This window comes from Haliotis rubra, unplaced genomic scaffold (genome assembly GCF_003918875.1).
Source record: "Haliotis rubra isolate DU_JTF1 unplaced genomic scaffold, ASM391887v1 Scf320, whole genome shotgun sequence".
Taxonomy (NCBI): domain Eukaryota; kingdom Metazoa; phylum Mollusca; class Gastropoda; order Lepetellida; family Haliotidae; genus Haliotis; species Haliotis rubra.
This window is the reverse complement of record NW_025766992.1, coordinates 694,876-816,771: the sequence shown is the minus strand read 5'-3', so window position 1 is coordinate 816,771 and position 121,896 is coordinate 694,876. Positions and strand designations below refer to the sequence as shown.

The 121,896-nt window shown below is 39.2% G+C and overlaps 2 protein-coding genes and 1 long non-coding RNA gene across 3 annotated transcripts; 2 read left to right on the top strand and 1 right to left on the bottom strand.

Annotated features, from left to right (window-relative positions):
* The first annotated feature begins 22,371 nt into the window (after positions 1-22,371).
* On the top strand, positions 22,372-29,850 carry LOC124283765. Its single transcript, XM_046719783.1, has 4 exons — positions 22,372-22,423; positions 26,667-26,879; positions 27,303-27,527; positions 28,236-29,850. The coding sequence occupies exons 1-4, from the start codon at positions 22,372-22,374 to the stop codon at positions 28,472-28,474; spliced, it is 729 nt and encodes a 242-aa protein (XP_046575739.1). The 3' UTR covers positions 28,475-29,850.
* Positions 29,851-46,442: 16,592 nt separating this feature from the next.
* LOC124283776 (indole-3-acetic acid-amido synthetase GH3.4-like) lies at positions 46,443-64,171 on the bottom strand. The gene is made up of 6 exons (XM_046719800.1): positions 63,850-64,171; positions 60,642-61,642; positions 53,787-53,996; positions 49,238-49,366; positions 47,697-47,839; positions 46,443-46,486 (listed from the first exon to the last, which is right to left on the bottom strand). The coding sequence occupies exons 1-5, from the start codon at positions 63,926-63,928 to the stop codon at positions 47,810-47,812; spliced, it is 1,449 nt and encodes a 482-aa protein (XP_046575756.1). The 5' UTR covers positions 63,929-64,171; the 3' UTR covers positions 46,443-46,486; positions 47,697-47,809.
* On the top strand, positions 48,483-50,722 carry LOC124283777. The gene is made up of 3 exons (XR_006900400.1): positions 48,483-48,494; positions 49,426-49,427; positions 50,544-50,722. It is a non-coding gene; the product is annotated as an uncharacterized LOC124283777 (long non-coding RNA).
* Positions 64,172-121,896: the final 57,725 nt, after the last annotated feature.

The following is a 121,896-nucleotide window of genomic DNA, read 5'->3' as shown; positions in this document are numbered from 1 at the left end:
CTACATAGAGGATACTAAACGACCTTCCGTGTAATACCATTTTTATGAAACGAGTTTTCACGAGCTTTTTAAACTAGTGAGTTTAGTATTCTGTTTATTACTCGCCAACATAAATAGATAGAAACTGTGATGGCTCAGTGAGATAGCTGTAATTCACGACCACCTCCAAAAGTGTCAAGCGTTTATAGTATCGGCGATTGGATACCCTCCACGTCATGCCAAAATACGTATAAAGATGGAACTTTTTGTTTCCTTGCCTGGCGCTTGACTCACACAATAGCTCTTCGGCTCAGAAGTCAGTAAGATGTGTCTGAGTCTGGTTTGCATATTCAGGAACCTTTAGAAAACATTTTCATGCAAAAAAAACCCGAGAATAGTATAAAAGATTTCCCAACTTCTAAGGGAGCAACAGGGTGTTTCTGCCAAAAGGGGATGAGATCACCACATCAACATATTTGTTGTATTTGTTTCAGTATAAATAGGAACTTAAATATAATTTTTCATCAACTGAAAATAAATTACTCAATTCTCTTTTGACCGTTTGTTGCTTGTTTTGGTTTTGGTTTTCTTACAGGCATATTCAGTATTTTTTAATAAATCAGGGACGACCTTTGAAAAAATACCGTATAGCAATGAAGCTTGAGACTAAATAGTATATTTTGATGACCGGTGACATTTTACAATGGTGGAAAAACATTTTTGCATTTTTAAATGATATCTTCCTGGCAACGAAACACCGTGAGCTGTTGAAACCAATCTGGTCTAAAAATACAATTCATATTAGGTTGGTTTAGATTACAACTAAACGATTCTCTATTTCAAACGTTACAAGCTGTTTTTTAAAATTAATTTTAAAGGGGCATAAATTGATATTAACGTTGATAAGATACTCAGAACCTGGGGGTTAGAATTATTAAGCAACCGACGCTGGTGACGTGACCAACGTGAGAATAGACATACGAGCTCCGATGGACAAGCACGCTTAAGTCGTTGATACTAGTCTTTCAAAAGGATACATCGATGCTCATGATGTCAGTCACTGGTTTTACAGACCGCCATCATATAGACGTGGTGGGCAAGCTGCCTAAGGCGCCAGGCTAGTGATCAAGCGAGTTTAACGTGCCAGGATCGAGCCCACCTGTGACCGGGTGTAAAAACCTTGGAGTCAATTTTGTGTGCAGACTCTTTCAGTGTTGTCACAGCCCATGTACACATACACAACCCTGTGCACTTAAAAGAACCCACGAATCCGTTGGTACTTGACCAGATGGTAGCCACATGAATACCTGCACACACCTCGTTGCGGGTACAGCAAGGTGCAGTAAACTTGGACAAAGTACTGTGACTATGTATCTCAGTCCACCCAGCTGTGAATGGGTACCTCGTTAGGATGAGCAAGCCACACTAACTTGGTGTGCCTAATGGCTGTACGAGTTGTATGTCCCCAATGAAAATATGATGCGCTGTTGATATTGACATCCAGTGATCGATTGAAAAACATAGCGCACGTGAGCAGCTGAGCTAGATATTGGTGCAATAAATGTCTGTGTCCGTATGTCTCTATGAGACGGAATACTGCTGAATAAACATACACAAAAACACAAATGATTTAGCGTAGGCAATAATATACTTAAATCACTATCTGAACAGACAATAATGACACTCACTCACCCACCCACTCACTCACGAATACCAATCCACACAGAACCGACCCACTCACTCACCCACTCACTCACTCACCCACCCACCCACCCACTCACCCACTCACTAACCCATCCACCCACCCAGAACCCACCCACCCACACACACTCACTCACTCACTCACCAATACCCATCCACAGAACCCACGCACTCACTCACCCACCCACTCACCCACCCATTGACCCACTCACCCACCAACTCACTCACTCACCCACTCACTCACCAACACCCACCCACCCAGAACCCACCCATTCACCCTCCAACTCACTGGACTGACTCCACCCACTCACTCACTCAACACCCAGCCACCCAGAACCCACCCACTCACTCACCCACCCACTCAACCACCCACTCACTCACCCACCCACGCAACCACCCACTCACTCACCCACCCAATCACCCACTCACTCACCCACTCACTCACTCACTCACTCACTCATCCACTCACACTCAAAAACACTCACCCACACACTCACTCACCCACTCACTCACCTACCCACTCACTTACCAATACCCACCCACCCAGAACCCACCCACCCACCCACCAATCACCACCCACTCACTCACCCACCAACTCACCCACCAACTCACTCACTCACTCACCTATCTATTCACCCACCCAACCTACTCACTCACCCACCCACTCACTCACTCACTCACTCCCCACTCACTCACCAACACCAACCCACCCAGAACCCACCAACTCACTCACCCACCAACTCACCCACCAACTCACTCACTCACCCAACCACTCACTCACCCACCAACCTACTCACTCACCTACCCACTCATTCATCAAAACACCAACCCACCCAGAACCACCCACTCACTCACCCACTCACCCACCAACCAACTCACCCATCCACCCACTCACTCACCCACCAACTCACTCACTCACTCACTCACTCACCAATACCCAATGCCCACCACCCACCCACTCACCCATCAACTCACTCACCCACCAACTCACTCACTCACCAATACCCACCCACCCAGAACCCATCCACTCACTCACCCACCCACACAAAACCCACCCACTCACCCACCAACTCGCTCACTCACCATTACCCACCCACCCAAAATAAAATTTGAACAGCGAAATACTAATTTAATTTGTTGTTTTATGAAGTGTGTTCCGCACGTGGTTGGGTAGGGGACGCGGATTTCAATCTGTGATCGAACTACGAGATTTTACGTGCGCTTCAAATTGTCGACCAAGGAAAGGAAATTGAACTGTAATTCTTTGACCGTTGTGACATGTTTGTACAGTGAGTGAGTGAATTTAGTTTTACGCCTCATTCAGCCATATTTCAGCTATAAGCATCGATCTACGCAATTGGGATACGATGATATGTGTCAACCAAGTCTGCGAGTCTGCACCTCTTACGACAAGCATGGGTTGGTGAAGATCAATTCTACACCGGATCTACACGGATCGACTGTCACGGGGTTCGCAATCCCCTTTTTTTTTTTTTGTTCTTTTTTTCAGAATACCATTGTTTATTTGTGCGCATACTGTGATAGCACACAGCAGCAAACACTGATAGAAGACACATGCAATGGGGCTGAACAGCATCGTCACTGAGACAACCACGGTATACTGACAATACTCTGAGAAACTCGACTGTCTTATGAATATAACTTCATGAGATATCCTATCACTGACTTTTGTAGTGCTCTTGAAGAGGATGTTATTGCACTTACTGTCGCATCTTCCCTACCATTTATTCTTAAGATCCTTAACTTCCATAGTCATCTCACTGCCATATAAAACTAATCACTTACTTGGTTAGAATGTTTTTGAATGTTCCTGTGTGTTCTATATTTCAACTGATCACTTTCGTTATCTAAATAACAACACATTATCATCTAGATGTACTTTGCAGTAGTTTCAGCTTGTTACAGATAAGCAACAATCAGTATCTGACGTGTCTCATCAGAGCTAAATGTGATACTTTTTTTTCTTTTTCTTTTTTTAACACTTTCTTAGTAACTACGAACTCCCGAAAAAAAAACACTTCAGAAATCAGGACTAGGAGGAAACGAGTTTGTATATATAAATAATAACATGTTTATTCGAGTATGTTTAATCCTACGGAAACACTGAGGCATATAACCGCTGACTTGACGACTTGAATACACAACAAGTTTACACTAACGAGTTAACTAACAGAGCCCGTACTGAGCCAACAACCAACCACTCGACGGACCGTAGCAGGGACAACAGGTAATCACTGCTTGATTGACACAACTAGATGATGTTGGAAACCAAGACTGTGTCAAGTTTCAGAAATGTGCTATTGTGCACATATTTTACCCACGTTTCTATCACACAACTAATTTATATTCATACGGTTGAAAGGTATTGATTTCCAAAATTGGCATAGTTTTATATCATCTTCGCACTATTTAAGTAATTACATTATCATTAAGTCTTTGTAACAGCCAGAACAATATATTTAATGTGTCTCTCGGATAGGTTTATGAAAATTGAGAATATATCTTCATGATTTTAATATTAATCATCTACATAGACACAAAATGAACATCATTCTGTCTGCAATGTGATCTTACCGTCAAGGAAGGCGAGTTCTACGCCCTGTTTATTTGTAAAAGGTATCATGACCATAAGATTAAAGTATCTTTCAAGTCAATTCAATGTTAATCACTATTCAGTGAAACTCTTGTGTAATATATTAAACAAAGCAATGAGGATACTTGACGAACACTCGCCATTTTTCTTAAAAATGTGTTTCTACTGAGGTGTATATGGTAACCCAAGCTTGTCGTAAGAGGTGACTAACGGGATCGGGTGGTCAGGCTCGCTGACTTGGTTGACACATCCCAATTGCGCAGATCGATGCTCATGCTGTTGATCATTGGATTGTCTGGTCGAGACTCGATTATTTACAGACCGCCGCCATACAGCTGGAATATTGCTGAGTGTAGCGTAAAACTAAACTCACTCACTCACTCTTACTACAAGTTGTTTTCGTTCCAGCATTGTGTGGTGTTGTGCCATTGTACAGCATCTTGACATGTAAAGATACTTGCCACTTAACGAGAGGAATTTGACACTATTGATGTTCAGGTCAGGGCCGTGAACATTCGTGATTGTGAAGTGGGCACAATTATAATGATCATGATAGAAGAACACGTTATGATTACTGTACAATTCCTTCAGCATAAACTGCACATGTGTACATACACGTATTCATCAGGAATTCCTTCGTCATCATAAGCATCACACGTTGGTTGGTTGTTGTTTAAAGCAGCACTCAGCAATATTCCATCCATTTGACGGCGGTCTGTAAATAATCGAATGTGGACCAGACAATCCAGTGATCAACATCATGAGCATGAATTTACGCAACTGGGATACGATGGCATGTGGCAACCAAGTAAAAGTGAGTGAGTGAGTGAATTAATATTTAACGTCACATCCCGAATATTTCAGCATATTGTGACCACAAGCAACCAAGTAAGAGAGCCTGACCACCGGATCCCGTTAGTAGGCTCTTAGGAGAAGCATGTTTCTTTGAAGACCAATTCTAACCTGGATCTTCATGGGTCAAACGTCAAATGTTTGCATGTACATATTGATCAGTGAACCTCTCGTTCGTGTCATCGAAGGTAACAGCATTTATGGTCGTATGTTTGAAACCAATTTCCCCATGTGTCCGGGTTTGCCAGAAGTGTACCCAAAAACGTAAAACGCATCTAAAATTTGCATCTTAGCCTCAGTCAAGCATCCCCGCCGTTACTTAAGAAATGTTTCCCAATTCAATCACCCACGTACTCCCTTTTGGCAAACATATACATAGGAATTCTTGCTCCAGGAGTTCTACTGACATAAGAAATGGTTGCATTATCAAACTGAAATTCGACCTACTCTACACTCTATAGCTTCCAATCGCATCCCCTTTGGTTCGACTATCAAGACAGGCGGGGCCTGTTTCTCTGTGATGGTGTTGTGATATCACATACCGCTTATATCAAACAACACAACCATCCCCTTTGGTTCGACTATCAAGACAGGCGGGCCTGTTTCTCTGTGATGGTGTTGTGATGTCACATACTAGTTATATCACACAACACAACCATCCCCTTTGGTTCGACTATCAAGACAGGCGGGGCCTGTTTCTCTGTGATAGTGTTGTGATATCACACACTGCTTATATCAAACAACACAACCATCCACTTTGGTTCGGCTATCAAGACAGGCGGGGCCTGTTTCTCTGTGATGGTGTTGTGATATCACATACTGGTTATATCAAACAACACAACCATCCCCTTTGGTTCGACTATCAAGACAGGCGGGGCCTGTTTCTCTGTGATGGTGTTGTGATATCACATACCGGTTATATCAAACAACACAACCATCCCCTTTGGTTCGACTATCAAGACAGGCGGGGCCTGTTTCTCTGTGATAGTGTTGTGATATCACACACTGGTTATATCAAACAACACAACCATCCCCTTTGGTTCGACTATCAAGACAGGCGGGGCCTGTTTCTCTGTGATAGTGTTGTGATATCACACACCGGTTATATCACACAACACAACCATCCACGTTGGTTCGACTATCAAGACAGGCGGGGCCTGTTTCTCTGTGATAGTGTTGTGATATCACACACTGGTTATATCACACAACACAACCATCCCCTTTGGTTCGACTATCAAGACAGGCGGGACCTGTTTCTTCAGATAGTGTTGTGATATCACACACTGGTTATATCACACAACACAACCATCCCCTTTGGTTCGACTATCAAGACAGGCGGGGCCTGTTTCTCTGTGATGGTGTTGTGATATCACATACCGCTTATATCAAACAACACAACCATCCCCTTTGGTTCGACTATCAAGACAGGCGGGGCCTGTTTCTCTGTGATGGTGTTGTGATATCACACACTGCTTATATCACACAACACAACCATCCCCTTTGGTTCGACTATCAAGACAGGCGGGGCCTGTTTCTCTGTGATGGTGTTGTGATATCACTCACCGCTTATATCACACAACACAACCACCCCCTTTGATTCAACTATCAAGACAGGCGGGGCCTGTTTCTCTGTGATACTGTTGTGATATCACACACTGGTAATACCAAACAACACAACCATCCCCTTTGGTTCGACTATCAAGACAGGCGGGGCCTGTTTCTCTGTGATAGTGTTGTGGTATCACACACTGGTTATATCACACAACACAACCATCCGCGTTGGTTCGACTATCAAGACAGGCGGGGCCTGTTTCTCTGTGATGGTGTTGTGATATCACACACTGGTTATATCACACAACACAACCATCCCCTTTGGTTCGACTATCAAGACAGGCGGGGCCTGTTTCTCTGTGATGGTGTTGTGATATCACACACTAGTTATATCACACAACACAACCATCCCCTTTGGTTCGACTATCAAGACAGGCGGGGCCTGTTTCTCTGTGATGGTGTTGTGATATCACATACTGGTTATATCAAACAACACAACCATCCCCTTTGATTCGACTATCAAGACAGGCGGGGCCTGTTTCTCTGTGATGGTGTTGTGATATCACACACTGGTTATATCACACAACATAACCATCCCCTTTGATTCGACGATCAAGACAGGCGGGGCCTGTTTCTCTGTGATAGTGTTGTGATATCACATACTGGTTATATCAAACAACACAACCATCCCCTTTGGTTCGACTATCAAGACAGGCGGGGCCTGTTTCTCTGTGATGGTGTTGTGATATTACATACTGCTTATATCAAACAACACAACCATCCCCTTTGGTTCGACTATCAAGACAGGCGGGGCCTGTTTCTCTGTGATAGTTATGTGATATCACTCACTGGTTATATCAAACAACACAACCATCCCCTTTGGTTCGACTATCAAGACAGGCGGGGCCTGTTTCTCTGTGATAGTGTTGTGATATCACACACTGGTTATATCACACAACACAACCATCCCCTTTGGTTCGACTATCAAGACAGGCGGGGCCTGTTTCTCTGTGATGGTGTTGTGATATCACACACTAGTTATATCACACAACACAACCATCCCCTTTGGTTCGACTATCAAGACAGGCGGGGCCTGTTTCTCTGTGATAGTGTTGTGATATCACACACTGGTTATATCACACAACACAACCATCCCCTTTGGTTCGACTATCAAGACAGGCGGGGCCTGTTTCTCTGTGATGGTGTTGTGATATCACATACCGCTTATATCAAACAACACAACCATCCCCTTTGGTTCGACTATCAAGACAGGCGGGGCCTGTTTCTCTGTGATGGTGTTGTGATATCACACACTGCTTATATCAAACAACACAACCATCCCCTTTGGTTCGACTATCAAGACAGGCGGGGCCTGTTTCTCTGTGATGGTGTTGTGATATCACTCACCGCTTATATCACACAACACAACCACCCCCTTTGATTCAACTATCAAGACAGGCGGGGCCTGTTTCTCTGTGATAGTGTTGTGATATCACACACTGGTAATATCAAACAACACAACCATCCCTTTGGTTCGACTATCAAGACAGGCGGGGCCTGTTTCGTTGTGATGGTGTCGTGATATCACACACTGGTTATATCACACAACACAACCATCCCCTTTGGTTCGACTATCAAGACAGGCGGGGCCTGTTTCTCTGTGATGGCGTTGTGATATCACACACTGGTTATATCACACAACACAAACATCCCCTTTGGTTCGACTATCAAGACAGGCGGGGCCTGTTTCTCTGTGATGGTGTTGTGATATCACATACTAGTTATATCAAACAACACAACCATCCCCTTTGGTTCGACGATCAAGACAGGCGGGGCCTGTTTCTCTGTGATAGTGTTGTGATATCACATACTGGTTATATCAAACAACACAACCATCCCTTTTGGTTCGATTCATCAAGACAGGCGGGCCTGTTTCTTCAGGATGGTGTTGTGATATCACATACTGCTTATATCACACAACACAACCATCCCCTTTGATTCGACTATGAAGACAGGCGGGGCCTGTTTCTCTGTGATAGTGTTGTGATATCACACATTGGTTATATCACACAACACAACCACCCCCTTTGGTTCGACTATCAAGACAGGCGGGGCCTGTTTCTCTGTGATGGTGTTGTGATATCACACACTAGTTATATCACACAACACAACCATCCCCTTTGGTTCGACTTTTAAGACAGGCGGGCCTGTTTCTCTGTGATGGTGTTGTGATATCACATACCGCTTATATCAAACAACACAACCATCCCCTTTGGTTCGACTATCAAGACAGGCGGGGCCTGTTTCTCTGTGATGGTGTTGTGATATCACACACTAGTTATATCACACAATACAACCATCCCCTTTGGTTCGACTATCAAGACAGGCGGGGCCTGTTTCTCTGTGATGGTGTTGTGATATCACACACTAGTTATATCACACAACACAACCATCCCCTTTGGTTTTACTATCAAGACAGGCGGGGCCTGTTTCTCTGTGATGGTGTTGTGATATCACACACTGGTTATATCACACAACACAGCCATCCCCTTTGGTTCGACTATCAAGACAGGCGGGGCCTGTTTCTCTGTGATAGTGTTGTGATATCACACACTGGTTATATCAAACAACACAACCATCCCCTTTGGTTCGACTGTCAAGAGAGGCGGGGCCTGTTTCTCTGTGATAGTGTTGTGATATCACACACTGGTTATATCACACAACACAACCATCCACTTTGGTTCGACTATCAAGACAGGCGGGGCCTGTTTCTCTGTGATAGTGTTGTGATATCACACACTGGTTATATCAAACAACACAACCATCCCCTTTGGTTCCACTATCAAGACAGGCGGGGCCTGTTTCTCTGTGATGGTGTTGTGATATCACACACTGCTTATATCAAACAACACAACCATCCACTTTGGTTCGACTATCAAGACAGGCGGGGCCTGTTTCTCTGTGATGGTGTTGTGATATCACATACTGGTTATATCAAACAACACAACCATCCCCTTTGGTTCGACTATCAAGACAGGCGGGGCCTGTTTCTCTGTGATGGTGTTGTGATATCACATACTGGTTATATCACACAACACAACCATCCCCTTTGGTTCGACTATCAAGACAGGCGGGACCTGTTTCTCTGTGATAGTGTTGTGATATCACACACTGGTTATATCAAACAACACAACCATCCCCTTTGGTTCGACTATCAAGACAGGCGGGGCCTGTTTCTCTGTGATAGTGTTGTGATATCACACACTGGTTATATCACACAACACAACCATCCCCTTTGGTTCGACTATCAAGACAGGCGGGGCCTGTTTCTCTGTGATGGTGTTGTGATATCACATACTGGTTATATCAAACAACACAACCACCCCGTTTGGTTCGACTATCAAGACAGGCGGGGCCTGTTTCTCTGTGATGGTGTTGTGATATCACATACTGGTTATAACACACAACACAACCATCCGATTTGTCGACAGTCATGACGTTACTTCAGCTTCTTGACAACACCAAGCCCTGCTGTTCAGTTGTTCAATTCCAAACAAAACTTCAGAGTATATTGCGTCCGCAGTATTCCAGGTTCTTGCGTTAATGCAATAGGGCAGATAGTGATGAGAATGCTAAGAATAGATCAATGAAAATCAGTGATGACACTATTTGTTAACAACATTATGAGTAAACATGTTCTGCGACTGCAATTCACACAACTCTCATTAAGAATCTCGGTAGTGATTAGCAGCCATGACTGGGTGGTCGTTCTTGTATTTCATCAGTGACAGCCAGTACGATCAAATATGCCCGTGTGTTACGGACCTGTTGTAAGGTTAAAAATGCATCTGTTATACAGGAAACGTATCATAAACCCATTATTGAGAATTACGGTTATAGAAGCGATACTATTAATGCTTTGTAATAAACCAAGGAATATAGAACATAATAACTCCCAGTAACAGAACATAACAGTCAATTAAAGCATCAATTAACGGTGAATCATCGATGAGTAGTTGACAGTAATTTCCGATCATGAGGTACGACATGAGACCAAGGAATGATGTAACTTTGAACATTGTATCTGGACATGTGACAAGGGCGGAGCTGGTTCGAACACCTTAAAAAGATACTGTCGGGACTAGCAAGTGGTGAGGGTTACAAAGTCAGCAGAACGTTCACATCGCGATCATGTCTGGTAAAGGGCTTGCCCTGTCCTGTCCAGTCCAAGTCACCTTGTAATGAAGAGGGGGATCGAGTAAACCTATATGACTATAGAACCTGGTGTTGAAATATTCATTGTATGCCAGAGTACCAGCACATGAATGCAATGTTGTAGTCCCGGTCGTCCGACCTCTCACTCCGTCACGTAGCAGCCCTTGACGGACCAAGCGAGTGTAACCCCGAGTGTAACCCCTACGATGAAATGTTGATGATAATCTGACTCTACTTCAGTAGCTTTTACCCAATCAGTCTTATCATACTAACTCGAATATCAGACACTAATCATTTCAAAAAGCGCTTTTTTATACGACGCTGGCATCAAAACCATTCTCGTGTTGCCTACATTGTTTGTGCTTTACAGCCTTGCACGGACGCTAATCAGTCCTAATACGTGTCCATACATTTTACTATAAGTATATTGTGATTGACATGAAGCTAATCAATGTTACAGAGAATAAAATAAAGGCTACAAAGGGCTTTGGAATATATTCCCAGAAAGGTAATCATTCTGGTACGTGTAATGATGACTTAATGATGGTTAAGGTGAAAACTTGCAATGCAACGTTATTCATTCCGGGTTAAAGTTGACTAAAGTACATGAATAAAAAACAACTTCAAACATACAATACATAATTAGGAAAATAAAGAAGACAATACGTCAATTTAGAATATTTTTTGGACATGCTTGGTGGCCTGTTATAGCTACGGTTATAATTGATATATAATTCTGGCCATGGTAAGGTGACTGTGCTCTCCTATTGTGGTACACATTAACGAGGGATCCCTGTCTGCTCTTGTGTTCTCAGCCTGAAACACAAAACGACGTCCATGACGGCGAGTGAAAGGCGCCACGGGTGTGTCCAGGATGATGTCCAGTAGCACTGCCCCGTGACACGTCCTTGAATATAACGTAAAGGTGTTCTGTCAGCTGCACTGGCCTCATGGGCAATGTGACGGTCTGCCAATCGTGGGAGTGAGTGCGTGAGTTTAGTTTTACGCCATGACGCTTAGACCACCAGGCTACCCCGCCGCCCCGTCAATCGTGGGAAAGCAAGCGGACGTCGGATGCAGGGTCTACCTGGGATGCAAATTACGAATCTGTTAACACCTCCATTTCTGTCACGCTCATCTCCAACTTGAGACATGGTTTCGTTCTGAGGAAACGGTGTTGTGCGCCGCTTGCTGGTCGAACACATCGACGTCTCTCCTTAACGTCCGGATATCACTGTTCATCAAAAGAGTGAGTGAGTAAGTTAATTTTTTAAGTCACATCCGCAGTATTTCAGATAAATTATAGATTTATAGTAATTGAAAGTAAATATTAAAAACTTGTCAACGAAGGACAGTAAAACAACTAGAATATCACAGTTATAAATTTAAAACTAGTAATTAAAATCTAAAATATTTTAACTTTAAATGACAATAGAATATATAACAGACTACAGATTGCCAACAACTGAAGGTAGATCACCATACCAGGGACGTTCCTCAAAAGGAATTTATCATGTTAAGTAGTCTTGGATTGTATATCCATATATCTTGCTCACTGTATGATGTGTAAGAAGTATGCATTAGAGCTGTTCCAGTCAAGGGATCTCTTAAGAGTGTACTGTACATTTCGTTGAGCATCGCATGAATTACATATTATTATAACAATCCATCCCATGATAAACTTGTCTCAATAATGTCAACAACAAATTATGTTCTTATAAAGAAGATATGTACTATGACAAGTAGTCTTGCACTGTATATCAATATATCTATATAACATGGACAAAGTACTGTGACTATGTGTCCCAGTCCACCCAGCTGTGAATGGGTACCTCGTTAGGATGGGAATGCCACAATAACTCGGTGCGCCTAGTGGCTGCAAGAGTTGTATACTCCCCAGGGAGTTGAGATTGATAATGCGATGTGCCGTTGAGATTGACATCCAATGATCGAGGGAAAAAATACCAGCGCCTTAAGCATGCACTAGTGCGTGGATATTAGCGCTATATAAATATCCTATAATAAATATAAACATCCGATAATAAATATAAACATCCTATAATAAATAAAAAATCTTGCGCACTGTATGATTTTGGTATCTTAGCACTATGGGCCATGATGCCTCAAATTGAAACATAAACTTGTCATTTGTCTCTTTGTCTGTCAATATCGTAATTGTAACCTGATAATTACTAACTGTGAAACGTTGTGTTACAGTGCTCTGACTTGCCACTGACTAACATGGCAACTGCATGTAGACATTCCTGACCGAACAGACCTCAAGGTGAATATAAAACAATATCAGAACAATTTTCAGTCTGGATTTGTATCCCTGACATGTACAGCAACACACTGACACGTTGACAATTTCTGATTTAACCAACAACAGGTTTCCTTTCACATCGTGAGTGAATGAGTGAGTTAATATCTAACGTCACATCGGCAATATTTCAGGCATATCGTGACGAGAACAATTTATATATTAGTGTTAAAATCAATAAATTTATAACATAAAAAAACTGTCATCGAAGGACAGTGAGTGAGTTAATATTTAACGTCACATTGGCAATATTTCAGCCATATCGTGACGAGAACACTTGACATTGAAATAGAATATATATAGAGATTATAAAACCTGCCGACAAAGGACAATAAAGCAACTAGAATATCACAGATATGTATGTAAAACTAGTAATTAAATCTAAAACGTTTTAACTATAGGGGACAACACAATATAAAAATGGGCTATAGATCGCCACCAACTGAAGATAGATCACCATACTAGGAGCCATGGGGACTTACATTACTTTTGCTACCTGCATGGACCCTAGCTGGATTTACACCATCCCTTCAGCCGCTGGCGATTGTAGGAAATTTTAGCCAACAGTTAAAATAACAAAAATACTACGTTTAAAATGTGATAATTTATATTTTACTTTGAAAGTTTTCGGACTTACGTACCCTCTCAGGAGGACAATAATTTTACGGTACTTTAACCCCCTTTGAGGGTACAGCCACTAACAATCTAAGTTAACAATCTAAACTACCAATCATTAAAACACATCTATCTACAGAACATATATATCAAAATTCATTAATTAAATCAATTTCTTTTAAAACCAAGAATTAAATGAACATGAACAGTGTTAAAAAGATCCTTAACAGTTTTAACATTGAAATATTTATCCCTTATGATGGAGAACTCGACACAGTCAAGCAGGAGATGCTTGACTGTGACTCTCTCATCACAAGGGATACAAAACGGAGGATCTTCACCTTTTAACAAATATTTGTGAGTGTACCTTGTATGGCCAATACGACATCGTCGCATGATGACCTCTTCAAATCTGGACTGACAACCCAAGTAAGTGTAGCCAATACAGGGTTTTATTTCATGTAATTTATTAATACCTACTTGAGTGTCCCACTTCTTCTGCATCAGATCACGGATGTAAGTTCTAATGCTGGCTTTGTAATCAGAGTATGGAATAAGAAGTGGTGTCACAGATTTGTTGAGTGCTGCCTTAGCAGCAATCATCGAAGGACAGTAAAACTACTAGCACAATGTGAATGAAATAGTCGTTTTCGAGAAATATACAATTATCATACAACTTGGTTTCCAAATACCATCATCCAGAATATAATGACACACAAACCAGGTAGCATAAAACATCGGAGAAATAAAGATAGAACTAGAGAAATTTCAAGAAATAGAGGCATCTGATAAAAACGAAACGGACATTTATATATTGCTGATGGATACGGAGACGCCATTTATAATCAGTTGGGACTCATGATTGGGATGAACAGAATAGAGAAGAAACATGTTGAGAAAATGTCTTCTCTTGAAGAAACTAGGAATTATCTGATTGAGTAACTTGTTGAACATACACTGAGTAACCGACATTTATCATGAGTCTATTCTTTGAGTTGTATCAGTTAGATGTGAAAGTCAAGTTGGAAATTCAGTGTGAATGTTGCAGTGAACTAGATTCTCTGACTTTGACATCCGATGCGGCACTGAACATCTCTTTCATCCTAACGACATATCGGATTCTGTGTCTCTTCGTGGTTTGTAGAGAACATGGACTAAAAAAGACCAACTCTTCAAATCATGCAGTATTCATATGTCCTTTAGGCATGGATGATTTTCTTACGGTGCAGTCAGCGGTCTGTATCAAGTTAATTAATCTAGAGTGACTGTGGACAACGTTGCTACGTTGCCTAAACTACGTATGTAGTATAATTACAGAGTCGTGCAAAAAGTATTCGGACAAATTGGCGACGTCTTATCGCAAGACCCGGAAGTGGGTAGTTCAAAATCATAAGATATTTTCACTAAGAATGCGAGCAATGAACTGAAACGTACCTAATATTTAGTTAGGTGTCCTTCAGTCGGATAACATTCATAATCCGCCTTGGAATGGAGTTGTACAAGGATTGCACGTATTCGGCCGTGATAGAGGTCCACTTGTCTTGAATTTCGTGTCTTCACGAGAATGAATACGATGTGCTCTTCCCTGCCCTTCCCTATTTTAGAAATAACCACAAATTCTCAATGATATTGATGTCTGGACTTTGAGCAGGCCATGACATGTTATTTATGTGATTTCTGGCCATGTACTATTGCGTTGATCTCGCCCGGTGCACCGGGAATTGTCATCTTGAAAAATCTATCCTTCTTCAGGAAAATGCCCAGCGATAACTGGCTACAAGTTATCTTCTAGGGTGACTTGATACCTTGTGACATTGATATAACATCAATAGCCGTCAGGGTCCCACCTGAATACCGGGGGTGGTGATTTTGGTGTGACACAAGATCGGGTCTCCATCCTCCGTCTCGTTTTCTCCAGATGTAAACACGCTCATCGTGTCCAATCATTCTCTTACTCTCGTCAGAAACGATAACTTTCCTCCAGTAATTATCAACTGTTAATCGTCTTTGATCTTTACACCACGCAAGCCGCTTCTTTCGGTTAATCTCCCTCACAAAAAACCCTCTTCTTTGCAACACGTCTGTGATAATCGTTTTTGTGCCTATGAAATTGCAGAGTTCTTTTTGCCACTGGATCAGGTCTATTTTCATTGCATGTTGGGTAATATCTACCAAAGTGTCACGTCTATTCACTTTAACCAACTTTTCCAATTTCAAGTAATCCTGCTGAGTGACTCCCGCGACCATTTCTCGGCTTGTTTTAATAAAAGACCAGATGGTTGACCGAGGAACATCAAGTAAGTTACTTATGTATCTTGTAGGTTTTTTCTCCAAACGTGATTGTTTCACTACCTTTTTATGTAGGGGGCTCCTTACCCTTTCAACCCACTTCAGTTCATGCCCTCGCAACGTAATGTAAACAGAGCAGACGACAACACACCCACGTGACCTGCCGGATCACATGAATGACTGTTACCAAAATAATGTCAGTGCCATTTTTCATCTCGATAGCGATAATTCAAAGTTGCGAGGGAATTCCACTGTAAAACGAGGTCGCCATTTTGTCCGAATACTTTTTGCACGACTCTGTATTTATTAGTACTCCGATTTTGTCAAAACAAATCCAAAGATTACAGGTTCATAAAAGTACTGATTATATATAATATCAACATCTATATGTCTCAGAACTATGGGAGATAGTTCAAAGTTGACGATCAGCATTGTACGCGGAACGTAAAAGAGAGCATGACACAAAGAGTCTTCTACCTGGACGAGTGGACGTACGACAGGGTGGGAGTGATGGCCCAGTACCCGTGAATGCTACAAAATCGCCCCATACACGTTTCTCAACAGAACAAAAGAAAGCAAAACAACAGAAACAACAACAGTTACTACGGATTTAAGGCCCCTAAAACACGGGACTCTCATTGACACACGACTGTCCCATACACCCATAAACAACAACAGTTACTACGGAATTAAGGCCCATAAAACACGGGACTCTCAATGACACACGACCGTCCCATACACCCATAAACAACAACAGTTACTACGGAATTCAGGCCCATAAAACACGGGAGCCTCAATGACACACGATCGCCCCATACACCCATAAACAACAACAGTTACTACGGAATTAAGGCCCATAAAACACGGGACTCTCATTGACACACGACTGTCCCATACACCCATAAACAACAACAGTTACTACGGAATTAAGGCCCATAAAACACGGGACTCTCAATGACACACGACCGTCCCATACACCCATAAACAACAACAGTTACTACGGAATTCAGGCCCATAAAACACGGGAGTCTCAATGACACACGGCCGTCCCATACACCCATCATTGAAACACGACCGTCCCATACACCCATAAACAACAACAGTTACTACGGAATTCAGGCCCATAAAACACGGGAGTCTCAATGACACACGGCCGTCCCATACACCCATAAACAACAACAGTTACTACGGAATTCAGGCCCATAAAACACGGGACTCTCAGTGACACACGATCGTCCCATACACCCATAAACAACAACAGTTACTACGGAATTCAGGCCCATAAAACACGGGACTCTCAATGACACACGACCGTCCCATACACCCATAAACAACAACAGTTACTACGGAATTAAGGCCCATAAAACACGGGACTCTCATTGACACGCGACCGTCCCATACACCCATAAACAACAACAGTTACTACGGAATTAAGGCCCATAAAACACGGGACTCTCATTGACACGCGACCGTCCCATACACCCATAAACAACAACAGTTACTACGGAATTAAGGCCCATAAAACACGGGACTCTCATTGACACGCGACCGTCCCATACACCCATAAACAACAACAGTTACTACGGAATTAAGGCCCATAAAACACGGGAGTCTCATTGACACACGACCGCCCCATACTCCCATAAACAACAACAGTTACCACGGAATTAGGGCCCATAAAACATGGGACTCTCAATCGTAATGGAGTATTTAAAACCACCTGACCCTCTCAACGTCGTCACCTATCACTTCGGAGTTACTGCGATTCTGATTTACATTGGTAATATTATGTATAATGACACTGAATACTGAAAATATATTTAAAAACAACAAAACAAACAACTGCAATAAAATATTCATATTATATGAATGCATATACATCCCTAATATTAACATTAATGTCATCGTATCCACACTGACATGACATGTTATTTTTCTTATGATTTATATAAATATGCATATACTTAATATATATTTTCAATGGCATCATTTCCAAAATGCTAACATGACATAGACATAATGCTAATACTTCAAGTGCCATTCACTGTTTTATCCACAACAGTAAACACTTGCATTCGTGTTTACCAAATGACCCACTCTTACGTAGGTCATGTAGTACACTAGTTGTTGCTGCAGGTGTTCCTTTATACGTGTAATTAACACATTTAATTGAAACTAATTATTCACAACGTTTTCCCAATGGTGACCTCAATGCTGAAACAGAAACCTTTGTCCACTGTTGTTTTGTTACACATGAGCTCCGCCACTGACATCGACTCATACTTCAAGGCAAAGGAACTCACTCACGCTCTGTGACTTTGTGAAACAAACAGTGTTGTCATGTAAAGGACGCATTTAGATATCATTCAGGACCCATGACATACATGGATGGTCTTCGCCCATGTGCAGTGAAATATAGTATAGCTCAGCACTGAACAATGTAATTTGGGTATGAGGATGTAATAGGTCATAACGGAACCGCTAGCAAACATTGGCACTAAGGTGACATAATCCCCCGCCGCAAATTATCAAATCAAACTTAAAAAGCAATGAAAGTTTTAGATGAAGTTAAATGTCAACAAATACATGACCAGTCAACCTCTCTTGATATCTTGCTCTTTAGTTGTTCAAACACACAAATATTTTCAAGACTGACTTTGACCTTGACATGAATGTCATAGTGTATGAAGCATGAATAAATGGTACTAAAGAAATTGCTTATTGAAAAACATTCAAGGGAAGTCTTGAAAGTCTATGAAGAAAATCCAGTGAATTCAGGTTAACATGCTGAAATCTTCAAATTGTCGCAGTGACCTTGAAATTTATGTGAAGGTCACCAAAATTGACTGGGCTCTGCGCCTTCATTAGATGAAGCTTGGTGTCAAATATGAAAAAATCCAGTGAATGTTTTTTGCGATATCTTGCTGACTATCTTAACATGCAATTTAACATGCTGAAATTTTCAAAGTGTCTTAGTGACCTTGACAATTAAGTGAGGGTCACCATAATCGACTGGGCCCTGTGTCTTCCCTGGATGAAGCATGGCGTCAAATGTGAAGAAAGTCCAGTGAATGGTTCTTGACGTATCTCGCTGACAAGCATAACATGCAGGTTAATATGCTGAAATCTTCAAAGTGTCACCATGACCATGAAAATTAAGAGGTCACCAAAATCGACTGGGCCCTGTGCCTTCCTTAGATAAAGCTTAATGTTGAATATGAAGAACATCCAGTGAACGGTTCGCTGACAAGAGTAAAACATTAAACTCCCCTTGAACGGAGCCTAATACTATATCCCCGCTTCGCGTTAAACGCGCGGCGGGGGATAATTAAGCGGACGATACAACAAAATACAAATATGCTTGGTGTTTACGTGGAGTGTTTTGTTATTATATATGGAATTTCCGGATAGAAAACTGATAAAGACAGTGCCGCTAGTGTGAACAAGCACACCGCGAAACTGAAGCATAGATTCACCTCTATTATTACTGATGTTGTGTCTTTTTCAGTATGTTTGTTTTAATAGGGAAGAACAAGAATAAGTTAATAAGTTACTTACCACTCTGAATTTTGTGCTGAAACATTTGGCCAGTTTGGAATGTGTTCCACTTTCTCCAATGATTGGTTTTCTGGCGTGTGGTGCGTTCTTGATATATTTCCAGTCTTATGGTTCTCCTGGTCTTGGATGATTTTCAAGTAACCCTTACACCCTGTTGCCAACCACAGATGAAGGAGGAATAATCTCTAAAATCGAACTTAGAGTGGCAGGGTTTTGTTGGTTGAGCATCTGGTAAATACTGTTTTCTGACATTTTATTTGAACTGATATAGTGAGTGAGTGAGTTGCGAATTACAGTCACATCGGCAATATTTCAGTCATATCGTGACTAAAACAAATGTAAATTCGCCACAAACCCATATAAATTATAAAAATACCTATCAACAAAAGACAGTAAAACAACTAGATTATCACACTTATGAATATAAAACTAGAATGTAAATTAAAAATAGTTTAACTACAAAAGACATTACAATATAAACAATTTACAGTACATTTGCTTCCTGCATGGACCCTAGCTGGATTTACACAATCCCTTCATAGACAAGCTAGCCATAAATTAAAATAACACAAATTCTACGATTAAAACTCTGGCAATGATAAATCTATATTGAATACTGTGGTCCTACGTACCCTCTCGGGAGTACAATTGTTTTCCGCTAATTTAACCCTATTTGAGGGAACAGCCACTAAATCATAGGTATTTGTTCACTAAACCAGTTATAAAATTAGGTTTAATCAAAATTTGTGAATTAAGTCAATTTTCCTTAAAAAAACAAGAACTAAATAAGGACTTGAACTAAGGAACTGTTCATAAAATATGGCCAGGGGGGGTTATGATGATTTTTATGGAGAAGCATGTACAATGTGAATGCCCCCCCCCTGCCCTAAATTCATGTACAAAGTAAGTGACACCCCTGCATGTCATGTACACAATCAATGACCCTCCTTCCCCTTCGAAAATTTTTTAAGCATAATATGTAAATATTTTTATGTACAAAATTGCTGAACCCCCTAGAAACATGTGTACAAAATTGCTGACCCCCTACCTCCCAAGAACAAAATGGGTAATTATATTGATAAGTCTCCCTTAAAAGCATCATCACCCCCATAGCCATAAATTATGAACGGTCCCTAAAAAGATCCTTTAATGACGAAACTGAGAAATATCGATCCCTTGTAATGGGAACTACTAAGGTATTCTGCAAATATATTCTGTATTGCCAGTGTATTTTTAAGGAATTACAGTTACTCGTGGCTGACTAAAAAATCCAAATCAGTAGTTTAACCAATTTAATTTCGATACAGATTCTTGTACCGGTGTCAGTAAAATATCTGCATTGAAACATAGCACTCACGAAATATAACAAGTTGTTAGCCATAAAGGATGTCAATATTGCACTTCCCAGCTTCTAAAATGCCTCTCAAAGAACAGCCTCTGGAATCTTTCACATACAAAAGACCAAAACGTGGATACTAATCCATTCTTGATACAAGGAGGCATCGGCTGAAAACGTAAGGTCTCAAGATGCGAGTCCATATTATATTATCCAAAGATGGTGTCTAATTTGATTCAAGTTAATTCTGGTAGTGAAATAAAAAAGAAATATCTACCAGAAATTTCCACAGCAAAACTAAATTCCGCCAGAAATTTCTGCAGAAGTGCATTTTCAGAGCCAATTTGTGAACCTATGAACACGTAAGCACACTGGCACATGAATCATCTCTTGGGTTCATCTCCTCGAGATCTTTCCGATGATACATTATATGTCTTTGTAGATTGCTTCCTTATGTGTGTCAACTTAGGATTCGCTGGCCATTCCTAAGTTGCCCCACCCGACCTTTAATCAATTCTTGAAATGAAACCAATCAACTTTTCTCAAGGTGCAAGTAAACAACACACTTATATCAAAACGTTAGAACAATTCGCCAAGCATCAGAGATGTTGTTATAAACTAACCATGCTGTAACACGTACAGATGCACATTGCGAAACACACAGAGAAAGTCAAATGAACTACAATAACCTAAATCCTTTGCAGTTGACGATACGGATTGATTTACTTCCTCTATTTCATCACGATCATATCGGTGTCCACTAATTTTCATAATGAGACATCATCCATAAATAAATGTGCAATCACTACAGTGACTGTAAGCATTTTACGTCGTAGGCAAGAAATATGGTGTCTCCTAAGTGAGGGAAAAGCATGTGACGTTCACCCTGGGGAAACATTGGGGGTGGGGTAGCCTAGTGGTTAAATTGTTCTCTCGTGGGTCGATTCCCCACATGGGTACAATGTATAAAGCCCTTATATGGTGTCCCTGCCGTGATATTGCGTCGTAAAGCTAAACTCACCCACCAAGTCAAAAAAGAGGAAAAATAGCTGACCAGATATTTATGGATTTGTCAAGATCAACTTAAGCTGCGAAAGCAACTGAACACACAGGCATCACATGAGTATTTAGTATGCTTGTCTTCATGTATTATTCAGCCATACAAACTGTACATAAAAGAAACAATACAATCACTCTTTGATGATGCCTCATTTCAATAAATCGATGGTCAGATGGAAGGCTCTCGAGAATTAAATTATATATCAGTTAGAGAGGAGTCAAGTGGAGATCATTATTTGTCTGAATAGTTGTGCGCGATCAGAATCCAGGCACCCGTGAACGATGACAGGTCGTCTTCTACCATGGGCGGTACTGACAACGTTCTTCTCAACAGGTTAGAGTTTTAATCCTTGAAATCATGTTTGATATTGCAATTATGCTCCAATATAAACACAGCTTTTACCATTTCGATCAATTATACAACATTATTAATAACAAAATCCAGAAATTGAAAGAAGTAGGGAAAATATTTTAAATAAGTAGGCATATCCCAAAGAAAAATTAATTAGAAGAGTCAAAACGTTTATTAACGTGAAAGACCTAGCAGTAATTAATACCTTTTCCAAGGTATTGTGCGTTCGCAGGTTTAATAATATGACATTTTTATTTATCAGTGCAAGAAGCATTTTGAAATAAAATGCTGGAACTGCTGCAAACTGATTTCGTTGAATTAAACTCAGTAAAAGCATTTATGACGTTTTTTGTAATTCTATACTGAAAGGCATTGGTTCCTGTAAAAATGCGCGATTCATTTTCATTTACAATCAACGTTTGGAGGGTTGTTTGATCATTAAGTCGGGAATATTTTCTTGTCACTTTTTCTATTTCTTTAATGATTGACAAAAACGCATAATACCTGATGTGACTCTTGTCTGTTGCAAGAATTAATGTTAACGAAGATCGTGTAGCTCCATGCATTTTTGCCATGACACACCTGATATATATATATATATATATATATATATTCTCATAATGATCGCATTGACAGTGTGAAACCGGTTTGAATTGAAGAAATTATATCTGTACCAAGGATTTTCAGACGTTTGTCTTTGTGTGTTTGTGTGTGTGTGTTTGTGTGTGTGTATACATATATATAGTCTCGCAGCAAGAGCGAGGTAAAAAAGAAACATCGCGCTTTATGATATTTCGACATCCTCTTTAACAAATATACATGGGGTGGTACATTTTGCGGGAGAGGTAGCGACGAAGCTGGGTAAGAGACGAGGAAAGGGTGTTGGGGAAGCAACGTGAGGAACACTACGGCACCAGGGTCTCATTGGCTAACCTCTCCGAGTATAGCTTCGACTTAGTTGGCGTGGGACACACCTCCAAAGTCCATCATAAGATAATATAGTAAAAACCTGAACCAGCGTGTCGTCCACCGCTTCAACGATGACAGCGCTGCCCAGAGAGCAATGACCACGCTAAATTTGCCAAGCATGTACCAATCATGTCGAGTATTCCAATTTTTATAAGCATGTATTTCCAATCATGTCGAGTATTCCACATCATTATTATTTATATGAAGAAACATCTATTTCTCTTTCCCTTAATGCCTTTTCTGTGTGACATGACCACTGTTAAAGGACTTGCTTTCTCGGGTGAGGTTGAACATCATTATTATAGACATGTTTCATTATCCATGGCTCAATTTCACAACTACTTCACAGAAAACAAAACAAAAAACCCAATTTGTTTAAACTGCAGGATACATTTGCTGGAAATAGAGACAAAGTGATTGGTAGTTATACCTGACATACATACAAATGAGTAATAATTGAGCACTACATGATTTAAAGGAAATGTTTTGAATATTGTTTCCAATAGACGATCACACGCTAACATTCTGGAATGTACATGACAATCAGGTGCGTCAAACAACAGCACACTGGGGTATAAATTTCATAACTGCAGCATGTGCACCATAGTTTTTTGAACAGACATAAAAATATGTTTTTCTTGACATGGCCAGACGAGGGCCTTCAGAAAATCAGTTTTCGGCATTAATGAATCCCTCATATCCCGTCGCAACATCGACGTTTGGGGAAGTATGATAACGTCGGTGAAGTAAACGATCGTCCGAGACCTGGACGTCCGAGAAACACCAAAGACTATGATGACCGAGTCCTTATGATGTGGCAAGGTGCAATCTCATGACCCATGCCAAAGAACTATGCTGGAAATGGAAAGTGGACACAAAAACAGTACCATCAGACGTGGCCTTTGGCTGCTGGTCCAATCAGACGTCCCTTCCTGACAGGTAGGATCGTCTGGCGTGGACATCCGAGAAAACTGCAACTCGAGAACATAGCGTAGGGTACAGCGATCTATCTTCAACACTTTACCAACGGCCGTATCATAAGGAGATGATCCATGCAGGTGAACACTTTGATGGTGGAGTGACAGTATCAATTTTGCGTTATGTATTTTCAACTCATTACAGTACCTCGCACCACTCACTGTTCAACGTTATCAAAGATATGTACCGACATTTCATGCGACATTTCAGAAGCATCCATGGCCAGCCATAGAGCTGATCATAGAGCATACACAACGGGGTACATTTCTTACAGGTAATAAACAAAAAAACATATGTGCACATTTTCAATTTGTTTTAAATCAACAGATCCCACCATTTCACAACTATACAACAAGATTGGTTTCACCAATAAATCAAAGAAATATATTTGACATTGTATTGATAAGTTTAACATTCGACTTCTCCGTAAAACAAAATACATGGCTTTAGCAGCTTGTTGACAGAGATTTGATATAAATAGTTTGAAAGAATATTTCTATGGAAAATAACTCCCAAGATACTTATACACAACAGTTTTCCTTTGGTTCAACTACCTGGTTGAAATATCCAATTGGGACTTTCCCATTTATATATGGGTGTTGCCCTAACTAATCCGAAGTCCAGTGTCTCACAATTGGGATGTCTAACTGATGGCCTAGTTGGGAGTTTGTAATAAACAAATAAACACATAAATTTGATTTGTCGTTTGATTGCACACAAACAAGCCCCCCTCATCATTCACCCAGCGGGAAATATTGAAGACTCGTATCACCTTAGCTTTTGTCCACAGCAAGTATTCGGACTGTATAACTGGAATACTTTTGCAAAGCGAAGTACACCCAATTACTCCCTCGTTTTATTCCTAAAACAACAGCCCCAAAATGTTGAATTGATTAAGAGTGAGTGAGTAAATTTAGTTTTACGCCGCACTCAGCAATGTTCCAGCTATATGGCAGCGGTCTTTAAATAATCGAGTCTGGACCAGACAATCCAGTGATCAACAGCATGAGCATCGATTTGCACAATTGGGAACCGATGACATGTGCCAACCAAATAAGCGAGCCTGACCACCCGATCCCGTTAGTCATCTCTTACGACAAGTAGGGGTTACGGAAGGCCAATATTCTAACACGGACCTTCACGGGTCGAATGGATTGAGAAAAAAATAAGAAGTGAATTTTAAAATTCCGAGTTAAAGAAAGTACTCGCAGACCATCATGCATGATTGTAGCTAAATACATATTTAAAATAACCAACATTTTATGTCCAATGGATGAAAGCTTCGGCAGATAGAAAGCAATCAAAACAAATGGTGTTATCTCTGTGTGGACACACCTTCACAACAGACGAGAGCAGTTATCCTGCTCCGTGCGCTTCATTCAGCTAACATACCTCAACCATTTGATGTCTCTCCTACATTTATTGTAACCATTGCTTTTGACAGGTAAAACACTGTGGATATACTGTGATGTGCATAAAATCTGTATTTCGAAAAGTCATCTACATGATACAGTAGTGCATGACTGTATGATACAGTTCAGTATTGTATGATACTGGTCAAAGTAATGTACTTCTGCATACACGCTAAGCGTGTACTATGTGTTATTCAGAAAGAAATCATTACTGATTCTGTCATTTCTTTGCAACCCCAATGCATCCACCTCCACTTCTTGTTTTCCACTAATAGCCAATAATATTTAAATTGTACCGTTTAATAAACCTACACTTTCTTGAAAGTGAATTTTCAATCTGTAAAATCTGTATCATCTTTTATTGCAACACTTCAACTCTGAACGTTTTATATACAAAATAGTGTCGTCACTGTGGTAATGTCATTCACACTTCCATTAATTACTAGGACAGCTATTACCATTGATACACAGTTGTATTTTACACCAACCACATTATTATAATCATCATATCACCATGGTAACATAAATGTGTACTTGAAATGTTCTACTACCTATGTTAAACCAGTATTCAGTACTATTACAGGACATAAGCGCGTGTATCTAATTTTCCAATAAACACATTAATGAGAAAGAGAAATATCATAAAGCCCAACATATAACCCTGGCATAAGCCTTGTTGCTCAATTCTTACATGTGTAACATAAATACTTCGATTCACTTCCATAATTTCCACTTTTAAACACAGATCCAAAAAAATATTCCATACTGTTCCTTATCTACCATCTCAATTTCATTTTTTTAAATTGAATAAAAAAGCAACCTTATATAGCATGAATAATGATATGATTATAAAGTGCATTTTGCAGGTGTCGCCCTTGAAAATGTTGCTCTTCACAAGCAAGCGGTACAGCAAGTTCCTAACACGGCAGCCCATGCTGGACTATGCACCGACGGTTACAACGACGGGGTATATTACGACAACTCAGCTTGCTGTATGCTTAGTGGAAGTTGGTGGATAGTTGATCTCGCCAACGTCTACAGCATCTCCTACGTCATCATCTACAGACGGACGGATGGTGGTGAGTAGATGTAAAATACATTTGGCTAAAATCAGTGTTTTTTAGGCTGTATTCCTTTTGAGCTGGGTACAAATTTCAAGCATCCCGCAGAATCAATGGAAACAAACTATGGAGCACTAGGTCACTTTGCAAAACTATTGTTGAGTTTCTGAAATAGGCCCATGTCTGCCCAAAGTGAGTGGTAACAGTGAAGCAGGTCCGTTCATTCCTCTGCTGTGTTGCTACCTTCTGGAAGTGCGGGAATATTGCGTGCATATGTTATTTCGAACCGTGTGCACGAATGTTGGTAATACACATTCGTTGTGGTCCGATCCCTCAAGGCATATGCAGCAATGTACTCATTAAGTGTTGTTGCAAGATATCTTCAGCCATTTTATTTCATCTCCTGGAATCCAGTAATGTACATAACTTATGATGCTTCAGCCTATCCCAACAATGCCGTGGTGGAAGGGTTTCTGCAGTACCCTCCGATGTGCCCAGGAAGTGGCGTGGAGTGTGCCCGTGTTAACCGTGCGCTTCAACCAGCGGAGAATATCAGCTGTTCGACTCCTGTGGAGATGAGGTACCTGAGGGTATCAAGCTTTTCCTCAAGCCCTTCAATATGTGAGGTGGAAGCTTATGGATCCTTTGTTCGTGCAGCCAGCCCAGGTAAGTGCGACAATACGGGATGTACATTGAAGTGCTATCGTGCCTAAAGATGCCAATCGTCTTGAGAAACAATGGTTGTGTATTTGTTTGTTGCCCCATGTCGCATTAAACAGTGCAGTGGCAATCTGTGATTAATGAGTTTTGGCCAGACAATCCATTATTGAATGTCTTTCTAATCTCAAAGCATTACCAGCCTATCCACACAGGCGGTTTACGCTACATGTTATGGTAGCCTGCATTGCAATATAAAACACTGACTTCTTGGAACGTTAATGCATGAATATTGACTCTGGTAAGTAGAGGATTTTCAGACCAACTAATGCTGGCTTCATAGTAACGGCTGTATCGATGTGTTGTCACTTGTCAGACTGCTTCTCAGACAGATAATGAATAATCCCTTAGTCTGGAACTTTACGAATCAACGTTGCTTGTAACGTCTTCGTTGTGGAATGATTCATTAACCCAGTACCTGACTTGGTTGACACATGTCATCGGTCCCAATTGCGCACATCGATGCTCATGCTGTTAATAACTAGATTGTCTGGTCCAGACTCTATTACTGACAGACCGCCGCCTTATAGCTGGAATATTGCTGAGTGTGGCGTAAAAATAAACTCACTCGCTCACTCATTAATCCAACATATGATATTCTGATCTGACACCGAACCGTTTTGTCTGGAATAGCAGGATTTGACTGTATCATTCCAGGTGACTGTCCACGTGTTGAGATGACTCCACAGCTCAACAAGAAGCTGACTGGTGCGGTTTCCACATCAACCATAACAAGTACAAGCGCTGCCTGTGGGATTGAGTGTGTAAAGGGAGGTAACTGTACATCTTTCAGCTACAACAGTGCCAAAGGTGAATGCTTGTATTCCTCAAGATTGCTTATTCAAGCCAACATGGTATCTAATGCAAACTGGGTTCTGTACATACCCTGTTTCTAAGCAGAACAATCTGACTTCAGTTCTCAGATGGTCATTCATATCCTGTCGTTGCTGAAAACTATCTTATGTCTGTGAAAATACGAATCAATAATTTTCTTGCGGCAAAATCAGATGAAGAGTAATGCCTTTGTGATCCTCAGTAACAGTCAACAGATATCAAGGTGACTATAAATGGTTTTCCCCGAATCAGTTATGCCTTTGTGCACGAAAGGTGCAGATTAAGATAGCAGCAGTCCATCAAATTCCCATTTAATGACCTCTTGACGGAACAACTGGCAATTTGAACAAATGTTATGCTTCGTACACCATATAGAGATCGACGCACATAGCCATGCAACTTCTACCAAGTACGAACTGTTTTGATGGTTTGGAAAATTTGTATGCGTAACTTAGTGCAGTGCACATCGACGGACGTTTCCATGCACGTACATGTATACACAGATTCAAACGCACTTACAAATACACACATACGTGTATACATTAATGATTCATGTCTGATGAGAAGGCTGTGAATTGATATACAGCACTTGGTGCATTTACCTATTTTGTTGCACTATAACACCTTCAAAGTGTGTTTGTCTCTAAAACATGAGCATCAAAACCCCTTTCACCAAATATATAGAAGTTCCATCAAGATGAAGAATGAGGACAAGTTTTATGGATACACAACTTCTTTAGTCTGTGTAGGCGACGTTTCGACATAGATTTTCAACGACATTAGAATCTATGTCGAAAGGTCGCCTACACAGAATAAAGACGTTGTCCATCCATAAAAAAGTGTACTCATTCTTCGTCTCCTCAACTGCTAGAATGTCAGTCTAAGAAACCATGAAGATGGGGAAAAAATTCACAAACTTGAAAAAGTTGCTTCTAATTAGTATTGCAGCTGAGCTACATCATAAATAGTGTGTGTTTTGCGTTCACAGCTGATTCAGTGTGTAAAGATTATTTCTTTTCTTAGTCAGTAAATAAAACTGTTATTTTTTGATAATATCGCATTTCATGTGGAGAGAAAATCCTGGCTACCTTTCCTTGTATCTGTATGTGTACCCTTATCGTTATGATATTCTTCGGTGCATTGAGATCATATTTTATTGAATTCGTTACTTCTATCGAATTTCAAATGAAATCTTGTCAAGCATATGCTTTTTATGATTCATCGTATAGTGTGCGTGTGTCACATGAAGGCTTTTACACTTATTCAAAGTCAAATATTTAAATCTAATTTTGCACCATTTTCAATAACTCTTTACCATCTTTACAATCCATCAGTCTAATGGATTCTATCGTGTTTTGTATTTGACTCTAAAACCCCAACTGGGGCGGTGGGGTAGCCTAGTGGTTAAATCGTTGGCTCGTCACACCGAAGAACCGGGTTCGAATCCCAACATGGGTACAATATGTGAAGCCCATTTCTGGTGTCCCCCGCCGTGATGTTGCTGGAATATTGCTAAAAGCGGCGTAAAACCAAACTGAGTCAGTCAGTCAGTCAGTCAAACCCCAACTCCAAGTGAAACACTGGTGGTTTGCTGATAATCGTTTTAACACACATTTTTGTTTCAATATTTTGTACATTATGTGTTGGTAATGTGTGCATAATTATTTAGGATTCCATTGTATTGTTACTTCCATTTTGTAGACTCTCGGGGCGGTGGGGTAGCCTAGTGGTTAAAGCGTTGGCTCGTCACGCCGAAGAACCGGGTTCGAATCCCAACATGGGTACAATATGTGAAGCCCATTTCTGGTGTCCCCCGCCGTGATATTGCTGGAATGTAGCTAAAAGCGGCGTAAAACCAAACTCTCTCACTCTCTCTCTCAATATCACTAAGACACCGTATCTGTTTTTGTCTATATAAATGCACTGTCAATACTAATGGCGTAATTATCATTACAAAGTTTAAAGTGTAACACCGTTCGTTGTTGAAATGTGTCATTTATCTGGGGGCATATATTATCAGGATTTAGAAATGTTATTATTGTAAACTCAGGAGAAGAGCATTGTCTGTACGACCTGTCATAACAACACAATGTATTTGAATAAATGCATGACATAACAACATGTCACAACATAAAGACCATATGGAAACGTTCAGTATGCTCCACACATTGGTGTGACTCTCACCGCAAGCAGCATGAGGACGCCGACTGATTTATATCCCCTGATACCATATATTTTACTTCACGTTTGTACACTAATCTTGAGTTTAAATAAAATATCTCTTCAAACAGTTTGTTTCGGTGTGACATTGTACAGCTCCCTTCTTCACGGATATCGTTCACCCAATGCTACGATTTGGTTTGGTTGTGCTTGACGCCGTACCCAGCAATATCCCAGCTATATGGCGGGATTGTAGGAAAAATAGAATCTGGAAAAAAAGAATCAGGGAAAAAAGAAACGAAAAAAAGAAACAGGAAAAAATGAACCAGCTTATAAAAACACAACAGCAGAGTGGAAGAGATATTGTTAAGGGATTAACTGGCCTCCAATCATGTATAATTGGTATATGGTTACATTAGTTTTGACAGTGGTACCAATAGATCTATATAAGAGTAAAGCATGTCAGTTTGAGGTAAGACATTATGGAGGTGATAGAGAGCAACAAGGGTTGCAAGAAGCTTTGCTGGAAACTGTACCAGAAAGAACAAGGTCTGGTGGAAGTGCTCAAAGAAGTCTAGTCTTAACTGCTGTGCATCATTGTACACCACTCTGGACATGGACAATCCAACTCTCCAGAAAGATCACAACCATGCACCTGAAAATAATCGAGTCTGGACCAGACAACCCAGTGATCAACATCTAGTCTCTCGTACAGACCCTGAAGCAAATATATCCAAGAAAGCCCACGCAAGTCTAGAAAATGTGGCAAGTCTAGATTTCCTCAGCTTCTGAAAATGAAGAAAGTCTCAGGGCTCCTTTTCATTATATACTATGAACATTTTTCAGTAAAATATGTTCATTTCAGAGACTAGTTGTTAGTCTAATCAACATCATGAGCATCGATCTGTGCGACTGGGATAGGATAACATGTGTCAGCGATCCTGACCACCCGATCCCGTTAGTCGCCTCGTACGGCAAGCATGAAGACTTCACTGATCTCCATGGGTCCCTATACACAAATAAAAAACATTAAACCATATAATATATGATTAAAGAAACTAACGAAAGACATAAATGCCGATTATTTTGTTGGACATTGTCGGTGGCCTGTTGTAACAGCTGCTGTAAATAATGTAGATTTCAGGCCATTGTAAGTGGTTATGCTCTCCTTAACCAGGGATCCCTGTCTGCTCTTGTGTTCTCAGCCTGAAACACAATACGACGTCCATGACGGCGAGTGAAAGGCGCCACGTGTGTGTCCAGGATGTTGCCCAGTAGCACTGCCCTGTGACACGTCCTTGAATATAATGTAAAGGTGTTCTGTCTGTCGGAGTGATCCCACCCCACTGAGCTTGTGGTGTGAGTATAGTGACGTCCGTTTATCGTAGAATGACAAACACTCTGAGCTCCATCTATAACAACTTTCAGTCTGGTGTTTTGTACTTTTAACGTACATCAACACACTGAAACGTTTCACTGTAAATTTCGAATTTTACTCCCAACATGTTTCCGTGAATATCATGAAAAACGTTTTCATAACACATTGTGAATGAAACAAATAATTTTCCGGAAACATTATTATCATACAACTTGGTTCCAAAATAACATCATCCAAAATGCACATCATGTGAAACAAAGAAAGTTTAAATTTCAGAGAAAGTTCAAGACATAGAAACGAAATGAGATACCATACACGAGACTTCGTTTCTAATGGTTTGAGCCTCATACCCAGGATCAACACAGCAAAGAAAGAACTCGTGTACAATACATATTCACTGAAATACTTCCTACGGAACATCAGGAATTATCTGATACAATATCCTGTTCAATGTACTCTAAATACCGTACATTTAGAATGGGTCTTTTTTCAATGTACCTGTTACAATTAATAGTTAAGTTCTGGTGAACTGGATGTTTTTTGTTCAGTCCCCTGCTTTGCCATTTAACTTAAGTGGACTGCATATATTTAAATGCTATTATATTCTCCAGATAGGATGACCGATATTACAGTTTTACACATGTACAGAGATTGCAGTGAATACTTCCAAGATTGAAATTCAGTGAACGGTATGCTTGTTTGTTTGCAAATGTTTCAGTGCCGTTAAGTGTGACTTTAAGTCGGTGGGCGGTATGGCTTATAACGTTTTTAATACATTGTACAACAACTTAGTGCAACCTATCCTGTCCTACGGTGCAGCACTTTGTGGAACTAAGGATTTTAGTTGTATAAGCGCAGTACAGAACCGTGCTTTTAGATTTTTTATTGGCGTAAATACAAAAAACTCCTAATTTGGCAGTAAGGGGTGATATGGGATGGACCAGTACTTTGTCAAAAATAGAACAGAAGTATTACGATTTTGGGATAAGCTGCACCGTATAACACCCGATAGATTGCCTTCTGTTATTAGCTGCTGGTCACGGCATTTCACCAAATCACTGGATAACATAGTGTCATCTTTATTACAATCGTTGCATCTCCCGGTGCGAGATCTGCTACACATGTCTAGTAGTGAAATGACTTTGTCATTTCAACATATACAGTTGTTAGATCATAAGGAATGGTTCCAGGAACTGTGGAATGACCAGGGTAATCCTAACGGTAACAATTTACCCACATATAGACAGCTTAAGTACACTGTTACTCCAGAACCATACATAACTTCTATGCTGCCCAGATTGCACCGTAGCATTCTAAGTAAACCACACTGTACACTTCCATTAGAACTAGAACGTGGTAGATTCTTTCGTCCTAAGACGCCACTGGTAGACAGGCTTTGTCGTCACTGTAGTGATCAGGCTGTCGAAGACGAAGTCCATTTCTTAGTTGACTGTCCCTATTACTCTGATCTTGGGTATGATTTGTTTCAACAAGTTAGTATTCTACACCCAAACTTTGCTCAGTTATAAAACACTGAACAAGCTGCATTCCTCTTACAAACAGAAAATATTGTTAATCCACTCCCGCTACAGTTAGCCGTATGTATCGGCGTAAGATATCATCCCAATATTATTTTTTTAGGTCTTTCATATGTGTGATAATCCTTTTATGTTTTAAGCTTACATTTTATACATTTTATGCACATAATGTCTAGCGTGTCTCATTGGCCATCTGGCCTGGTGTTTGTATATTTTATGTTTTTACCTCTGCCTTTTTAACTGTAATCCATAGCATGTACATGTAGATTCATAAAAAAATGTTCATATAAAATATCCACATTCACATGTCTCAGAACTATGGGGATATCGTTTAATATTAACTGTCGGCTGAACTATAAAGGAGAGGGAACAGCATGAACGAAATACCTTTTGTTAGGACAACATACCATATCAAGATACGGTTAATGAGTGAGTGAGGTAATATTGATCATTTCTTTCAGCAGAATTTCTGCCTAATTGTGAATACGTGTTCGACACGAATGTGAAATACGCTGAGACTATATGTATATCTTTAAAAAAAGGACAGCAAATTACTCAACTATGACCGATGCAAAAACTATGACCGATGAAAAAAATGCAAAGTTATACTTGATCTTCCTCTTCATAACCTTTGTCAACCGCAACTGTATTTATTGGGTACTGCTTAAATTATCCCCAAACAGCGGCTACCCAGGCAATAACTCTGACACTATACGACGAGTGAGTGAGTGAGTTAATATTTATCGCCACATCGGCAATATTTCAGCCATATCGTGACGAGAACAGTTTATAATTATATTAAAGTTCAGTAAAGTTAGAAATTAAAAAACCTGTTGACGAAGAACAGTAAAACTACAAGTGTATCACAGATATCCTTTTAAAACTAGTAACTAAATCTAAAATATTGGAACTATATATGACAATACAAAATAGAAACAGGCTACAGATTGCCAACGACTGTCGGTACATCACCATACTAGGGACCATGTGGACTTACAGTACATTTGCTTCCTGCATGGACCCTAGCTTGATTTACACCATTTCCTCAGCCGTTAGCAACGTAGACAAATCTAGCCATACACTTAAAACACACAGATATTCTACGATTAAAAATAGCGGAGAGTTTCAATTTACTTTGAATGTTTGTGGACTTACGAACACTATACGACAAAGGCTATATGTCAATTCCTCACATGGAATCGATGGATGGCAATGGCTGAATACGGCGTTAAGCCATACTCAACCATTTACTTACCACTGAGTGAATAGTACACGACAGTCCCAGATCTTAAAGTGGTATTGGTTCGTTGAACATCTGATATGTATTGATTTCTTACATGTTAGTTGAACCAATGTAGACATTCAGACAATTATATTTAATAGAATGTTATAGATTCTTTCCTGCATTAGCATTTGTATCCTGTACTGAGTTAAGGAGTTGCGAAATAGCTACTCATGGCTGGATTTAATAAACATCAAAATCGGGATCATTATGCCACCACATTAAAAAAAGGGCAAAAACGTAGATCCTAATCCATTTCGCGATGCGGGGAGATATCGAGAGTTAATGTAACGGGTCAACTTGTCTCAAGCATATCTAGGTGCGAGCAAACTACATATTTATATCAAAGCCTCGACATACTTAGTACACATATAAGAGACACATTGTCAAACACACATACACACTGTCAAACACACAGATACAACCTGTCGAACACACAGAGACGCATTGTCAAACACACAGACACACTATCAAACAGACAGAGAAAACCTGTCAAACACACAGGGACAAACTGTCAAACGCACAGAGACAAACTGTCAAACAGACAGAGGCAAACTACTACACACAAGGAGAGACAAACTAGCAAACACCCAGAGACAAACTGTCAAGCATGCAGAGACAAACTGTCAAGTCAAGTCAAGTGTGTTTATTCACGTCTTTAGGCCTTTGGCCCATATACATGTACATTGCAATACATAATTCATACATAATATTTAGAATAGTTACACATTCAGTGATGTTTGCCTTCTGTTAAGGCTATGAAACATATATTTACATACTTTGAGCATTAGTGTATCATTGTCTGTCATCATGAGGAGCGTAAACTTGAAGATGTTCGGACTATAACACAAATGGAAAATATAATTTTCTTAAGTCATTATAATGTTCACACGCAAGCAGAAAATGACATTCATTTTCCACGTTTAAATCACAAAGTGGACATATTCTTAGACAATAATCAACATTCGACCATCTGCCCTCATTTACTTTTAACCTTAATAAACCACTTCTTAATCTTGTATACAGATTACGATATTTCTTTACAGTGATGGCAGTTAAATATTTTCTGGAGATAAAAGACTTTTGTACTCCTTAAATTATATATATCTTGTGCTATTTTTTAAAACATAATTCCAAGATTGATAAAACATATCTATAGCAATATATAGTCCAACACACAAAGACAAACTGTCAAACACACAAAGCAAGTTGCAACCTGTCAAACATACAGAGACAAACTGTCAAACACAGAGATAAACTATCAAACACACGAAAAGTGTGAAACGAAAACTGCTCTCATCAGAGAATAAAACCGGCCACCGGTTCCACTCTTGTCAACGACGTACCCTTGTGGCCAATGTTATGTTTTTTTACTTCGGTGATAGCTTGATACGACCAGCGTGTTATGTTGATCGATTTTCATGATTTTATTGGACTGACTGGTTCAGAAACAAACAAACAAACAACACAACACAACACAACACAACATTCATGCTCGCAATTTAACCGTGTGGTACATCTCAAAGACTTGGATCACCTCAGGCTTTTCCAGAACAAGTAATCGAAATCTGTTTAACTCGAAAACATTTTCATCAAACGCCCTCCTATGAATAAACCTATGAATATTGAATTTCAAATTAAATGAAAATTAAGAAGTTAATGAAAATACTCATAGATCATCCATGACTGATGGTGGCTAAATGCATGCAGAAAATGGACAATATTATATGTCCAAATTGATGGATACCTTCTGACCATAAAGAAAATTCAAAACAAATTGCGTTTTCTCCACGTGAACATACCTGGACAGGAACTGAGAGCAGTTATTCTTTTACGTGTGCTTCCTTCAGCTCGCATACGTCAAGTATTTTATGTCTCTCCCATACTTATTGTAGCAATGCATTTCGATAACAAAAAACACCGAGGATATACAAAACTGCGCTAAACATAGAGTCATAATTTCTAGAAGTCATCAACAGGATACAGTTTTGTATATTTCCCTATTTTCCATACTTCAAATACATTATAATACATCACTTATACATACACGCGTAGGTTCACCATCGGTGTACAAATTTATTGGCAATCCCAATGCATTCCCAATTGAATTAGGCCATCACATCTTAAGTGTACTATGATTTGCCGATAGCGTTAAAGACACTATTTCACACTACACTTCTCTAAAATAAATAATGCATATGTCTCAATAACACTATCAAGCGTCAGGGAAGCTACCACATAATATATTTTTACAAAAGTACTTATTTAGATTACAATATTGAATTAAAATGTTCGAATGAATTAATGCAACGTTCCATTAAATCAACTCTTGCTCCCTCTGCCGGCTGAACATTATTTCAGCGAACCATATAGAGTTATGTCCCTTGGTACGCTATTCACGAACATCCTACGTACAACTTTTGATTGTTGGCAACGTACTTCCCTCGCTTCGGTTCGAAAACATATTTTAATATCAAAATAAAATATCGCCACCATCAAAGGTAGACACCCATTTCCTCACAGGCTTGTGCTCTCAGATTTCCAACCTCATATTCAATAATTACTCAAGTACAATATTATAACTCAAGAATATGCTTTCAGTAAACACGTATATTTTCCCCCGCTTCATTTCAGTGATTTCAGTAATTAGACATAACCACTGAGTGAAACAGGCATTACACATTTACCGTTATACCGGTAATACCGTGCAGCCCTAATAATGAACCACGCCAACGATTAGTGACGATGCATAGTGAATGTTGTGTAAGTTGTGTTCACAGTTCAATCAATATGTATAGTGAATGTTGTGTAAGTTGTGTTCACAGTTCAATCAATATGTATAGAGAATGTTGTGTAAGTTGTGTTCACAGTTCAATCAATATGTATAGAGAATGTTGTGTAAGTTGTGTTCACAGTTCAATCAATATGTATAGTGAATGTTGTGTAAGTTGTGTTCACAGTTCAATCAATATGTATAGTGAATGTTGTGTAAGTTGTGTTCACAGTTCAATCAATATGTATAGAGAATGTTGTGTAAGTTGTGTTCACAGTTCAATCAATATGTATAGAGAATGTTGTTTGTGTTCACAGTTCAGTTGTGTTCACAGTTCAATCAATGTGTATAGTGAATGTTGTGTAAGTTGTGTTCACAGTTCAATCAATATGTATAGTGAATGTTGTGTAAGTTGTGTTCACAGTTCAATCAATATGTATAGTGAATGTTGTGTGTAAGTGAATGTTGTGTAAGTTGTGTTCAACAATCAATGTGTATAGTGAATGTTGTGTTCACAGTTCAATCAATATGTATATAGTGAATGTGTATAGTGAATGTTGTGTAAGTTGTGTTCACAGTTCAATCAGTGAATGTTATAGTGAATGTTGTGTACAGTTGTGTTCACAGTTCAATCAATATGTATAGAGAATATTGTGTAAGTTGTGTTCACAGTTCAACCAATGTGTATAGTGAATGTTGTGTACGTTGTGTTCACAGTTCAATCAATATGTATAGAGAATATTGTGTAAGTTGTGTTCACAGTTCAATCAATGTGTATAGTGAATGTTGTGTAAGTTGTGTTCACAGTTCAATCAATATATATAGTGAATGTTGTGTAAGTTGTGTTCACAGTTCAATCAATGTGTATAATGAATCTTGTGTTCACAGTTCAATCAATATGTATAGTGAATGTTGTGTAAGTTGTGTTCACAGTTCAATCAATGTGTATAGTGAATGTTGTGTAAGTTGTGTTCACAGTTCAATCAATATGTATAGAGAATGTTGTGTAAGTTGTGTTCACAGTTCAATCAATATGTATAGAGAATGTTGTGTAAGTTGTGTTTACAGTTCAATCAATATGTATAGAGAATGTTGTGTAAGTTGTGTTCACAGTTCAATCAATGTGTATAGTGAATGTTGTGTAAGTTGTGTTCACAGTTCAATCAATATGTATAGATAATTTATGTCATGTGTCAGACAATACAACTTGTATTTTATAAGATCATATTTCATATGGACAACGCATCTATACTAGTTCATCTTTTATCTCTATCTGTACCTTATCGTTTTGATGTTCATTGATTATATGCATTAATGTCACATTTAAATAAAGTTGTTACTTTTAGGGTAACTTCAAGAGAGATTTTGTCACGCCCATAATTTGACAAGCCGTTAAGGTTTTGTCTGCAGTAGTCTTTCCCGTGTATTTTACACTTATTCAATATCATATGGTTTTAGATCTAATGTTGCACCTTTTTGAAGAACAGTTTTCAATTGATTATAATGGAATCAATCCCGTTTGTATGTGACTCTCAAACACCAACTCAAAGTAAATCAGTGGCGGTTTGCTGCTACCATTTTGAACACACATCTGTTATGCCAAGGGAATGTATTTATAGTCATGTACGATTCCAATCTTTTGTTATCCACTCATCCTATCCACTTATCCCCCAAGTCTTTTATATATAAATGCACTGCCAATGCTTAAGGAGTAATTGGGACGGTGGGGTAGCCTAGTGGATAAAGCGTTCGCTCGTCGGGTTCGATTCCCCATATGGGTACGATGTGTGAAGCCCATTTCTGGTGTCCCCCGCCGTGATACTGCTGGAATATTGCTACAAGCGGCGTAAAACCATACTCACTCACTATACTTCGTAGCTCGTAAAGCAGCCTGGCTATTTAACATTACTACTTCCTTCCCTGTTTACTCAGATTAGTGAACCCAATGTGATTTCCTATCTGACTTACTGTTTAACATTACTACTTCCTTTCCTGTTTACTCACATTAGTGAACCCAATGTGATTTCCCCATCTGACTTACTGTTTAACATTACTACTTCCTTTCCTGTTTACTCACATTAGTGAACCCAATGTGATTTCCCCATCTGACTTACTGTTTAACATTACTACTTCCTTTCCTGTTTACTCGCATTAGTGAACCCAATGTGATTTCCCTATCTGACTTACTGTTTAACATTACTACTTCCTTTCCTGTTTACTCGCATTAGTGAACCCAATGTGATTTCCCTATCTGACTTACTGTTTAACATTACTACTTCCTTTCCTGTTTACTCACATTAGTGAACCCAATGTGATTTCCCCATCTGACTTACTGTTTAACATTACTACTTCCTTTCCTGTTTACTCGCATTAGTGAACCCAATGTGATTTCCCCATCTGACTTACTGTTTAACATTACTACTTCCTTTCCTGTTTACTCGCATTAGTGAACCCAATGTGATTTCCCTATCTGACTCACTGTTTAACATTACTACTCCCTTCCTGTTTACTCACATTAGTGAACCCAATGTGATTTCCCTATCTGACTTACTGTTTAAGGTTTCTGCTACTCGAGGGAACGTTAACAATCTCCATATTTATTTTGATGAGATATGTACCATGTGGGCTACCTTCAGGGACGTATACAGATTCCGTTTACTGACGTACTATTTCCGGACTCTGCCTTGTGGCGTATTGTTTAATGTGTCCATCTGATTTAAACAGTATTTTATTTCCATTAATGTTTACATTTTTCATAGTACACAACATAAGAAAATGGAAATAGGATCAGCAAACAGGCCATATGGCCTATGTCAATGCTTCTCCGCATATAATTCATTATTACCTTGACTTAATTCTATGGAGCAGACATTAGGACATTAATGAATGAATCAAAACAAAATAAAAATAAAGAAAAAGAAAATAAAGAACAAGATACCAAGTGCATTTTATGTTTATAGGTTGTTACTTGAATTCCGTAAAGCGGTTAGTTTCAGTTATATAATTCTGTACGGATTTTATTAGGTTTTCATTGTCTAAAGGAGATAAATCGTCATTGCCGTGAAGTATGGTATATATGCTGAGGTGGTTAAGGACAAAGTATTTGTCGGGTCTAAACTGGGCATAGCGGGGACATGACAGAAAAAAATGGATAGCATCTTCTCTGATGCTTCATCTGGCCACATGAACAAGTGGGATCATCAATCAGGAATCTGTCAAATAAGTGTGCTTTTAAATCACTACAACCTAGCCTAATTCTGGATAGGATCACTTGGTATTGTCGCTGGCCATAACTAGCAATGTATATAAAATTTGAAGAAATCTGAATATCTGTGGAAATCAATTGTTTAAACCTAGATAGGGAATCTACATTTCTGATATTGATATCAAGTGCATTCCATGCTTTAACAACAGAAGGCAGGAAAGATCGGTTATACTGGGATAAGCGCCCAGCATTTGTCTGGAAGTCGTTGGAGTTACGACGGTTATACCCTGTTATGCTGGAGATACTAGGTGGGACCCATAATGATAGGTATTTAGGAGTCAGCCCATTGACCATTTTGTAATATATACATAATTTATGATAATGTCGCCTGTCAGACAATGAGCAATAACCCGTTTCCCTGTAAAGCTTTTCGTGACTAGTTCCTCGGATCGTACTGCTCCACATATTGTTCGAAGAGCATCCAAGTGTAGGTTTTCTAGCATTTTTACTTGTTCTTTGTTACAATTATCCCAAATGTTATCGCAGTAGTCAAATATTGGTAAGATAAAAGATTTGTACATAATTTCAAGCGTTCTTCGATTTAACCTATATTTTAGACTACGCAAGCAATTAATTAGTGGGCTCACTTTACGGACAAGATAATCAATATGTTTGTGCCACTTTCCATCTTCCTGAAGAACCAGCCCTAGGTGTTTATGATCACCTACTTCAGGTATAAGAACATCATTCATTCGAAGAGGTAATTTAGGACTAGAATTAATTTTAGTCGAAAATAGCATGGCTTCAGTTTTGGTAGGACTAAATTTCACTTGCCATTTATCAGCCCAGTGGGCTGATAAATGTGTCCATCTTCTTACCTACTCACGATTGCTATAAGACGCGTTGCCATTCTGCAATGGCATAGACCGTTGGCATTGTATTCAAAGCTGGGTATCATTCCCAAAGCACATTATTATTTACCCTGTCAGTGGCTCTCGGACTCCTTTTCAGATCCACTGGGAGAGGGCAACCCGAGGTGTCTATGAAACACTGATACTAACACCTTCCCATCCCGCCGTTTGAATTCAATTTTCTAGAAACTGTATTCTTCACATGTCGAGCTGGTGGGTGGAACAGGAGATGTACCATAGCGTACCATGCCTTTCTTAGCGTTGAGCAGGACCAAAGCCCCGAGACGTCCCAGGAGAGCATCATGACCACGTTGTTTAGGTCCGCTGATTTGTGACTCCAACCGCAGATAATTACGCGCTATCATGCTTTTCTCTGGAGGAACATGTCAGGTAATGTTTGTCTACACAAACATCAGACTGACATTTAGTAAACTCAGTAGAATAGGTATACAAAACAGGGAGCAACTATGGATGTCAACGTCCTAAATTCAAAGTAAATTCTTTTATAAAATTCAGTCAGATAGAAATGTCAAAATATGTAACTTGAATACTGTCAAAGCATATTGTCATTCATTATTTTGTTCAAATGACCTCCCTCTGAGGGAGCTTTCTGGGTGTTTTGTTAAGCGAAGAGCCACCTGTCTACACACCAGCTATTACAGCAACATTATATCTGTTGTTCGTACACAAAATTGTAAAATAAATTGTGATGTCTGTTTTGTCAATAGATAAATGTTTTATAACTGGTAGTTTAGATTATCAACTGAGGTTGTTAGTGTCTGTATCCTCAAAGGGGGTTAATGTACTGTAACATCATTGTCAGCCATAGAGGGTACGTCAAGTCCCAAAAAATTCAAAGTAAACTGAAGCATGTCACTAATCGTTATCCGGTGAATGTGGTGTTTTTTAAAATTTATGGCTAGATTGTCTTAACGTGCTAACAGCTGAAGGGATGGTGTAAATCCAAGAAGGGTCCAAGCAGGAAGCAAATGTACTGTAAGTCCACAAGGTCCTTAGTATAATCTACTGTCAGCTGCTGATTTTATACTGTGTCATCTTCTATCGTTACATTTTTTAATATTATTTATAATGTGGAACTAGCGGTGGCTGAGCGAGTGACTCGACCCAACACGTACTAGAGTCTGTACTTTACTGAGAAAGCGTAATTCTAAATATAAGATATGTTACTTTTGACCACTTTCTAAATGTCATTGTGTAATCATAACTGAATCATTGATAACTAATTCGCCCTTTTGATTCCAGTAATTAAACAATCACAACACAAACATGAGATCAGGGACATGCGACAAAACGGGCCAGGCTCAAAAGCTTTGAAAACAACCTATTAACATTGTTGTGCTGGTGTGGGTCAGGGGGTGGATTCGAACCTCGTTCGTTCTCGTTCTCCGCTCTGTGACCGTTTGTCCATGTCGCCTTTCATTAAATGAGAGGTATTTACACATATTCAAGCTACATGAATATAAAACCTTGTGTTGCGTTGATCATTAATTAATATTGATATGCAGGGAGTCAGACCCCTCTCACCCCCTTCCCAACCTCCTGCCAATGCGATTGGAGGGGTAAAGTCTTAAACTAACCATACAGCCGCCACGAAACGCCAACGTCAGGGAACTTTTAGGGTGTCCCTTATCAGACCCAATCCAAGTCACGACAATGAGGGGTACAATGCATAAAACCACTGTTCTGAAATCGCCTTGAATTTACGGTTAATACTGAAACAGTCTTGTTGTGTGACCGTTCAAACCTAGAATTATTTCGGGGAATTGGCTCCGGGATCTCCATGCCTTCAAATACAAACAGAGAGAATCTCCGGCAAAACAGGAATCTTTATTAAGTATTGGTGAAAGCAGCATACATTCAATTAACATTCTGTAGCGAACATTCAAATTTACAATTAATTGTTAAGACAATTTAATATTATAATATAAGTTATGTAAAACACACACACACATATGTATACTATAAATATATTAAACGATCACTCTGAAATACTCTTCTTGTGCTTTTTTTGTTAAAAATCAGTCAATCGAAAAAGTCGAAAACTGTAACTTGTATACTGTCGAAGCATACTGTCTATTATTCAGTTGTTCAAGTGAACTCCCTTTGAGGACGCGGTGGTTTGACGATGGACGCCATCTGGTGGTTCACCAGCTATTCACGAAGCACGCAACACGTCAGTTAAATGAGACTGGGTAAATAACTGAAGCGGTTCCATATTATATCACATAATATAATTCTGAACTGAGTAGGGAAAAATGTTGAAATTTAATGACGGTCCATTCAGAGGTCTTGAATGTGTTGTAGGAGATACTTGAGTACGTTATGATTTCGCATGAACCTGACTGGCTTGTATTGGCTGCATGAAGCATTTGGGTTGAGACTTATGATGAGGCGTTTCACTTCTTGGAAAGTTCCCCTCTTCATCTGCAACACTGCGGGATGTGCAACACCTCCATAGTCGTGTACCTCCTTGTAGTCCTCGTTGCAGGCCAGAAGACATTCGCCCACCTGGAACAGCGACAGAGATGGAACTCAGCATTTGTGTTATTCTGTTTTGCTGGTTGCTGTTGTTTACGCAATTTCAGCAATATCACAGCCATACAACGGTGATCTATACGTAACCGGGCCTGGACCAAACAACGCTGAGTTGATATTTTGGGGCTGCTTTGAGGAGGTTGTTTCAGTTACATAGCAAAATCCACGCATTCAAGACGTCCAGAGTCAGGACGTTTCTGTTGTGATAGCCCAGTGACGAACCATGCTGCATTTGAGCACGACGGCCCAACAACACAGGGTATAGAGACCCCGAGTCAACATATCCATGTTGTATTTGAACACGATGGCCCAACAACACAGGGTATAGAGACCCCGAGTCAACATATCCATGTTGTATTTGAACACGATGGTCCAACAACACAGGGTATAGAGACCCCGAGTCAACATATCCATGTTGTATTTGATCACGATGGCCCAACAACACAGGGTATAGAGACCCCGAGTCAACCTATCCATGTTGTATTTGATACGATGGCCCAACAACACAGGGTAGTCAACATATCCATGTTGTATTTGAACACGATGGCCCAACAACACAGGGTATAGAGACCCCGAGTCAACATATCCATGTTGTATTTGAACACGATGGCCCAACAACACAGGGTATAGAGACCCCGAGTCAACATATCCATGTTGTATTTGATCACGATGGTCCAACAACACAGGGTATAGAGACCCCGAGTCAACATATCCATGTTGTATTTGAACACGATGGCCCAACAACACAGGGTATAGAGACCCCGAGTCAACATATCCATGTTGTATTTGAGCACGATGGCCCAACAAGACAGGGTATATAGACCCGAGTCAACATATCCATGTTGTATTTGAACACGATGGCCCAACAACACAGGGTATAGAGACTCCGAGTCAACAGAACCATGTTGCATTTGAGCACGATGACCCAATAAGACAGGGTATAAAAACCCCGAGTCAACATATCCATGTTGTATTTGAGCACGATGGCCTAATAAGACATGGCATAGAGACCCCGAGTCAACCTATCCATGTTGTATTTGAACACGATGGCCCAACAACACAGGGTATAGAGACCCCGAGTCAACATATCCATGTTGTTTTTGAGCACGATGGCCCAACAACACAGGGTATATAGACCCCGAGTCAACATATCCATGTTGTATTTGAACACGATGGCCCAACAACACAGGGTATAGAGACCCCGAGTCAACATATCCATGTTGTATTTGAGCACGATGGCCCAACAACACAGGGTATAGGGACCCCGAGTCAACATATCCATGTTGTATTTGAACACGATGGCCTAACAAGACAGGGTTTAGAAACCCGAGGCAACCTATCCATGTTGTATTTGAGCACGACGGCCCAACAAGACAGAGTATGGAGACCCCGAGTCAACCTATCCATGTTGTATTTGAGCACGACGTCCCAACAAGAAAGGGTATAGAGACCCCAAGTCAACATATCCATGTTGTATTAGAGCACGATGGCCCAACAACACAGGGTATAGAGACTTCGAGTCAACATATCCATGTTGTATTTGAGCGCGATGGCCCAACAAGACAGGGTATGGAGGCCCCAAGTCAACCTATCCATGTTGTATTTGAGCACGATGGCCCAACAACACAGGGTATAGAGACTTCGAGTCAACATATCCATGTTGTATTTGAGCGCGATGGCCCAACAAGACAGGGTATGGAGGCCCCAAGTCAACATATCCATGTTGTATTTGAGCACGATGGCCCAACAAGACAGGGTATAGAGACCCCGAGTCAACATATCCATGTTGTATTTGAGCACGATGGCCTAATAAGACAGGGTATAGAGAGCACGAGTCAACCTATCCATGTTGTATTTGAACACGGCTGAAAACCACTCGGACCCACAGCTGTTTTCTGAAGGTCCTTATGGCCGACAGCTTTTTCATCCCCAAAAACTAAGAGTAATATTTTAAGGAAAATATCATTCAGTAATTTCTTGTTTAAATTTCTAAATAAAGTTATTTAACTCACTGTGCTTTTTGTCACACTTGTTTTCATTGCTGTGAATATCATATCCAAAATATAGGGCTTACACATTCTGATCAGGACCCACAACATTTTATGGTTCTTGGGCCTTAGGGCCTGAAGCTTTTCAGGGTTAAGGGCAAACACTGCATATGAGTGGCCATATGTGGTCTGTTACTTACCATCTTCTTCTGTTCTTCAGTGATGATAATGTCTTCTTCCATCTCCAGGAACACGTAGTAGAAGCATTTCGTGGGAACTGTACCTGGAACCAGTTCAGATGTCTTTAGATACAACACTTTATCAAAGGTGCATTAATGGCGAAACATTAGTAAAGAAACAGTCTGTGCTTTCTTTGACACGACAATTGCTACGTGGGGGAATTAATATGTACGTAAAGGCATACCTATACTGGATATCTTGAACACAAAACGTATTTTGTTTTAGAAATTATCATTTAAACTGTTGTTTTTATTACCGTAGAGACTTATGCCATTCTAACCAAACACCTACATCCTCAGATAAGACCATTCGGATTATCACCAGTCTCAATATTTATTTCGTAAGAATTTTACACAAAATTTTAATAAATTGACGGAGAACACTATGGACCCATGTTTAATTGTGACTGAAAGAGGGGATAGTTATCGATGGTGATGTTTTTGATACAGGTTTTAACTTAACTTTGCAGTGTTAAGACGGCTGTTTTTAGCAATGTAAGTTTTGATAACGTTTGAACCTTTTTTGTTAAAATCATGTTTGCTATTGATTCAGTCCCTCTGTTACTGTCGCTGGTCAAGCACTCAGAAGTTATCTCGAAAGAAAGATTCTTTGAGAGGCATTTTAGAAGTTGTGAAGATGAAGGAAAACTAAGTTCTATGGATAGTCAACTTCTTTATTGCAATGAGTGCGACGTGATACAACAATTTGAAACAAGGAGAAAAAATACATCGCTGCATAATGAGTATATACAGTTAACAAGGTTGGTGTACATTGGATATTTGATAAGTGATCAATTACATCAAGGTTATTTCATCTCCTCGGCCTATCACCACCTAATCAAAGACCACCACCAGTAATCCTTCCATACCTCCTTTGTCCATCTGGCTTCCATGCTCCCCTTTGTGCTTGCAATCGCAACTAGTTTACTTCAACGTACTAACTTATCATCATGCCATTGTACGTCAAACTCATCAGTTGTATAAACTCAACTCTAATCACATTCAGCCACTCTGTACATCACCCGCCTCTGCTGAAATCACTTATCAAATATGCAATGTACATCAACCTTGTTAATTGTATATACTCACGATGCAGCAGTGTATATATTCTCCTTGTTTCAAATTGTTGTATCACTTGCGTGATAACGGAAACGTCACACTCATTGCAATAAACAAGTTGACTATCCATAGAACTTAGTTTTCCTTCGAAAGAAAGAATTACAAATGTGAGAAGAATTCACAATGTCCACTTACCATTCATTTTAGCAATTATTATGTTTTCAGTGGCCATATAATCCTCGATGTTACATTTCCATTTCAGCTGAGTCATGTTCATGGCTTCCTCAAACACCTGTACTGGATACTTGTCAACATTCGCGCTTAGACATTCTCCAGTTCTGAAATAGCAAGAACACAAAATAATCAATATACCCCGCAATGGCCAAATACTCTTAATGAATGAGTCAACTAAATATGACCATGGCAAATGTTTGGGCGTGTATGTAGCAAAGCGTAAAGAGAGGACTGAAAAGTTTTAAAGTTCTGCTCCAGAAAGGAGGACTATATCCAAATTCAGTAGAAGCCAAACTTGTTGCCATGGAAACGCAAAAAATATATTTATTTAGAAATCCGAAACTACCACAAGGCACCACCAGTACACACCATCAGACCCATATATGAGCAAAGTTTGGTGGAGAAATATTGTAAGGTTTCAAAGTTCTTCACCGGAAAAGAGAACCAACACCAATTTCAGTTGAAGTCAAACTTGTTGTCATGGAAACGCAAAACAATATCTTATTCAGAAATCCATAACTACCTAAAAGCACCTGTTCAACCCCAGACCATGTGCCAAGTTTGGTGAAGAAATATTGAACGTTTTTTCCTGTTCTGCTCCGCAAGAGACGAATGTGCGCGAACGGACTCACGAACGGAATCCAACTTGAATTAATACCCCCGCAAATGCGTTGAGGGGGATAATTATCGTTAGACATCAGTTAATTTCGATATTGCGTCACATTAATAAACAAATTAGAATACTACTGTAGAACAGGTGTTGACAGGCGATGAACCACAGGCTAAAGTTAACGCATGACATGGCGATGCATTAAAGGCGGTTGCTTGTGATCACCAGTACCACTAACAATTCTCAGATGAATTGTGGTCAGGCTCGCTGACTTGGTTGACACATGTCGTCGTTTCCCAAATGCGGAGACTAGCGCTCATGCTGTTGATCACTGGTTTGTCTGATCCAGACTCGATTATTCACAGACCGTCGCCACATAGCTGTAATATTTGCTGAGTGCGGCGTAAAACAACAAACCAAACCAAACATGAATTATGTTTTCATTCATTCGAACGCTGATAACCACGGCACTATTAATTAGAGTTTACGCATGGTAGACGCATGGTGGCCGAACTCGTCAGCTTGTTTGGTGGTTCAGTAATATTCCAGATGGACGGCGATGGTCTGTAAGTAATCGAGTCTGGTCCAGACAATCCACTGATCAATATGCGCCTCAATATTTGGGCTAAGATGATGCACATCAAACCAAGTCGGCGATCCTACCACAAGCTTGGATTGTTGAAGTCCTATGCTTGACCTGAACTGGATATTCGCCAGTTGTAATTGACGAGAGTTTCTGAAGACTCGTGCTTGATCACATATTAAAAATAGGAGATCTAAATTTGGGCCGACACTAAATGGAAACCTCGGACAATAAGATGAGATTACAGAGCTTTTAAAATGGCGTATAAAAATAACGTACACGTTGAAATACGCACGCACGCTTACCTACCTCCGACAAAACCTGTATTTCGGCGCTGTCTCGGTTGAAGCCTACGATCTCCACCAGGTCATGACTCCGGTACCTGTACAGGCCCAGTGTAGTGGTGACCACGATCTCGTACGTTTTCCCTGCTTCTACCTTGAATGTATGTAGGGCTTTCTTAAAATATGCATACTTCAATGCAACAAATCACACAGACGTACACAACTCTCTATCAACGCATGTATACGGAGTTATACGGAGTAATCTTAAAAAAATGCAAATGCTTTCTGTTGTTGATGCTCTTAAGGTAGGTCTTAAATGACATATGTATGAGAAAATATGAAAACATAACGACACAACAACACACACACCCCACCCACACCCCACCCACACACACACAAAATAAATAAATAAATAAAAAAGAACAAAGAAACAAACGAAAAAATATCTACAACCTAACCTCATATCCACCTGTCCAACCATCGCCAAGAAACCCATACTGAAAAGTGGGTTTTTTAAAGTTCAGTTACATACAGGTATATTAGATGTGATCTAAAACACATATAACTAAATTTCGTCACTTTAAAACATGTAGTTGCTAAGCATATGAAGTGTTTAATGAATGTTTGCCACATTCACGTGGAAGATCCGATTTAGAATTGCAACCCTTCAGCAACCCATGCTTGTCGAAAGATCCGACTAATTAATAAGATCGGATGGTCAGGCTCGTTGACTTGGTTGACACATCCTCGATTTCACTTTTAAGAAAACAAACAAGGAAACAAAGATAGGGCCTAACTTAAACACTGTCGACCAATCACCCTTTTAAAATGTCTCTACAAGATTATTAGCACATGTATCACTAAGAGAATTAAGACTGTTTTGGATCTTTTGATACACGAAAATCAAACAGGATTAATTCCAGGGAGATCTTTAGCAGATAACATAAGATTAATGTATGACATCATCCTGGAAACAAAATCTAAGAATAAGAGAGGTTTGCTATTTTCTATAGACTTTGAAAAAGCCTTTGTTTCTGTGTAAAAAATAGCTATACAGGTCCTCAGATGATAAAGTGGGTATATATTTTGATAAACAATGCAACCTCTTGTGTCATACAAAATGGCAATCTCTCTTAATTTTTTTATAATGGTAGAGGCTACAGACAGGGGGACCCAGTCTCCCCATATTTATTTATTTTTGCTGCAGAAGTACTCGCCACTATGATTACAGACAATGCTACGATTAAAGGCATTTATTTAAACAAACATAGAGCATAAAGATGAATTCAGATAAAACTAAGGTAACATGGCTCGCGTCAATTATTGGAAAGAATATTAAAGTGTGAGAAGATGTTAATTTAGACTGTGTTCATGGTGACTTTGAAGTCCTTGGCATTCAATTAAATGCAAATTTAGAAAGACTATGGGTTATCAACACCAGAAAAAGACTAGAAAATATTAAGTGATTTTTAGCAAATTGGCGTAAACGTAAATTGACATTAATTGGAAAAATAACCCTGATAAAAACTTTAGCATTATCTACTCTTGTTCACATATTATCCGCATTGCCTCAGCCACCCAAAGAATTTGTTGATGAACTAAATTCAAGTTTATTTGGAACTCCAAACCTGACAAAATTAAACGGGCGAATCTGACAAGAAGCTATGAGAATTGTGGATTGAGAATGGTAGATATAAATGTGTTTATGTCATCGCTAAAGCTCAGTATCCTAAAACAAAACATGTTTAAGAACCGCTACAATAGCTACTTTCTTTTACAACTCCTTTTTCAATTCAGTGCTCATGTACCGTCTTACAGACTTTGCAAAACTGATAACCCCTACTGGCAGGATTTGATATACATTTGGAGTAAATACGATAGGTCTCACTTGACAGGTGCAAGATATATTCGGGTTATTCTAGCTGAACCGATATGGTTTAACCACCAGTGTACAGACTCAAATTCTATTATAGAATACTCTGTGAAGTAGTGCATTACATAAGAGACTTATGTGACGAGAACGGGCTCTTATCCTTTATAGACTTGAAGAAAATACTATCAATCTTAGGAGTACATATTTAGACCATTATCGAGATGTTAGTAACCTCCCTAAAGAATGGAAACGGGTGACAGACAATTCTAAACCTATATGTATCTACGATCTTAGGATTATTAACTTTCTTATGAAATGGATTAAACCAAGGGATTGAAAAGGGATTTCGGAAGATATACGATATACTTGTGCAAAACGAATATCTATCTAATATCTGTAGTAAATGGCAACAAATGTTCTTAACTGACTTAAACTGGAAGGAAATATTTAGACTTCCTAAACTGTGCTGTAGACATATTAAGCTACAAGATTTCCAATATAGATGTTTGCATCGCATTATATGCATTAAAAAGGAATTATTTAAGTTAATCTACAATAGTATTTGTCAAAGATGTAGTAATGAAAACGAATCGATTGTGCATATTTATTTTGAATGTCAAGAGGTTGCTCATTTTTGGTACAATCCGGAACACTTTTTGAGACAACATATATGAGATTCAGCTAAATCTTTAACCATCCTATCTGGTATCCAGGGGACCGCAAACTTCAAACTGGTGAACCTAATTATTTTGGCTGGAAACGGATATATATATATATATATATACACACAAAATGTCCAAAGTAGTACAGGTGTTCAGTCATAAATATTGCACAGATAAATAGAAAAGGCATTCTGTTTTCATTTATCTATGCAACATATATATATATATATATATATATATATATATATATATAAGAAGAAGTTTCTGAAATAATTACACAACACGGATCTTCTCCAACATGTTTCACTTTTATCTTCAGGGAGAAGTGATTACAGTTAAACGGATTATGTTATGACGTCAATTTGTCATGACGTCACAATGCAACTGTATACAAATGTTGTGACGCGGCGTTGCCCTACAGAATTCAGTGTCTCAAAATGTAAACGGGGAAATTGTGGAACTTGTGAATATATACTTGAAACTTCATGTATAAAGTTCAAAAACAGGAAACAATTATTTCATGTACGCTCTAACATGGACTGCTCCGCAAAACATATTATTTATGTTATTATATGCCAAGGGTGTCATGAAGAATACATTGGACAAACGGAGTGCTTGAGGGACAGAATGCGCGTCCATAAACAACAGATTAAGGACCCCAAAACAAGGTGCATCCCCTTAAGCGCTCACATTGACAATTGCGCAGCAGGAAAGGAAATAAAATTTAAAATATTCCCTTTCTATAAAATGAATACTGCTGACGCCATGCAGCGTAAAGCTAAAGAAAACTTTTTCATCAAAGAATTGTGTCCATCGTTAAATAGGTAACGCAATGTGTCTGAATTATACTTGTTTTCATTGTGCTACTAGTACTGTCAATATAAAGCCGCCAATGTGACGTCACGGCAACGCCGCGTCACAACATTTGTATACAGTTGCATTGTGACGTCATGACAAATTGACGTCATAACATAATCCGTTTAACTGTAATCACTTCTCCCTGAAGATAAAAGTGAAACATGTTGGAGAAGATCCGTGTTGTGTAATTATTTCAGAAACTTCTTCTTATATATGTACTACTGTACGCTCGGTATTCTCATCACTTTCTTTATATATATATATATATATATATATATATATATATATATATATATATATATATATATATATATATATGTATGTATTATGTATATGTGTTAGAAATCAATCTCTGTCTTTCAAATCCTGTATTGCTACCTTGAAAGATATTTTTCAAGTCGAGTGATATGTTGCCAGAATGAAAAAGCAGACACATGAATGTATGAGCAAATGGCTACCACTACTTACAATATGGACCGATGTGTCATGACTCTTCAACATGCTTAAAGTGGAACTTTCAGGTAGTCAGTTACAACAGACGTACATATTTATATACATAAGCTGTATAAGAAATTAAACTTTGTCCTTAATATCCTTCATCGCTTCTGGAAGGCAGAATGAAAACCAATCAGACGAATGTGGAGCAAACGGGCACCCATTACTCACAACATGGTCTGATAAGTCATGAATCGTCAATGTGTACAATCTTTGTGCAATAATATTTGAATGCACCTACTCATGGTTGAAGACTGATGTGGTGTGAATTGTCAACATGTACAGGCCTGTATTAGGCATGACATCTGTATAATAATGTTTGAATTTTTCTACTTATTGGCTACCCAGAATGATATGTTGCTATTATGAAAACAAACCACATGAACCTATGAGCAAACAGGTAATATTACTCTCAGCACCGACTTACCTAATTCCTCAAGCTGTACAACATTGTATGACTTTTGTATAAAATGAATGTACCTACTGGTGTGAATAAAAAAGTGAAAAAAACCGAGACTTGGTTGACACATGTAATCGTACATCCTGGTTGCGTAGGTCGATGTCCATGATATGGATCGCTGGATTGTCTTGTCCAGACTCGATTGTTTACAGACGACCGCCATATAACTGCAATATTGCTGAATGCAGTATAAAAATACCCAAACGAAAAACAATAATTTGCTTACTTCAGTCGCCAGCACAGTATCTGGTTGTTTCTCCTCCACGTGTTCTTCTGGAATAAACTCGTAGAAGTTTGACTGCGGGAGAATCGTGTACTCCACGTGTAAACTGTCATCTGGCACGTCCACACACACACCGAACACAGCCTCAGAAGAAATGTGCATGGAGGAACTCACTGGAAGACTCCCTATGTACTTTTGTCTCAATATCTCCGCCTGGAAGTAGAACACTTTGATGCTGTAAACACTGAGGTTTCATCATCATCATCATGCTAATAATAATACTTGTTATACACCTCACATCAAAGTGGTCATATTAGATAACTGCAATTTGTTTTCCAGGCAATGTATCAAAGTGACATTCTTTATCCAGTCCATGTTAGTGTCACTCTTGTATAGCGACAATATCCAGGTCAGCTGCTGAAAGGCGTGTTGTTTCTCTCGATCATTGGATGTCAGTCTCAACGCACATCGTAGTTTCAATCTCAACTCCCTAGGGATAATACAACTTATGCAGCCACTAGGGGCACCAAGTTAATGAGGCTCTCCCATCCTTATGAGCTACCCATTCACAGCTGGGTGGACTGGGACACACAGTCAAAGTATCTTTTGTCCAAGTTTACCCGCAACTAGGTGTTTGCACGTATTCATGTGGCCACCATCTGGTCATTTGCCAAAGGATTCGTGGGATCTTTTAAGTGCACAGGGCTGTGTACTGTACACTAGGGGTTGTGACAACACTGAAAGAGTCTGCACACAAAGTTGACTCCAAGGTTTTTACACCCGTTTACGTGTGGGCTCGATCCCTACACCTGAAGCTCGCTGAATCTCTAGCCTGGTGCCTTAGCAAGCTCGCTCACTCACTCACCCGATGCATTCAGTGTAATAATAATATTCTTAATTCCTCCATAGAAAGTACAATAACACGGACAGCCATAAAATATACATTGAGCGAGAGAAGTAGAATACATAAAAGTAATTGGAACAGCACTGGTTTAGAGGAGTTTGGATTTAAGTAACTTTACGATAAGGTACATTTGGTGTATCTACATAGTCTGTACAATCCTTGACGACCAGAGAAGAGGAGATCCCCTTGTGTCATCTAAGGGAGTGCATGATAGAAGACAGCATACCACATACTCGTCAGGTTGGTTGAGCAGGATAACAAAAGACACATTGTGTAACAGAGTAGACACCACACTAGAAGAGCTAACAGACCAGACAGTGCAGCCTTATTAGTTCGTATTTACGACATAAATGCATTTACACATTTACATTTTTTTCTTTCACCCTTCCCCTCTGAGAATCCTGTCCCGTGACCCTTCCATAAACAACATTAAAAGGCGTTCAGTTACCTGTGTCCAACACAGCGGGTATCTGGACCCTTGAAGGTCCGGGCAAGAATTGATCTTCAGTAACCCATGCTTGTGAGATTCGACTAACGGGATCGGATGGACAGGCTCGCTGGCTTGGTTGACACATGTCATTGTATCCCAACATGCTCATGCTGTTGATCACTGGATTGTCTGGTCCAGACTGGATTATTTACAGACCGCAGATATATAGCTGAAATATTGCTGAGTGCGGCGTAAAACTAAACTCAAACACTCACTCACGGATCTAATGATGTAATAAGACATATATGTAACAAAGTAAAGTACTGGTCACACAATCCTGCCATGTTACAATGCAGTTATCTTCGCTGACGCATATTCCCCACATATTATTTTACTTTATTACAGCTAATGCAATAGGCTTTAGGTCATCAGATCCGACATAACTGAAGACCTGAATATTTCCGTGAATGCTACAGAAGCAACAAACTGCTGACAGATAGTATCCAGTAATATATTAGAGATGTTTATAAAACTAGGCACATAACTCCTTTGTATTTAAACACGCAGTCGCAATATTTCTTGTGATGAGCCTACAAATAATATAACTGACTAATCCTACACTACGGCAGTTAGCAATAAATATCCCTGGCTTGTGTACAGAACATCTTGTGTCAAGGTCAGTGAGCTCTGAGCTCTGGAGATACCAAGCGTCTGAAGAGATGGAACTAGTTGTATTCCCTCATATTTCAAATAGGTCTGATTTCAATATTTCACAATTTCACATCGTCTTATTGACCATTACTGACTCTATATGATCTTAAAAGGAAATAAAACACACAACTCATCGATTTGGTGGCTCTCTAATTGTTCCTAACGTTTCCTTACGTATCTGATATATTCTATATGAGCAAAACGTGCAATTGTACACTTTCCAAATTATTTCTGAATCTAATGATTTCATGAGTGTATGTCTAACCATTGAAATAAAATTTGAAGAAGTATACGTCCTAATTATTCCAAATGGCATGTGCATACATGCAAATGTCATTCATTTGGTTTAGCGTTGCTACTCTGCCATATATGACACCAAACATCTGCAGGTATAATGGACGGGTATGGACTACGAGTGACTTCTAAGGCATTTCCAAACACTCCAAGACAATTTGCAAAACGATATAGGTGTGTACCATATTGTGTCAGTTTTAGTCTCACATATTCGTACAAATTATTGTTTTTAATGACAGCTTACGTATATCCTGTGATGTATTTTTCTTAAGGATAGTCGTATCCCAGCGGGCACACAACGTTGAATCAACGTTGAATTTTGGTTGTTTGGTTGATCAACCTTTCATAAACGTTGATTCAACGTTTATCATGCGACCAAAGAAAGTTAGTCGAGATTCGTTTAGTTGTCAACGTTGTTTCAACGTAAGGAACCAACAAAATGTCAACTAATTGTTTCCTTGGCAAATTTGATACATAATTCATATTGGTAATAGGTATCCAACTTAGCAACTATCATTTCGGAACATTATTTTCATAAAAGATCAAGATCGAGCTAGTGACAGATATAATCTTATATATTATTTGATTGTGCATCGATCAACGGACGGAAATTTTACGTAAATCGTAGTTTTAGGTATAAAGTCATCAGTTATCCAAATTGCATTACATTTGATATTTTCCCACAAAACTGTGAAAATTGTATAATTCCCGACAGTTTGCTTTCAAACACAAGCCAGATGTTGACCTTTCGTACCCATCACCTGATTTGAATTTTGCAAATATACATTTTCAAATAATCAATGAAGTACATCAATATAAGGAACCGTTCATAATTAAATATATGGCTGCGGGTGGGGGTGTTGATTGTAAGGGTTGGAGGGTGGGTGGGGTGGGGTGGTGGGGTGTCACCCATTTTGTTCAGGGGAGCTAAGGGGTCAGCATTTTTGTACACACGCACTATGTTTAGAAATTATGGGAAGGGGAGAGGGCGTCATAGATAATGTACATGACATGCAGGGTGGGCCGTCTCTTATTCTGTACATACTCATACACTTTTAGGGGAGTGTAATTCACATTGTACATAAAAATCAACATCACCCCAAAGCCATACATTATGAACGGTCCCTAAGGGCAGCTATACAAAATCGGATAGGATTAATCAACATTTTATATTGCATCCCATTATTATGAACATTTGTTCGTTTGAATAGATCTATCAGTAAATGATGCATTGAGCGCGCCCTGAACCCTGTCAACATATGTATATTATTGGGGGGAGGGGGTGGTGGAGAATGGCGTAAGGAAATGCAACGAAAATTTTCACTTTAAAATGTCTTGTGAAAGTCTTTGTTAAGGATGAAATTGTATATAATTTATTTGAACTTTTATTTATTTACAAAAGTGTAACTTCACTAATGATTCTTTGATGGGACAATTAACAAAACTGCACCCACAGACTTTCATTCTTACACTTGTTTGGAAGGGATATGATAATTCATGTCTCTTAAAGGTTAAAATCTTACATACAAAAGAAGTAATTTTAATGTAAGGAACATTTAATTATGAAATAAGATTATTTTAATGGAATTTGCAGAAATCTCATCTTCGAAGACTGGGTGGCAGCAATTTTGTGGATCACATAAAAGGAGCAAGGCTAAGGTAACACGTTTTTAACATTTCACTTGTTTCCAGTATATCCACCACAAAGTTTAAGAGAAAGATGATAATGCTCTTTCATTACCACCTGTTTTGAATATTTGTGATAATGTTTGGTCTTTATTTTCATTTATATATTAAGGTTGATCATTTAAGAGAAAGAAATTGACAATGATTTCTCCCGGAGATGTTTAGTTTAATGAGCACTCCCTTGCTTGGCACCATATTGTTTTTCGCCGTAAACAGCTGGATGCAAGATAGCACGCGAGAGGACAGAAGTCATACATTTATAGATATATAGAGATATTTATTGCTGGGAAACACACTCTTCAGGTATTTGGTCAGCTGTAGAATTTGAATATGATGTTTTTTATTATTGTCAAAGGGTAGGTTTTTCATTATTTGCAATCTAATATGTGTGCAGTGAAACATACTGAGATTTGGAAGAGTCCATTATTTAAAGTACAGGTGTTGTTAGATATCAGCATTTTATGTACATGTTCCCTTGTTAAGATCATATATCGAGTATATTAGAGAGAAGGTGTATATTTGTAGTGTTTTAAATCAGATTTTTTTTCAGTGTATGACCTACATTTCAATATGTTTTAGCCACCTGTCACCCCTTTGGTCAAATAGAGTAGGACTTCCATTTCTTGGAATTGAGAGTCAGAGATGCACTGTTTCCAAGAATTTGCGTTAGCCAGCGATGTTTGTTTACGAGTACATTTAAGTCTTTTTGAGTGTAGATTGGAGTTGTAAGAGATGTTATTCAATGTCTTATTATTCATGGTATGATAGATTATTTCTGGCAATGTAGAGTTTAATCTCATTATTTTATTGTTCATGATTCAGAGAAGCATAGTTATGACGTCGCAGATAATACGCACACATAATTCATTATATGAGAGATTTTCTAAGCGTTCCTATAAGAGATTAAGTGTAAACATTTATGAATTATAAAAAAGTTATTTATCTGAGTTTTATGAGTGTACAAATGACAAAGAGAGAGGGAGAGTAGATAATAGAGAATATATTTTATACTTATGAGAGCTCATTATTGTTTTCAGAACTCCATGATCCATACTTCCTTGTGTTTGGGAACAAATGGTGTTGGGAGACCTCCCACAATAGACTTGTTCTTTGACCTGTGAACCACCACCCATTTTATTTTCTTATCATTTAATGTAAAATGGCTTTTGTTACAATTTATGACTCCTGGTAGCAAAATTGCTACATCACTTCAACTCCTATTAATTTGAAATAATCATTTCCGAGAATCTCTAAAGAAAACTAAATCTGACAGAATAACAACAATCTTCCATTGTTTTGCAGGACAATGTCAAACAATTTAATGTCAAGAATAAATGTTGATGGGCAAAACGGGAAGTTTTCTTTTAAGAATACAAGGTTGTATTCAATCATCTCTGGTAAGTTAATTACCAAGTGCAGCATTTTCATCATGACCATAGCAAATAATATATGACAGTAAAGCATCGTCTAATTCATCCGACCGGTAATTCATAGTCTAATTAAATAATCAACTTGCAATTGAGGATTTTCTTTGAAAATATTTAAGAAACCTTCCATTCCTTCGGTTGAAAATATAAATTGTTTACAGTTTTCGTCATATTTTGTATTGATGCTGTTCATATGTTCACATGCCAAGTTACAGCAGTGAAATGAACCTTTCAAGTGATTGATTAAACAAATACTTGAATCATTTAAGACAATATATCTTCCATATAACTTATTCATGTATTTAAATATAAAATTTCAGAATGTGTCCTATCCCAAGGGAATGAGATGGGAATGCATCCGAAGCAAATTTCAAGAAAGAGTTAGGAACATTTCTGAAGTATCCACCTGACCGCCAGGCAGGGAGTGGCAGAAAGAAGAGGAGCTGATAATTGTGTTTTTGGAGTTGGAATTGTGTTGAAAAATCTGAATTGTGGTATTGAAATTGGTGGCGTAAATGTCACTTTGATGCTATATGCAGATGATATTGTGTTATTAGCACAACAGAGATCACCTACAGACTATGTCATGTGTGATGTTTTACATTATGTATTAAACCACGTTTTCTGTGTGCGTGTGTGTTCATAAAGATTTCATGAAAAGTGACTTGTTTTATGTGCTGTCTTCAGGTATAGTTCCTGGTCATCTTGGATCCCTTTCATGGTGAAAGTAATTGCATTGTGTTTATTCAGGGGTCTGTCTAAGAGCTGAAATTCAGACAAAATGTCTTCTTGGGACAATTTTCACCTTTTCAAGGTAACAATACAACAGTAAATAGTTTTTCTTAATTTGGAATACTCTTTTCTTCTTACTGGAATTATACGTCCAACTGACATAAAACTTAAATGAACAATATATTGAATGTGGAATTTTAACCCAGTATTTTATCAGGTAAATATTTTTACTGCAATTTTCTGTTTGAGCACTGTTTATTGCAGGTAGCTTTTTGGGTATTTTATCTGGATGCAGGAGTTTGGTGCTACTTTATTGTAGTTTAAAGATGAAGTGCGAGTCTATTTACAGGAAAGCGTAATACCTCCTAGACACAACCACGGAACAACCCATTTTCAACGTTAATAATATGTCAGACTTCAACATTGATTCCACGTCGGATATCTCCGTCAAAAAAACTTTCATATTCAACCTATTTTCAATCTATTTTCAACGTTGAGGATCAACCTATTCTCAACGTTGATAATCGGTCAAACTTCAACGTTGATTCCACGTCGGATATCTACGTCCAAAAAACTTTCATATACAACCTATTTTCAATCTATTTTCAACGTTAAGGATCAACCTATTCTCAACGTTGAAACAACGTTGATGTGCCTGCTGGGATGGTACTTACTGCATGTTGATATGATCCTGTTGCTGTATACTTCAGTAGGCCACATGATGGCCACATTCTCTGCACAATGTTCTCACATCCATCCACCAACACCTCCCTCACAATGGCTGCTTGTTCAGGATCCGGAGTGATATGTGTCTGAAGCTCCTCACGTATGTCATCACTGATGTTGAGATCAGTGGACAAAGTCCCATGCTCAATTTCTTCACATAACCGTTCTGCATTTTCTTCAATGATACGGAAGAAGTTAAGGGCAATGGTTGACGTCATAAACTGCATATAGTTTACGTCTAAGTCTTTTAGACCAAAGAATGCATGAACGTAGAGACAATCTTCCTCCTTCTCGATCCTATAAACAGCAGATGGACTGACGGCGATTGGACTGATGGGGAAACTGGAGGAGGAGGCGGGACCCATGAACACACCTGGTCGTATTGTCCTGGGTGCATCTATCATTCTCACATCAAGCCATCGTTTCAGTGTATGTTGACCCGGGATATCGAACATTGCTGCTCTCGTTGCTTGTCCTGGGACGGTAATTGTGTTGACAAACAGTCGCGTGTTTCTGGGAATAATCTTGCTCTTGCCCGTCGTGGTACCGGAGGTGACAATGAAGAAGTCTGCAGCACCGAGGAAGAGAACGTCAAGTGTTCCTTCAAGAGCCATTTTGACGTATCCGTTGTAATGTTCATACTCTGTTAACTGGTGCTGACTCCGGAACTCTGACATTGTCTTCATATTTGAAAAGTTGTGATGTTTACCATAAATTGTATTTGAACAGCTCTTAAGTATATCTCTCAAAGTTGATTCTTGCCATGATTGTGTATTTTTCAGAATGAGGTGGAATGTTTGTCTTGCTTTTGTTACGGCCTTCACACGATTGGTTTGAAAGATGTACTGCTTGTACAGTGACTTGATAGAATGATGTCTAGATGGGTAGAGACTTGCAACATGGAGGAGGGTATATGAAGTCACCAGCATCAGCAGCCCAACAGGGATCTCTGAGGACAAAAAAACAATCTATTTGTGGACAATACAATGTAAATATGGGCTATTGGTCGCCAACAACTGAAGGTAGACCACCATACTAGGGACCATGGGAATTACAATGCCTTTGCTACCTGCATGGACCCTATCTAGATTTACATCATCCCCTCAGCCACTGGTGATTGTAGTCAAATCTAGCCATAATTTAAAATTACAAAAATACTACGTTTTAAAACATCTGGTAAGTATAAATTTACGTATCCCCACAGGAGGACAATAATTTTACAATGCTTTAAAATGTGCCACTTTGATTTAATATTTGCCATGTTCTTAATGTTTATCAAATTTATACTGGCGTGAAACACGAACCGTACATGTGTTACTGAGCCCAACTAACTTCTAATAATTCTATTTATTTTACAAATTCAATAATTAAATGAAAATTAACAGTACTAAAAAGATCCTTAACTGACTGACTGAGTTAAGTTTTACGCCGCTTTTATCAATATTCCAGCAACATCACGGCGGGGAACACCAGAAATGGGCTTCACACATTGTACCCATGTGGGGATTCGAACCCGGGTCTTCGGCGTGACGAGCTAACGCTTTAACCACTAGGCTACCCCACCGCCCCTCTACACATACACCACTTGACATTACGAACATACATTAGTGATGAACATGCAAAGCAATCTGGGTACAATGGCGATGATATCGAACATCAGTTTTTGACATCTTCAACGCATCCCTGCTCTAGCAGCGGTGGGGACATACGTCAGCTATCTGGTTTCAGTGGGTTTTGAATTTTGAATTTCTCAAGAACGGAATATATTGATTTTGAGTTTTGCAACTTATGGTTATAAGAAGTTTTAAGTGCCGAATGTTCGAAGCCAGTGCAAAATTAAAAGAAACACTCAGCATGCAGCTTCCTTGCATAAATTGTTGTTTTCGATCAGGTGAGCTAAACATTCATCTATCAAACCGAGCTGACGTTTTGTACTACATTTGGAATGAGATCATGAAGCATATACTAGTACTGTGAAAACCTCAACCCAAAATGACACCACACATCGAAATCCGAAGTCAGCCCCCGTGTGGTGAGGCTAAACAATATGATCGGTTTTCCTGGTATTCTGGTTTGACTTGACTTGACGTTTGCCATGTTCTTAAAATGAAAATAGGGTGGAACACTGAACGCATGTGTGGCATGTAGTCCATCTACATACTATACACACACCACTTGATATTTCGAACATAAATGAGGGGAGAACATTAACAGGTGCTTTCAATGTGGATGCAGTAGCTAAGATATCGAACATCATTGTTTGACATTCATGCTCTAACGATGTGGGAACAAGCGTCATTTATCTGGTTTCACTGTTTAGAGGTAATGTTCAATGAACCAGTTTCAAAGTGCATTTTTTAAAAAAAGGTTTCAAAAATGGAATCTATTGATGTAAAATTTTGCTACTTATGGCTGTCAGAGGTTTTAAGTGCTGAATGTGCGAAGCTTAACTCAGTGCAAACATTAACAGAAACACGCAGCTTGCAGCTTTATGGCATACATTTGTGTTGTTTTTCGATCGGGTAAGCTTAACAGTCATGGCTGGAATATTGTTGTGTGCGGCGTAAAACTAAACTCACTCACTCACCCACTTAACATTCATGTTTTGATTATTTCCTGAGGATGTGATATGTATCGTGCAATTGATTTCATTTTGAGGAAATGTTAAATGGACCAGGTTCCAAATGCGTTTTTTTGCTACTGATGGCTGTAAAAGGTTTTAAGTGCGAATGAGTGCAGCGTTACATAACAAACATGCGTCCGTGCTTGAAATGACGATTCGTGACTACATCTTGCCCTTCCTCAGGTGGATAATGTGTACACATGCAGTGGCGGATTCAGAGAGGGTGGGGTGGGGTGGTAAGGGGGTTCGACCCCCCTTTTAAAAATGACTTAAGATCACATTGAAGATTTTCATTTTGGAGTTGGCGGAGCCAATGGGGGTTTTTGAACCCCCTGAACCCCCTGAACCCCCTCCTTTCAAAATCCCTGGATCCGGCCATGAAACATGTGTTATTGTGTTAATACAATGATATATGTACCATCTCAGTACGCGTTTGTCCCTGAAGTACGAATCTGCAGCCCTGAAACGCCTTTACAAATTGCACATGAAAGAAGTAGTTATCTGTGCTGACCTAAATAATTCACAATACTTACCGACTGCCAGGAGTAAAATGTAAGTTCCTGTGTATTCACTTCCCCCCAGTGTGAGTGTAGAGAAGCCTTCCGAGTCCATGGTAAAGCAAACAGCCCCCGACGAGGATCAGACAACCGCCGGACATACACAGTACGACCACCCAGTTCATCCCGTCAGTGATAATGTAGCATCTGGTCACACACGAACCTGACACAGCCTGTTTTTCATGTCGTCCTACGCACTACTTCACACTGACACAGTTTTTGTAATTGTGTCATGTTAACATTCCAAAGCCCACTCCGCCAGCAGCATATCCAACTGTTCTGCTTCAGTTCACTTGCCCTTTCGCCATAAGCAGATAAAACATTATATACTAAGCAGCAAAATAAACGTCAGTTTGGAATTTTCCTTCGCAGAAACGGATAACTGTAAACTCGTTTAATGTTTTGATGGTATATTTTTGACAACATCTCCAACTTTACCCGAGCAAAGAAATTCCTTCCCAAACTCAGAATGGAACACAGGACATGGTCTCAAAAACGCAACCTCATCTCGGAGATGGTACGGTGTTCTCCATGCTTTTAATGCAAATCATGGTGCACGTGCTGTTCACAAGACCAGCCCTATAAAATGCATCCCCAAACCTGGTTGAAACATTCACGTTATAACGTCAGCAGGATACCGCGACTCACGACAGCTGAGAGGAACCAGGGGCAAGGAAGACTTGAAGATGGCCACACTACACAAGCCGTTGCCAGTCACTTCCAGGTCAATGTTCGGGCCATCTACAGGCTGCAGCAACGTTTCCGGGCCACCAACACCACAAATGATCGCCCCCGTACTGGCAGACCAAGGTTGACCACTAGATGGCAAGACCGCCATGTTGTGCGACAGCATGTACAGAATCCCTTCATGCAGGCATCCGAAACAGCACGCTTGACAGTGGGAACACACGGAAGACCAATCAGTACTGATACAGTACGCCGACGTCTTAACAGCAGGAACCTCCATTGCCGTAGACCTTACCGTGGACCTATCCTCACCCCTCGTCATCGGCGTGAACGTCTACAGTTTGCCCTACAACACCATAACTGGCGATACAGGCAATGGAGAACTGTTCTGTTCACAGATGAGAGTCGGTACTGCGTATCAACTGCAGATGTCAGAACAAGAATATGGCGACGTGGCCAGCGTTACCCAGACCAATGTGTTATGGAAAGAGACTCACGGGGAGGTACAAGCATCATGGGGGAGTCCGGATTATAAAGCACGCTTTAATAATAAATAAAGAACAATTTGGAGAAAACCGGATTACACAGAGTCCGGATTTGACAGATTCCACTCTACCTAATTGTTCTACCTTTACCTGAGTGATGCATTAGATCTACCAGGTATGTCAGAGGGCCGTGGGTAGTTCTTGTCTCCTTCATTCTGAGTACGGGAGGTCAAGGCCAACAAACCTATTTGAATCTATGCCCGTTTCTGGATATCTGTACAGCAAACTATGCTTTGGGGCAGAGAGAACTCATTGTCATCCTTCTTTTGTCAACAATACCTTATCTAATCACATCATTAATAAAAACATCTGACACGATGGTTAGGAGACAGCTGAGTTATAGTACTGCCGGGGGGATATTAATGCTTGCACGCGCGCGCACACACACACACACTCACTGATCTCATACGAACCTAGCATGTCAACAATCATGATACACACTTTAAGGTGGGGTACTTTAAGGTGCACTCCAACTTTGGACTTGAACTTGTTTACGACACGTTGTCTGTCATTAATGAAGTAGGGACGATTAGCATAGTGTCGTGAAGCTAGTTCGTGACGGTGCATATCTGTTAATCAAGTCTGCCATGAGTCTGCTTATTGAGTTAATCTGGAATACTCAGCAGAGTCGTCCCAGTCTCGACGTCCACTTGTGAACACCCTGTAATTGGAACATCAGTAATAACTCACGATGGTACCGACGTGCTCTACATGTGAGAGTTCTCTTTACATGAATTCACTCAGACAAAACTCTGTGGATAATGAAAAGTCTTTGAGTTAGTGAATGGGTTTAGTTTTACGCCACACTCAGCAATATTCCAGCTATATGTCCTTGATAATGGTGGTGTAGCCGAATGTTAAATCGTTCATTTATCATGACCCGGGTTCGAGTCCCCACATGAGTACAACGTGTGAAAACCATTTCTGGTGTCCCCCGACGTGATATTGCTGGAATATTGCTAAAAGCGACCTGAAGCTAAAACTCATCCTCTTGGTAATGATCGTCCGATTGTTGTTGCGGGGGTTTAGTTTTGCTTTTTCATACATTTACCCTATAGTAACTTCGGCAAAAGGACGTGTGAAACCTCTCTTCTATTACAGATCAAGGAATACCAGTTTGAAATTGTTCGCGCCATCCTTTTGTCACAAACATCCAACTCAATTTCTACGATTGTGAGAAGCGTTTCTTTCACAACCCCCAGCTGGTTTGTCAGTGTGAACGGATTCTTGTTCTGTGACAAAGCGTGGCAATTGAACATTTGCTTTTGTGTTAAATGTTTGAAAACTTTTAAGAGAACTCAGAGAAAAAAGGTGGATAATACCTTACTCACGACCAAGCTCGCAACCGCAGCCGTATAGCATGGAGCATTGTCTGTCATCTGTAGGACTATCATACGTTGTTTCCATGCCAGCATTTTGTTATAATAATCAGAAATTAAAAGTTAAGTTGGTTTATATATAGCACATATTTTAAGATCATCAAACCAAAATGATTGGCGACCAGTTTTACCACTTATGTACAAATTATACTCAGATTTAGCAATGGTTGACCACAAGGGTGTTTAAGATATCAGAAACTGCTTACCATAAACTAAGGTACTTAATGGATGAAAACGAAAATGCGTGAAATAGAAAGTTCCACATCAGCCTCTGACACACACAACAAAGTATATACAGTATACTCTCGCCTCACTTGATGGTGTCAGCCTTGTGGTCACAGTGTTCGCTCTTCACGCCGAAGATCCGGATTCAAACCCCCTCATGGGAAAATGTAGGAAGCCCATTTCTTGTGTCCCCGCCGTGATATTACTGGATAACGCGGCGTAACATAATACTCACTCACCCTACATGTGGTCATCATCAGGTATTCTCTTCCTCCAATACATCATCAAACTTTGGGTTTGCACAATTTTCAACAGGGGCAAATCCGCGTTATGTTTGGCCTGTAGCTCCAGATTTTACTGGATGTATGTACTCCGGACTTTTAAACCCAAAACTAAAAGGATCTCTTTCCATTACAGTGAGTGAAATCCTTTATTTGTGATTACAGACGTGAGATTGTCACAGCGGCATTAATCTCCCGGAGGCGAACAGAAATGTCGACAGACTTACGGACAGGATAATATTGGAACTAATATTATCTACATTGCTCTTTGTCTATTTAAACAGTACATTACCAGATCAACCCAAGGTTGTCCATCAAAAAGAGAAAGGTCGATCCCGCCGCACATTACTTCCTTTTACCTGAACGGAAATTGATAAAGCATTCCGAGATTAAGGTTGTGAGCAAAAACATAATAGAACAATGACGGTTAATCTACACAGAATGGGTCCAGCATGATGAGAACGTCTTGGTAACAATTACAATTGGAAAACCACATGCTGTTCATTTTCTAATAAGCATGTCGACATTGCAAAGAAATCTGTAAGGAGATTGAGCATCAAAAGATTTCATCCGCAGAGAAACTGCCCACATCAATGGAATAGTTTCTTGTAAATGATCCCCTCAACAAGAAGGTTGGCCTTCTAGAATTCAGCGTTCTTACGCTGTTTTCCTGAATCTGATGATAGAGCATCCTCGTGTTGCCATTCTCCTTGAATCTGTTGGTTACAATAAGCGTCTCATAATTAAAGTACAAAATGTATCTTGGAATTTGGGCTGTGACCAAACAAGTGTACACGTACTTGTCATCTTGTAAGGTGTACAGGAAATGTATAATAGAGAACCAAATAAAGGAACACTGGAAAATGCAAATATTCCTTTATTATTTTTCAGGTTTCATCACAACAGCGTTATTCAAAGCTAGTGATGAAAACTAGAAAATATTAAAGGAACACTTGTTGTTTCCTGTGTTCCTTTATTTGTTTCTCTACGTATATTTTAGATACTTTACAATTAGCCAAAGGAAAAATAAACTTCTGAATGTTGCAACATTACTTTTTGATGCAATGCACACCAGCTGAACGATGGGAAATGAATGCTCTCATTGTCAACCGACGAGTATAGGTCTTTCTCTGTGTACCAAGTATCGATGTCGAATCTGGAGCTGCACACATATTTTGCATAGAGAATGTACATGACATTCAGCTCAACGAGATTAGCATCCTTGACATGCTTAATAAGTACTACATGTTATGAATAACCAATGTGTAAACGTGAATTGTTTATTTGCATTCTCAGCACGGTGAGATTGCAAATAAGTGTGCGTGTCTGTGCACGTCAGCATCTCCTCTGGAGCAAGTCCATGTGCAACTGAGATTTTTTCTGAGCGGAACCCTAGTGCCCAACCGATGTAATGCGAGGAGACCAGCAATGTACATGGTCACCTATCCCGTCTGCCACTGATCCGTCCGGACCTATGGGCTATGATTAGGCATCCGTGAAAATGTTAACTGTGGAGGAACGAGAAGGTTGCTCTCCACGAGTGCTGGGCTATAATGAGACCGCCAAGAAAATGCTACAAACATTCACTCTCTCACTCCGTTAGTATTACGAGCCAGGTCCAAAGGAATCCTCGAAACACTGTGCGAATTTCAATGAGGTAACTGAATTGATGGACACTTACAATACATCCCCAGGGATGCTGTTTGGTAAGGCTCGTGTTCACAGAGGTCCACAGCATAACTATCAAATCTTCACCGTTATGAAATAGAGATCAAATGCCAAACACGACAGTCAGCCCCGGCACCACGTTAATACCGGCTCCAATCATTTATCAAACACTAGTCGGAAGGAGATCAATGGATTGTGGACATTCAATTTCAAACGATTGTCATCCCGATTCCAAACAATCAACGATTAAAGAATAATGATGTGATCCACTTTATTTGATGCTGTTACTTAAAATCTAATGCACTGTACAGCTGTTTCTAAAGGCAGTTGAAAATGAATTTCTAGGATTTTATGGTGCTCTAAGGGAAATGAATATGTGTTCAGTGGAAGAAAATGTACAACCTTCAAGAAACACAATCCTACATCAAAGTTACTGCATTTCATCTATCAGCGTAAAAATACGCAATCGTTATCTGAAGTTCATGACATGAAACTTGAGGATGTTTTGTCTTAAGAAAGAAAAATAGATTTTTTACTATGCAGTTCTGGACGTGTTAAGTTAACAGTACTTTTGTTTGAAATTTACAAACTAAAAATACGCGGTCAATTGGCAGCCATACTTTTTTCCATTAATGGTTTATATTCAGGTTAAACCTCTAAGTGATACGGGAAAGAAACGGGGTCGACCCATCGGAAACATAATGCATTCATTACTTCTTACAGTACATTTACTTCCTGCATAGACCCTAACTGGATTGACACCATCCCTTCAGCCGTTAGCAATTTAGATAATCTAGTGATCTGTATAAGTGAAGGAGGGTTGACTGGTTCCCTCCCCATACATTAAAAAGACACATATTATACGATTAAAAAAATGGAAAGTTGAAATTTACTTTGAATGCTTTGGGAGTTACGTACCCTCTCAGGAGGACAATAATTTTACAGTACTTGAACCCCCTTGAGGATACAACCACTAACAATCTGAGTTACTGATTTACACTGTAAATTATAAAATATGCATCTATTTACAAATCATTTAACAAATATATTTCTTTTTAAAATGCAATAACTTAATGAGAACTGATATTATTAAAAAGATCCTTCATAGTTCGTGATTTGAAATAGTTATCCCTTGTGATGGAATATTCAACACACTCAAGCAAGACATACTTGATCGTGATTCGGTCATCACAAGGGATGCAAAACGGAGTATCCTCACTTTTCAATAGGTATTCATCAGTATATCATGTGTGACCAATACGACATCGTCGCATGATGACCTCTTCAAATCTGGACTGACAATTCAAGTTGGTGTGACCGATAGTTGGTGTTATTTGATGTAATTTATTGATACCTTCTTGGGCGTCCCACTTCTTCTGCATCAGATCACGGATGTAAGCTCTAATCACGGATTTGTAATCAGAAAATGGTAGTAGAAGTGGTGTCACAGTTTTGTTGAGTGCTGCCCTAGCAGCAAAATCAGCCATTGTGTTACCAGGAATTCTAACATAGCTGCACAGCAAAAATAACTTAGTTTCCGTTCTTGCGGAAACCTAATTAATACTGGGTAATGTAGGTTTCCGCTAGGTTTCAGTATCCGGAAACAGACAATGCGAGTTTCCGCATAGTTTACAAAACTGAAACTAACAAATCTAGGTTTCCGTCAAGTTTCTACAACTGAAACTATCATTATGCGTTTCCATTTAGTTTCAGTTCGCTGAAACATTCATAGCAAAATGACTTAGTTTCCGCTATTGCGGAAACCTTTTGAATACTGGGTAATGTAGGTTTCCGCTAGGTTTCTGTTGGTTTCAGCTTAGATGAAATGGCAAACTTAACTTTGTGCTGTTCCATTGGGGGACAATATTTACTTACTGTTACATTTGCAAGATAATTTCTATATACAGAATCCAGCTAGGGTCCATGCAGGAAGCAAAAGTACTGTACGTTCCCGTAGTCCCTAGTATGTTGATCAACCTTCAGGTGTTGGCAATCTATAGCCCATTTTTATACTGTACCGTTAAAGTGTTTATGGTTACATGCCAGTTTTTAGTGTACATTTGTGATAGACTAGTTATTTTACTGTCCTTAGAAGACAGGTAGGTATATAAGTTTGTTTTTATTTCATGTACACATTTACAAATTTAGATTTACGACTTTCACGATATGGCTGCCGATGTGACTTTGTAACTCACTGCCATTCTGCATAACTTGTGAATGTACCATTTATTACATTGTACACGAAAAACAACAAACACAGTAACACAGTCACTGATATGATTCATCTGTTTCATTATTTTGAATAGCTCACATTTCAACAGAACCCAAAAATGTATGTATGTATGTATGTATGTATGTATGTATGTATGTATGTATGTATGTATGTATGTATGTATGTATGTATGTATGTATGTATGTATGTATGTATGTATGTATGTATGTATGTATGAGAGAAGCCACATCAAGAGGGAATCTTAAGCATTGGAGAACACAACTTGTATGAATATGCAAATACAAATATGTCAAAACCCTACAACATTTTATGCATATGATGAAATGATGTCTACTAGTGCAGGCATAACATACTTGCTGTGGTATTTATTAAACAGATTTTAAATTCAAATTCAAATATTTATTGTATGAAAGGTCATGGGCCCATATACATGAAGTGTACATTTGAAGCTGCCTCAATGTATCTTAACATATACACACTAACAATCTCACATAGTAAAGACTTGGCAACTTGCTGACAATCATGAAGCTTCTGTTGCACTCATACTGAGCTGACAGCAATCCTCTGATCTGGTACATATGAAGCAGAGCCTGAGTTGAGACATTTGTTTTGCCACACAGAGAAAGGGGAAATATAACCAAGTTGATTACAACAAGGCTTGAACCAGTCCACAACCGCAAACAGATGGTGTATGCTCTACTTAAGATCTGTGGGTGAATATGAAGAGTCCTGGTTGATGTCTGGCACAACATCGTTGCCATGCTCATCGTCCCACACAGACTCTGCATCATCCTGCAAATACAATACATACAATGCTTAGTAAAACTACAAAAACAGCCAAAGTAACACATGTATACATATTCAAAAACATGCATAGTGGTATATCTGATCACAATGAAATTATCAAATTAGAACGACTAATTTGTAGATGTACCCAAAAGATTTTTTTCACAATCACAAAGGAAAGATCTGTAGTATACATGTATATTGTATCTTCCATTGGACATGTCACTTATTTGATTGATTGGTACCAGAAAATAGTAGCCAACCCAGTATTCTGAAGCAAATTGTGGTAATATTTATTACTGTTACTGTACTCATATTCAAGGTAACATCTACTACCAAATCGCCAACTGAAATCTAAGAATAGGTAAAACGGTACATACATATTTTAAATAGATACGAATCATGTTTAAACACTGAATGTAACACCTTATTATATATGTGATCTTATTCATTTCAAATTGAAATGACCAACTCAACTGAGAAAAGCATACAAAACCTAACATTTCCCATGAATGAAAAATCGTGGGTATTTCTTAGTTTTATCAACCCTCTAAAGAAATATTCACAGCAATATAATAACAAAAAAAAATTATTTTTTTTAATGTGACCTTTACTTTAATTTAAAAAACTGTAAAATGTGTAACACAACTTATTCACTTACACTTACAGTTACATATTTGATATACAATAATTAAATATATTCATTATTGATATATGATGGATAACAAAGGGACAGATCAAACTGAAGTCGTTAAGTGAAACCTATGAAGTGAAGTATCTTTGACGACTAACCTGATGAGAAACTGCCGTCCATTCCAGACGGATTCCTTGTTTCCTTGAAACAAGCGACTGGCAGTGCGGACAGAAAACTGGTCTTCTTCTTGGAACTGAAAAACATATCAACTTATAATTACACTGGAATCCACGCACTGTTACATTTTGAGTGATTATATTTTTCACAAAGATAAAGAAATTTATTCTATGTATCTATTTAGTGTTTACTTGTTTTTGACTAAATGCTGATGAATAAAAAATATTGTTTTAAGATTTCCTTTAATGAAATTAGGAGCATGGTAGGGTGTAACTATAAATGATTACCAAGCCAAGCCTCTTGTCAATCTCCAACAAGTCCCTAGATCCACAAAACGTATCTGTAAATTGAAACAATGATTCTTTTAGAAATGTTATACGTGACTTGTGTCAATGCATTGTAAGGCTAAGAGGTTTAATAATTGATTACACAAATTATTACACAAAGCTATGAGTGTAAAGTATATGTAATAATTGTTTTAATGGTATGAAAATGATAAAATAGATGAACTGGTTTAATTGGATAAATACCGCCATATAGCTGGAATATTGCTGAGTGCGGCGAAATACTAAACTCACTCACTCGGATATATTGAGCTGACATTACATATAAGCTAGCAATATATACTGCAAAATTAGATAATTTAACTTATAATACATGGGAATAGTATATCTAGGTGTAGAGCTGAAAAAGAATGAACATGATATAAGCATGTCTAATACACTTGCATGTTTGGATCTCAATGGGTAAATTACTTACATGATGAAGTTTTACGTCCAGCAAAAATATTTTCGTATATTGCCTACTCCTGACAGGGTTTTGAAAAATCACCTATTTGTCACTAACACACGTTCTCACGAGTAGGACTCATGAAGCTCGATCAGGGTGCCGTTTCACTAACCGATCTTCGCCCTACGCCAATCGTAAACCCCTAAAATCCCAATCTTAGCGTGACGTTACGATCGGCATACCGTTCACTAACCAATCTTACCCAAGTCAATCGTAAAGTTAAGATCCAAAGTCTAAGTTGCTCATGACCAACTTAGGATAGCTAAAATCAATCGTACAGAAACCAAAATGGTGGCTTTCCTATTCTATGTGAAAAATAAGAGCGAGCATTTCACCGTGAGCGTCCCCTAAAATCCCCCATGAAATGAATTTGTATATTTCTGTGATGTAAACAAACACCGCACTGAAGCCTTACAAATGTCAGGCCAGTCTGACCACTGTCGTCATGGGAACACAACCGAGCTTAGTCGGTGTAGCCGTGAAGTGAACAATGTTCTGAAGCAAAAAGATACGAATATGGTTCATTTCACTGCGCATATTAGGTGGGGGATTCTAAAGGCAGGCCGCGTGTTATTCAGGCACATATTAAAAGCTCTGACACAATTGACATTTTTAAAGTCCAGACTTAAAACCTGTTCTCAGTTTATTACTTATAATCTCGGCTGTAAATACTCTCGTGTAAATTATCTGTACATGGCGCTTTGAGCATGCCCCAGGATGTGGAATAGGCGCACTATAAATATGCATTTATTATTATTATATTATGCCTGATACCCAGCGTTCACACGCACTTGCACTTGAAACCAAGGTGCTGACTACCCTAATATTTTGCTCCAGCTTTTTTTCTCCACGTTTACACATGGTTGGAAAAATACCAATGAAGGCCCGGGTTAGAATATTGAACTTCAATAACCCATGCTTGTCGTAAGAGGCCAGTAACGGGATCGGGTGGTCAGGCTCGCTGATTTGGTTTACACATGTAATCGGTTCCCAACTGCGCAGATCGATGCTCATGCTGTTGATCACTGGATTGTCTGGTCCAGACTCGATTATTTATAGCTAAGATACATAGCGTTCACTAACATGAACGCTCATGTTAGTGAACGCTATGCATCTTAGTTAGATTTTTTACAGACCGCCGCCATATAGCTGGACTATTGCTGAGTGCGGCGTAAATCTAAACTCACTCACTCATTCAGTTGGTTCGTAAACTACTTCCATCATTTGCTAGACTATGCAAAGGGAGATAACTCGTGCCTCGGATTCCTCTATCTATCGCACGAAAGAGTCTCGATCTAAGCTTGGTTCGGATCGTAAGATCGGGACCGGCTACAATCGGCCTAAAATCGGTTAGTGGAACGGCACCCAGGACTATTAAAGTAACGTGAATATGTTTTCAAATTTATTCACTGTTAATTATCTCTAGGCCTACATGTTGATGCTTGACACTGAGGAGGAGCAATTAGTGCCCATAATCCGATGAAAAGACCCTTAAGCCCATAACAGCCCACTGTTGTCACTTTGGGTACTCACATTCAATCTGCTCATTTCGACCTTTCACGGTCCCCTTTGATGTCGGCAATGTAAACGAATAAAACAATGGCGACCGGATCACGTCCACGCGAGACTACCTAAATTATTATAAAAACACACAGCTGACATTTTAGGTGTATAGTGTATGTTTATTTTGTTGTATAACGCGGAAAGATATTGTCAAACTGTAATGCTAGATTTAGATTAAAAAAACAACAACAAAGTGTTTTTCCCGTGAGTCTTTGCGAGACGCCATTTTCATAGCCGCCTCAGTTTCCCTCAAAGCACTGGAAGAGAGAATTCGCTACCTGGAAAAGAAAGATGGAAATGGCTGCGAAAAACTCGCAGTACCACGACCCTGTCAGGTAAGACCAATTTATTTGGTTGTCAAATAACGTTTAATGAATTATTTACTTTACGTACAGAAATCTGGATTGGTAAACAAGCTAATCTATCGAATTACAGCCACTGGCCATAGGTATTCGTCACTATGCATTATTCGACTTACATGTTAATTTGGTGCAGCTAGAAATATGTCTTGCATTTATTTAATATCCGTTTGATATTGTTCATATTTTGCACATGGGTCATGAATCATCTCAACTACAAAGACGTAATTTCCGTTTTATTTTCAATTCAGTGCGTGTCATGGTTATGGCAATTTTTTAACATGGCGGTCTATGGGGAAAGAATACGCAATGTTGTATATATATGTTGCTCATGTAACTACAATGTGGAAAATTATGTATCTGTGGCCAAGATCATTTCCTAACAACCTGCAAAAATAGCATGCAAGTCTATGAGAATTTTGCCGACGGACGTATATTTAAGTCCCATGACTGTATAAACTGTTTTGCTCGAACTAAGGTTGGTGAAGTAAAATAAGTCTATCTAAAAATATACTACAATTTTGAAAAATATAGCAAATAGATTATAAATTAATGGATTTGTTTTATTCATTTAGGCTGTTGTGAGGAAACATGTGTCACGACTACTCCTGGAGGAAAAGATCACCCTCTCTTACTGACGGTATGTGTTTATGGTACTACGAAACATAGACATAATTTCACTTTGAATATTTTATTATTATGCTTCCCTAGATACATTTTCACAAAATGAACCATGAACCATACTAAAGTTACATTTGCAAATGGATTTGAATAACCGGTAACTTAATCATGATTTCAAATTGGACCAAATAAATCTTAACTTCACACCTGTGTGAAATTGCAGTCAAACTGACCCCTTGATTTTACAATACCGTAATTACTCCAAGGTTATGTAACATGAGATAACTAAACTTCATTCATCAGGATGTTTATGTCAGGCCGTTCACTTACTGATTGCATAACCTAAAGTGATAAATCTGTAGTTTGCTTGTTGGTATAAATGTCGCTGCAGGTTTAAGTTGTTTTTTTTAAAACTCGAATGAATGAATGGGGAAATGCAAAGAAAAGTAACGTGTTATTGTTTATTTTTTTCAGCAAAGCTGATGATGAGTCTGGAGACTGTATAACAAATGATCAAGGATGGTCAGCAGTAACATGTGAAGGTAATTTTGACCTATCTGTAGTGACTTTCATTATAAATAGTAAATAATTTCCAATTAATAGTGTAGAGACAAGGTTTATGGATGTCAACTCCTTTATTATGTGAAAACATGTTTCAGAGTGAATGCTTACCCCTTCGTCAGGTGTAAGCATTCACTCCGAAACATTGTGTTTTTACCTAATAAAGACGTTGACATCCGTAAACATTCATGTCTTGCATTATTCACTTCTAAATACACCTCAAAGACTTAATGGTGTAAACATACAGTCACTACTGGGTGAATATACTTGTGCCTTCAACAATACGACTGACTGACTGAATTTGGTTTTACGCCGCTTTCAGCAATATTCCAGCAACATCACGGCGGGGGACACCAGAAATGGGCTCAATACGAACTGTAAGAGATTGAATATAGCAATTTGATGGAAATCTATTACTAGTATCATTATTACTATATAGAAAATGCAATAAATGTTCATATATATATATATATACGTATTACTACCTCTGGACTGGGAAGCATGTAACTTCAGAGCAAATTTTGTATAGATTGTGTGTCCTCTTTAGAAAATAAGATATTTCATTCGGTCAATGAAGTGTGATGAATTGCATAATTTGAGTTTTGAGAAAACTAGTGCAAAGTGTGATTGTTCAATTTAGTTCTCTTTTATTCAAACTTCCTTTTGGATTACTTATTTTAAATCATCCTTGGCATTGTCAGTTTCTTGTTGATTGATGTTTGTGTAATTTATCAAAATAACCTAGTAATTCGTTATTACCTGCCATTTTCAGAAACTTGCACAACGCCTAAACAGACTTGCATCTATCGATTGGCCAGATAGACGAAAGAAAAGGTAGCGACAACACTCACCATAGACATGACATCACCAGTCGTGAGTGACGAAGATGACGTCAATTAGTTGCATTCCGTCCCCTTTGTCTGGGAGTCCAGCAAGCTTAGGGCATACACGACGACACTGGACTTGGAAAGAATCTACACCTCCACTGCTCTCGTCATGGCCAACGTGAGGACGAGGATGAGGCATCCAATCAACCGGAGGGATCTCCACCCAGGGATGCCCCTTATTGGGCTAACTGACCAACTCTTGCAATATAATTGAATTTATTTTCAATTTCATAATGTAATTTTTATTTTATTTTTGTATTGTAAGCTGTATGTTGTGTTATTGTATGGTGTATATCATAGTGGATGTTTGGCGATAGTTGTGACATAGAGTGTGTGGCTGAATGCCAAGGCGTGCAAATAAATGTCCGATACAGCTATGTTTTATTACTGTGTTAAGTTGTATGTTAATGTTATTTTTCACCATTAGCATGATTTTAGAAATAAATTTCATATCTAACATGCTATTTCAAGATAATAAGTGAATGAAAGTTTAACTGATGAAAAATTACCATTTGTTATAAATGATATATGATTTCTTAAACTGGATTGAGTTATGCCAAAATGTTTTGCCCTGTTTTTTTAGTGCTATATTACTAGTTATATGTATGATCTTTATTTGCCTTAAATGCTAATTCATATTCATGTTGAGAAAATAAAACAATGAATCTTATTATATATTCTGTTTTTCTTTTAAGTAAATGTCATGATAACAAATTGCTTACCGGTATATTGTTTTTAACAAGAGTTTATGATATGAGTAAAGAAGAATGTTTAAATTTGGTTCTTTGAAACGCATATGAAAACCTGTCAACCTGAACATGAAACCGGTAACTGAAATTATGCGGAAACTATGTCGAATAGTTGGTAACTGAAACTCTGCGGAAACCTGTTGGAGTCTTATTAATAACTGAAACCTTGCGGAAACCTGATGGATTCAAAGTTAAATGAAACTCAACGGAAACTTGTCGGAGTGTGGGTAACGGATACCTTGCGGAAACCTGTTGGAGTGTGGGTAACGGAAACCTTGCGGAAACCCTTAGAAAGTGGGTAATTGTAATTTTCCGTTATTGCGGAAACTCAATGTAAAAAAAACGGAAACTCACTGGATTCTAGGTGGAAACTTAAGTTTCAGTCCACTTTCCACCAGGTTTCCGCATTGCGGAAACCAAGTTATTTTTGCTGTGCTGGGTAACCAACAGAGGACGATGTCGTTTTGGCCAGTAGCAAGATCGTTATATAATTCCATTATTTCAATTAAAAGTGGATGTTGAAAAGCTTGAAGGCAAGAAAAAGAGTCTGAATATATTAGTTATTGTTTATATTTATGGTGTTTATGAATATATCTCAGAGGTGTTGATATGGCGCTAGCGTCTGCTGTGAAAACATAACTGTCGTCTGATAATCTGGAAGATGTTGTTCTGGATCCACTGCGCCACCATCCTTGGATACATCTGTAAATAAGGATTTGTATGCATTGTATTTACTTTTTAATTGATTAAATTCATGTTTATATTGTAATTCATTGCTTTCAGGTTTTTAAAAGGTTGTCAGTGATAGGTCAACTTGTGGTCTCACTAACTGCCAAGGTGGGGAGGAAGGTAAGCGGAAAGGAGAAATATTATCCAACTCAATTTCAGCAGGGGAAATGACAGGTTTAATTCTTATTTCTAGTGGCGACTTCTTGTTGTACAGATCCTCATAAAAAAGGATTAAAACACAGTTATATGCAGGTATAGACACATTAGAATATATTTTTGTGATATATTGTAAGGATAATTTTATGCAGCGTTGTTGTAGTGATTACTCATCGACCTCTACACAAAGACTTTCCAAAGGAGAAATTCGGAAAGATCCAACACAAAGTCGGAGACCTTGGTGGTGAACAGAATCTAATAATTTAAGATTACTTTTGCAAGCTCCACTATAAATGATGGAACCATGGTCGAGTTTAGAACGGACGAGTGACCTGTATAAGTGAAGGAGGGTTGACTGGTTCCTTCCCCACTTCGAGTTTGAAACAACCTTCAATAAATCAAGTGACTTCAGACATTTAGCCCTTAGAGATTTAATATGTGGTAAGAAAGTACGATGTTGGTCAAATATTAACTCCAGAAATATAGCTTCCTTTACAATTTTAATTGGAGTGCCTGCTTGACGCAATGCTGGGTCTCTGTACGGCTTATGTTTCCGACAGAAATGAATGCAAGTAGTTTTAGTTTTGGAAAACGTAAAACCATTTCGTTCTGACCAATCATTAATTTTATTTAGACACAGCTGCAATTGTCTCTCAATTGTGTGCATATTTTTACCTCGATATGACACATTAAAATCATCTACAAATAATGATCCATGGATTCATTTAAAACTTTAGATCATCTGTTTATTTTTATATTGAATAACGTTACAGATAATATGCTACCTTGTGGTACACCTTGGTCTTGATCAAATATGGATACAACATGATGTTTCTTGATGATAGCATCGTTTACGAACGTTTCCAATCTAACTAAATGGTCTATGGTATTTCTATCTTTTCTAAAACCACATTGAATATTTGATGTAAGATTATTTGTTTCTAGATACCGTATCAGTCGGTTATTGACCATTCACTCCATGGTCTTACATAAACAGCTGGTACTGACTGACTGAGTATGGTTTTACGCCGCTTTTAGCAATATTCCTGCAATATCATGGCGGGGGACACCAGAAATGGGCTTAACATATTGTGCCCATGTGGGGAATCGAACCCGGGTCTTCGGAGTGACGAGCCAACGCGTTAAACACTAGGCTGGTAAGACATACTGGCCTATAACTAGTAGGATCTGTATTATCCCGGCCAGGTTTAGGCATAGGAATGACGACAACATTCCGCCATGAAGAAGGGAAATTCCCAGTAGTCCATGCTGACCTGAAGATGAGCCTTACCAGCCTGACTGCCAGGATCACCTGAACCCCCTTTGCTGCATTGTACCGGGCATATATCCATGCTTAAGTATGCTCAAAGCTCACAAAATATAATGCAATTAAGGCAAAGAGCTACAGTTGTAAGGCTTTCTTGAACATGTGTGTTTTAGATTGGATCTGAATGTTTCAAAAGTCACAACAGTCTATGAGGCTCTGCGGGAGGCTGTTCCAGGCCATTGATCATGAATGACTTCTACAGGTATCACTATAGGCGTCGTATTAGGCGATAATCTCTTTGAAATTCTACGATTAAAACGTTTTCTTTGTGTCATTTCAGTGAACGAGTGAGTGAGTTAAGATTTATAGTAGGGGTGTCACGATACACCAATCTGACGATACGATATGTATCACGATTTTAAGGTCACGATACTATACGTATCGCGACACATAATTTACGCGCTTTTTAGCGGAAGGCTGCTTAAAGGAGAGATGTAAATCTGAGATACTTTACTGACAAATTCTTATCACAATCATGTTAGTTTTGCTAATAACTCAATAAGTATGCATATGTTCTCAGAAAACTTGTATTCAAGTTAAATTAAAACCAAAGTGACAAGGTTCCCTCTTATATGTCCAACTTGACAGGTATTCTTGTCATCATTATTATCATGATGAAATAAAATGCATCAGTCTTATCAGGGTAAATTTGGTAACTGTGGAAATAACACTTCCAATTATCTCCAGTTTCAAAGTAAAAATAAATAAATGATCTGTACCAGCAACTGGTAGAAAGTCTGTCAAGTATAAACTTTGAATAAGTCACAAGTAATATTACAGATCTTATACTGTGTCACAACAACACATAAAATGAAAAATAATACTTAAGCAATCAGCAGTCAGCTTAGTGCCAATTGACTCAATGGAAAATAGTTGCTAAATGATAAATATGCTTTATGTTCATGACAATTTACATGAACCGATTTAACTTTGAAAAATTAAAAAGTAGTATAACCACCATCTCCAAATGTTTCTGTTTTGGTATTCCTCATTATTCTCCTATGTCACATCACATCATGTATAGAATTAATGCACATAAATTTAGAACTGAATATATTGCCCCAGCAAGTCTGTCAAGTCACAATTGTCACAAGTGACAAATGATAAACTGTTATCACAGAAGATAAATTGAAATCAGTCTCGACAGTCGGGTGATGTCTAGTGAGGTGGACTAGCATATTTGTCGTATTCCCACTGTATCCAATCTTATGACACATCGTCTTTTCACGACTCACTTTTCGTTGGCCATCCTCATAGTAGACTGGGAAACAGAAATGTTTCCACACATTAGACTAGGATTTACACCCAGTGGGAGTGTCGAAATCTGTAGTTGAGAAATCCATGCACAACACTTCGATTCTCTTACGTTTTGTGACTTCATAACATTACCTTACCGGCAAAGTACGCGCTCGCTGATTGGTCCATCAAAATAGTTTAGCCAATCACAAAAGCTGTTAGTTTCCAACCTATTTTTTAAGTAAAGCGTGCTACACCTATTTATCGGAGCGTTCTCGTATAATTTTACTATCAAGACTTTGAAGGAGATGGATATCGCATAAAAAATTGAATCGATAAAGTTTTAAAATAGGAATTGATACACGCAAGCATGTATCGAGTATCGTATCCTCAGTAAAAATGTATCGATGCATCGATACATTCGCGTATCGCGACACCCCTAATTTATAGTCACATCGGCAATATTGCAGCCATATCGTGACTAAAAGAAGTTTTGAATTCACCATAAATCCATATATAAAAGTTATAAAAAACCTGTCAACGAAGGACAGTAAAACCAACTAAAATATCACAGTATCAATAAATAACTCTAGCATCTCTCTCTAAAAATGGATTTAAAAAAAGGACAATACAATTTAAAAATGAGCTATAGATCGTCAACAACTGAAGATAGATCACCATACTAGGGACCATGGGGAATTACAGTGCCTTTGCTACCTGCATAGACTATTTGTCATTGCAGTGTGTTCCTCAACATTAACAAGTGAGTGAGTGAGAGGCAGATGTTGTCATAACAGTAGGACTGTCAGAAGCAGTGTGTACGAAAACTAGTCCAGATTTTGTCCAGGTTAAAACAGCTTGGCACGAAACAGAAACGGTTTCTGGTCGTTTTGAGACAGCAGCAGAGTAGGTGACAGTGGAATAGGGTTTACATTGAGTATGGCTCAGAATTTGATTTTTAGTTTTCGGGAAATAAATATTTGTTTCATATTTCAGTTTTCATATTTTGGATCGTATTTGCTATTCAGGACAGGATTTTGAGGATGACAGATTACTGACTCTGCCACTGGCACATTTAGAATCATCGGTGCAGTCGTTCTTAATGATCTTCACTGTAACGGTGGCAGCGATGAACGTTTCGACAGGATTTGGAACCGTGTCCAAACTTCTGACATGAATAACATCGGCGTGGAGTGGGGACATACACCCCTACTCCGAAATTGAAATAACCTCGTATAATACATTTCCGCATGGTGCACAATGAAAATGTATGTGGGTATGGCTAGGTACAATTCTACCATCCTTCTCTTTAATTGTAATGGGTTTCACGGAAGTTACGTTTTGATCATTCACTTCAGCAATTAGTTCGTCCTCAGACATGTCCGCCAAACCACGGGTTCTATCTCAAACAATGCCTTGCCTGGAACTGAGTGTTCAGTGAAACAGCAATACTGACATTTGCAAACTGATGTTGCAGTAGATTGATTGATTGCTGTCTCCTCGCACACTCAATAAGTAACGTCTCCCCAAATATATTGCGTTGCCTTTGATATTAAGAAGGGATTAATCTTATGGGGTTCACCATTGGCAGATTCCAAAACTATAAATCTTGCCTTTCTCGTCACGGTATGGCTGAACTATTGCCGATGTGACGATAAATATTAACTCACTCTATAAATCTTGCCTAAGTGTCTTGTTGCTTTGCAACTACAACATCTTCGTCGCAGACAAGGTGATCAGCCTCCAGTCGCCCTTTTTGTCATTCCATGAACCAGCATTTGCATGAGACATGATGTTGATAATAGTTTCAGCACCCCGCTCCCTACCCGTCACCGAGTGTCAACAAGGATGGTGTTTGATTGCAGCGGATATCCAGCCTGCAAACACTTGCGATACAGGGGTGTCGTACTCCAGTAAATACGACATAAATAGCTATATTTGTCTTCCAGATAAAAAGACAAGAAATTGGAAATATAAATATAAACATCACCAGATTGGCCCATGAGCCACCGCCTTCTGACAAAGGACTCTAGGCAAATAGATTCATATAAATCAGTAAGTAATCATTTGTAATGACGTTTTAGCGCAACAACTTCACACGCCAGGGGAAATTGCTAACTGATGTAATACGTATATCATTGTAATAACGCATTATCCGCCTGTGGAAGGGCAAGACGTACGCACGAATCGCCATTTCAGGCACAAAAGTGTGTTTGTTTGTTTGTGCGTTTGTAACGCTGCGTTTGCCAATATTCCAGCTATTTGGCGGCAATAAATTATTGTGCTTGAACCACATAATCTAGTGATCAACATCCTGAGCATCAATCTGTGCAACTGGGATACGACGACGTGTATCAAACAAGTCAGCGAGTCTGACCGCTCAATCCCTATAGCCGCCTAGTAAGGCAAGCATGGGTTGCTGAAGACCTATCCTAAACCGGATCTTATCGGGTTCAAGCACGAAAGAAGCTGTTATTTATTAACGTTTGATCATGTTCATCTAACTTTGAAAAACTGGGGCAGTAGGGTAGCCTAGTGGTTAAAGCGTTCACTTGTCACGCCGAAAAGCCGGGTTCGATTCCTCACATAATTACAATGTGTGAAGCCCATTTCTGGTGTTCCCGGCCATGATATTGCTGGAATATAGCTGAAGGCGGCGTAAAACTAAAACTCACTCACTAACGTCCAAATGACTATAAACTGAATCTGCAGTAATATCATTTATAAACAATAAATCAACACAGATGTACATCTACGTCACATGAGATATTTTGTTTGTACAAGATAGTGACAATATCATTTAATTTCAAACTTAATTAAACAATCAAAACATGAATGTTAAGCTCACCTATCGAAAAAGGAAAAGTGAGTGAGTTAAACTTTTACATCGCATCGGCAATATTACAGCCATATAGCGATGAAAACAAGGTAATCAATTTGAAATATCTGTCAACAAAGGACAGTAAAACCAACTAGACTATTACAGATATATATTTAAAACTAGTAATGAAAAAGGAAGAACAAAGTTATGCAAGGAAGCTGCATGCTGCGTGTTTCATTCATGTTTGCACTGGGTTTAGCTACGCACATATGTCACTCGAAATTCTTATAACCATACGTAGCAATACTTAACATGAATAGATTCCGTTCTTGAGGTGAGGTGAGGTGAAATTGGGTTTAACGTCGTGCTTGAGAATATTTCGTTCATATGACGACGTGCATGCGTGTGTATGTGTATGTGCGGCTGCTTGTACTAGCCCAGACTTCAGCTGGTTTTATAGTGCTAGCCCACTGAGATACCATGCCGCAGTGAAGCATGAATACCCCACTCAGACACATTGTACCGACTCCGAGCCGACCAGTCCTTGTTGTACCCATTAATGCCGAGCGCCAGGCAGGGACCAACAAGTACCATATTTTAACGTCTTTTGGTATGAGGCGGTCGGGGATCGAACCCGCGACCTTCCGCTCTCCGCGCGGACGCTCTAACCACTACAGCACGGAGGCGGTCCCGTTCTTGAGACATTCATTGGTCCAAACACTGAAACCAGATAGATGACGCTTGTTCCCATCATCGTTAGAGCAGGAATACGTTGAAAATGTCAAAAACTGATGTTCGATATTTCAGCCATTGCACCCATATTGAAAACAGGATCACGCATTTATGTTCGTAATATCAAGTGATGTATGTTTAGTATGTAGTTGGGCTCAATAATACATGTACGTTCTGTGTTTGATGCTTATTTAATTTTGATACACATGAAGAACATGACAAATGTCAAATCAAGTCAAAGCAGAATACCAGAAAACCGAACGCGTTGTTTAGCCTCACGGTCTATGCTTCATGATCTCATTCCAAATGTAGTAGAAAAAGTCAGCTAGATTTGATCCGTGACATATTTTTTTGTCCTCAGTGATCATTCCAGGGCTGCGGATGTTGGTGACTTCATATACTCTCCTCCATGTGGCAAATCTCTCCCCATCTAGACATGATTCTGTCAAGTCACTGTACAAGCACTACATCTGTCAAACCAATTGTGTGAAACCTGCAACAAAAGCAAGACAAACATTCCACCTCATTCTGAAAAGTACACAATCATGGCAAGAATCAACTTTGAGAGATATACTTAAGAACTGTTCAACTACAATTTATGGCCAAGATCACAACTTTTCAAATATGAAGACAATGTCAGAATTCCGGAGTCAGCACCAGTTAACAGAGTATGAACATTACGACGGATACGTCAACATGGCTCTTGATAGAACACTTGACGTTCTCTTCCCCGGTGCTGCTGACTTCTTCATTGTCACCTCCGGTACCACGACGGGCAAGAGCAAGATTATTCCCAGAAACACGCGAATGTTTGTCAACACAATTACCACACAGTTGAAGCGGCGCGAGCAGCTATGTTGGACATCTCTGGTCAACATACACTGAAACGATGGCTTGATGTGAGAATGATAGATGCACCCAGGACAATACGACCAGGTGTGTTCATGGGTCCCGCGTCCTCCATCTCTTCCAATCGCCGTCAGTCCATCTGCTGTTTATAGGATCGAGAAGGAGGAAGATTATCTCTACGTTCATGCATTCTTTGGTCTAAAAGACTTAGACGTAAACTGTCTGCAGTTTATGACGTCAACCATTGCCCTTAACTTCTTCCGTATCATTGAAGAAAATGCAGAACGGTTATATGAAGAAATTGAGCATGGGACTTTGTCCACTGATCTCAACATCAGTGATGACATACGTGAGGAGCTTCAGGCGCATATCACTCCGGATCCTGAACAAGCAGCCATTGTGAGGGAGGTGTCGATGGATGGATGTGAGAACATTGTGCAGAGAATATGGCCATCATGTGGCCTACTGAAGTATACAGCAACAGGATCATATCAACATGCAGTAAGTAACATACGAATGTCCTTTTGAAAAAAATACATCACAGGATATACGTAAGCTGTCATTAAAAACAATAATTTGTACGAATATGTGAGACTAAAACTGACACAAAATGGAACACACCTATATCGTTTTGCAAATTGTCTACCTATGTGTCTTGTCTTGGAGTGCTTGGAAATGCCTTAGAAGTCACTCGTAGTCCATACCCGTTCATTATACCTGCAGATGTTTGGTGTCATATATGGCAGAGTAGCAACGCTAAACCAAATGAATGACATTTGCATGTATGCACATACCATTTGGAATAATTCGGACAGTATACTTCTTCAAATTTTATTTCAATGGTTAGACATACACTCATGAAATTACTAGATTCAGAGATAATTTGGAAAGTGTACAATTGCACGTTTTGCTCATTTAGAATATATGAGATACGTAAGGAAACGTTAGGAACAATTAGAGAGCCACCAAATTGATGAGTTGTGTGTTTTATTTCCTTTCAGATCATATAGAGGCAGTAATAGTAAATGAGACGATGTGAAATCGTGAAATATTGAAATCAGGCCCATTGGAAATATGAGGGAATGCAACTAGTTCCATCTCTTCAGACGCTTGGTATCTCCAGAGCTCAGAGCTCACTGACCTTGACACAAGATGTTCTGTACACAAGCCAGGGATATTTAAATTCATAATAAACGCTATTAAATTTTAAATTCCTGTCGACAAAGGACAGTAAAATAACTAGATTATCACAGAAAAAGAATTAAAACTGGCATGTAACTGTACAAATACATGCATTTTATGGACACTATAATGTAAAAACGGGCTGGAGATCACCAGCACTGAAGCACTATACTAGGGACCATCAGGACCATTATAGCCAGAAATTAAAATCATTCTCTACATATTAGTGAGTGAGTGAGTTAATATTTAACGTCACATCGGCAATATTTCAGCCATATCGTGACGAGAACATTTGATAATGGAATGAAATATAGGTATATTATAAAACACCTGCCGATGAAGGACAGTAAAAATACTAGATGATCACAGATATGAATATAAAACTAGCGAGCAAAGCTAAAAATATTCCAATTAAAGAAGACAATACGATGTAAAAATGGGCTATAGATCGCCAACAACTGAAGGTAGATCACCATAGTAAGGCCCATGGGGACTTACATTACTTTTGCTACCTGCATGGACCCTAGCTGGATTTACACCATCCCTTCAGCCATTGGCGTTTATACTGAGATTTAGCCAGACATTAAAATGACAAAAATACTACGATTAAAAACCTGGTAGACTGAAATTTACTTGAAATGTTTTGGGACTTACGTACCCTCTCACAGGAGGACAATAATTTTACGATACTTTAACCCCCTTTGAGGGCACAGCCACTAACAATCTAAGTTAACAATCTATACTACCAATCATTAAAATACATCTACTTACAGAGCATATTAATCACAAATCCGTAATCAAATCAATTTCTTTTAAAAAACCAAGAATTAAATGAACATGAACAGTGTTAAAAAGATCCTTAACAGTTTTAACATTAAAATATTTATCCCTTATGATGGAGAATTCGGCTTGACTGTGACTCTCTCATCACAAGGGATACAAAACGGAGGATCTTCACCTTTCAACAAGTAGTTGTGAGTATACCTTGTATGGCCAATGAGACATCGTCGCATAATGACCTCTTCAAACTTGGACTGACAACCCAAGTGAGTGTAACCAATATAAGGCTTTATTTCATGTAGTTTATTAATACCTACTTGGGTGTCCCACTTCTTCTGCATCAGATCACGGATGTAAGTTCCAATGCAAGCTTTGTAATCAGAGTAAGGAATAAGAAGTGGTGTCACAGATTTGTTGAGGGCTGACTTAGCAGCAATATCAGCCATTGTGTTCCCAGAAATGCCAACGTGGCTGGGTAACCAACAAAAGACGATGTCGCATTGGCCAGTAGCAAGCTCATTATACAATTCAATAATTTCTAATAAAAGTGGATGTTTACAAGAAAGATTTTTAATAGCCTGAAGACAAGAAAGAGAGTCAGAAAATATTATATATTGTTTATGTTTGGGATGTCGTTGAATATATTTAAGAGCCGTTAATATGGCGTTTGCTTCTGCTGTAAAAATGGAGCTGTTATCTGGTATTCTAGAAGAGATTGTTCTGGATCCAATGACAGTGGCACATGACACCGCGCCAACGTCCTTGGACCCTTCTGTAAATAAGGATTTGTGTGTATTATATTTAGTTTTTAGTTGATTATATTCTTGTTTATATTGTAATTCATTAGTTTCCGATTTCTTAAACTTTGTCAAAGTTAGGTCGACTTCAGGCCAAACCAGTTGCCAAGGAGGAGAAGAAAGAAGACGGGAAGGAGCTATATTTCCCAGCTCAATGCCGGCAGCGGACAGGAATGGCTTAATTCTGTGCCCAAGGGGCGGAACAAGAGAAGGTTTTATGTTGTATAAATCCTCACAGAGGGGATGAAAGACACAGTTATAGGCAGGGTTAAACTCATTAGAATATAGTTTAGTAATATATTGTAAAGATAATTTTATACGGCGTTGTGCGAGAGATGGCTCATCTGCCTCAACGTAGAGACTGTCAACAGGAGAAGTTCGAAAGGACCCAAGACAAAGTCTCAGGCCTTGGTGGTGGACAGAATCTAAAAGTTGTAGGTTGCTTTTGCAGGCTCCACCATATACGATGGAGCCATAATCAAGTTTCGAGCGGACCAATGATCGATATAGGTGTAGGAGAGTGGCTTGATCCCCTCCCCCACTTAGAATTTGAAACAACTTTCAACAAGTCAAGTGCCTTCAGGCATTTAGTTTTAAGGGATTTAATATGCGGCAGAAACGTTAAATGAGAGTCAAATATTAAACCCAAGAACTTGGCCTCCTTTACAACTTTGATGGGAGTGCCATTGAGAAAAATTTCCGGGTCTTTATGCGGTTTATATTTTCTACAAAAATGTATACAATTAGTTTTGGATTTAGAAAATTTAAAACCGTTTTCAATTGTCCATTTATGAATTTTATTGAGACATAGTTGTAGTTGCCTCTCTATTGTATGCATATTTTTACCACGACAAGAAACGTTAAAATCATCCACGAAAAGTGATCCATCAATTGAATCATTTAAAACCCTTGACAGGCTGTTTATTTTAAAACTAAATAACGTTACAGAAAAAAATACTGCCTTGTGGGACACCCTGATCCTGATGGTAATGGTCAGACAGGGTTGAACCCACTCGGACTTGAAATTGCCTGTTTGTTAAAAAGTGTGAGATAAAACGAGGTAAACGACCTCTCAAACCGAAATCATGTAAATCCTTCAAAATGCCGTACTTCCAAGTAGTATCATAAGCTTTCTCCAGATCAAAGAAAATTGATACTACGTGTTGCTTATTAACAATGGCATTCTTAACATAGGATTCTAATCGTACTAAATGGTCAATAGTACTTCGGTTTTTCCTGAAACCACATTGAATATCTGTAATTAGATTGTTGGTTTCCAAATACCAAACTAATCTATTGTTCACAATGTTACAAACGCAACTGGTTAACGATATAGGGCGATAATTTGAGGAGTCTGTGTGATCCCGACCAGGCTTTGGTATGGGGATAACAATGGCATTGTGCCAGGAAGGAGGAAAATTCCCTGAAGTCCAAATATGGTCAAATATTTCTAAAAGTGTCAAAAGACATGATTGAGGCAGATGCTTTAGTAACTGGTAATGAATGTTGTCATCACCAGCAGCAGTATCATGAGCTTGCTCGAGAGCGGTATGTAGTTCATGTAATGAAAATACTTCATTATAATCTTCACCGTTATTAGAATCAAAATTAATTTTTTGTTTTTCTTGGCGATTTTTATATTTCTGAAAGTCAGGGATATCATTTGATGATGAAGAATTTCTGGAAAGAGTTGCACCAATTTTATTAGCAATATCAGACTTACCAGTTATCAATTTATCACCTTCTTTAAGATGTTTAACAGAAGACTTGGAACCTTTGCCTTTTATTCTCTGGACCATATTCCATACCTTGGACATGGGTGTGCGCGAATTAATGTTGGAGACATATTTCCTCCAAGACTGGCGCTTGTTTTGTTTATAAGCACGTCGTGCCTTGGCATTTGTAATTTTAACATTATTGAAGTTATGAACTGTAGGATGTCTGCGGAAATACTTTTCTGCTTTCTTCCTACACTTCCTTGCTTGTTTACAGTCATTGTTAAACCATGGCTTACGAATATGAGCAGTTGCAGAGGACTTAGGAATTGACTGGTCAGCAATTTCATTCAACAGAGCTGAAAACAACTCTATAGGATCTGGTACATTTTTAAAATTGTCCGATATTAATTTATCCATACACAATGTTTCATACAAAGACCAATTTGCCTTCGTAAAATTCCATCGTGATAAAGATGGTTCATCATCCGGTTTTATAGTTTGTAGGACAGTTGGGAAGTGATCACTTCCACAAAGGTCATCATGAACGGACCATTCAAATTCGTTGTAGATATTTGAATCAGCGAGGGACAAATCAAGAGTGGAATAAGTTCCTGTAGCAGGATGTAAATAGGTGCTTGAATCATCATTACAAATACACAAACTATTATCAGAAAGAAAATCTTCAATAACTTTGCCTTTATTATTTATATTTGTACCTCCCCATAGAGGGTTATGCCCGTTTAAATCACCCATGATGACACAAGGTTTGGGCAGCTGATCATATAAAGCTTGTAGATCTGTCTGCTGTAAAGTCGAGGAGGGTGGGATATACAAAGAGCAGAGTGGTAAGGCAATGTGAAATGTTAGCCGAACTGCAACAGCCTGAAGGTTGGTAGTAAGCGGAACAACACTATGTAGAACATCCTGTCTTACCAAGATGGAGGAACCTCCAGTGGCTTTTGCACCTGGAGGAGAAAAGTGATTATACAAATTGTATTTTCTGATATCACATTTGTCTGTGTCTCGAAGATATGTTTCTTGTAGACACATCGCTGATGGTGTAAAATCCTGTATTAAAATCTGTAAATCGTTAAAGTTATTCCTAAATCCTCTACAATTCCATTGGATTATGTTGGACGATTGATTCATGGTGGCTCAATCGGTGAACGGTCTCGTCGTGAGGGCAGATTCCTACCGCTCTGTGACGGAGGGGTTATGTCCATATCAAGAGCTTCAAAGGAGTTATGGACGACTATCTCTGAAGATGAAGGTTTTTTTATTTGCCTGTTTTCTATTTTTTTTCTTTTCATTTCTGGTCAAAGGTTGTACAACTGGTTCAGCTGTGACTGATATACTGGGGGCATCAGGTACATCGTCGTCAATTTGAGAATGATTCACAGTTTGAGTTGACGACGTGTCGGAATCACTGACATAAGTTAACCTGATAGGCTGATTTGAATTGATCCATGACAGATCAGTCTGAACAGAAACAGATGTGCAAGGAGAAGCGGTATGGGCTACAACTGCAGAATATGATCTATTTAGAGGCAGTATTTGAATCTGATTTTCTACAAGTTTCTTTGCTTCCTGAAACGAAATGTTTGTCTCGTGTTTTAACTTTAGTATTTTTGACTGGTTTTGCCACACAGGACATAACCTTGAGGAAGCTACATGTTGACCTTTACAGTTTGCACACTGTATTTCAGCTGAGCAGTCAGTGTTCTCGTGTCCGTCTCCACAGCGGTGACACACAGCAGATCTATTGCAAGATTTGGAGCCATGTCCAAATCTCTGACATAAAACATCGGAGTGGATTGGGGACATACACCTCCACTCCGATGTTCACATAACCAGCTTTTATTGATTTCGGCAGAACCGACAATGAAAATGTGAATAGATACGTACTAGACGGAACTATGTCACCGTCTCGTGTTTTCATAGTAAAACGTTTGACTGTGGTCACACCTTGGTTTTTCAGTTCAGTCGCGATTTCCTCCTCAGACATATCGGACAGGCAACGTGCTCTGTCGCGAACAATGCCACGGCAAGAATTCAAGGTTTTGTGCATATACACAGCAACCTCAATGTTCGCAAATGTTTTAAGTGATAACAAGTTCACAGATTGTTGTCTCCTTGAACACTCAATAAGCAGTGATCCACTTCGAAGACGTGTCACGTTCTTCACTTCGCCACAAATTCCTGAAACAGCTTTTGAAATCGCGAATGGATTAAGTTTAATTGGTTGTTTATCTGCTGCCTCGATAACAACAAATCGAGCCCATGAATCAAGTACAGGACAGACATTTACATTGTGACCAGTTTCATCAGTTTCTACATGTCTACGTTTAGATCTATTTGAACCAGGGTTTTGTTGAGCCATAGTGGAAGTAATGTGATTCAGCATCCCTGCTCCCCACCCACCATGGAGTGCCAAAATGAGCGGTGTTTAATAGCATCGGATCTCCAACATGCAAACACCGGGGATACAGGGATGGTATACTTCAGCAAATATGACGCGAAAAGCTGCGTTAGTTTACCAAAGTAAATGTTTGGTTGGTTCGCCCAAAACAAGAAATTGGAAACATGCAGATTTCGGAGGACAACATCACCAAATTGGCCCATGAGCCACCGCCTTCTGGCATGAGACTCTAGGCAGATTTCATTTTGACAACGTAAATACGTTGGCCAAGACCAATCAAAACATATTATAGAATCAAATAATGATATGCATACAATTCATGCACAGGGCTTGGCATGACCAGCCGATTGGTAGAACCGGGCCCATACTACCACCCGTCTAGGTGAAGTAAGGGTCGAAGTGGTGTGTTGGGCAAAGGAACACTGTTCCTGGCTCCCGTGCCCTCAACCACCAGAATCCCGTCCTCCACCGACACAGGGGCGCAACCCACGGCAAACGGGTTGGTGGACCTAATATCCCCCCCCGGGTCCACAACGGGGGGGTTAAAGGGCGCTTAGCGTGACCCAGCACCCACCACGAGGAGGTGGCCCTTCATGGGTGCCTCTCTACATATTAAAATTGCTTTAACTGGAAATGTACCTTGAATGTTTCGAGATTTACAATATTTTAACCCCCTTTGAGGATACAGCCACCAACACTCTCAGTTACTAATTTACTCTACCAATTTTCAAAAAGTCATTCATCTATCTATAAAAATATATCAGCATTTTCCCACAAGCTCTATTTCTTATTAAACATCTGTAATTAAATTAAATTAACAGGCTTAAAGAGACCCTTCACAGTCTCGTGATGCTGCAAAATCAACACAGTCAAGTAGGACATGTGTCACCGGCAAAGAATATATTCGATGTTTCCAATTCATCCACCAGTAATATTTTTTTAGCTATTTCTCAGCATAATAACAGGGATGTCTACACACAGTAAGAAAACGTATAGTGATAATGGGCCGCATTGACTACAGCAGCGTGACGTCAGAAAGAAAGAAGTAGCAAATCCATTCACAAGGATACCATAGTTTATGTTCATCCATTTCTTAATCACTGCGCCAAAATTGAAAAAAAACCCCATCAACTTTGTACTTTATCAATATATATTTCCAATCAACTGTATCAGAGGCTTTTTCAAAGTCTACACGAAGAAGCAAGTCTTTAACTTGATAGTTTTCTGTACAATGCATGATGTCACAAATAGGTTGGGTAGCTATGCAGTACAGCAACCCATTTTCCCATAACTCCTTCTTGATTTTCATTGATAAAGTGTGGCAGGACAGATTTATTCTTTCAGCAATAACAGACTCATAGGAAACGTTAAGGAGTGAGACTGGTCTCCAATTTCTAATAGACTGTTTAGGTATATTAGCCTTTGGGATACAAGTAATACGTCCTTGTTTTGAGTGATGGATGATTCACCTGTCTCAAAAGAATAATTGATAGCATTTAAAATATGTTTTGTAAGATCTTTCCAGAAAGAAAATGTAAAATTCAGAAATGAAGCCATCAGGACCAGGACTTTTCTCATTTTCAGTTCCTTCTAAGGCTTCTAGCAATTTTGCCGTAGAGATTTAACCATCAAGTAATGATGCATCATCATCATCATCATTATCATAATCATCTAGGATTGGAAAAGTGATATCTTTTAAAACTTGGTTTAAGTCAGTATCTGAAATTTCCTACTGTGTATAATAGAGCATGCTAACTTCTTCTTCAATTACCTTTTTTGTCTCTTATCATGTTTCAGAAGTATATTGTATTTCTTTGAAGTTTTTTTTTCAGGAAATGTCTTGTTCCAACTCAAACAAATATGTTGCAGGTTTTTCCCCCTTATCAACCAATATTTCTTTAACTCTTCTGAGAATACCTTGAGTTTTTTCTTTACTTATATCATCAAGCTGTTGGTTAATTGTTAAAATATATGTAGCCTCATCCATTGTTTCGTGAACGAATTCTATTTCTGATAGCAAGTCCTATAGTGTTTCTCTCATCTCCTTTTCCTTGATGGGTATTGTATGGTTTCACCACTTATTTCCAAAGGAGAGTTTCTCAAAGGCTGTCATTAACTGTATATTCATTTTGATTATTGGAATTTGTTAATCTATATTGTTCTAATGTTCATGACATATTGTTTGTCACTTAAAAAACTGTTATTTAATTCCCCCTTGTTAGTTCTGTTAACTTTAATTTTATTTTTACAAGTGATTGATCTGACCTAAATGCTGAGGTGATGTTACATGATTGTACTGATGCAAATTGATTATGGGAAATTAGACAAAAAGTCGAGTCTGGGTTGTTTAATTTGAGTTTTCTGTCTTCAAATCTTGTTTTATAACGATTAGCCTCACGCTAAAGATCTTTAAAGTCAAGAGTTTCCATAATGTTTAATACTGTTTTATGGCCCTGGGTTATTGATGTCTTTGTAATTTTATGTATTTATTTTTTGAAATTGTACTAAATTCCAGTGACCGTTTAGGATTGTGTAAGGGTTATCAAACCTACTCTGACACATTATACTGACTCCGAGCCGATCACCCATTAATGCCGAACGCCTGGCAGGGTCCAATCAGTACCATATAGGTGCACATGCCATTATCATTTTCCATTGGTGATGTCGATCATGGGCATAGAATCGAGCGATTCCAAACCTTGTTGCAAGTATGAGATCCCACATGGAAATTTACTACATGTACTTTATGCAGAGATGGACGGATTTTACAAGAGGACAACGAAACATAAAATATGTCCTACATCTCGAGTTCCTCACTTTCCCTCAAATATTTATAATCGACAGGAGTATTATTGAACTTTTAGGGGAAACCGAAACCTTCAACCATTTTCATACAAAATCATAAATCAGAAACAGATAACAATGAAGTATCCAGTCGTGTGGCTTTCATAAAAAGGTTATAATGAAGTGTCCGTGTTTATTGCACGCTGTGTTAAGGATTCACAGAGTGGTGGGGTAAAAGAAAAATGTAAATGTGTAAGTGTATTTATGTCGCAAATACATACTAATAGGTCTGCAGGTACCTTGGTCTGCTAGCTCTTCTAGTGTGGTGTCCACATTATTAAGGGTCAGTTGGCGATATATTGATGACGCAGGTTTTGAACGAAGCCTCGGTGTTTACAGCATCAAAGTCTTCTACTTCCAGGCGGAGATGCTGCGTCAAAAGTACATAGGGAGTCTGCCAGTGTGTTCTTTCTTGCACATTTTTTCCGAGGCTGTCTTCGGCGTGTGTTTGGACGTGCCAGATGACAAATTACACGTGGAGTACACGATTCTCCCGCAGACAAACTTCCGGTTTATTCCGGAAGAACACGTGGAGGAGAAACATCCAGATACTGTGCTGGCGACTGAGATAAGCAAATTAATTTTGTTTGTTTGTTGTTTAACGCTGCATTCAAGACTATTCTAGATAATTCTGTTAATTATCGGGTCTGGACCAGACAATCCAGTGATCAACTTCAGGGGCATCGGCCTATGTACCGGGATAGGATTACATGTGTCAACCAAATCAGTGAGGCTCATCACCCGATCCTATTAGCCGGGTCTTACGACAAGCATGGGTTGCTGAGGACAAATTCTAACCCGGATCGTCTCAGGAAATGTGGCAAACATTTATCACATACTTTGCATATTTTCCACCTACATCTATTAAAGTGACGAAATAGTTTTCTATGTGTTTTAATTGACACCTTAATTACCGTTATGCAACTGTACTTTATTTTTTTATTCTAAAAAGGAAACATTTCAGTATGGGTTTCTGGACGATGGTTGGAGAGGTCGATATGAGGTCAGGTTGTGGCCGAGTCTCTTTTTTATTATTTATTTTTGTTTTTTGGTTCGTGCATTTATTCATAATTAATCTACCAACTGTTTTTAACACCTTCCCAAGGAACACCAAGAAGAGACAGCTTTTTCATTTGTTCACGATTCATTAAACTCCGTACTTAGTATACATTCCTTGATAGAGTGTTGGATACGTACGTGTCTTTTGTAACATTGAGGTATGCATATTTTAAGAGAGTTTAATTTACATTCAAGGTAGAAGCAGGGAAAAAGTATGAAATCGTGGTCACCACCAAACTGGGGTTGTCGAGGTACCGGAGTCGTGGGCTTTAAGGAGACAGCGCCGAAATACAGGTTTTGTCAGAGGTATGTATGTAGGTATGTATGTAGGTATGTATGTAGGTAGTTCAAGACTCTACAAGCCAAGTTCCGATGAGATCAGTTGGTGAGTGAACTAAAATTTAAAGAAGTTTGTAACTTCATCATAAATACATGTAATTCACTAGAACCTGTCAACGAAGAACGGTAAAACCAACTAGAATATCACAGACACACAAACAATGCAAATAGTATCTATATCTATAACTGGATTTCAAATTTGGACAGTACAATATGAAAAAAACGGGCTATAGATCGCCAGCAAACGAAGGTAGATCACCATACTAGGGACCGATGAGATCAGTGTCTCTGTGTGTGTTTTTGAATATGCGTGCGTGCGTGATATTTCAAAATGTACATTACTCTTTTACATAAACGTAAAGGCTGTACAGTCATTTGCCCATCTCATTTTCCAAGGTTCCCTTTCGGTGTTGGGCAAACAATATATGTCGAGGCAATGAGGGGCATTCGTATAAGGAGGCCCACAATTTTGATAATCTGTTTTCAGTATGTGAACAAGCACAGTCAATAGAAACCCTCGTGAAATAAAACTGGCGAACACCCGTGAAGATTAGGTTAAGAGTGAGCCTTCAATATTCCAAACTTTGTGGTGGGGCTCGCTGAATTACTTGATATATCAAACCGTACAGTGAGTACGATGTTTTGCGTGAGTATGATTTTACAAGAATGATTTTATCCACGAGGCTATCCGACTGCCTCCCTGGTGTAGTGGTTAGAGCGTCCGCCCGGAGAGCGGAAGGTCGCGACCTCGATCCCCGACCGCGTCATACCAAAAGACGTTAAAATATGGTACTTGTTGGTCCCTGCCTGGCGCTCGGCATTAATGGGTACAACGAGGACTGGTCGGCTCGGAGTCAGTATAATGTGTCTGAGTGGGGTATCCATGCTTCACTGCGGCATGGTATCTCAGTGGGCTAGCACTATAAAACCAGCTGAAGTCTGGGCTAGTACAATCAGCCTCACATACACATACACACGCATGCACGTCGTCATATTAGCGAAATATTCTCAAGCACGACGTTAAACTCAATTTTAAATCAAAATTACGAGGCTATTCCCACAGTCCCACTCATAAGGTGAACTCTATAGACAGATGTCATTACCACGTCACACCACAACACGTTAGAAGATGGTACTTCTGTTACTTAGCATGAGACCCGTGAAGGTCCGGGTTAGAATGAGCCATCAGTAACCCATGCTCGTCGTAAGAGGCGACTAAAGGGATCGGGTGGTCAGGCTCGCTGACTTGGTTGACACATGTCATCGGTTTCCAATTGCGCAGATCGATGCTTATGCTGTTCATCACTGTATTGTCTGGTCTAGACTCGATTATTTACAGACCGCCGCCATACAGTTGGAATAATGCTGACTGCGGCGTAAAACTATACTCACTCACTCACTACTTAGCATGCATAACGCCATTGTAAAAATCGAACATGGATATGTTTAGTGTGTCTCTCAGTCCCTGAACCACATTTGTGTTCCCTCCCTGCAATGCTAAATCCCTAAATGAAGCAAGTCTAGATTTCCTCAGGTTCAAGATTTCTGGTTTCCCTGGGGCTCCTCCTTTAAATGGGTTTGTTTGTTACTATCAAAATTATATATATTTAGAGACTAAGCGTAAGTCTAGGATATGTTGACTCGGAGTCTCTACACTCTTTCTTATTGGAACATCGTGTTCAGGAACCTTTATGAATCTGGAATGTCCAAACACCATCCACATATGCATGGATGGTGCTATATAACTGAAATAACACCCCCCCAAAGCAGCTCCTAAATATCAACTCAGAGTTGTCTGGTCCAGGCTCGGTTACGTATAGATCACCGTTGTATGGCTGTGATATTGCTGAGATGGCGTAAGACAACAAAACAACCAGCAAAACAAAATCTGTGTGGCTGTTCCAGGGGGTGAATGTCTTCTGGCCTGCAACGAGGACTACAAGGGGGTACACGACTACTGGGGTGTTGCAGACCCCGCAGTGTTGCAGATGAAGAGGGGAACTTTCCAAGAAGTGGAACGCCAGCCAGCGTGTATCGTCACGCTTCCGTGGCCTCAAAGGATGTGCACTTGAACAACTGAATAATAGACAGTGTGCTGCAGCAGTACACAAGTTACGGTTTTCGACATTTCCAGTTGGCTGAGCTTTAACAAACACAAGCACGGACATCAACCTTAAATTCAGGACGTTTTCAGAAGACTGTTTTCTTTGTATTGTACCCGTCATTGTTCTGAATGGGATTTTGGCTGATAAGGGACACTTTGAAAGTTCCCAGACGTTGGCGTTTCGTGGCTATATGGTTAGGTTAAGACTTTGACCTTCCACTCGCATGTCCTGCTTGACTGTGTTGAATATTCCATCACAAGGGATAACTATTTCAAATCACGAACTGTGAAGAATATTTTTACTGATGTCAGTTCTCATTTAGTTCTAGCATTTTAAAAAGAAATAGATTTGTTGAATGATTTGTAAATAGATAAATATTTTATGAGTGGAAGTTTAAATTTGTAACTCTGATTGTTAGTGGCTGAATCCTCACAGGGGGTTAAAGTACTGTAAAATTATTGTCCTCCTGGGAGGGTACGCAAGTCCCAAAACATTCAAATCAAGTTAAAACTCTCCACTTTTTTAATCGTAGAATATAAGTGATTTTAATATAAGGCTAGATTTGTCTCAATTGCTAACGTCTGAAGGGATGATGTAAATCCAGCTAGGGCCCAAATAGGAAGCAAATGGTCCCTAGTATGGTGATCTACCTTCAGTTGTTAGCAATCTATAGCCTGTTTATATGTTGTATTGTCATCCATAGTTAAACTGTTTTAGATTTAATTACTAGTCCTAAATTCATATCTGTGATAATCTAGTTATTTTACTGTCCTTCGTTGACAGGTGTTTATAATCTATAATAAATTACTATGTATAACAATTGATTGTTCTCTTCACGAAATGGCTGAAATATTGACGATAAATTGTAACTCACTCACTCACGCACTCACTCCACTCGCATAGACATGATGCAAGGCAGAGTGTAGGGGTCTCTGTTTCTGACTCCCTGCGTGACATCCGTTTAATGATTAACACAAGGTGTTATGTTCTATAGCATAACTATATTTAAGTTTCTCTCCTCCATGCAAGGCGACACGAACATACTTGTCACAGAGTTAGTAAGTTTAGTTTCACGCCGCTATTAGCAATATTCCAAAAAATATCATGGCAGGGGACACAAGAAATGGGCTTCACACATTGTACCGATATGGGGAATCGAACCTGGCGTGACGAACGAAGGTTTTAACCAGTGAGCTATCTCACCGCCTTCTGTAACATTAGTACCCATTAGGAACACATAATTCAGAGCATATAAAACCTGTCATCAAGGGACAGTAAAATAATCAGAGTTTCACAGGTGTATGTTTTAAAATAGTACCTAACGTTAAAATATTACCACCAATTAAATGTACATTATAAAAATGGGCTATAGATCGCCAACATCTAAAGGTGGGCCGACACACTGTGGACGTTGCATATCGTATGGGAAATCGAACGTGTAGATGAATTGTGTGTGAATACTTCCATTAGCTTGCGATAGCTCCACATCGTTAGCGCATTTTGCCATTTGAGTGCTGTATGTCGTATCTTAATCAAGTCATAATGAGAATGCATTTCAACAGACATAGAAAAGTAAACAATCTGATACACTATGACAGTTTTAAGTGTTTGATGCCAAGATGCATTTTTAAAATTCGTATTACTTTCGATATATTCCTGTAACTGGTTGTTATCAACAATACATCAATACTATAGTATTAACTATTCAGTGTTTGTGTTTCTTTCTGGAGTAGTAACTAATGGAGAGCAATGGGTGTTAAGGAGGTAAAGTTATTTACCAAGTCATTCGAGGGGACACTTTCTGGAAAACAACTGCACCGTATATTTACTGCAAACAAAAAGTATAGGAACACCCTAAAATTTGATAGTCAAATATAAACTTAGACGTGGTAAGGTCATTTATACACTAAATGCAACTTTTTGTGTGATTAATGGGCAGTTAAGCAAATTGATTCATTATTCGTTGAGTTTGAGTGAAATGAAACATTGTCAAAAACAGCGAAAAACAAGGGTGCTGAAACACACCATGTTTGATTCAAACGCCCAGATACAACAGCCTAGTGAACGTGGAAGACCGACTTCCCATGCAGTTTGTGGCAACCGGGCAATGTTCCCATACTTTTGTTTTTGTAGTGTATATGCAAAATGTAGAACAGAATGCCATTCTTAAAAGCAAAACAGAGCTTTGATTTTGTTGCCCCAAAATAGTCACTTCCCACACGAGAACATCTGAAAGAATGTTAACGTGAAATGTCGACTGTGCAATGAATTAGCCGAGACTGTTCAACGTATTGTCAGTGGACGTGATCATTGGCACAAAGAGCATATCAAACGACATGGCTCTTTGTTTCTATTGCCTGTTGCTTTCACGTCATGGAAAAAACATGGCTTTAAATGTCTTTGGAATAGGCCCATATACATTCCACGACAGTAATCGTTTTGTCAGCAAACCTGGTCTTGTCATCTTTGATAAAGCTGATGAAAATATTTATGCCATTGACTCTCTTTGTATCATTTGACGTGTGATTCGCAATATTCAGGAAAAGCTTGTTAAATATGCCGAGCTCGCGTTTAAAATGTCTCTCCTGCATCTCTGTGCACACTCTCAGATCAAGAGTGAAACGGAGTTCTCCACCGGGAGCACAGACCTTCTGACACTCTGGGTAAAGCATAAGGCTGCGGCGCTGAAGAGTCTTGGTCGGTTCGACCATGCAGCGCCCCTCCTGGTGGATGTCCCGGTACTGGTTGTATGGGCCCCGAGAGTAACCAGGCAGACTGTGTCAGGACCACCCGGCCTCTCCCTGCTGCATGTTATTTGAACCTGTGAAACATCATGAAAACTGTCGATACGGATACAATTACTAAACATTTCTTTGTGTGACATGATAGCAGTATGTGTCGTAAATATAGGGTCCCATGGTCCTTGGTATGGTGATCTACCTTCAGTTGTTGGCGATCTATAGCCCATTTGTATACAGTGAAACCTGTAGAAACAGGCACCCCACGGGACCAAAATAAAATGCCGGTTTAGACAGGGTGCCGGATTAGACAGTGACTATCATTTTCCAACATGTCTGTCATTTACAGACATGTCCTCATCAATTTCTCAAGCTAGCGTGCCGACAGGAGCATATTGGATTACGGGTCCTTGATTGGACTGCTCATACCCTTGCCGGTTTAGAGCATTTGATTCACCGCGCAATCACTACTTCCTGATTATCTAGCGTGCCAAGAGGATTAATCAGTGTATTGGATTACGGGTCCTTGATTGGACTGCTCATACCCTTGCCAGTTTAGAGCGTTTGATTCACCGCGCAATCACTACTTCCTGATTATCTAGCGTGCCAAGAGGATTAATCAGTGTATTGGATTACGGGTCCTTGATTGGACTGCTCATACCCTTGCCGGTTTAGAGCGTTTGATTCACCGCGCAATCACTACTTCCTGATTATCTAGCGTGCCAAGAGGATTAATCAGTGTATTGGATTACGGGTCCTTGATTGGACTGCTCATACCCATGCCGGTTTAGACAGTGTTAATTACAGTTAAAATTGCTTGTTGGGACCGGAAAGTCGTGCCGGAATACGGAACAGACAGGTGCCGGATGATACAATGATTTAATGATCATAATATCCTTGTAAAATGGCGGGATCAAATTTTATGCCGTTTTGACAGTGTGCCAGATGAGACAGGTGCCGGTGTTGCCAGGTTTCACTGTACTGTATTGTCCTAATGTAAAATCCAATTTTAGAGAGAGATGCTAGTTTTATTTCTTGATACTGTGACATTCTAGTCGGTTTTACTGTCCTTCGATGACAGGTTTTTATAATTTACTTGTATTTATGGTGAATTCGAAACTTGTTTTAGTCACGATATGGCTAAAATATTGCCGAATGTGACTTTAATTGTTTTTAACTCACTCCCTCACTCACTCAATGCAGTATGTTTGGACGCCGCCTTTAGCAATATTGCTGCAATATCACGGCGGGGGACATGTGAAATGAGTTTCACGCATTGTACCCATGCGGGGCACAGTAACCATACGCAAACTCTCTCCACAACGATACTTCTAGATGTGCCCCAAACCCCAAGAAAGAGAAATATAGACCCTTGCTATACAATCGAGACAGTTATGTTTAGCTAAGTGGAAGTATTGTGAAGTGGGCGTCCTGTGAAGTGGGCGTCCTGTGACGTGGACGTATATTTGATGTAATAAATGCGTCGAGAGTTATTCAAAGTTCATTGATAATTTCTCTTTAACTTTATACATCATGCGAATTTATAAGTAACTCTGCATGTTAGAAATAACTTTCGTTTCATTCTAAACAGATGGCAGGACATCCACTCATGTTCATGCATGGAGGCGAAACCTTTGTGTACGAACAACAGGTATAGTGTTGCTGATGTGCAGGCAGCTGGCTATTCGCTTGAAGAAACACACCGCAACCCCGTCCTCAGCGGGAGATCATTTGAACAAATGAATGACAGACAATGTGCTTTGATAGTATTCAAGTTACATTTTTTCACATTTCCAGCTGTCTGAACTTTAATAAAATAGTGTATATAAATCTTAAATTTAAGGCCTTCATGTCTATAATTGTTCCCAGTTATAAATGCCAGTCACTGAGTGATAGTCGAACATTTGTGTAGGCAAACATTACCTGACATGGTGTGCCAGAGAAAAGCATGATAACGTGTAATTATCTACGGTATGAGTCACAAATCAGGTGACTTAACCAACGTGGCCAAGCAATATTTAATGTCCCCCGGGACGATTAGGGGATTTGGTCCTGTTCCACGCTTAAAAAGTCACGGTACATGCCATGTTCCACCCATGTGAACCACACACGTGAACCACTAAGGGGCCAGGAAAACTCAATTCACAAAGCAGTGAATGGGTACCCGGTAGGATTGTATTAATCAGTTAATGTCTCATAGACACATGAGGTAGTCATTTCCCCGTGAGACAGAAAAGGAATTTGACAGCCACTGAAAGTGCGCTTTGAGAATGATATCCATCATTGAATGAAACCGCATGAACACCCAGAACTATGTTTAAATGGCACTCCCATCAAACGTGTCAAGGAGGCCAAGTTCTTGGGTCTGATTTTCAACTGCCATTTAACTTTTCTTTCACATATAAAATATGTAAAAAATAAATGACTGTAGACGCTCGATTTACTGAAAGTCGTTTCAAATTCAAAGTGGGGAGGGGATCAAGCTACCCTCCTACACCTCTATAGATCACTGGTCCGTTCGAAACATGGTTGTGGCTCAATCGTATCCTGAAAAAGCAACATAAAACTATTAGATTCTGTCCACCACCAAGGTCTAAGACTTTGTCTTGTGTCCTTCAGAACTTCACCGGTTGACAGTCTGTACATCGAGACTGATGAGCCATCTCTTAACCATCGCCGTATATAATTACATCTACAGTATCTCACTAATCTACATTCAAATGAGTCCAAACCTGCATATAACTGTGCCTTAAATCCCCTCTGTGAGGATTTAAACAACAAGAAGTATTCCTTGTTCCGACTCTAGGACTAGGAGTCAAACCTTTTCTTTCTGCTGCTGGCACTGAGACGGACAATATATCTCCTTCCCGCCTTCTTTCGTCTCCTCCTGGGCAGTTAGTGGGGCCACAAGTTGACCTGACACTGACAACATTTAAAATAAATGATTGGATGAAGATTGAATAGGTTCACAACTTGGACGATTGAGTGGTTTTCGACGTACCGGAGTTGATTTGCATATATAATCTATCAATCAGCTGTTCAATGAGCATCAAATCAGACTGTTTACAATCAAACACTTTCTGTATATTGATTTTGTGCTTTTTGCTTATCTTTCTTTGGTCATACTTCAAGAATGCCGATCAAACAAGCATTGGGTTACGATTGGGGTCATGTTCTAATTGTCTGTTTTAATATGTTGTAAACATACATAGTTTCCTTTATGTCTGGTGTGACTACAGTGGCAGACGTATTTTATATTGATGCATAAAAATATGAATGTGCAGACGTCCTCTCAAGCCTTTTAATGCCCGCAGTAAATAGCAGGCGACTCCAGATTTGAACATTCTTCTCAAACTATTTTGACACAAGTGGTAATAATTCCTGGGAATTAAAATATGGCTTAAATTTGGCCGAGGTGACATTAGATTTTAACTCCTGATCATAAGATATGACATTGGCTCTGAACCAATGTAGTTGGTCTTTTCTGTGTTGTCATACCAACGATACATGATTAAATATTCAATTTTATCATCCAAAACTGTGTTCCACAGTAGATATGGCTTGTGTGAGATCTGACTATATCATCTAGGAGATATCGTTTTGACAGTAGATTTTGTACAATGCCCTGACAATGCTATGACGTCATGAACTTGTTGACGTCACAATGTTATGACATCGCTGCACTGCAAATCTAATGGCAGTACTGTGTTCAGAGATGTACATTTTTCATTGAAGAGTGATTTTTGATGATAAATAAAATCTCACCCTCGTGTCTTCTGATATCAAATATATCAACACTCGTTGATAAAAGTAAAACCACCTCGGCAAGCCTCGGATATTTGTTACTTGACCAACTCGTGGTGATATATTTGATATCAAAAGACACTCTGGTGATATTCTCTATTTAGCCCAAATCTGCTGCAAAAGTTATGAGTGTGACCTTGACATTTGACCTTGAAGGTGGCAAAGCATACGTGGATCTCATGAACACCAGTAACATTCTTCGTTACATAAAGGCATGACACAAAGTGCATGGCTGTCAAAAGGAACACGTAATTCCATCTATGTTCCGTAATTGTATCCCAGCTAACATTACATAACTGGGTCAGTACTGGCATCATTCTGTCCTGTACCGTTGGTACTGGCATAACGTACGACAGTATAGAGCCAGTACTGGACCTTTTCCGTTAGTGGCCCGTTACAGGCAAAACTGTACTGGGCCACATAAGGGTGGTTACTGTAAATACTGCACCGCAATACTGGCCCAGTACAGGCAGTGCACTTCCTGTCTGGTGAATTGTGGGAGATTTTCTCAGGACCATGTCGTCTGAGCAAGAGAGGAGGCCAAAAGGTAGAGTGTGATATTGTCCACGTTTCTGAATGTAGATTGACTTTATGTGAAACTAAACAGTAACGGTATTTGTTGTGAAAAACCTATAGAGACGACTTTTTCAACTAAGGTTAAGTGTTGAACTAAATTTTGAACAATAACATGCAGTATGAATTTTGTTTGGACAAGGGCATTCTGAAACATTCAGTATGTATGTCATGTTGTTCGATCACGGAAAACCTGTTGACATGCCTCATTCAAAAACATAAATTCAATATATGGCCTAAATTATAGTATAGTGTTTGATAATCATGTCATACTGGACAAAACGTCGGAATGATTGAATAGTAAATGAAAATGTGAATTGAATTTTGAAACTTCTGTTGAACAAGCTCATCCAGAAGGACAATGAATTAATGAAAGAATGACGCATCATGTTTTCATTTTGTTTCATGAATTAAACTCATTTGGATAAACTTGTGTTTTCTTGTTGTTGGTATCTGCTTGTTTTAAATAGTAGAAACTGTATTAAACTTAACCGGGTCAGTGCCGGCCAAACTGTAAAGGGTCAATTTGCAACTGTTACGGCTTTGTACTGGGCCATACTACTTTGCCAGTACTGGTTCAGTTCAACGCAAATGTGCAAAATAGAACAGGCCCAGGTCCGGAATGCCTTAAATGGACCTTATTTTCTGACTTTGCTGGGCCAGTAATGGCCCAGTTACGTGATGTTAGCTGGGATTGTAAGCCCCTCTTTGAGTGGCTCATATGAGATGAATTTGGTCGAATGAAACATTGAAACGCGTCTGGTCTGCTCCATGTTAAAGTGAAAAAAACCCGCCTTTTTTCAAGAACTGATTTCAGGAGTGGCATCTGTTCCGACAATGTCAAGCTTATAACAACATTTCACTGTTGGTCTCTTGAGTTATCATGAGTGATGAAAAATAATTCATTTGCCTCGATATACAACTGCTCAAATTGTTAATTCTGAATGCCAGATCTGCCTTGTCTGTATCAAAGACATTGTGCATGTAAACTCTGCTTTACCTTGTGCCGTTCCTGGCGGGATTATCTCAGTAGAAGATTGGCATGTCTTCTTGTGGGAGACACCATGTCCAATGAATTGTGTCAGAGTATAGAAGCTGATGAACGATACAGCTACGCAAAGGTAAGGACGTACTGTCCACTGGGAAAACATCATCTGTGGTAGCGCCCACAGTCGGCCATGGCAAAGGAGTGAGAGAATGAGTGAGTTAAGATTTAAAGTCACATCGGCAATATGTCAGCCATATCGTGACTAAATCATGTTAAGTCATGATAATTAAATGTAAAGGTACCAGCGCCTTGAGCATGCACTGGTTGCCGGGATATGTGCGCTATATAAATATCCTGTAATAATGAAAATAATAATGATAAATTATAAACACCCGTCAACAAAGGACAGTAAAACCACTATACTATCACAGATATAAATAAAAACTCGTAATTAAATCTGAAACATTTTAACTATAGAAGACGATACAATATGAAAGCGGGCTGTAGATCGCCAACAACTGAAGGTAGATAACCATACTTGGGACCATGGGGACTTACAGTACGTTAGCTACCTGCATGGAGCCTAGCTGGATTTACACCATGACAAAGGAATCTGATAAACTACCAGTTATACATACAACCAGACTGGATTCATTATGTTAATTCTTGAAATAACAACCGATGTATCATTGGTACAAACCACTGTGGAATGAAGAACACAATGACAACTGTAGACTACATTCATAGACGACGTGTGAAAATAAAGTCCATTCATCCTTTTTGTTTTATTTCTGCATTCATTCTCATTCGTTTAACATCTTGTTCTGAACACGTTCTGAATACATGTGGCACAGACTTGACAACTTGCGCGTTGGTTCAAGCAACTACTTTCAAGACGAAAAGTACGCAATGGACGCAAAGGAACGATTGACTGCAACAGAATAGAATATATTGTTTACAACTGTTGCTTATCAAGTAAAGTATTATGTTGAGAAATAGAAAGTGTTTCCATACCATTTTGTATCACCTCTCCCTCCACACGTGCCCTTCCACATTCCACCCTGCATTCTACACCGCACGATATCCGTGTGCGCATGCGACACTTCATTCAAAGCAAAACTGAATAAGAGTTACCTCCCATGACCTGAGTGGGAATGTACATCATTTACATTTATTAATGTCTTTTAACTGCAGCAACATTGTTCGTGAAGTTGTTTCTGTTAAATATCACTGTCATAATCACGGTTACATTATTATATCTCTGCACAAATATTTGTTTAGATTTTAGATTTACCAATATATAGAAGCTATAAGGTATAACATATGTTCCGACACATTCAGTTGGATGAAGTTGCAGTCATCAGACAAGAAGACGATGATTAGTATTTAGAACTGTTTTGATAACTCCTCATCTGCATGTTATGATCCCATCATTCTCTGCAACCAGACACCAGAAAAAGTTTTGCATTAAAGTAGGTTACCATTTCCACAGTCATCAGTCTGTGTTCATTCTGTCGAATTAACGTGAATTAACGATTAATATAGTTCTTCCGAACATATATATTCCACAGTCTATGTTCATTCGCTCAGTGACGTGTCTATCTTTCACTTTTTGTATGTAAAGAGGAATTGAATGATGATGTGTCTGATCTTGCGGAAACCTTTTTATCATTACAAATTAAATGGACAATTAGAATCTTTACCATAGCAACTGGAATATCTGTCTGTCTGTCAGTTGTAATTCATTTACCAGTTCCTTTGGCACGTCAGATTGTAGGTTCGAACAAAGATTCGTCCCGATTTTGTTTTGACCGTACTTGTGGTTATCACCGAAGTGGCATCCTAGACGTTGGACCTTTCTCCTATTTATCAAGACGGCCTATTTCTACACAAACATGTTTTGTAGTAAAGAATATACATGGGCTCATCCATACGGCGTTGAGTGATAATCTTCTAAAACGTGTATACATGTTGAACATGAAAAATAAACATAGAAAGGTTGACTTGTATTTTGTTTGCAGAATATCCTGGTTCGTTTTGGTGCCACTGTATGTATTGAACAACCATTCGCAAATTTCTCCAAACATTAGGTTTAATCTATGTCCTTAGCATATAATAAGGTGGTTGTCTTGAGAATCACATGTCAGTAATGCTCAGGTAAGACCGTCTGTAAATAAGAATCGCTGAAACAAGTTGCTTCAAAAATCTTAACCATTATGCTAACAATTCGACGTGGTTGATGTGAAATTTTTCGTAAATTGGGAATTGGCTTCCATTTTTGTGCAAATAGCATGCTTTGATATGGTTAATGCTTTTATAAAGACGTTCCAACTGTGAGAGAGCAATTCAACATATTTTGTTTTCGTGTTCCTGTGATTTCCTTCCATTTTGTAATTAAGCATTTTCTTCGAGCATATTATTTGAAAGTGAAATATTTCATCATAAAAAGTCACTATCAACCGTAAATTCAAACATATGGAAACGACCTAAACCTTCAATTTGTAACTTAAGACAAATAACAGATTAACTTTAAAATATCCCATGCATTGTGGTACTGTTCAAACACGATCAGATAATTGAATTCCATTTTAAAATATCCCATGCATTGTGGTACTGTTCAATCACGATCAGATAATTGAATTCCATTTGACGAAAATCTCCAGACCCTGATATAATTAATGTTTTGATGTTATAGGACAAGTGATCACGTCTTGCTGCAATTTGATATGTCACTGTATTTCTCTTCCTCTCGAGCTTATACTTGATACTTGATTTAGCGAACAGTTTAACAAATCGACCTTTTTCTGTTCTTAGTAAAACACCGCATGTAATGTTACAAAGATGATATCCTTGAATACCCTCTTATAATTATTTTGATGAGATGAATAATTAAAACATCACGATTTGGGGAAAGTGTGTTGTGACCACTTGAACGCGAAAACAACCGAGGGGAATGGTGATATTCGCTCTTCTCCGATGTAGATGCCTTTTTCTTTCTAAAAGTAAACTATGAATATATGTGGTTCTCAAACGAAGTCATACACAATTTCATTTTTGAATACATATAATTCACTTTTCATGACGATGGTCAAATTTATGTGGATCTATTAAACATTTTGTGATTTGTATGACCATCACCTTTGCTTGTACCCCGTGTTTAGAGGACAATGCACCACGGATGTGAGCAAACAGTACAAGGCGGCTTGACATTATCATGAACTTTGGTTCTGAAGTATTTGTGTTCAAGATCAGCTCAGGTTTTCCATAGCACAAAATTGATCACATCTGATATTTTTCATTGTCTAGCCTATATTTCCTATCGTTATATAAGGGGGTTACATGTGTATCCCTCTGTCATACGTATTTTCTGTTGCGGGCTATTATCGTTTCGGTGCGAGCAAAAATGTAAGAAATGACGGTTAATCTACACAGGGAGTTTCCAGCATGATGAAAATGTCTTGGTAACTATTACAATTGGAAAACCACATGCTGTTCAATTTCTAATAAGCATGTCAGCATCGCAAAGAAGTCTTCAAACAGACTGAGCATCAAAAGATTTCATCTGCGGAGAAACTGCTCACATGAATGGAATAATTTCTTGCAAATGATCCCCTCAACAATAAGGTTGACCTTTGAGAATGTGTAGCGTTCTTCCGCTGTGTTCCTGAATCTGTTGATGAAGCTGAATTAAAAAGTGTAAACGTGAAGTGTCTATTTGCATTCCCAAGACGGTGAAATTGCAAATAGGTATGCATGTGTGTGCACACGTACAGTATTGTAATCTATCAATTAAAGGTGCAGATTCACTTTCGCCTGTACTGTGGTGTAGATATTCTTGTCTGATATTTTTTTCATTTCTTAATGTGTGTAGGGCGCTAGAAAATAACATCTGTTTCACCTAAACCATTGTGGTTAATACAAAGTCATCAGGTATAATTCGTAGCTTAGCATTATCATTTCCTGTGGAGCAGGCCCACGTCCAACTTTGAGATAGTTTTGGGTCTGAGCGATACCCTAGTGTCCTGTCCTTGTCGTGCAACAGCCCACCAATGTATATGGTCACCTGTCCCATCAATCACTGATCTGTAAAGACCAAATTCGGCAATAAGTAGACCGCCGTAAAAACTGTGGCGTCAACCATTCACTCACTCACTCCGTCATTATTACTAGCCAGGTCCAGATGGACCTTTCAAACACTGCACGAATTTAAATGAGGTAACTGAATTGATGGACATTAACAATAAATCCCAAGGACGGCTGACTTGTAAGACTCGTGTTCACAGATGTCCACTACATAACTATCAAATCTATCACAGTTATGAAATAGATATCAAATGCAGAAAAACGACAGTCAGCCCCGACATCACGTTAATACCTGCTCCGATAATTTATCAAAACCCGTGAAGGTCCGGGTTAGAATGTACCTTCAGTAACCCATGATTGTCGTAAGAGGCGACTGACGGGATCGGGTGGTCGGGCTCGCTGGCTTGGTTGACGCATGTCATCGGTTCCCAATTGCGCAGATCGATGCTCATGCTGTTGATCACTGGATAGCATTGTCCAGACTGGATTATTTACAGACCGCCGCCCTATAGCTGGAATATTGCTGAGTACGGCGTAAAACTAAACTCACTCAATTACTCATTTATCAAACACTAGTCGGAAGGAGATCAACGGCTTGTGGACATTCAATTTCATACCATTGCCATCCCGATTCCACACAATCAACGATTATTGGCGTCTTCAAGAAAAATGCTGTGATCCACTTATTTAATGATGTTACTTAAAAGCTAATGCAATGAACTGCTGTTTCTGCTTGCAGTTGAAAATGACGTTTTAGGATTTGATGGTGCTCTGAGGGAAATGAATATGTGTTGAGTGGACGAAAATGTACAACCTTCCATCCAACACAATCCTACATCAAAGTTACTGCATTTCATCTATCAGCGTGATCTGAAGTCCATGGCATGAGCTTTGAGGATGTTTTGTCTGGAGAGAAAAGTTTAATTTTGTTTAGATGTTTTGATTGCAGTTCCGGACGTGTTCAGTTAACACTATAGCTTCTGGACGTCTTCAAACCGAGAAATGACCGTGCCAGATGAAGCTGCCATAGATTTGATCCCCTTAATGGTTTAAATTCAGGTGGTAATACTACAGCAACAGATCATCAGGACCAACACATTTTCTCTCGGTCCAAGGGGATTAATCGCAATATAACCCAGTATTGATAAAGATGTAACTCTTCATTATGCGCTGGGGCAATATCGAGCATGTTTTCAAGACGCGGTAGAATAGCGTTGTTTACCACAAACACTGCAATGTGTTGGTGTATTTGACAAAACATTGTCATCAAATACTGGGCTTTGTTCCAAGACTGATAATGACACTCCACGTAATAACAGCTGTATTGTCACGATTGCCAAAATACCCCATGGTACCAAACTATGGAATATACACACAGAATACATACAGACACGATCCCCGTTAAGGTTGCATCGTCATGATATGGACTTAACACATTGTCAATGGAACGAAACAAAGGAAACAACAAAGAACATGAACTACGAGAATAAGTGCATCAGGTTCAACAGAATGTATGTTATTGTGAATCGGTTTCAGATGCGGGACACAGCTAGGCCTTGGAAGATTTGGTTTCTTTGCGATGGTCCGTTTATGATAGTTTACTACTTTGCCTGAACACGGGACCGTCAGTAGAAATATTTCAATTGTGGTTTTCAGTCTCGGCGGCGAAGAAGAGAATGTAATCTTCGTAAAATGCAGGAAAAGGGGTTCAGGGTTCAGACGGGTTCAGCTCATTATAGTCTCAGGGCCCTTGTCCCATTTACACGCATCACAGACACTCACAAAAATGTTATCATGGCAAAACCAGTCCTGTCCTTTATTCCCCAAGGGGCTCTGATAACGAAGTATTATAGTTTATTTAGTGATATGTCCAGTATGATAATATTTAGTTTCCCATAAATTATTGAGAAAATATTTGTTTCCTCATACTGAGAATAGAATTTTAAAATAGGTGATACATTATGTAGTAAGGTACTCAATATGGGAGGCAACTCTTGTAGGCTTAAGAATGGACCTTACTGCATCAAGAGTTCTCTCTCCCGGTGTAGCAGATGGCTTCCGTTCTTGAGATGGCAGACAACAGAAGAGAAAAGGAAGCTGGTTATACATGAATTTGAAAGGGGTGTCACTAATGCAATAGTGTTAGCTGTTAGACAAGATATTCCTCTGTCCACAGTATACAGAACTTTGAAGAATATTCAGTCAGGAGTTGGGTTTGAGCACAAGACAAGGGCAGGCAGGCCAAGGAAGTTCAGTACTGTGGATCGCCGGCGACTTGGTCAGATCGTGAGTAGAGGGTAATGGAAAAGCGTTGAGGATATCAGAAATTTCATAATTAATAGGTTTGTGATGAAACCCTTCGACAAGACTTACAAAGCCTTACCTGGGTGAAAAAGCGCAGAATTCCCTAACCATTGATGAGAGATGCATAAAAGAAAGACGTTTAAACTGGTGCAAGGCTCACGTAAATCATGATTGGGATAATGTTTTCATTTCGGCTGAAAGTTCTGTCTGGTTTTCTTCCTAACTGTGTGAAACAACTGGACAACAGATACAGTGAGAGCTATCTACCAACCCCTTAAATATAGCTCGAAATTGCATATGAGGGTAGGATATAATCATGTGGAGTGACGTCGTTGTATATATGGGAAAGTTGACGGAGGAACGATATGTTGACATCTTAATGATCACCTCCTTCAACGGCCCGAACACTGTATGAAGATAAGTGGATTCACCAGCATGATTACGACCCAAATCACACTGCAGGCTACACAGAACAGCGGTTGTCCGACGAAAATGTTCAAGTTTTAGACTGGCCCAACTAAAGGCTAGATCTCAACCCTATTGAGAGTGTGTGGGGACTTATGAAGGACAAAATAAACCAAAATGGACTTAGAAATATGGAGAATATGGAGAAAAAAGTGCTCGAATATTGGGATACGCTATCACACGACTTCCTTCAAACTTTGACTGGTTGTTTACCGAGGCGCAAGGCTTGTATTGCAGGGCAATTAGGCCTCGCAAAGTACTGAAAAGACACTAAGACTGTAACAGAATCATATCTAAACATATTCATTTATGTAAACGTATAACATACTAATATTGCACGTCCTGTGTTTGGGTACAAAGGTGCAAAGATCGCTTCTAGATGCAAAATACTTATGACAGGGATTAAATGTTTCTTAACGCACTATTGCATGATCGTAATTACATAAGTTTGGATCTGCAAATGTAGATGACATTTGATTTACTTTCCAAAGGAGTGCTGGTAATATCTTCACACGAATCTGTCGCGATACAACATGCACTGTTTAACCCTCAAATATACTCTTCCAACTCTTCCGTATTGTTGAAAGACGGCTCTTTTATTATCATCTTGAAAGCATTTCGTTGTAGTTCTACTTGAGCGATGTCACATCATGAGTGACAATAGTGCACTGCTGTCCATTTTGTTCGCTTAAACAACTTCACGTCTTTAACATGCTTAATTAACCCACAACAGGACCGTGTTGCCCAAAGTCCATATCTAAAGCAAGGGTCTTGTCGCGAACATGTGACAGGTATGTAGGCTATGAAGGTTTGTTTCTGTGTGATGGCAGACCATTCAGAGTATCCTCTGACAGGCATGGGGATATGATTTACTGCAGTTTTCAACAAATTCCCATATAGGAAATCAGTCTGTTAACATTATGTCTTGTTGACCATGTGACGTAAGTACGATGCAGCTCTTCTTCTCCGGCCGTCATTACTACACCTGATCATTTGCCCTCCAAAAGAACTGTATGAATGAAGACATTATGTCATCATGTCTTAAGAGTTTCGTGTCGACACAACGGTACGTTTCGGAAGAGGTTCTAACAGAAAGTGATCCCGTTATTGCCGGTAATGACTAACCAAGGCTCTTTCCATTACCGATAAATATCAAGGTGGCCACAAAAGAGGAACGCTGTGGTGTTTTTATCAACTTCTTGTCATCTTTAGAGCATGTTACCTCCCTTGGGTGTGTTTCTCTTTAACGGTGAGTGTCTGAGGCTTGGCTATTGCTCATGGTCCCCAGTATGGTGATCTTCCTTCAGTTGTTGGCAATATATAGCCTGTTTTTACCTTGTATTGTCATCTATAGTTAAACTGTTTTAGATTTAATTACTAGTTTTAAATTCGAATCTGTGATAATCTAGTTATCCTTTAACTGTGAGAGTCTGAGCTTGGCTGTTGATGAATCATTCACTCATTCCTCATTCATTATTCCTCTTCTTACATTGGGAGTTCCACATTATTCCCGTTCCGTGATAGCCCGAATGCATTCAAAGCATATATACACGTTGAAAAGAAAGATATATCTTGTGAGTGAGTGATGAAAAGCACCTGATCAAAGTGCATCACTGGCCAATGAAAACCACTCTACCAATATAAATATTTCAATGTGAAAAATCGTAACGAAAACGCCCGTTTTCAATCGACATGTAGAAATTTGTTCTTGATTTGTTTATGTGAGTGAGTTAAGATTTAAAGTCACATCGGCAATATTTCAGCCATATCGTGACTAAAACTAGTTCTAAATTTATAATACATACATATAATATATAAAACCCTGACAACGAAGGACAGTAAAACCACTAGATTATCACAGATTGAGTTAAAACTAGCTAGCATATAACTTTAAAAGTAGAAAATAATTTCTGCACAATACAATGTAAAATTGGGCTATAGGTCGCCAACAACTGAAGGTAGATCACCATACTAGGGACCATGGGGACTTACAGTGCCTTTGCTACCTGCATGGACCCTAGTTGGATTTACACCATCCCTTCAGCCGCTGGCGATGTAGGAAGACTTAGCCGAAAGTTAGAATAACAGAATTACAACGATTAAAAAGTATGGTTGTATGACTTTGAAAGTGTTTGGGACTTACGTACCCTCTCAGGAGGACAATAATTTTACGATACTTTAACCCCCTTTAAGGATACAGCCACTAACAATCGCAGTTGCTAATGCATACTACCATGTTTAAAATACCATTTATCTATCTATCCCAGCTAGATTTACACCATCCCTTCAGACGCTGGCGATAGGAGGGAAATTTAAAATAACAAATATTCTACGAAAGGCATGGTTGAGCTCAACTGACTTTGAAAGGTTTGGGACATACATACGTACCCTCTCAGGAGGACAACAACTGTATGATACTTTAACCCTCCTTGAGGATACAGCCACTAACAATCGCAGTTGCCATCTTCTAAGAGAGGTGATGACTTCTTGATTTATCGTATGATACTGACAGGCACTAGATATATTCCATCCTTGGTTGTATCCAAGTGATGGCCCCTGTGACGTAAATAACCGTTACCACATCCAAACATGGTTATTCACAGACAACCATCATCAAAATCTTTTGAGATTTTTGTTTTGTTTTAATGCAATTTCAATGAATAAAAAGGTCCAGAAAGGATAACAAGATCCATCATCCGAAAATATGGTATCCCAAAGTGCAAGCCTTCCACCTCACAAGACGTTGTAAACATGTTATGGTGCAGTACGTACTTCTAATGCTTGAGGACGAATGGCAATGTCGAAACACTCTGTACTGCCCATTGTGCTTAGTATGGTGATCAACCTTCAGTTGCTGGTGATGTATAGCCCGTTATTATATTGTACTGTTGTCTCTCGTGATATATTTTTATGATAGCGTACTAGTTTTAATTTAAGGGCTGTGATATTCTAGTAGTTTTGCTGTCCTTCGATGACAGGTTTTTTACGTTATACATTTATTGATTTAAGTATTGATATAAACTGTTCTCGTCACGATATGGCTGCAATATTGCCGATGTGACGTTAAGTTTTAACTCCCTCACTCACTGTCTGTATTGAGTAACCTCTATCCAGGACGTGCCGCTTATGGGCATTCCCAATGCATTTGTCAATTCGGGTAAGGTCCAGTCATCGACATGATGTATAATGGCACTTGGGTGTAGCTGTGCATGTCAATATCATACTTCCCACAGGGGCTTGTATTGCTGAAAATAATACGTCCTGGGTCCTACAAGCGTACACTGATATCCATATACATATAAAGAAGGAAAGGGATGTAACGCACACAAACTTGTCAGACACCCCCCTCTCGTAAATGGGCGAAATCTGGGTGGGAAATTGTGAAATACACAGCCGGGATTCTTACTGAAATAAAGCCAGATGAATTCCCTTTCGATAAAATCCAAAATTATCAAAATCGGTGCACTATTGACCGAGTAACTTTGCTTGGAACTCGGGAAAAGACAACTTTTTTCATTTGTACGCCAAAAACCTGCCTACGAAAATCATCGCCTCTCGGCGAAGAAATACTAAGTATTTCAATGGAAAACACGCACTCGGCGAAAAGACATAACCTTTTCGTAATCGCTAGATTTTCCGCTTTCGCATTACAACATCTCAAATGAAATGAGTTACTGATTTTACCTGCCATACACGACTTTATTGGAAAATTAGCGGTATCGAGTGATCGAGGCCACCATGTTTGTCCTTCACCTTCAATAGACTCGCACCAACGACGAGCTACTCTCTGATTGGTTAAAAATAAAATACCAACGACGAGCTACTTCTGATTGGTTAAAATAAAATACCAGTATTATTTTTATTTCGTGGCACGATATTTAGGAAATAAAGTTCGTCCTCGTGCTTTAATTATAATAGTTAAGGGCAAAACTATACTTTATTACAAAACACATTGGGGTAGAGCGAACTTTATTTCCTAAATACATAATTGCATGGCACAGGCACGGGAGATATCGCGGGACATACATGCATGCATACATGCATGCATACATACATACATACATACATACATACACATACATACATACATACAGCGCCGATATCCAGTTCAGCTGCTCAATGTTTTTTCCCTCGATCAGTGGATGTCAATCTCATCGGCACGTTGTATTATCAAGTCACAGTACTTTGTCCAAGTTTACTGCACGTTGCTGTACCCGCAACTAGGTGTTTGCACGTAGTCATGTGGCCACCATCTGGTCATCTACCAACGGATTCGTGGGTTCTTTTAAGTGCACATGGTTGTGAACTGTACACTAGGGGTTGTGACAACACTGAAAGAGTCTGCACACAGAGTTGACGCCGCACTCAGCAATAGTCCAGCTATAAGGCGGCGGTCTGTAAATACTCGAGTCTGGACCAGACAATCCAGTGATCAACAGCATGATCATCGATCTGCGCAATTGGGAACCGATCACATGTGTCAACCAAGTCAGCGAGCCTGACCATCCGATCCCGTTAGTCGCCTGTTACGACAAGCATGGGTTGCTGAAGATCAATATTCTAGCCCGGACCTTCACGGGTTACGACATGCTAAAAACTATTCTTTCCAAAAGAGGAGCGCCGAGCTTGGGGAACTTTCTGGAGTCGTTGATACTCAGTTACATACAGCTACATCGTTGCACGAGTGGTGGTATTGCATTTCATTTGTGAATTTGTGTTTCAACGATGCTGTCTAACAGATAAATTGACTTAGTGACTACAGAATCATTTCAGTTCCATAGTCACCTCATCCTTTGTTTACATCATGCTGCTCGGATTTATAAAACTTTGAAACGTAAAGCAAAATGACATGTAATTAATCACCTTTGAATGTCAAATATGTTTGGTAGTTTTTGGTATATTTCGATGAGATAATGCACAAGACAGAGACGGTTATGTCACTGAGACTGTTATATAACAGTGCAAATTATCTTCAAATGAAGGAAAGGAAATTAAAACGACTGAAACCCACACAGGTAAACTATCCGAGCTGTGTCTGTTAATGATGATATCCATGACTTGATACCCTTTGAATACGTCTGTGAAGTCAGTAAAATCAAATCATGGTAATGATCATATAAAATGTCCGTAACCTGCCATTATCTGCCGTTTTGAAGTTGTTGGTCCCATCAATGCCACACTGTCAGCCAGAACAAAGACCGTCATTCTAAGCATCATGATTACTTAATAAAGCACCGCTTGAGGAAATGAGAATACGTATGCGTGGATTACACTTCAAAGCTGCAGTAAATTGAAAGAGAATCGAGGCATCCACAGCTGAGTCACCCAAAGGATGTCCATGTTGCGAGGCTTTGTAGAAAATATGTTGAACGCTCTATTGTCTTTAACCGGCTTTTTTTAAACTGAGCATTCATTTGTCTCGATATACAACTGTTCTAATAGTCAATTAAAAATGTCAGACCTATCATGTCTGTATCAAAGACAACTTGCATGTAAACCCTGCTTGACCTTGTGCTGTCCCTGGATTATCTGTGTAGAGGAGTGGCATGTCTTCTTGTGGGAGACACCATCGCTAATGGGTTGTGTCAGAATATTGAAGCTGATGAACGATACAGTTAGACAAACTGCCCACAAACTGCCCACTGGGAAATCAGCCTCTGAGCCGTAGTCTGTCATGCCATATGAATCTGATAAACTACCAGTCCTACATACAACCGCGTTGAGAGTGTGGTTTCATTATGTTGACTCTTAAAATAACTGATGTATAATCGTTACAAATCATTCACTGTACATACATGGTGATGGTAATGGTAATGTTACTATGCTTACTACCACGAACTCAATAAAAACTCATACGTTATTCATGTCTGTTAACTGCAGCTCGTCTTCTATACTGTATTGTCTTCTTTAATTGGAATGTTTTAGCGTTGCTCGCTTGTTTTATATTCATAGCTGTGTTCTCTAGTGTTTTTATCTCCATCGTTGACAGGTTTTAATCTTCAAAGTATTTTCACTATTTATTGTATAAATTGTTTTCGTCACGATATGGCTGAGATATTGCCGATGTGACGTTAAATATTAACTCACTCACTCACTGTTAACTGCAGCAGCGATGTTCGTGAAGTTGTTTCTATTAAATACCACCGTCATATTCCTGGTTACATTATTATATATCAAATCTATAGGCACAAATGTATTTAGATTTTCCAATTTAATAGAACCTATTTAATGGCATAAAACATGTTCTAGCAACTCCATTTGCGGTCATCAGACAAGAAGACGGAGAGAACTATTTTGATAATTCCTCATCCGCACGTACGTTGAGAGCCCATCATTTCCCACAACCAGACACCACACAAAGCTTTGCATTAAAATAAATTCCCATTTCCGCTGTCACAGTCTATGTTCATTCTGTCAGGTGTTGTGAATTAACGACTAGAATAATTCTTCTAACATATATAGTTGGATTTTCGTTTAGACGTGTCGATCTTTCAAATGAACAACCTGATGGGAAATTAGAATGTTTCCCTTAACAACTGGCATGACTGTCTGTCTGTCTGCCAGTTGCAATTCATCTATCCGAACCTGTGGCACGCCAGATTGTGCCTTCGTACAAAGATTCGTCCCGTATTTTTCAATTGTCAGCACCCGGACGCTGCTTGTGACTGAAATGTGTTTGAGAAGAGCTCAGATTTTCCTTAACACATTACTGATTGTTTCATTTGTCTAGCCCATAGTTCATATCTTCATACAAGGTGAATATATGTGCATCCCACAGTGATGTATATGCTTATATTTAATGTCGGGGCCTATTATGTGCCCTTATAGACCATAGTATTCTATCGCTTAACTAGTATTCTATCACTCAGCCGGAAGGTCAGAAGCAAAACAACATTCAAAGAGCCATAATGCGAGCCAGAACAGATTTTGATCCGCCATTAATTAGGTTGTTGTTTGTTTAAAGGTCCTCCATAATGTATCTGTGACGCAGCCGATGGAAGATGTTTGTGGGGTTGGTTCAATCTCAAAACAATGTCCCTCAGCATAAATCTGTCGGCTCGCAATATGTTGTGTACATCCGGGCGTCGACCGTTAACTGGAGACTCTCTTCTCTGAAAGTAAACAACGGCCATCAAGTCACTCTAGTTGATTAGTGATCGTTATCACAAGAATAAATACATTCCACAATCACTTCACTTGATTAGGGGCGAATGGGTAACCTACAGGTTGAAGTGTTCTCCTGCAATGCTGAATTTCTGGTTACGCTGAATTTCAGACTTACCGTCTTAGTGCGAGATCACCGGGACCCGTGATGCTGTATCTAATGAACACCACACTCAGACACATACCACCCCTTTAATAGTGAGCACCAGGTCTAGTACCAACAATAATCTTCTGTTTACATATTTTAGTATGACAGGACTGGTGCATAACACCACAGACGATAAGCTCTCGGTGCATACGTACTAGCGGAAAAAAGTCTTTCACTGGGTTTACAATATTATCGACACTGCCCTTTGTTGATATAACCAGAGCATTGTCGGATCAAGCAAAGTGGTCCATGAAAAACCAACGTATTTTTTCTATTCACCAGAACGAAAATTAATGAAGTATTCCGCGATTTAGATTGCGAGCCGAAAAAAAATAACAACGACGGTTAATCTACACAGAGAGGTTCGAACATGATGAAAATGTCTTGGTAACTATTACAATTGGAAAACCACATGCTCTCCAGTTTCTAATAAGCATGTCGGCATCGCAAAGAAGTCTTCCACAGGACTGAGCATCAAAAGATTTCATCCGCAGTGAAACTGCCCACATCAATGAAAAG

What these genes read in the sequence shown, in the direction of transcription:
- LOC124283776 (XM_046719800.1), bottom strand. Translation starts at nt 63,928, where the DNA reads ATGGACTCGGAAGGCTTCTCTACACTCACACTGGGGGGAAGTGAATAC. An exon ending in CAGGATCATATCAACATGCA is followed by an intron (nt 53,997 to 60,641) that starts GTAAGTACCATC and finishes TTCTACTTCCAG; the next exon opens with GCGGAGATATTGAGACAAAA. An exon ending in AAATACAGGTTTTGTCGGAG is followed by an intron (nt 47,840 to 49,237) that starts GTAGGTAAGCGT and finishes TTGCTATTTCAG; the next exon opens with AACTGGAGAATGTCTAAGCG.
- LOC124283765 (XM_046719783.1), top strand. Translation starts at nt 22,372, where the DNA reads ATGACAGGTCGTCTTCTACCATGGGCGGTACTGACAACGTTCTTCTCA. An exon ending in CTACAGACGGACGGATGGTG is followed by an intron (nt 26,880 to 27,302) that starts GTGAGTAGATGT and finishes ATGATGCTTCAG; the next exon opens with CCTATCCCAACAATGCCGTG. An exon ending in TGTTCGTGCAGCCAGCCCAG is followed by an intron (nt 27,528 to 28,235) that starts GTAAGTGCGACA and finishes GTATCATTCCAG; the next exon opens with GTGACTGTCCACGTGTTGAG.